Source organism: Pistacia vera, unplaced genomic scaffold (genome assembly GCF_008641045.1).
Source record: "Pistacia vera cultivar Batoury unplaced genomic scaffold, PisVer_v2 Contig570, whole genome shotgun sequence".
Lineage (NCBI taxonomy): Eukaryota > Viridiplantae > Streptophyta > Magnoliopsida > Sapindales > Anacardiaceae > Pistacia > Pistacia vera.
The window spans coordinates 813029-923966 of record NW_022196413.1 but is presented as its reverse complement, the minus strand read 5'-3'; the positions used below and the strand labels follow the sequence as shown (position 1 = coordinate 923966).

The following is a 110938-nucleotide window of genomic DNA, read 5'->3' as shown; positions in this document are numbered from 1 at the left end:
CAGTGCGCATGGTAGAGCTTTCACCTTTTTTGCGCTTTCACGTGACTGCAAGCGTCTTTGGTGGTGACACCACCTCATTAGACTCTGGTGATACGACCCGATCCAAACGGTCTAACCTTTGGCTAACCGTTTGGGAGTATTGTTAAACCTCTCCAGTAATTAATCATGGTTGGGTCGATTGTAAGCTCAAGGATATCGCCATGGTATTCTGCTAGATTAGCAGCACTTCGGGAGAAGTTTCATCTTGACCCAGGGATTTCCTCATGTCGAGGTTGGTTGCCGTTTTGAAACGCGAGCCATTTGCCGATGGATAGGACTGATCGGTTAGAGTTTCTGATGAGAGCAATACTAAATCAGTGCCCTCCTTTAGCGTCAAACTATTGATGCTTGATTTTGACACTAACGACTCACACATGCAAAGTGCTAAGTGGACTTAATTACACGTGATACGAAAATTTGCAATGAAAGAATATACGAAGCAGTTTTTAAAGTGGTTCGGACGCTCAAAAGCGAATCCTATATCCACTATGGTTGTATTAATAGGTGTTATAGTCAGGTCGCGTATAGCGAGCTGAATTAATCTCTGAGAATTGAAGTAGAGAGAGAGAGAGAGAGAGAGAGAGAGAGAGTATATACTTCTGAGACTAAAGATGATTCAATCCCGTAAATGGAATGAGCCATCTATTTATAATTGGGGGATTCAAGTAGTAATCATGATTCTGCAGTCGGGTAGGTGTGGTATAATTCCTAACATGCTTCCCATTGTTGTCTGCACGGGAGACATCCTTAAATTGCGTAGGGCTGGGCAGGGGAAATTCATAGCCCTCACAAGCTGGCTTTCACCTGTCCAACTGACGATAGCCTTACCTCTTCCGTCCTTGCGCGACGTGGCAACTCTAGACTCATAAAGCCTTCTTGAACTCTGATTGGCCTTGCTGGCATGACGCTCATCAGCCCTGATTTTCTAGCATAACAAAATGCTTAATTTCTTTACGTATGTATATAGATATGAGGTTGAAAAAGAAATACATACTGTAGCGTAAAAATCTACCTGTACGGAAGAGGCTGATCTCGTAAGATTGAGGCCACTAGCTATCCGCTGCACCTGCACACGTAGAGAAACAAATGTGTAAAGTGACGAAAATACCGGGGTTGATATTGCGTAGGCACTCGACGCTCAAGTCAGCAAGGCTAAAGAGGCTAGTATAGTGAGGACTAGGGAGTAGAGAGGTTTTGGAAGTCTAGTCGGAGACTGTGACTACGGCGATGATGTGACTCTCAAGTAGGAGCTTCGGGTGTGAAGGTGAATGATCTTGCTTGTGAGGGGCTGGCCTCTGTTATATAGTGATTGTCTGGTCTCCCATTCTTGGGGGAGTAGAATCTAGTGTGACTCTAATACGAACCCCAGAGAATTAGGGCGGTGGTTGAGTTTCTTACCAGTGTTCGAATAGGAAGGTGATCCCGAACAGGAAAGTAACCTCGAGTAGGAAAGTGATCTGAACAGGAAAGGTGACCTCGAATAGGAGATTGATAGGAATGGAAAGTGATCTGCGGGGCCAACGGGCTCTGAACAGCGTATAGGTCCCAAAGTGAGCTGGGATGGTGGAGGCTCGTGCCCAGATGGTTTGGGTTCGACTGTATCTCGTATCAATGGTTAATCCATGGGGCCGCATCGGATTTGAGCCTGGCTCTTCCTCATTCGGTCCCGCTCTCATATTGGGCCAAGCACAATTTTTGGCCAACAGTTTGCCCCCACCTCTTAAGTTAAGTTTTCTTAAGTCACAGAGTAGGAAGCAATCGAGGCGAGCTCGGTCTCCCTTCCTGGAGCGGCCATTGCGGCATAGCTGACCAGTTTGATGTAGGTGATTGTAGTCAAGGGTTGCTCGGTATAAAGCTGATCGATATGTGTCAATCCCCCAAGTAGGGTGTGCCCGCTCGGTGTGAAGGGTCGAAGGGACCTGAGATAACGAGAATTCAGGGCTCCGTGCTCGTTCGGTTGTGTCCTAACGACTGGAGAAGGAACTAAAATCCCATGAACAGGGGTACTGTCGACATGCCAGATCGAATGAGTTAGAGACGATGTTAATTAAAGGTTCGTTCGGTTGGGGTACTCGGGTGATCGAGTGGAGAAATCGGATCGGTCGGCTTGTTGGACGTAGACTTGCGCTTGTGATTCCACAGCGCTCTTTATCTGGATCCAAGGGCCAAATAAAAATGCCAAACTTGACCCATGTTTCCCACTCGTCCGCTATGGAAGACCGATGTCGAGGCCCCTTGGCTTGATCGCCTCGAGGGTGAACATGTTGCTAGGACTACTCCCCCCAATCGCCTCGATTGTGAGAATCTCCTGACTGAAACATGTGAGTGTCGGCTTCGTTGGCGGGCCACCTGTTGCAATGTTTTGGCTCGGTTGGGTAGGAAGGGTGATTGAATCTTTAGACAGGTTAAATCTGTGTGTTGATCGGTGGGCTGGGGTGAGGTGTGGTGATAGTCAAATTTTGAAAAGACAGGTCGTCGATCGGTGCATAGGGAGAGTGGTGATCCAATACTGTGTTTCTGGGAATGAGGATGGTGGAGTTCAGTCGGTCAATCGGCTGGGTAGAGTGGAGATCCAATACTTGGTTCCTGGGGAGTGAGGATAGGGGAGTTCAGTCGGTCGGTCGGTCAGTGGGTAGAGTGAGATCAAATACTTTGGTTCCTAGGAGTGAGATGGTGGAGTTGAGTCGGTCGGTCTGTCGGTCAAGGGAGTAGAGATCCAATACTTGGTTCTTGGGGAGTAGGATGGTGGATTTAGTCGATCGACGTCGGTCGGGTGGAGGGGATTGGGATCCATACTTGGTTCCTAGGGAGTGAGGATAGTGGAGTTGAGTCGGTCAGTCGTCGGTCGGTCGGGTGGAGTGAGAATCCAATACTTGGTTCCTGGGGAGTAAGGATGGTGGAGTTTGAGTTGGTCGGGTCGGTCGGGTGGAGTGGGATCCAATTTGGTTCTTAGGGAGTGGGATGGTGGAGTTGAGTCGGTTGGTCGTCGGGTGGAGTGAGTGGAGATCCAATACTTGGGTCCTCGATGAGGATGGTGGAGTTAGTCATATGCTTGTGTTCTGATTTGGTCAGCCTAGTGGCTGAGTCGTGTTGAACTCTCTATTCAGTTGGGTCGATGACTTGTCGATTTTGAGTGTTAAGAACCTTTCACTTGGCTGGCCGACTGAATGTGTAGCTTCTGAACCGGGCAGAGGGCTGATCGAAGGTGTGGATCCACGAATGCGGCAAGGCCAATCCGAGATGACACTTGTGGATCGAGCAGGGCCATTCGAAGGTGTAAATTCATGATTGGGCGGGCCGATCCGAAGTGTAAATTCATGGATCGAGCAGGGTCGATTCGAATGTGTAAATCCGTGGGTCGACCCAATAGTGTAAAAAATCCGTAAATTGAGCAGGGTCGTCTGAAGATGCAAATCTGTGGATCGCAGGGTCATCTAAAGGTGTAATCCGTTGGATCGAGCAGGTTGATCCGAAGGTGTAAATCCGTGAATCGAGCAGGTCGATCCAAGGTGTAACAAACATTTGATTGAGCAGGGTCGATCTGATGATGCAAATCCGTGGGTCGAGCAGGGCCGATCCGAAGGTGTAATTTCGTGGATCGAGCAGGGTCGATCTGAAGATGCAAATCTGTAGATCAAGCAGGGCAATCTAAGGTGTAATTACGTGGATCGAGCAGGGTCGATCCGAAATGCAAATCCATGGATCGATCCAATGTCGATCCGAAGGTTAATAAACATTTGATCGAGCAGGGTCGATCTGAAGATGTAAATTCGTGGATCGAGCAGGGTCGATCTGAAGGTGTGATTACGTGATGAGTAGTGGTCGATCTGAAGATGTAAATCCGTGGATCGAGCAGACGATCTAAGGTGTAAATCTGTTGGATCGAGTAGGGTCGATCCGAAGGTGTAATCTGGGGTCAGCAGGGTCGATCGAAGGTGTAACAAACATTTAATTGAGTAGGGTTGTCTGAAGATGCAATCGTGGATCGAGAAGACTGATCCGAAGGTGTAATTACGTGGATCGAGCAGGTCAATCCGAAGATGCAAATCGTGGATCGAGCAAGGTCGATCCGGAGGTATAATAAACTTTGTCGGCAGGTGATCCGAAAGTGTAATTACATGGATCGAGTAGGGTCGATCTGAAGATGCAAATATGTGGATCGAGCAGGGTCGATCCGAAGTGTAATTAGTGGTCGAGTGGTCGATCCGAGATGCAAATCCGTGGATCGAGTAGAGCCGATCCGAAGTGTGAAAGCTCATGAATCGGGCAGGGTTGATTCGAAGGTGTCAGTTGCTGAATAATGCTTCATTGAATTTGGGCCTGAGACTGACTGTCATGAAGGAGGTGGATGGGCCCACTCATCCTTTTTAAATAAAAAATGAAAGACAACAAATATAGATTGATTTCACCTAAAAGGGGCGTTGGGATGCATTGCATTCAACTGTTCTGATGTCTTTGCCTTTGGGAGTTTGGAGCCGGTAGGCGCCCTCCTGCTTTGGTGATCTTGTAGGGCCTGCAATCGATCTGAGCTTTGGCCTTTGTCATTCTGCATTCAGTCATATCTGGCGTGAGTTTGCTCGGTTTATCTCTCTTCCTCCCACCTTATCTGGTTCATTGCTCGGCCAGAGCGTCTTCTATCTTGGTGCAACCCAGCTTCGTCAGTTCTTTGTATAGTTCTCCATCCGGGAGGAGACTCTTCCTAAAGGCATCTACTACTGTCTCGGGGTTACATGAAGGGATGAAGATTTCTCTTTGTTGAACCTGCTGACATACTCTCTCAGTGGCTCTCCCCTTCTTTGGTACATTCTGATAGATCGGCTGATAGCTTCTCGAGTTTCTTGCTGTAGGCGAACTGTTCCACAAAGGTGTCGGTGAGCTGGGCGATGAATCGATGGAACCGTTCGGGAGATTTGTGTACCATTGGAGTGCTGGACCGGATAGGCTCGAATCGAAACTCTTGCACATGCAGGCTTCCCTCAGCGGTCGGGGTATTGAGACAGTGAACATCCTTTGCTTGTACGAGGCTATGTGATCATCTGGATCATTTGTGTCGTCGTATGGTTTTCATGTTGGGGATAGTAAACGTTTGGGGCAGGTCGGCTAGCGCGATCTCATCCATAAAGGTGAATCCGTGTAGCAGTGAGGCATGCTCTTCTTGGTTGGGACCGACATTCTTGGGATGCCTCATCACTGCCTCTACATCAGCCAGCCTCTTGGCAGTACTGTTCCATAGGAGATGGGGATACCACTGGTCATCCCGTTTGATAGGGTCAGCATATGCATTCGTCTTGGCATATTCCATTGGGTCATCCCGCGTGTGTAGTCTGGTGGATCATTCCTTCGTGCACACCTTGGTAACCTGGATCTCCGTTCATTCCCTCCGTTGGATGACTCCCATGGTAACTGATTTGGTGTTCGCTCTACATGAATGGTCATGGGGTGTTGTTTGATATTCATTCAGTTCGTCAGGATGGGTGGGCTCAAGTGCATAGTTGGGTGGGTTGTTTCACTCGTGAGGTGAGCCGAGCCGAGCCGAATGGTGTTTGAGCTGGATGGTTGACTGGAGGTGAGGCTGGATGGTAAGAATGGGTTGTCTTGCGGGTGTGGCTTTCTGCACTTGGACGTCTTGATCTCGAGACTGGGTGGATCGTCTAATGGGATTCTGTTGGCATATCTTTCTCTCCATGAGTCAGGATCGAATCGTCGACCCGCGCGATGAACTTACTAGACGAGGCCTTTTACCGGAGGCTGCGGGTCTGTGCTTTGGGTTTGGAGAGGTTGCATGGATTGAACTGGGGCGCGGAAAAGTTGGGAGGTACCTGGCTAGGAGAAAGCTCCATATCGTAAAACTGACTCACCTTCTCTTTGAGAGACTAGTTCTCGGCCTTGATCGAGGCGTTTTCGGTCCGATTGCATTGTTCTCGCTGGCTCTAGTGTAGCCACCTTGTCCAATTCTATTGCATGAGGGCGTTAGAGCCTCCAGTTTGGCCTCAAGGCAAGGTTAGCGTTGTCCGAATTGTTAGCCATGGAATGTTCCTCTACGTAGCAAGGCTCGTCGAGCCGAAAGATTGCTAGAGGCCCTACGGTGGGGCGCCAAACTATAGACGTAAAAATCTACCTGTACGGAAGGGGGTCTGATCCCGTGAGGTTAGGCCACTCGCGATCCACGCACCTGCACACGTAGAGAAACAAATGCGTGAAGCAAACAGAAAACACCGAGATGGTGTTTGCCGCAGGCACTCACGCTTAAGTCAGCAAGGCTGAAAAAGGCTAGTATAGTGAGGGCTAGGGATGTAGAGAGGTTACCGGAAGTCTAGTCGGAGACTGTGACTACGGCGATGATGTGAAGCTCTCAAGTAGGAGCTTCGGGTGTGAAGGTGTAATGTAATCTCGCTTGTGAGAGGTTGGCCTTTGCTTATTAGTGATTGTCTGGTCTCCCAGTCCTGGTGGGAGTAGAAGTCCTAGTGTGACTCTGATACGAACCTTAGGGAATTAGAGCGGTGGGTGAGTTATCTTACCAGTGTCGAATAGGAAGTGATCTCGAACAGGAAGTAACCTCGAGTAGGAAAGTAACCTCGAGTAGGAAAGTGATCTGAACAGGAAAGTGACCTCGAATAGAGACTGATCAGGAATAGGAAAGTGATCTATGGGGCCACGGGCTCTGAATTCGCGTATAGGTCCAGAAGTGAGTTGGGATTGGGAGGCTCGCGCCAGATGGTTTGGGCCAACTATATCTCGTATCAATGGGTTTAATCTGGATGGGGCGGTATCGGGATTGGGCTAGTCTTTTCCTCATTCGGTTTCGTTCTCCTATTTGGGCCAAGGACGATTTTTGGCCCTAACAAATATTTCTCTGCATCGATAAACAAAGGAAATTACGATTCAATTAATTCCCCTTTATGTTTCGTATGACTTATGATTAAATAAATTTGTATGGATCAAGCTCACCAACCGCAGCAAATATATATAGTGTATTTGTAATGACCACGTTTGACTAAAATACTGAAATTCCAGTGTGCTATAAAGAAGTACATTAAAAAAATGACATATAGAATGAAGATGAAATCCGCAAAAACGATCCAGTATAAATATGGCATGCCGCAACAGAAACGCTGGAAAACCCCATAATGCAACCACTAACTTAATTTTTTTTAATGTAATGCCAATGACATGCCTAATTCTCTATCAAAATTTCAATGTGTTAGATCAGACACACACATGCTAGTTGCTACGTACTCATAATGCAATGTTATATTTTCAATTAAGCGCGTTTCACTCCCTTATCCTTACCTATCATCCTGCATAACCAACAAGCTTTTTTTGTAAAACATATCATATTCCAATATTCATTTACATACAATCAATCTCAGTTTAAAAAACTCCATGGAATATATGCGGAAATAAATGACAAACCTCCAGCCATAGCAATTACTTCTTTAATCTTCTTGCTCCTTTATGAATACAGGATCTTCCACTTACTGCAATTTTGGTGATGGTTTGGGAATCAAAAATGCATCATATGGGGACCTGTTGCTCTCTCTTATATGCAGTTGTCTTTCCATCAAAGACAACTGCCCAAGAGACACAACCGTATGACCAAATCACAGGGACCAAAATGTAAGGAAGGAGAAGTGCAGGACCATATTGTAAAAGTCTAACATTCTCCCACTTGGTCAAACTTGTATAATAAACCAAAACACAAGAGATGTATATGCGGTATGTTCAATTAGAAAGAGGAAAAAGTACATAATCATAGCGGTAAGTCCCTTTTAAACAAGTATTACCTTCATTATTATCAATGCAATTTTACTCTTTCTAAATGAACGCTTAAATGTGGAATACCATTTATGAACAAACCTCAAATGTTTATTCTAGGTCCTCTAGAATGTGTTTGTCTCCAACCAAAATGTATACAACTTAAAAGAGAAAAACCAAATTACAAAGTTTCAGACAATGAAAGTATTACCTCTCATAGGGACAAAGCGGGACATAGTCCATTTGGACAACATGATCCTTGAAGTCTTTGGTGGCATGCCTTTCGTTAGAGGATCAGCAATCATCTGCTCAGTATGTATGTGTTCAATGAGCACTTCTTGGCTTTAACGTGCTCCCTATTGCTAAGTACTTAATGTCGATGTGTTTATTCGACTTCCACTCTTATTTCTTAGCAAAGAATACAGCAGCTGAATTGTCACAATATAACTTTATGGCCTAGAGATAGACTCAACAACTCCAAGCCCAGAAATGAACTCTCAACCAATACCCTGTGTAGTTGCCTCAAAACAGGAAACAAACTCAGCCTCCATGGTAGAAGTGGCAACTAAAGATTGTTTGGCACTTCTCCAAGATATAGCACCTCCGGCGAGCATAAAAACATATCCGGATGTTGATTTTCGAGAATCAACGCATCCAGCGAAGTCTGAGTCTGAATATCCGACGACTTCTAAAATGTCGGAACGTTTATAAGTAAGCATGAAACCTTTAGTTCCTTGAAGATACCTCATTCCTTCTTTGCAGCTCTCCAATGATCCAAACCTGGATTACTTGATATCTTCCTAACATGCCCTGCAAAAGCGATGTCAGGTCTAGTACAGACTTGAGCATACATTAGGCTTCCAACAGCTGAAGCATAGGAATAGTTTTCATTTGTTCCTTTTCAATCTCAAGTGTAGGACATTGGGTTCAGATTGAACCTGTCACCCTTAACATGGGTGCAACACTGGGTGAACAATCTTTCATTCTAAATCTCCAAGAATTTTATTAATAGGCTTCCTGAGATAGTCCAAAACATGTCGAGGCCTATCCCTATGAATCTTAATGCCAATGACATAAGACGCCTCACATATCTTTCATACTAAAATGTTGAGAGAGAAATTGTTTCACCTCATGTAGCAAACCCAAATCATTGGTTGCAAGGAGATTCATCTACATATAACACAAGAAAGATGATTTTACTCCCACTGACCTTGTGGTATATACACTGATCCATGACATTCTCTACAAAACCAATGAAGAGATAACAGTGGTAAATCTTAAATACCACTGTCGGGGCTTGTTTAAGTCCATAATTGGACTTCTTAAGCTTGCAAAACAAATGCTCACCATCACTTGAAATGAACCCATCAGGCTTTTTCATATAAACCTCTTCCTCCAAATCTCCATTGAGAAAAGCTGTTTTAACATCCATTTGATGTAAATCTATTGAAATGGGCAACTAATGCCATTATGATACGAAGGAATCCTTTTTTAGAAACTGGAGAAAAGTGTTCTTTGTAATCTATTCCTTCCTTTTGTGTGAACCCCTTGGCAACAAGTCTAGCCTTGTATCTCTCAATGTTGCCTAATGAATCCTTTTTGGTTTTAAATACCATTTACAACCAATAGGTTTCTTCCAGTAGGCAAGTCAACAAGGTCCCAAACTGTATTATCCGCCATAGAATTCATCTCGTCAATCATGGCATTATCCACAACTCAATTTACTACTGTTCATAGCTTGTAAAAACGTGTCTGGATCATCCTCAATACTATGTCAAGTCAGACTCTTGCATATACACTTCATAATCAGTAGGAATTGCTGTTCTTTTTGTTCTAGTAGATCTCTTAATGTTGTATCAGCAGTCTCTTGAGACTGTTGCACAACTGGTTGTTCCACTTGTATTGAGGTTGTTCAAAATGATCTTCTAAAACAACGCATCAGAATGTGGATTTTGATTGAGTGGTTCCTCATTATTCACCCTGTTTGAATGAACAACCAATCTTTTACTTGATGTAGGAGCACTGTCTGAAATATCAATTTTCTCAGAGACTGAGTCTCTGAGTTGATCACTCCCACTAACCACATCATTTTCAAGAAATTTGGCATTTCTTGATTCAACAATTCTACTGGATGGTTAGGACAATAAAACTTATATCCCTTGGATTTTTTGCATATCCAATAAATATGCACTAATAGTCCTAGGATCTAACTTCCGTTCTTGTGGATTATACTCTACCTCAACTGGGCAACCCCAGATGCGTAAATGACTTAAACTTGGTTTCCAACCTTTCCATAATTCGAATGGCGTTTTGGGAACCGCCTTAGTTGGAACTCGGTTTAATATATACGCTGCAGTTTTGAGAGCTTCAATCCACAAAGAATGAGGAAGTTTGGAGTTACTCAGCATACTCCGTACCATATCCATTAATGTTCTATTTCTCCGTTCTGCTACACCATTCTGAGATGGTGTGCCAGGCAAGGTGTACTGAGCCACAATACCTTGCTCTTGAAGAAATTTAGCAAATGGACCAAGTGCTTGTCCTATACAGTGTATCTACCATAATATTCACCACCTTATCAGATCTCACGATCTTAATTTTTTGTTCCACATTGTTTCTCTACTTCTGCTTTATATATTTGAAAGCATCCAACGCTTCACCTTGTGATAAAGCATATAGAGATACATATATCGTGAGTATCATCAATAAAGGTGATGAAATATTTCTGACCACTAGAGCTCATGTCAGGGCAACAAATATCTGTGTGTATGATTTCTAAAAGTTCAGAACTCTTCTTGGCACCCTTCTTGATTTGTTAGTCTGCTTTCCTTAATGCAGTCTACACAAGTATCAAAGTCAGTAAAGTCAAGAGTTTCAAGAACTCCAGCATTTACCACCTTTTAATCCTATCAATGGAGATGTTCCTAATCTCCTATCCACAAAGGAAGAGTTTTCATACATAATTTACGTTTCATACCAGCGTTAGCATGTGAAGTCATAAGACTATAAGGAACAGTATCACTTAAGAATTTTAAAACAAACCATCAACCAAAGTACCATTTCCAACAATAGATGAGTTCTTAATTAAATTAAAGAACTACCATAAAAGTTGAAAGAGTATCCACATGGTACAAGTTTAGAAACTGAAATTAAATTCCTAGAAAAACTAGGATATAAAAGGTTCGTTCCAAATCCAAACATAATTAGTCTTAAATAATTCAAAAGTTCCAACAGCTTCACACCGTGAAGGCATCCTATTTCCTGAATAGATGCTGCATTCACTTCCCATGGCTTCCTTTGATCCAGAAAACCCTGTATAGTATTAGAAACATGGATTGTAGAACCAGAATCAATCCACCAATCATTATGTGAAACACAAATCATATTAGTTCATACACACAAGAGATAAGAGGTTACCTTTCTTATCAAGCCAGGCTTTTCCTTAGGACAATCCTTCTTCATGTGTCCCGCTTTTTTACAGAAGAAACACTTGATATTGTCCTTATTACCTTGCTCATAACCTCATGCAGCTTGCCTTTTCCCTTCCACTTCTTATTCTTATTTGAAGCGTACTTGACATTTCTGTCACCAGTTGTGTGTTTCATTCACTTCCTGAAGCAGTCTCTCCTCCTCCTGAACACACATGGTCAAAAGCTCATTGATTGACCATTTATCCTTCTGTGTGTTATAAGATATCTGAAAGGAGTATAATGAGACGAGAGAGAGTTCAGGACATAATGCACCAGGAAATCATCATTAATCACCATTCAGGGATTTCAACTGAGCACTGGTCCCTCATTTTCATAATTCTCACGGACCCTTAATACCAGTCAACTTCATGGATGTCAATCTACTCATTAGGACGCTTCCTAATGCCTTTTCTGATGTTTCAAATGTGCATGAATTGCCTCCATAAGATCCTTGACATTTTCACACTCCGGTATCGACCCACGATACTACTCGTAATGTAGATTTGATGAACATCATGCTTAAACGGTTTAGATCGCTCCCACGTTCATACAAAGCAATCTCAGCTTGAGAGCTAGTATCTGTAGGTTGTTGGTGGCTCTTCCTTACGAAGAGCATAGTCAAGATCTATGCACCCTAAATGAAGGAGGACGCCTCTCTCCAGGATTTGTAGTTATCACCATTTAAATTAGGAAACCTTATCCTCAACCATCATCAAAGTTTGATCAACTGTAGGTAATTCAATAGACATGCTTACTAAATAAATTATGAGGCACAAACCATCAATAAAAAATTATAAGTTTACCAATGTAAACAAATAATAAATCATAAATGAATCGATTATCATAAAATCTCCCTGTGGGTAAAGACATTACATATTATGATTCATTATCCTTTAATGATGAAGCTAGAAATTATTATATTTCATAATGCCTGTGGGCTATTAAGAAATAAGAAATAATTTTATTTCATCCCTAATTAATCATAAATATAACATTCCCTATGGGTAAATATTATACTAATATGATTAACTACAACCATGTTATTAACCTTAATATGATCACACAATATATTTCTTATGCATATATTATCATAATTATGCTGCAGCTACTCTAATTAATCAAAATATATACGATCATAAAACATCAAATAATTTATAACATGAATTTGTAAATATACACAAATCAATGCAAGATAATCATTATTTATGCATAACAAGTAATATATACATAAAAACCATCATACAAGCTGTCACTGACTTCCACGCGCCACCGTGACCAGAGGACGCGCCGCCAGAAGGCAGCACACTCTCTCACGCGCCCCCACGCGCCTCCACGGTCTCCTCACGCGCCTGCACCGCTTACACGCGCCCAACCCTAAACCTTCACGCGCCTGACGCAAGCCCAAGTCCTGCACGCGCCTCCACGCGCCGGGTCTTGACCAGGGTCGAGTTGACCCGGTTTGACCCGTTGACCGCCCGTTTTGACCCGTTGACCGGTCCGTTGACCGGTCTGACCCTTACCGGTCTGAGCTGTTGACCGGATCGGTTGCCTGGCGTTTGGACTGAGTTGACTGGGTTGTTTGACCCGGTTTGACTTTTGACTTTGACCGGTCGTTTTGACCCGTTTTCCTATTGGTCGGTTCTTCTGACCCGGTTTTCTGCAATTTTACCCATTTTTCCAGATTTTCAACAGCCCATTTCCGGCCATTTTTTCCGGCGTTTCGATGGGAAACTCAATGTGGACTTATAACATATATCAGTGACATCCCAAATGACAATTTCGTCCTAAATCGATGCCATAAATGCTTCCGAAAAACCCAAACAATAACTACCAACCAAAACTTAAACTACATAACTTTGCATCCAGAACTCCGTTTTTGACAAAATATACCGTTGGAAAGCTTTTTCAACAAGGATTCCAAGACATCAAATCGAAAACAAATTCTATTTAATATAAAAGTTATGCTTGATTCACGTACGGTTTTAATGGAAAAATCCTAATTTTATGCAATATTTTTCAGATTTGCAACAAATAACTTATGCTAGGCAGAGATTCATATAATGCTCTGATACCATGTAAAACATATTCATATTCCATATTCATTTACAATACAATCAATCTCAGTTTAAAAACTCCTGGAATATATGCGGAAATAAATGACAAACCTCCAGCCATAGCAATTACTCTTTAATCTTCTTGCTCCTTTATGAATTACAGGATCTTCCACTTGACTGCAATTTTGGGTGATGGTTTGGGAATCAAAATGCATCATATGGGGACCTGTGAACTTCTCTCTCTTATATGCAGTTGTCTTTCCATCAAAGACAACTGCCCAGAGACACAACCGTATGACCACATCAACAGGGACCAAAATGTAAGAAGGAGAAGTGCAGGACCATATTGTAAAATTCTAACATATTTTTGTATGTGATGTTAGTTCAAAGCTTTACATTTACTCATTATATAAGCTGTTTATTAAACAACCATATTTTAAAGTTAAAATTAAACTACCGTTCACTGACTAACTTGTTAGTATCCAACCATATCTAAATTTCTCCGATATATTAACATTTTAAGTAGTTTTTGACGGTGGATTTAAATAACAATCTCATTTTCCAGTTGTTAATTAAAAATGATGGTAAATTACCCAAAAACATTCATGATATTGACTTCAAAGAATGCAATCATACACGCTTCTTTGAAATCTTTTTCATGCTACACAACTATAAATATGTGCAGCAGGTGTACAAGCTACGTACCTATTTCAAGTTAAATCTAAACATTTGATCATTACAGACTTTCACAAATATATGGCCATTATATGCACCAATACGACTATATCTCGGCATCTTTTCCGATCAAAATGTCTTTTCCTATTAGTCATTATCGTGAGTTGCAGTCCTCCAGAGGACCACATCAAATGTTTATCAAATAATTCCACCTGCACCATCACAAACTCTTATGGTATGTTCCCCGATCGAAGCGTGTGCAAGGCAGCCAACGTGTCGTACCCTACTTCAGAACAAGAGCTCATTTCTGCAGTATCAATGGCAACAATTGCCAAAAGAAAAATGGAAGTGGCAACACGTTTCTCTCATAGCATTCCCAAGCTGGTTTGTCCAGATGGAGAAGATGGGTTGCTCATTAGCACCAAGTATCTCAATAAGATATTGAGAGTTGATGCTCAAGCAATGACAATACCTGTGGAAAGTTGGGTGACATTGAGACAGAAAATTGAGGAGGCCACCAAGGCCGAGCTAGCCTTGCCTTATACACCGTACTGGTGGGGCTTGACAATTGGTGGGCTAATGGGAACAGGAGCTCACGGGAGTACATTATATGGTAACGGGAGTTCAGTTCATGATTACGTTGTTGAACTAAGAATTGTGAGTGCAGGAGGTGCAGAAGATGGATATGCTAAGGTCAGGATGCTGAATGAGACTCATCAAGATCTTCATGCCGCTAAAGTTTCACTTGAGGTTCTTGGAGTTATATCTCAGCTTTAATTTATTGATCAAACTGACACTGTCGCTTCTCCAGGGGCCACATATTGATAGCTATTAATTAGATAGATATCTAGGTCCTAAACCAACCCTATAAACAGAAAAATAAAATTAATATTTAAAAAATTTTCAATACAAACTTATATTGTACAAAATAATTAGAAAAAAAAAAAAAGTTAAAATGATATCATATCAATCTATATATAATTATTTCTATGTAATTTATTTTGTGTAGGATGGGGCATATAGCATAGAATATATGCTAATTAATTAATAGCACAATCTAGCTCACCAAACCATCATTCCTACCTATTTATTTACAATCTATCACGGTTAGTTGAAGACTATTCTATTGTATAAAATTATTGAGTACCATATAGCGCATAATCTCTGTTTCCTACTTATTTATTATTATCATCAAGATTTTCTTGCCGCTAAAGTTTTCACTTGGTTTTCTTCAAGTTAAATCTCTGGTATATTTATACGCTTTATTAATGACTTATCCTGTTTTATTAAATTAACATTAATTGTTGCTTTTCAAATTCGAGCTTCTCCTGAGGCCTCACATTAAAAGCAATTTATCAGGTGGATACCAAAACCAACCCTACAAAAGTAAATGAAAATATTTAATAGATTTTTTTATACAAGCTTATACTGTACAATATATTAGAATAAATAAAGGTTAAGATATATATATATATATATATATATGTGTGTGTGTGTGTGTAAAATTTCTTTGTGTAAAATGAGACATTTAGTAAAAACATATATTATGATTAATTAATAACACAATCTAGCTCAATAAATCATCATTAGTACTTAACTAGTATTTATTTACAACCTACCACTGTTTGCTGAAGTGTATTCAAGTGTAACACATTATATGGTACAATCTAGCTCAATGAGCAAAATCTATCATTCATATTATATCTTGTTATTGGCAACCCCACAGTTAAATAAACTATATTATAGTCTATAAATTATAAGGTTTATTATAGGGTTGTCCTTGCGGTTTAATATGAAAACACTTCCCCTCAATTTTTTAGAAAATTGAGGCGATCCCTCCTAAATAACATTTCTATTAGTTAAATGTAATGGTATAAGGATAAAATAAATATTTTATTTAGTTGAAAAATTAAAAAGGAAAAATAAAAGGAAAAGTTTTGCAAAAAATATGAGAAACTAAAAGAGAAAAAGAAATATAAATGAATAATTGTATTTAATTTGTGCAGTTAACTTTGAGGTTGCAACCCCAATTCAAGCGATCCATCACCTACCAGGTGAAGGATGATTTAGACTTAGCTGATGAAGCGGTTCGTTTTGGAAGGAAACATGAGTTCGCATACAGTTAGAATTTGAGGTGGGTCTGATTCCTCACCCAATAAGGCCTTGTTGAATGGAAAGATTATCTCTTTTATAACCCAATAGGCTTGAGCGTGTTTAGTCGATGTGGGACTCTAACAATCCCCCTCACGGTCAAGCTCATATGTTGAGTTATGCCTGTTATTAGAGGTAGTTGCTGGCTCTAACTCCTCACCCGTTGATCAAGCGATCAGTTCAATTAAACCTGGGCTCTGATACCACGTTAGAATTTGAGGTGGGTCTGACTCCTCACCCAATAAGACCTTGTTGAATGGGAGGATTACCCCTCTTATAACCCAATAGGCTTAAGCGTGTCTAGTCGATGTGGGACTCCAACACAGACATTAATTGATACCCGAGTCAACGCAAGGCAATCTATCGAATTGATGGCCGTGTTTCCTCTAACACATCTGGCAACGGTCTATATGATTACATTCTATTCCAGTCCACCCTTGCCGCTACATTGGCAAACGTCAAAACTACAGGTTTGCTCTCTTTTATTCAATTATACTTTCAATCCGGTTCAAACTGATTAATTTTTTTCTGAAATATAAATTTACGGTGTTCTTTAATCTGTTTGGTCTGTTATGATTGTTATTTGATCAAGGAGAATCAAGAATCAACTAATGATGCTACTGGTAAGTGCAATGGGGCAATGCTTGTGACTTCAACGCTAATGAACACTGCGTTTGGCTTAACAAATAATGGTATTGATTCCTTCTACTTAAAGCTACATTATTGACATAAAATGTAATACTATTATTCCATGTAATAGTGTTTGTTCTCATTTTGGAGTAGGTATCCTCTTTACGGGCTATCCTGTAATTAGATTTCAGAATCGTCTTCAATCATCGGGGACCTGCCTTGATAGTCCCCAAGATAAGTTAATCAGAGCTTGCTCTTGGGACTCTAGAATCAAGGGCGAGTTCTTTCACGAAACTACTTTCACTATTGGGTTGTCTGTCGTCAAAAACTTCATTGAAGATGTACAAAAACTAGTTGCTTTGGAGCCCAAATCATTGTGTGGTCTAGGGCTTTACAATGGAATTCTGATGCGCTATGTTAAAGCTTCGAGTGCTTACTTGGGAAAACAAGAGGATTCAATAGATTTCGATAGCCACTATGATTATATTAATAGGTGGTTACAATCAGGCCGCGTATAGCGAGCTAAATTACAATCTCATGAGAATTGAAGTATAGAGAGAGAAGAGAGAGAGAGAAGAGAGAAAGAGAAGAGAGAGAGAGAGAGAGGAGAGAGTATATGCTTCTGAAGACTAAAGATGAGTCAATCCCGTAAATGAGAGAGGAGCGATCTATTTATAGATGGATTCAAGGTAGTAATCATGATTCTGTAGTCGGGTAGGTGTGGTACAATCCTAACATCTTCCCATTGGTTGTCTGCACGGGAGACATCCTTAAATTGCGTAGGGCTTGGGCAGGTGGACAATCATAGCCACTCACAAGCCTGGCTTTCACCTGCCGACTGACGATAGCCTTACCTCTTCCGTCCTTGCACACGTGGCAACGTCAGACAGCACAACCTTCCTGAACTCTGATTGGCCCTTGCTGGCATGAGCTCACGTCAGCCCTGATTTTCTAGACATAACAATTTGCTTAATTTCTTTATGTATGTATATAGTAATATGAGGGTCAAAAAGAAATACAATATTTCTCTGCATCGATAAACAGGAAATTAGGATTCAATTAATTCCCCTTTTATGTTTCGTATGACTTATTGATTAAATAAATTTGTATGGATCAAGCTCACCAACCGCACATATATATTATATAGTGTGTTATTTGTAACGACCACGTTTAACTAAAATACTGAAATTCCAGTGTGCTATAACGAAAGTACATTTAAAAAAATGACATATAGAATGAAGATGATCCAGCAAAACATCCAGTATTAAATATGGCACGCCACAACAGAAACGCGTGGAAAACCCCATAATCAACCACTAATTTTTTAATGTAATATGCCAATGACATGCCTAATTCTTCTATCAAAATTTCAATGTGTTAGATCGAACACACATGCTAGTTGCTACGAACTCATAATGCAATGTTATAATTTTCAATTAAGCGCGTTTCACTCCCTTATCCCTTTACCTATCATCTCATCCAAACCACAAGCTTTTTTTGTATGTGATGTTCAAAGCTTTACTTACTCATATATAAGCTGTTTATTAACAACCATATTTTAAAGTTAAAATTAAACTATCATTCATTGACTAACTTGTCAGTACCCAACCATCTAAATTTCTCCGATATATTTACATTTTAAGTAGTTTTTGACGGTGGATTTAAATAACAATCCATTTTCCTCGGTTAATTAAAATGATGGTTTACCCAAAACATTCATGATATTACTTCAAAGAATGCACATACACGCTTCTTTGAAATCTTTGTCATCTACACAACTATAAATATGTGCAGCAGGTGTACAAGCTACGTACCTATTTCAAGTTAAATCTAAACATTTGATCTTACAGACTTTCACAAATATATGGCCTTATATGCACCAATACACTATATATCGGCATCTTTTCCGATCAAAATGTCTTTTCCTGTTAGTCTTTATCGTGAGTTGCAGTCCTCCAGGGCTATGTAATATTATTGCCCAATTAATATTACCTATGTAGGGAATACTTTGATGATTTTGATCTTCTAAAGATTTGTATCATCCGGACATTTCACATGTAATACATATATATAAATGAAGCAATAAACCACATGTGAAATAAGAACACTTTCTTCTATTGATAAGATAAAATGTATATACAAACTATACACATTCACATATATATACAAAACATAATGCCTCGGAACCGATGACACAATTGGTTCCTAGGGCATACACTAACAATAGGTTCCATCTAATAAATTGCGACTGACCAATTGCGAGCTGTCACGTCATGATTGTGAAAAGAGGTTGTGGGTGTACCATTACTCAAAAAATATTCAAAGATTTATCTAGCTTTTATAGTAAAATATTATAATTTTTGCTGTAATTTCGCTTTGATGTTTCAACCCCGTAAAATAATGCATCAAAATAAAGATTTTTGATATTTATAATTTTTTCCTAACTTTAATATTTTGATATGACCCCTTTGTGGCCCTATACGATAGAGACCCTTGCGACCACGATGCTTCTTCCCTTGTTCCTCTTGATCATTTTCCCGAACGGGAGTCGAACCATCAACATACTCCTTGAAGTGCCCATGCTTGATGAGGTCTTCAATTGCTTGCTTGAGAGCTTGACACTCATCGGTGTGATGCCCATTATTCCGATGATGACAGTACTTTTTGTTGTTCCTAGATGAGGGGAGATTCTTCATGGGCTCTGGCTCTCCGAGCAGGCTGGCCTTCTCTGACCTATCCAGAATAGTCAACACAGAAGCATTCAAAGGAGTGTACTGATTTTTGTCACGATTGCGACGAGGAACTTGGGCATAAGATTTTTTGGGCTCAAATCGCTGCTTCTTTCCTTTCCGCTGATCATTATTAGCCCATCTGCGATCAGCCCTTCTATTGTTCTCCCCCCGGTCGGGAGCACTGGTCGAAGGACTGGGGTCGTGGCGATTGAGGGCGACCACGAAATTTTCGATTCGAAGATACTTCTCAGTGAGGTTGTAGAAGCGAGTGAGGGAAATATCGTCCTCATATTGCAATTCTTTCCACAAGTCAGTTTGTGGGCGAACCCTTGCGATAATGAGAGTTCGAACATACTCTTCAGGAGTGTGAGCCACTTTGTGGAGTTCCTTGTGGAATCTATCTATGTAAGACTGTAGGGATTCATTCCTCTCTTGCCGTATGTTGCTTAGATAGCTCAACGGCATCGAGAACTTCCTCTTTGCCTGAAAGTATCTCAAGAATGACGAGCTCATTTGTTGCCACAAGCGCTTGGCATGGGCAGTCAGAGTTATTGCTAAGCAGCGACATTTGGTCAAATCGGAGACTTAGTGGAGTTCCATGAGGTCGTTGAACTCGTAAAGGTGATCTTGTAGATCAGAATTTCCATCGAAAGCCCGTATGTCGGGCATTCTGAATCTCGACAGAAGAGGAGCAGCTAACACTACTGGAGAAAAGGGAGATGTCTCAGCGACCTTCCCATGCTCATTCTGCTTAGCCTTAAGCTGATCTAAAGCTCGCTGTAATTCATTAATCTGAGGTAGTGGAGCTACCTGAGGATCACTTTCCGCAACGTGGGTTTGACTCTTGTGGTTGCGGTTGCGGTTGAGGAAAGACCGCAAATCAGACTCGCCTCAACTCGGCCAGAAGCTCTGGCGAATCTTGACACACGCTGGCTGGGGTCGTGTGAAGGCATTGAATGACTCGAGGAGTTTTTTTGACCTTCGTGATAGTCAGAACCGACCCACAAACAGCGACGGTTTCCCGTATGATGATGGTTGAGGTCATCATTTCGACGATATTGGAAATCTCCATGCCTTGCACTTTTGTGGGAGTGCCCATGCGACGTGGCGTGGGATGGCTCATGCTACGACATGTCATCGAGTCGCAATGCCACAGGTATTCTACCCATTGCGCTACCGGTGTTCGCTAGTCCCTTGGAGCCTTTCGGTCCATTGTTTGCCACTTGCTTTCCCTTACTTTTACGCACTGCAGTGCACATGGTATGAGCTTTAACCTTTTTTCGCGCTTTCATGCGACCTGCAGGCGTCTTTGGTGGTGGCACCGCCTCATTAGACTCTGGTGATACAACCCGATCCAAACGGTCTAACCTTTGGCTAACCGTTTGGCTCTATTGTTAAACCTCTCCAGGTAATTCATCATGGTTGGGTCGCAAGGGATTTCCTCATTGTTGAGGTCGGTTTGCTAAGTTTCGAAATCGTGAGCCATTTGCTGATGATAGGACTGATCGGTTAAAGGTTTATGATGAAGAGCAGATACTAAATCAGTGCCCTCCTTCTAGCGCCAAACTATTGATGCTTGATTTTGACACCAACGACTCACACGTGCAAAGTGCTAAGCGGACTTTAAAATTACACGTGATGCAAAAATTTGCAATGAAAGAATATACGAGAAGCGGTTTTTAAAGTGGTTCGGACGCTCAAAAGCGAATCCTATGTCCACTATGATTATATTAATAGGTGGTTACAATCAGGCCGCGTATAGCGAGCTAAATTACAATCTCATGAGAATTGAAGTATAGAGAGAGAGAGAGAGAGAGAGAGAGAGAGAGAGAGAGAGAGAGAGAGAGAGAGAGAGTATATGCTTCTGAAGACTAAAGATGAGTCAATCCCGTAAATGAGAGAGGAGCGATCTATTTATAGATGGGGGATTCAAGGTAGTAATCATGATTCTGTAGTCGGGTAGGTGTGGTACAATTCCTAACATGCTTCCCATTGGTTGTCTGCACGGGAGACATCCTTAAATTGCGTAGGGCTTGGGCAGGTGGACAATTCATAGCCACTCACAAGCCTGGCTTTCACCTGCCGCACTGACGATAGCCTTACCTCTTCCGTCCTTGCACGACGTGGCAACGTCTAGACAGCACAAAACCTTCCTGAACTCTGATTGGCCCTTGCTGGCATGAGCTCACGTCAGCCCTGATTTTCTAGACATAACAAATTTGCTTAATTTCTTTATGTATGTATAATAGTAATATGAGGGTCAAAAAGAAATACAATATTTCTCTGCATCGATAAACAAAGGAAATTAGGATTCAATTAATTCCCCTTTTATGTTTCGTATGACTTATTGATTAAATAAATTTGTATGGATCAAGCTCACCAACCGCAGCATATATATATAGTGTATTTGTAATGACCACGTTTGACTAAAATACTGAAATTCCAGTGTGCTATAACGAAAGTACATATTAAAAAAATGACATATAGAATGAAGATGAAATCCAGCAAAAACGATCCAGTATATAAATATGGCACGCCACAACAGAAACGCGTGGAAAACCCCATAATGCAACCACTAAATTTTTTTAATGTAATATGCCAATGACATGCCTAATTCTTCTATCAAAATTTCAATGTGTTAGATCAGACACACATGCTAGTTGCTACGTACTCATAATGCAATGTTATAATTTTCAATTAAGCGCGTTTCACTCCCTTATCCCTTTACCTATCATCTCATCCATAACCAACAAGCTTTTTTTGTATGTGATGTTAGTTCAAAGCTTTACGTTTACTCATTATATAAGCTGTTTATTAAACAACCATATTTTAAAGTTAAAATTAAACTATCATTCATTGACTAACTTGTCAGTACCCAACCACATCTAAATTTCTCCGATATATTTACATTTTAAGTAGTTTTTGACGGTGGATTTAAATAACAATCTCATTTTCCAGTCGTTAATTAAAAATGATGGTAAATTACCCAAAAACATTCATGATATTGACTTCAAAGAATGCAATCATACACGCTTCTTTGAAATCTTTGTCATGCTACACAACTATAAATATGTGCAGCAGGTGTACAAGCTACGTACCTATTTCAAGTTAAATCTAAACATTTGATCATTACAGACTTTCACAAATATATGGCCATTATATGCACCAATACGACTATATATCGGCATCTTTTCCGATCAAAATGTCTTTTCCTGTTAGTCTTTATCGTGAGTTGCAGTCCTCCAGGGGACCATCATTCCTACCTATTTATTTACAATCTATCACGCTTAGTTGAAGACTATTCTATTGTATAAAATTATTGAGTACCATATAGCGCATAATCTCTGTTTCCTACTTATTTATTATTATCATCAAGATTTTCTTGCCGCTAAAGTTTTCACTTGGTTTTCTTCAAGTTGTATCTCTGGTATATTTATACGCTTTATTAATGACTTATCCTGTTTTATTAAATTAACATTGATTGTTGCTTTTCCAATTCGAGCTTCTCCCGAGGCCTCAGATTAAAAGCAATTTATTAGGTGGATACCAAAACCAACCCTACAAAAGTAAAGGAAAATATTTAATAGAATTTTTTATACAAACTTATACTGTACAATGTATTAGAATATATATATATATATATGTGTGTGTGTAAAATTTCTTTGTGTAAAATGAGACATTTAGTAAAAACATATACTCCATTATGATTAATTAATAACACAATCTAGCTCAATAAATCATCATTGGTACTTAACTATTTATTTACAACCTATCACTGTTTGCTGAAGCGTATTCAAGTGTAACACATTATATGGTACAATCTAGCTCAATGCGCAAAATCTATCATTCATATTATATCTTATTATTGGCAACCCCACAGTTCAATAAACTATATTATAGTCTATAAATTATAAGGTTTATTATAGGGTTGTCCTTGCGGTTTAATATGAAAACACTTCCCCTCAATTTTTTAGAAAATTGAGGCGATCCCTCCTAAATAACATTTCTATTAGTTAAATGTAATGGTACAAGGATAAAATAAATATTTTATTTAGTTGAAAAATTAAAAAGGAAAAATAGAAGGAAAAGTTTTGCGAAAAATATGAGAAACTAAAAGGGAAAAAGAAATATAAATGAACAATTGTATTAATTTGTGCAGTTAACTTTGAGGTTGCAACCCCAATTCAAGCGATCCATCACCTACCAGATGAAGGATGATTTAGACTTAGCTGATGAAGCGGTTCGTTTTGGAAGGAAACATGAGTTCCCAGACAGTTAGAATTTGAGGTGGGTCTGACTCCTCACCCAATAAGGCCTTGTTGAATGGGAGGATTACTCCTCTTATAACCCAATAGGCTTGAGCGTGTTTAATCGATGTGGGACTCCAACACTCACTCTCACGGTCAAGCCCATATATTAATTATGTCTGTTATTGGAGGTAGTTGCTGGCTCTAACTCCTCACCCGTTGGTCAAGCGCTCAGCTCAACTGAACTTAGGCTCTGATACCACGTTAGAATTTAAGATGGGTCTGACTCCTCACCCAATAAAGTCTTGTTGAATGGGAGGATTATCCATCTTATAACCCAATAGACTTGAGCGTGTTTAGTCGATGTGGGACTCCAACACATACATTAATTGGTACCCGAGTCAACGCAAGGCAATCTATCGAATTGATGACCGTGTTTCCTCTAACACATCTGGCAACGGTCTATATAATTACATTCTATTCCAGTCCACCCTCACAGCTACATTGGCAACCGTCAGAACTACAGGTTTGCTCGCTTTTATTCAATTATACTTTCAATCCGGTTCAAACTGATTAATTTTTTTCTCAAATATAAATGTACGGTGTTCTTTAATCTGTTTGGTCTGTTATGATTGTTATTTGATCAGAGTAGAATCAAGAATCAACGAATGATGCTACTGGTAAGTGCAATGGGGCAATGCTTGTGACTTCAACGCTAATGAACACTGCGTTTGGCTTAACCAATAATGGTATTGATTCCTTCCACTTAAAGCTACATTATTGACATAAAATGTAATACTATTATTCCATGTAATAATGTTTGTTCTCATTTTGGAGTAGGTATCCTCTTTACGGGCTATCCTCTAATTGGATTTCAGAATCGTCTTCAATCATCGAGGACCTGCCTTGATAGTCCCCAAGATAAGTTGATCACAGGGTGCTCTTGGGACTCTAGAATCAAGAGCGAGTTCTTTCACCAAACTACTTTTTCTATTGGGTTGTCTGTCGTCAAAAACTTCATTGAAGATGTACAAAAACTAGTTGCTTTGGAGCCCAAATCATTGTGCGGTCTAGAGCATTACAATGGAATTCTGATGCGCTATGTTAAAGCTTCGAGTGCTTACTTGGGAAAACAAGAGGATTCAATAGATTTCGATATCTCATATTACCGAAGCAAGGACCCAATGACTCCTAGGCTCTATGAAGATATTCTTGAAGAAATTGAACAAATGGCGGTGTTCAAGTATATATGGAGGACTGCCCCACTGGGGAAAAAAATCGAAACCTAGTGTTTGATGGCGTGATCAGAAAATACAAAAATGCTGGAAAATTCTTAAAGGCTAAAGAGAAGTACGATTCCTTAGGGCTCTTCTCTGGTGAGTGGACAGACCAAGTTCTCGGATTGAAAGGTGGGGTGAATATAGTGAAGGATGGTGTGCACTTGAAGGGTTGTGAATATGCTCACAAGACAGCCACTGTGCCCCTAGCAAAGGCTATTTATGTAGACCTACCAAAATTTATACGGATGCAAGAGTTTGTACTCGTAGTTTGTACAAGTTCTAAGAGGCGCATTTATTTTGGGTGTGTCATCATTTCTGTGTGTCTGGCTAAACTTCTGTATTAATGTAAGTACGTGATGGAATACCCATTTGGTCATCGGTTGGGCTATTTTGTTCACTGGCCCATTATCTACAAAATTATGCCCAATGTAGTCTACTTTTATTTTTACCTTATTTCGGCCCTAATGTAAAGCTGAAAGCCCATTTCAACCCAAATACTTATAGCGAAGACCCTTCCCATGATCACAAGTGATTGAAGAGTTTATCTTGCTGCCTGACAGAGTGACACATAAAACATTATTAGGCACAAATTATAAAAATAAAAAACTCGATCTTAATCGGACCTTGTTGGCTTTGGTATTTTGTACACAAGGATGTGCACTTTTGATGGGGATTTTTTTTTTTTTTTTTTTTAAATTATCAAGTGTCAAATAGTATCAAGATATAACATATATGTGACATAAGGATAATATGTATCACAAAATATTTGGAACATGGAACACAATTGACGTTTGTGCATTTAGAAAACATGAAAATATTTGGATAGTACCACAATCTAATATGCATGAGTTTTTCCTAACTTAATAATTTTCTCCATATTCAAGTATGTAATTGGAGGAAAAACTAACATTTTTTACATATTATCGGAGGAAATCTTTCTAATATTAAAAAATATATATATTTAGGAAGACTACGTTTATCTTTTTACCTTCTTAATTATATAATTTTTTAATTAAGAAATAGGGTTAACAGTAGAAATGCTAAGATCTTATTCAAGTATACTGAATGAAGTCTGGAAGTTAGAACAAATCGAGGCTAAAACTGGAGATCCGGAAGGGTGAGTTAGTCATTCCGCTTTGAAATATAAAGACGTGGTGGAATTTGATTGGTGAGTTTATTGAACAACTCTAGACCCATTCACAGAATATTATCACTCTTTCCCAATTAGGGTGTTTTGGAAAGAAAACTCTCTTCGGGTTCGTCGGATAAAATTACATCGAAATTTCGACACCACACCGGAGAAACAGAAAACAGAAACAGAGAAAGCAAAACCATTGACCCCCAAAGGAATCTCAACCCACAAAACACAAAAACATTTACTGGTATGCCAAATATCTCACTTATTTACTGCTGTTATCAGCTATATGTTTCTGTTTTCGATTTCTATTTCATTTCATTTCTGTCACACTCGCGCCAAAAGAAAAAAAAAGTAGCCTCATTTGTTGAAATAACTCCCAATCAAGTTTTGGAGCTTATTCATTTGAGTCGGATAATAACTTACATTGCAATCCAATTCCAATTTGTAAATGACGTAGGTTTAGGGTTACTTGCTGTCGGCATTCGGCACGGCTCCGTTTGACATCGGATTTAGGGTTTAATGTGTGTGACTGTTCCGTTTTAAATGTTATAATTTGGGGGATAAATAAATACCTGGGTATCAAATCAATTATGTGATTAGTATTTTAGATCAGGGGTAATCAGTTGTGTCGGTTTGTCTCGAAGTTTAGTATTTTCTCATCATTTAGCAACGGTTGTGTTTGGAGTTATGTTTTTCTTTAAAAACATTTTTATAAGGGAATCATCAAAATAATATACCATTATAATTACCGGAAAATTTGAAAAAAGAAATTTGGGTTAATCTTGGTTTTGTTTTTGTGTTTAAAAAAAGTTGAAAAACAAAACTTAGCTTAGTCTATTAGTGCTTTGGGCTGGGTGAAATTGAGTTGATGCTTGCTTCTTATTTTCTCTTGGGAAGCAACTGATGAAATTTAAATGATCTTGTTTTTCATTTTTCTTTTCTTTGTCCAATGCGTCTAAGAAGCTAATCTGAGCTGTAGAAAACTAGGAACCACTGGTTGATGCTAGGAATGAACCGCTGGTCATTTATAGAAGCATATCTAATAGCTTGCGAAAATCATGTTAATGCTCTTTGTGTTTGCAAGTTCTTTTGGTGTTCAATTTTTCTTTCTCCATTCATCTGAAAAGGGGGGGAAAAAGGAGAAACGAAAACATTTTCTTGCTTTTCTAGTACATTTAGTTTTGTATTACTTTTTGATGATGTCAATGCATATCCAAGATAGTGGTTGGATATCCATTTCCGATACATTGTCCAAAAAAAAAAAAAAAAAGTTCTATTATTGTGCATCATGCACATTCTTGCGGGCTGCGTGCATTTTCCATAATAATCATCGAAGCTTGAAGATGATTTCGGTGCTGTTCAGGCACTGTTATTGGGTGATAAGACCTGGGACGTGAAATAGTCATGGCTGAGAACACTGAAGTTGATGAGCGGGTGGATCTTGATGAGGACAATTACATGGAAGAGATGGATGATGATGTCGAAGAGCAGCTAGATGACGATGGAGAAGATGAAGGTGGAGATGGAAATGTTGAAGAAAACGAAGATGAAGAATATGATTACTCAAAAACTGGGGTTGGTGAGAAAGATCAATCCCCAGATGCAAATAGAAGCCACATTGATTCTGAACATGTGGAAGAGGAAGAGAAGCCCAGTTCTTCCATCAGTGAAGAGGAGAAAGAGAAGCATGACCAACTTCTTGCCCTTCCTCCTCATGGTTCTGAAGTTTTTATTGGTGGACTTCCGAAGGATGCATTGGAAGAGGACCTGAGGGATATGTGTGAACCAATAGGTGAAGTTTTTGAGGTTAGTAAGGTTATGATTTGTGCTGTGACATTTAATCACTTTATTTTTCATTCTCTTGTTCTTTAGGGGTGTTATTTTGAATGGTTTTACAGGTGAGGTTAATGAAAGACAAAGACAGTGGAGAGAGCAAGGGTTTTGCTTTTGTAGCTTTCAGATCAAAGGAGCTTGCAAAAAAGGCCATTGAAGAGTTACACAGTAAAGAATTTAAGGTGATCTTGATGCTTCTCACAATTTTACATGGTCTTTAGGAATTTTTTAGATGTCTGGATGTTTTGGTTCTGTGACAATCCCTTCGATGCCTCTTTTACACCATTCTTCATCAGTATATTCTTCTTTATACATATCATCTCTGTAGGGTAAAGTATTAAGGTGTTCCCTGTCGGAAAATAAGAACAGATTATTTATTGGTAATGTTCCAAAGAGCTGGACTGAGGATGACTTCAGAAAAGTAATCGAGGATGTTGGTCCTGGAGTTGAAAATATTGAGCTCATAAAGGTGAAATTTTGTCTTAATAAATGTTTTTACCTTACAAAGTTGAAGTTGGAATTGTTTACATTGCTAATTCTTATTGTCTTTTAATTACAGGATCCTCAAAATCCTTCACGCAACCGTGGTTTTGCATTTGTTTTGTATTACAATAATGCTTGTGCTGATTATTCAAGGCAGAAAATGACAAGTGCAAACTTTAAGCTGGATGGCAATACCCCAACTGTTACTTGGGCTGATCCAAAGAGTACACCTGATCACTCTGCAGCAGCTGCGCAGGTAAGGTCCAAGGGAATTAAAATAAATTGTCCAAGTTTGTATGGTTGCTATTTTGCTTTTTCATGATATCTATATAAATTAGAGAAATTTCTTGCTTACTGCTTGTGCATCATACTTTCAGTTTTTCAAAATAGCTCAGCAAATAGGTGGAATTAAAAGGTGTAAAAGAAATTCTATTTTACAAAGTCGATAATATATTTTATTTATTAACATCGTTATGTGCTAGAGAGTAATGGTCTTGTTTCTTTTTTTCTTTTCCTTTTTGTCATATTGTGTAAAATAAGAAGCTGAAGGAAGGGTAGTTTGTCTTTGTCCATAATCTACGTCCTGAAGTAATGATATGTGATAACAAAGAAGATGTATTTATGAGATCATGTGAGTTAGTTGCATGCTAAGTGTTTTGCGCTGTTACAATTCTACCGAATTGCATAGTGGTAACTGGTAAGTTCAACCTCGCACTAATTGTCGAAATTCTCAGCCTATTTGTTTGTGAAATCTTGTTGAGACCATATTTTGTTTCAATACCTTCTTGCTATAATATAGTTGTAAGATGGTGGTCCTTACGCTTTGTAAATGTTTATTCACAGGTGAAGGCACTTTATGTGAAAAATATACCTGAAAACGTTTCTACCGAGCAACTGAAAGAACTATTCCAGCGGCATGGGGAAGTGACAAAAGTTGTTATGCCTCCTGGAAAGTCTGGTAAACGGGATTTTGGGTTCATCCATTATGCTGAAAGGTCCAGTGCACTAAAGGCTGTCAAAGAAACAGAGAAATATGAAATTGATGGTAATTTTCTAACACATTCAACTGGTTCTGTTTTGTAAAACTGGGGAAACTCAGTGATGGAACCAGTACGAGTCTACAACTTAAATTTATTTAACTACTTGTTGGTTATAATAGTTTTTTTTTTTTTTTTTTTAAATGACCTCTATATTTGTTAGCATACATTTGCGCTGCTTTTCGTGGTGCCAGTTAGAAGAATTAAGAGTGTGTGATTTGTTCCTCTTCAAATTAGTTTGTCTTAAAATGATGTAGTTGCATATTTTAAAAACATTCCAGAGTAAACTATGAAGTTTTTCTGTTTGCCTAGAATAATTTGTTGAATGGACTTGAATTGCAGGCCAATTGTTGGAGGTTGTCCTTGCAAAACCTCAGGCTGATAAAAAACCTGAAGGGGTTTATCCCTACAGTGCTGGGGTTCATTCAACCCATCTACCTCATACTGGGTATGGTGGCTTTGGTGGGAACCCATATGGTGCTGTAGGTGGTGGATTTGGTGTTGCTGGTGGTTTCCAACAGGTATTTAAGTGTATCTGCTATCTTGTTTCTGTTTGATATAATTCTTTGGTCAAATTGAGCTTACAATTTTTACACATGAACAGCCCATGATATATGGTAGGGGGCCAATGCCAGCAGGGATGCATATGGTGCCAATGGTCTTACCAGATGGTCGAATTGGCTATGTTCTGTAAGCTGCTATCTCAAAGTTGTATATATCCTATAATTAATTCTTGGAAGTAAGAAAATATTTTCAACCTTTGCTTTTGCTCTTTGGGAATTGTGCAGTCAGCAGCCCGGAGTACAAATGACACCTCCTCGGCCTCGAAGAGTTGATAGAAGCAATGGCCCAGGTGGACGCAGTGGAAGTAGTAGTGGTGATGATGGCAACCGTGGCAGAAGATATCGACCGTATTAGTAGGAGAGTGTAGGAACATGTAGTTTTTCATGAAATGGGAGTACATTGTAGATGGATGACTAGTTACGCGCCGCGAAATAACAAAATACGTTCCTCCCAAGCTGCCTCTTTCTCTTTTTCCATGAACTTTCTTTCTCTTCTTCACCACAGCCTCGTATGAAAGGAGAATGAAGGAGGAAAAGGATCTTAAGGATTCTGGAAAGTAAGCGCCTCTTAACATAAATGCGTAGGAGATGATTGGTAGTTGAGTAGTTTTTTCATATTTGATTTTGTTTCTTGGTATTGTTTTAACTTTTATTGGCACCCAGTTAGCTTGTGTTTTGAGTTGTACAACCTCTATTCCGTTTCCACATGCAAGTGCAACTTTGGCTCCATGCACATCATCCCTTTTCTTCTTGCAGGGTAGGGTTATTTCTTTTATATATACTGGAATTGGTTGTTGTGAAGTCGGTGAAGATTAGGTGTTTACATAATCTCATACGCTTTTATATAAATTAGTAAGAACTTTGATATCAAGGATTGCTAATTTAACTGGTTAACTGATTACTTTATTTAACATATATATATCACTAAAAAGTGTTTTAAGTATTGTTTTTCTATGTCATAATTGAAATAGTAATAACAAATAACAATATTACTTTACTTGGAATGAAAACTAGAATCTTGAAAATGGTATGTTGAGAATCAAAATGAGCTTTTCATCCATGTGAAAAGTACTTCACAAGAGTATTTGTTAAAGAACGTATATTAGAGTATTAGTTGTAAATTTTTGTACAAAGGACTAACAGCTAATTAACTTTCAGAGTTAGTTACGACAGATGAATGCAAACTGCCATCTTTAAAATGAAATAATTTGTAAGCAAGCAAGGCAATAATTTCATAAGATAAACAACTAATATTATAATACTTGATAAACAAGTAGCATTTTAGAATTTGACTCAACCAAGGAGATTGTTTTCTTCTCAATGAAAAAACACCGTTTGCAAGAAAAGTTTGGTTTTTATATGGCTACACATAAATAAAATTGAAAAGAGTGAATAGCAAAGAAAGAGGATAAATGAGTTAAATCTCTGATAATTCCTGCAGCCGCTTCTCCAACTCATTCAACTTAGCACTCCACTCGCTCTTTATGCACAATGCTTTCACATTACTATAATCCACATCATCAACATCTACATCCTCTTTGTCGCTGCCCGCCGACGATAATTCCTTTCTTTTCTTGTGCTTCTTTTTCTTCTTTGTAGTCGCTCTTTGTAAAGCCCAAAGCACGTCTGACCCAGTTAGCTGTTTTCCCTCTCCCTCTTTCTGTTTTTGCCGTTTTGGGATCGGATTAGTGTTGGAAATCGCATCATTGGAATTAGTCGCCATGAAGAGGATGTGACCTACTCCGCCAACGTCGTCGTCTTGGGACCGCGGGAGACTGACCACCGAACGTCGGAAAAGTGGTTGTGTTGGGTTGGGGAAGAGTGTGGCTGAGATTGGAGTTGGGGACACGGCCCACATCTTTTTTGGGTTTTTGGTCAAACTGGTCTCACACCTCTTATTCATATTTCAAATTCAATATATATTATTAAGTGATTGGACTTTTTTTTATATTTATTATAATAAAAATAATTAAAGGTTGTAAAATTAGGAATGCATTTTTATGGTCCTAAAATTAATTTTAGCAGTTGATTGATAGGCCCAGCCCCTAGAGAGTTCACAGTAACGCCATCCACAGGATCACAGACGTGGATACATCTGCAATTTGCACATTCCCTATCCGGGACGTCACTATTTTCTTTCTGGATATATATATATATTAGATAGTATATATATATATATATATATATGATTGCACGATTAACTACATTCAATTAAGTCTAAATCTCTGGCCATTAACATTATACTTTGACCTTCCATCTTACTATTATACTTTTAACATTTATATTTATATAAAAATAATAATTATTCTTTCATCTACATTAATTTTTTCTTCACATACGATACATAATTTTAGCAAAGTCAAATTATTTGTTTTTAATTAAAATATATTTTTATATTCTTCCATATAAATGAGGCCTGAGATTAAAATAGGTTATATGACATCTTAAGAAAGAAGTTATTTTTATGTAAGATTTAAGTTAATTCGTTTACGTGCATTGATGCGTTAGAAGAGATAATTGGAGGATGAATTTAAATAATATATAATATTTAAATTTAATTTCTTACTAATAATTTCGCCAATTAATGGGCAGGAGTTTTACATTTGGTTTTAGAAAGTGAAGCTCCTTCCAATATTTTTAGTAGATAGATTAAGAATAATACTAAACAAAAGCCACACAGCACAACCACGTCACTTTCTCATTTATTGACACGTTGCCATTCAAGCCACAGGAATCTTAACTGGGTAACTGTCAATTGAGTCAACCCACGGGTTACCCCGCCACTCACCCACCGGAACCCCTTTCAGCGATCTCCAAACAGCACTGTTACACTTAAAGCCCGATCCGAATGCAATCTGCCAAACCCTGTCTCCACCATTAACCCGTCCCTTGGCCTCTGTATAAGCCAACTCATACCACAATGAGCTACTAGATGTGTTGCCAAATCTGTGCAGAGTCATTCTTGAGGGTTCCATGTGCCAATCACTGAGATGCAAATTCTTTTGTAACTCGTCCAGAACAGCTCTACCACCAGCATGTATACAAAAATGTTCAAAAGCCAGCTTAAAATCAGGTATATAAGGCTTGACTTTGGCCTTGAAAACCTTTTTACGAACAAGCGTGACAAAGAACATAAATTGCTCTGTCAGTGGCAAGACAAGAGGACCCAGTGTAGTTATGTTTGTCTTTAATGCATCTCCAGCCACGGCCATTAATTCTCTTGCAAGTGAAACACCAACGGTTCCTTTATCATCCTCTCTTTGATAAACACAATTGTAATTTTTATCATCAGCACCTTTATGAGTCCGAACTAAATGAACCAGCTCGTACTTGGACCGGGACCGGTCTTCAGCCTTGTTTGATAAAAGAACGGCAGCACCGCCCATGCGGAATAGACAATTGCATAGCAACATGGACCGGTCATTGCCGAAATACCAATTTAACGTAATGTTCTCGGTACTTACCACGATTGCATATGTGTTTGGGTTTGCATTTAGGAGGTTTCTGGCTAGCTCGATGGATATAAGACCCGCACTGCATCCCATGCCACCAAGATTGTAGCTTTTGATGTCTGTTCTGAGCTTGTAATGGTTCACTATCATGGAAGAGAGAGAAGGGGTTGGGTTGAATAAGCTGCAGTTGACTATAAGAATTCCAATATCGCTGGGTTTAACACCGGTTTTGTGAAAAAGCGAATCCAGTGCACCGAACATGACTGCTTCAGCCTCCGCCCGGGCTTCTTCCATGCAAAGATTTGGTGGTCTTGATGTTATTCCTTTTGGTAAATATGTTTCATCACCAACACTCGACCTGCTCGCTATACGCCTCTGAAACTGTAGTGTGTCTTCTTCGAAGGCACCACTCTCTTCGCTCATTTTCAAGAATGATTCCATCGACATTTTACGTTCATCTTCCGGTTTGTAACACGAGAAATCCACCAGGTAAACCGGTCTGGAACGCTTGGATAAGTAGAAGGCCAAGAGAAATACTAGTGTAATTGAAATAGCAACTTGAGTGGCTGCGTCAAAGCTGTTGAGCTGAAGCTTTTGGTCCGAAAATAAATCTGGAACCCGCTCGAGTTTTAGACCTGTGAGCTGAACCAGAGTGGCTATGGACAAAGGTACAATCAAAACAAACATGAGAATGGTAGATAAATTGCAGGAGTACCCATAGCCTAATTTTACGTACTTGAGCTTCACGGATTGTAAAAAATCCGGCAACCCTTGTCGAATTTTGATGACGGCAGAGGACGAATCCTTAAACGCCATCTCCGCCGTCAATCGCTCCTTATCTATCTCTACTCTATCCATTTTTTTTTTTTTTTTGTCCCTCTCTTTTTCTGACCTCTCTCTTTATCTTTTTGGTACTTACAGAAAAGATTGGTATACTAATTTTAGCGACAAGAGTCTATAAGAAGCTGAACTAATTGACCCTCCAAAGAAAAACAAATGCCGAAATGGAAACGAAACCCTAACACGTCTTGAAATGGTTGGATACTTTGGTTAGGTATGAATAATAAAGAGATTGATTCAGAGGGAAATTTAAACCTGAAGAATGGAGAAAGTAGACCTCTAAAACTTTTATATTAGCTGCAAGAAAGCTGGAATGGGATGTATTTGAATTAATGGTGGGTAGTTCAGGGAACGATGGATAGCTCAACCACCAACGGCATTTTGTATGAGAATTATATTGAAAAATAAATATATAATTAAAAGCCACTTCCCAAATCGAAAAAATTCAAAATCTGGTAAAAGAAACTTAGTTATAGTTTTGTTAATGAAGGTGGGGCAATTGACCAGGTGGCCCGCCATGTGAGAATGAGAGGTTGCTTTCAAGCTAGCGCAAGAGTAATAAAGGTCTTTCTCTTTCCCATTGCGTACATGCAACTTGCACATTGTCAATTTGTCACATGTATTTTAAGTTACCCAAGTATGGTTTAGCATTGTTGAGTCAATACATGGCCTTTTTAGGTTAAATATTTGACCAAAATCTTTTTATTTATTTATTTTATATTACAAATTCAAACATTAAATTAAATTTGTAATATAAAAGGATACGTCATAGTACCAAGGGATAGGATAAGCAATAAAAGGACGGTGGAATGTAGGTGACTAGCCAATAACCGTCAAGATGAATGAGTCGCTGACCTGTCCTATGCAAAAAAACAGACAATTTTTGGTTGTTTTCTGGCGACGTGTGGGCCTAAATTAAATTGTTACAATTTACAAGAAGCATTATTGAAGTGTTATAGCAACTTATTGGCACAGCTTCTGGTAGCATGTTGAAGTGTAGTAAACGGACCTAATGCCAAGAAAAACAAAAAATAAAAAACGCCCAAGGGTTTAAGACACGCAAAACTATTATGTTTGAAGAATTAATCTATTGAACAATGTGTATAATAAAGAGGGACAATATTGAGTTCCGAAATTAAAATGAAAAGAACTTAGACTATGAAATTTGTTTAAAGCCGATTAAGGGACCGAATTTCTAATTAGAATGATTGACAAAGATACGAATTAATTGTTTTGACCATTCCAATGGTAGTTAAATAATTGGTGTAGCCTATCTAACTATTAATACATCTATTTTAAAGTAGATTTTTTAGGTAAACTCACGTGAGAAAGCTATGTATTTCTATGCATAATAGTTAAGGCTAATTTATGGTTAAAGTTATACAGAATGGCTTGCTATATGTTGTCTTTTGAGTATAAAAATAACAAAATGGTCCAAGTCAAAAATTAGATCAAAATTTGGTCCAATCTCTGATCTCTCACCTATCCACAGTAAAGAAACCAAAGTTGGACACTACCTAAAGTTAGTTTTGTTCATATTAGCTAGCCAGCAATTTTATACGGTATGAAGAACTCTACGTATATAGAAATGATATACTAATTTCATGAAGTCCCTCTGATAATTTAAGAGCATCAGGTTTGCGATAGGTTTCATAAATTTCAGAGAAATTATTTAAATAATTTTATAACTGAACTTATCTGGTGAGTTTTAATTAAAGCTTCGATGGAAACAAAGGTTAAAGAATCCTTAAAGATGTAATCTGCTCTGCTCTCTCCTCTCTAATTAAGAATCAGTGAGATGCCAACATCAAATCGGTTAATAAGACGAGCTGCTAACTAGAAACTAATGCAATTAATGATCAAATGGGCTCTCTGGTTCTGGGACTGCCAGATATTGGCATTCCGTATAGGATTTTTCAAAGTTTAACGTCGGTGTCGCTTAGGGAGACGTCCATGCCGCTGTTAGTCTTTATGTGTTACTAAATCATACTTTAGTTATTTATTAATGGGAGAACAACATTTTCGAACCCAAGGTTTGGTGAAACAACGACACTTTCTCACCCGATAAGTTTCAAAATAATATTTTCTCACCCTTCATCAAGTTTTGTTAATGTTTTCTATTAATATTTAACTGAAAAAACGAAAATGACTTTAAATAATTTATTTCTTAATTAATTTATTATAAATTAAAATTTAGTTAAGTTAAAAATTTTATTCAATTATTTTTTAGTTCAAATGTAAAGATATATTTCTCTCTTTGTTTATTTAATTAATTAGAAATATTGATTTTCTAAGTTAATTAGTAAAAATGAAAAACATTATAAATTTAGTAGATTATTGAATAATAGTGATAGAATATGGTAGCGTTTGGTTTATTATTTTGGATAGGATTTTGGGAATAATATTGGGTAGTTGAATAGGGGAGTATTACGAGATAAAATTTAAAAATTTATAAAAAAACCCATAGGTTTGTTAATTTAATTAAACACCCCCAACATATAAAATTACAAAAACACCCCCACCACCCGTAGTGTCAAATTCCAGCCAACACCGTCGGAATCTGGCCAGAAAATTGTGTTATGACACAGACCGGTCGGATCTGTGTCGTAAAGCCTCGCTATGGCCTTTTCCAACCAGATCCACGACGGATCTGGTCGGAAAAGACCAGATCCACTGCCAGAAGTGGCCGTTGACGGCCGAAAAATGCCAAAGAAGTCCATCTTTGGCCGTCGTTTTCGGTCAACGACGGCCATTTCTTAGCGAAGGCCAGATCAGTGAACTACTAGCTATTTCTGATCGTGGTGTAGGCCATCGTATAGATTCTGGCTACCACCGATGGTGGTTGCTGGAATCTGGCAAGTCTGAGTTGATAGGGGTATTTTTGTTAATTTTTAAAGTTTTTGAGGGTATTTAGGAAAATTAATAAACTTAAGGGGTCTAAAAGTAATTAAAAAATATAGTAATATTTCTAGAATAATGTCCCAAACAATATTTGGATAATAGAATTGAGATTATGGATAGAAATAATGAGCCAAACGCACATAACATTATAAATAAATAAATAAATAAATATTTAGGTCATTTAACTTTAAACAATTTCATAGTATTACTTTTAACTTTTTAGGTGAGGTTAACTATTTTTTCTTTTTTAATTTTTTAATATTTGACTTTTTGGCTAAGTAAAAAATAATAAAAAAATTTATAAAATCAAATATTTAAGGGCATTTTCATATTTTTAGTAAAATATTAACGGAAAACATAATAGAACCTAACGAAGGGTGGAAAAGTGTCATTTCGCCAAATCTTGGGTGGGAAGATGTCGTTCTCCCTTTATTAATTTATATATTTGAGGTGGTGGTGAAGCAAGGAATGATAATTAAAGACTCACTCAGAAATACTATTTATTTTAGGGTGCAAGCAAGAATGAATAAAAAATTCAATTTCTGGCATTAAAATTGATGATTTCTTCCATCTTATAAAGAGTTTTGATCTATTTGAAAAACTTAATTGATTAGCTTCATGGAAGAGGAGGAAACCACGGGGAGAAGGGTAAGGGGACAAAAACACCTAAATAAGACCACGATTTCAGGCCTTCAGTTCATGTCTTCCTATCTCATGCAACTCCAGTTCGCTAAACCCCACCACAAAATTTATATCTCTTTTGTAAATTTTGTGCATTTGAGACTAAATCACTCAGAAGAATCAGCTACTTGGTCTCTATTTATTTCCTGCTGCAGAAACAGAGTTAAAAGAGTCAGTTCATTATGCTTAGACGTATACTACGATTAAGATAGGGAGGGAAAGAGAAATACTACCTCTCGATTCTTCTGTTGTTTCTTCAGTTTTCCAGACAACATCTTTCAGTCCTGTCGAAAATTTTTTGTAGAACTGCAATATGATAACACCAAATTAATCTACAGTCAACATGGCTAGTCAAAGTATTTATTACTATTTTGTTATAACAACCAATAAAAACCAAAATTAAAAATGTAAACATGCCGTGTGAAACTCTAATGTGTCACCGCCAGTTTTGCGAACCTCAACAATGTGCAAGGAGGGAGCTACTTCAAACACCTGAAGTTTAAAAAGCAATTAATTACCCTGATAGTTTTTATCCACAGCAATTAAATACGACTTCGAATGATATCAGTTGATAAGATTTTTAAACATTATGCATGCAATTTTCGAAGAAGCCATTTGCTCACCTACCAACAATGAATTTCCATGTAACTAAAAAGACAATACATTCTAAATCAAACAGTTCATTACCTCTGTAGCTACAGAGAGCTGGCCTTTCCTTCCATTTTTATCGCCTTGCAACTTCATCTGGAATGATTTGAAAAATAATAATAAAATAAAAAAAGAACCAAGAAAACAGATTTGAAAAGGAAGCTTACACTTCTAAAAAGCTAAATTGGATTTGGATATAAGACAAACAGAACAAAGTAATTAACTTGCGAGAAAAACAAGAGATAATTGACCTTATAGTTTCCTTTGCGAACATTGAAGCCTAGAGGCTTTGCAGCTTCCTCTATNCCTACCAACAATGAATTTCCATGTAACTAAAAAGACAATACATTCTAAATCAAACAGTTCATTACCTCTGTAGCTACAGAGAGCTGGCCTTTCCTTCCATTTTTATCGCCTTGCAACTTCATCTGGAATGATTTTAAAAATAATAATAAAATAAAAAAAGAACCAAGAAAACAGATTTGAAATGGAAGCTTACACTTCTAAAAAGCTAAATTGGGTTTGGATATAAGACAAACAGAACAAAGTAATTAACTTGCGAGAAAAACAAGAGATAATTGACCTTATAGTTTCCTTTGCGAACATTGAAGCCTAAAGGCTTTGCAGCTTCCTCTATTTTTGACATTATTTCATTGGGAGGGCGCTGGGAAGAAAAACGGGTTTCTCGCTTCACAAAACCCTAATATTACAATTTTCAAACGAAGGGAGATTTTAGTCAACCAGCAATAATATAAATATATATTTAATTTTTTTGTGGGTTACTTTTAGATGGAAATGGCAAAGGGGGGTTTTGGGTAATGTAATCTACTCGGATTTTTATTAATTATTTGGTAGATTTAGCCTAAAAATTAAATAGAAATAGATGGCCATTAAAAAAGCTTTTTACTGAATAAATCATCTCAGGAGTCTCGTGATATTATTTTTATAATTTTCCAAGTTTTTTCAAGGCCATATATCATTCCAAAAATTAGTAAGCACCGATTTTGGCCACAAAAAATTAAAAAAAAAAAGAAAAAAAAAAAACACCATGAAATCTTGTATACATACAGTCTGCTTCTCAAACAAATTTTCAAGGCTGAAACCCTGTGCCCTGGAGATTAGCTCAAAAGCATTCATTGATACAGGTTTCTCTTTCCTTTCTGTTACAAGATGTTCCTGAAAGAGAATGCACAAATAAATAAAGAATATCACTTCAAAATTCTTTCAATACTCCTCTTTTAAGTTAAATAAATTGTTAGTTTACAAATTCATGAGTAAAAAGTACAAAACAGTTGCAGTGTCAAATCTTAACACTTGAAAAACTAAATAAATTGCAATGTCTTTTGTAAAAGTTACTGTCCTGAAAATTTTGACTTAGAGAATTGAAACAAAAGCTGCTGTTTAAATCTCTTACCTTGGAGTCGTTAAAAACAGCATCTATATCATCAAGATTTACATCCTCTTCCTTATCAAATTGCGGTCGTTTGTATCCTTTAATAAACCATTCATCCTCTAAAATTTGAGGAATAGTTATTCTCTGCAACAGAAGAAATAAGAAGTCAACAAAAATGTATGCATTAACATTAATGCATCAGGTGCAGCAATATATCATATGCCCAGCCTCATCTTTCAACCACATTCCAGAACAATAAAACAATAAAATAAAGGGAGAAACAACAGGTACTTACGGTAAGAGGGTTTGGGTCGAGAATACGCTTTATAAATTTCCTAGCGGCAGGTGAAAACCATGATGGACAAGAGAAATCAGCTCTGCATATCTGAAAAGTATATGAAACATGGATTAAGGTACTTAATTTAATTCATATCATTTGAAAGTAGCAAAATCTGCTTACTTTTTTATACAAGGCCAAAAGATTGGACTCGTCAAAAGGCAAGAATCCAGCCATAAGTACAAAGAGAATGACTCCACAAGACCAAACATCAGATGTTCTACCATCATAACCTTTGTCATTGAGAACCTGATAAGAAAATGAAAAGGTGAGACTGAGGAACCATACGTATAGTTGCATTATTACTGTGTCCTCTATTAGTAAAGGTAAAAGTAGATACCTCAGGTGCAACATAATTTGGGGTTCCACAGGCAGTGTGAAGTAGTCCATCCGCCTGCAATAAGAAGCATGTTAGTAGGTCTGCCTTCACTTTAAAAATTTCACAGAAGGCTTTGCTTAATCTTCCTCAAGTAATAAGTCGAATGATTTCCATGAGTTACAATTAAAAGTAAGGGGTGAGCTATATGCACATTCATAAAATGAACAACCACGACTAAAAAATTACTAGAGATCTTCAACAGCTGCCAAGGAACATGAAATCTCTCCCAGGTCTTGACATTCTTTGTACACATATCTCTAACACAGAATGGGAGCTAACGTAACATAAAGTCATTCTCATTTGTAAATCATGACTAAACTTATTAACAGTTTGGAAGTAATTGAATAATCCTTACCTGAACTTGTTGTGAAAACGCACTTAAACCAAAATCTGAAATTTTAAGAACACCATATGAATCCAGAAGAAGATTTTCAGGCTGCAAAATGATGAGTCAGAATCCTTATTAAATAAAAATCCAAAAAAATTACCCACAGAAAGCAAGAAACGAAATGGTTTGAACCTTTAAATCTCTGTGGTACACCCCTCTGCTATGACAGTAATCTACAGCATTAATGAGCTGCTGGAAGTATCTCCTGGCTTCATCCTCTTTGAGTCTCCCATTCTTGGCCTACGATTCAAACAGAAAATTGAAGAACTTTAAAAATGAGTGCTAGCTGATTTATGGCACTACATTTATAACCACTTAACATCCAGTATTAAAAGATGGTTGCGTAACACAAAAGTTGTAAGCTGTAGAACAATTCCTTACAATTTTGTCGAAGAGCTCACCCCCATCAATAAACTCGAGTACGATAAAGATCTTTGTTTTGCTAGCCATAACCTATAAATCAGTAGACACATTATTCAGAGGTATAAATGATAACTCTAATTATAAAATATAATTATGTTCCATTACGAAAATGTTTCTAATGAAGTGTTTCTGGAGCATGGCGGTCGAAACAACTGTAGCACAAAAATTCGACATATTTTTCTCCTTCATTGACTAGATTTTAAAAAAAAAAAAAAAAAAGTGTATCGCCCATACACTCTACACTACCGACTAATGTCAAGAATAAAAATAATAATAAATGGGTTTAATTACCTCAATAATTTTAATAACGTTTGGATGTTTGATCAACTTCATTGTTGATATTTCTCTTTTTATCTGCCAATAAGAGAGTCAAAAGGTAAAACACATGAACAAAATAATACATAAATCACTAAGTCAACAGACATTCCCACATTGGATAATCGTAAAAATATATTGTGGGTCCCACACTACCACGCTGTGTCTATCCACTGTATCCAACCAACAGAAAGATAAGAAGAAGCTAAACTAAGGGCATTGAGACGTTGCATATGCTGAATTGCTGATTATCTAATACAAGATGATGATCTCACCATGTTACTAATTACATAAAAATTAAAGATTCATATGTTTTACGATAGGTTTTTTTTTTTTTTAATTACGTAATCTATGCCAAACCCCAACTAAAATTAGACCATTGGTTTTCATCCCAATAAACAAAATCAAAATAATCTGGTAAGCCATTCTAATGAATTATTGGAATATGAATAACACCAACTCCTACAACGATACGTAAGATATACCTGTTCCACCATCTTGTGTCGGAGGACTTGATCACGGTCCACAACTTTGATGGCTACGAACTCTCCGGTCTCCACATTCTTGGCGAACTTAACCTTGGCAAAGCTACCTTCACCAAGGGTTCTACCCATCTCATACTTCCCGACACGCGTCCTCGTCGCCGGTACTTTGATGCTCATTTTCTGACCGCCTCTCCCTCCGATATAAATCACAAGTACTGAATTGCTAGTGGATCTCACAGTAATCTTTAGGAGAGCGAATTTCTGTTTTGTTTGTTTTTTGTTTTCGTTTACGATAACGTTTTGATTGTTGTGGAATTGAAGACGATTGCGGTGGAAACGGTGGCTTTGTATATGTGTTACGATGTTTGTAGGAAAGACTTGGGTCCGACAATATGATATGGGTCCCGTTCTGGTTTTTGCACCCAATCATATAACAACCCCGTGGAATTTCCGTGTCTGCCTTGATAACTTGCCTTAAATTTAAAACATCCCAATGCAGATCCTTTAATTTACCAAATTGCCCATCCATGGATTTATACAAAATTATTATAATATATATATATACATAATGATTTTTATCCCTGTGAGATAATGTTGCTTTAGTAAAAGAAAAGACATGCCTACTTTCCATAATTCTCTCCTCTTTTCTTGTTACACCAATAATTATTGTTATAGACTAATAGGAAGAATTTCAACCATGAAAATTAAATCATAGGTGTTAACAGGAAACTATANACGTAATCTATGCCAAACCCCAACTAAAATTAGACCATTGGTTTTCATCCCAATAAACAAAATCAAAATAATCTGGTAAGCCATTCTAATGAATTATTGGAATATGAATAACACCAACTCCTACAACGATACGTAAGATATACCTGTTCCACCATCTTGTGTCGGAGGACTTGATCACGGTCCACAACTTTGATGGCTACGAACTCTCCGGTCTCCACATTCTTGGCGAACTTAACCTTGGCAAAGCTACCTTCACCAAGGGTTCTACCCATCTCATACTTCCCGACACGCGTCCTCGTCGCCGGTACTTTGATGCTCATTTTCTGACCGCCTCTCCCTCCGATATAAATCACAAGTACTGAATTGCTAGTGGATCTCACAGTAATCTTTAGGAGAGCGAATTTCTGTTTTGTTTGTTTTTTGTTTTCGTTTACGATAACGTTTTGATTGTTGTGGAATTGAAGACGATTGCGGTGGAAACGGTGGCTTTGTATATGTGTTACGATGTTTGTAGGAAAGACTTGGGTCCGACAATATGATATGGGTCCCGTTCTGGTTTTTGCACCCAATCATATAACAACCCCGTGGAATTTCCGTGTCTGCCTTGATAACTTGCCTTAAATTTAAAACATCCTAATGCAGATCCTTTAATTTACCAAATTGCCCATCCATGGATTTATACAAAATTATTATAATATATATATATACATAATGATTTTTATCCCTGTGAGATAATGTTGCTTTAGTAAAAGAAAAGACATACCTACTTTCCATAATTCTCTCCTCTTTTCTTGTTACACCAATAATTATTGTTATAGACTAATAGGAAGAATTTCAACCATGAAAATTAAATCATAGGTGTTAACAGGAAACTATATATGTAATGTAATCAAAATATTGAATTAAATTTTCAACCCAGCTAATCATAATTATCTTCTAATAAACCATATAAATTTGAACGGTGAATGAGATTTTAAGTTAAATTTGAAATAAAACAATAAGGGTAGCAATGTGATTTCAAACATTCCTCGTTAGGAATATGCTGACACCAAAAGATAAGATCAAATATCAATGAATGGAATTCTTCAATTATTGATAACGTCCAAAAAACAAACATTGCTTTCAAAGGAGGAATTAGTTGATTCGTGAATCAGCTATCAGTCAGCTGTCAGCCTGCTCCGCTATTTTTTTTAATTTACAATTATATCCTTTAATTTGTAGTTCAACAAAATTGTCCTGTCGCTTCACTCACGTGGAGTGGTGGAATCTCGTCCATACATGCTGAGTGGAGAGATTTTTATTACTGCTTGTGTGGCTTCCGTAGTACCACAACAGGCCCCAATACGTGACATAGTTTTAGTGTATCCAAGTTCAATTTGGGCGTGGGCACTAAAACTTTCAGCTCAGGTTGCAACAAGCTTTGGGCTAAAATTGTCATCTAACTTTATGATTTGGGCTTGATGTTGAACTATTGAACCTTACGTACATTGGCTTGTTGGGTTCTTACTGCTACAAGAGGCCCAAGATCACTCTGGCGTGTGGCTTTCTTGAGCTCCCGTTGGAATTTTTTAACCAAATTTTAGCCTGTATTTTGCTTGTCTTGTTCATGAATCATGTTTATTTTTCCTCTCAAAAAAAAAAAAAAAAATATATATATATATATATATAACAATTTAAATTTGAACAAATAAGCTAATGGGGAGGTCATAAAGCCACTTTTCTAATCCTCATAAATAGATGAAAGTGTGTCTTAATTGTTATTGTCGAGTTGCAACCTGTTTCAGGATTGCAACCAAATAACTTTAATCTGATAGAGAAGACTAATAGGTTGACAACGGATACGGATCCAAGGGAGAACTATCCAAATGGGACACTCAATGTATATGTCATTCTTACGCGAAATTTACATGGCCACTATATTGTGAAAAAACATGTGTTCTATAATATAATAATTGAATTTCCTGCAATGAACCTATTATCTATTAGAATATTACATTGATTTTGCTGGAATATGATATTTCCTCAAAATCAAATTTAGTATGTTAATTATACCATTAGCTGTTATATTACTTGCAAATACATGGAAGTGTCCTTAAAGTAACGGCGCCAACTGATGCACCGTTATATTGACACCCACAAACTTTCTACCAAATAGCCTTACTTCCGATTCCGTTTAATTTCATCCAATATTTTATCAAATAACAATATGTATATATATATATATATATATATATATATATATATACAGTCAAGTTGAACAGGAAAACTCACTTTCGTGTTAGTTTCTTAAAATTTTTGAACATGATGACCTAACTATTCTGTGAGTAACAAGCCTGTTGATTGGAAAATGAAACGCAAGAAACACACATTAAAATACAAATGGAATCTACCCCAGATTGCTCTATGGACAAATAGTTAAAATAGTGTTAAAATCTTAGACGTGAATTTATATTTCTTTTTTATTTTCAATAGTTTAACAAATAACAACTTTGATAAAAAGGCACGTCTGGTGATGGGTATATTTATTTATGTTTGCTTGTATGAATAGCAAAATCCAAGGCCTGAGTCATGGGACTTTTGCCTTCCTAGCTTTCATCCCTTTACCTCACTCTCAAACTTATTCTCCGTCTCTAGCTTTATGGTCTCGACCGCCCTCTCTACTGTGCGTTTTTATAACATACTCTTCATCTCTTCTAAATCAAAACTTAGGTATGCCTCTTTTTTACTTATTCTTCTTCTTCGATTCATCAAGGTTAGATAGTATCCAGTTTAATGAGGTATGAGTAATTATTTTTGCGATATTTTTCAGGGACTTGTTGTTGTGATGGGAATATATAAAGAAGATCTAGAAAGATACGAGGCAGGCCAGCTGGAATCAGAGAAAAGAGTGAAGACATGTATAGCTTGTTTGTGGTCATTGGTGGTAATCATGACAGGAGGATTGATGTTAGGGTTTTGGGAGTATGAATACCATCCAACAAATAGTCAGCTGTGGATGGTGCCCTTTGGTCTAATTTTCTTACTTACTCCGGCCATTATTTGGTTTGCTGTTATATTTTCTGAGTTCTGCAACTCTAAGAACAGACACGTCGTCCCTGCTTCAAGTTCGTCAGGTGACTGACTCAGTTCATGATCTGGAGACAGCATGAGTTACCATGTGATATTACTGCTTCTGTAAGCCTTGTTTCAAAATCCTAGTGTTACAATTTCCAATCGTTCCTTGGTTTTAATTTGAGATGTACTTCATTAATTACCGAACTAAAATGATTGGAATGGGCACTTTTATAGTTTTGATTAGCTTAGCTGGTGTATGTGTTTGTTAAGTAGGTTTTATTTTGCAGGACAGGGTTAGGGTGCTTAATTGAATAAAAGACAGCTAATAAGTCTTTAAACAACAATTGGTTGTAATTGAAAATTAGAAAGCATGCGGGTGATATTAACTTTTAACAGTAAATGACGTAGGAAAGATCTGTAGACGTTTGGAGTTTGCCTTCCCCGGTTCCTGATTTCCCAATACTTAACTCGCCTGACTCATCCAATGGTCTTTAAGATTTTACCTACCGTCAACTGTATTCCTATAACGTGGCTTTTCCTTCCCGCAACACCTGGTGTAGGGGAGAGAGAGCCAGAAAGGGACACTTCATTGGCCAGCAAGCTCTTTAGACTTTAGTGACGTACAGATGGTCAACTATTTATATGATTATAATTATATCCTATAATTTGCGGCAACAAGCACATGAAATCCTTTTATTAAAACAGGATATGATTTATGAGTCCCGTTGCCATGTACATATAGCATAGGCTGGTTTAACTTCATTTAAAATTAAATTTTGAGAAATGCTGAGAACAAATGCTAATAATGTTATTTCATTCTCTCCAACATGGTATTGAATATAGGCAACTACCATAATTTAATACTATTAATATTTTGTTCTCTTAATTAATAAAATATATTAAACACTTTAACAATAAATTTAAGGCAACAAGTATTATAGTAAGTTAGATAAAGAACAAACATCTGCTAAAACTACATAAGATTACTCTACAAGGGTGACTGTATTAATATAAAAGATTATATAATATTAAAAATGCAAATATTTTCAATCAAATGAATAAAGAAAAATTAAATACCTCATCACAATATGAGAACGCATAACACCATACAAGAATTACTTTAAACAAGCGTACAGAGATGTGAGACTGTCTCATTTTTTCACTTAAAACAAGACCATTAGGAATGCATGCTAAAATTATATTCTCCATTCCAAAAGCGGGATAAAAAATTTCTCTAGTGCCCCGCCGTTATAATGCTATCTGGTACACCAAAACAAACACACCCCAAATGTATTACTTGGCTTGAAAAACCCATCTACAAATACAATCAGTCGGGGGCTAGAAAAATCAACTTGCTTACAGCTAGTAGAGCAACTACTGATAAATCAAAATATTTATTTTAGTATCATATGTCCAAATGAGATCATAGCTTCAGACCTTCAGCTGTTTGAATAAAAAAAACCGTTTCCAGAAAGAAAAAGGTTTCCACTGAAACTACAACACGAAAAATGAACGTATTCCCTTGATCAAAAATATTTAAGGTTACAAGGAAGCATGCCAAACCATTCGGAAAGGAAAAATAAAAGATTCAATTAGCTACCAGACCCATTTAAGTTCTACCAGCACAGAAAGTACAAGTTGCCATGTCATTTTTATTGGAACAGAGGTCCAATTGATCATGTTCATGCATTATTGCAGACCTTTATATTAAATAATCCAAACAGTTTGTCCTATTGTGATGATTACTTTTGAATTCCAAATGCATTGTACAAAGAAATATATTTGTGGGCCAAAAATTTTATATACATCCTCTCTGTGAAAAATATGAGGAAAAAATCAGCACTTTCAGCAAATTCAACATGATAAAAGTATGATACACTTGCAGTAACTGTAACTCCAACTCACAGTAAGCTCACCAAGTTCCAAGCCTAAACGTCAGAACGTGTTGGGAAATCTAGGCCATGAAGTGCAGGTATGTTGTCTAAATCTTCTTTTGAAAATAATGGTAGGAACCACAATGCTTTCTTTGTTCCAAAAACCTTCAACGGGGGAAAAATGACACCATCAGAACAAAGATTACAATGGTCTGTCTGGAAGAAAATGTCTTCTATTTGCCACAATAATTAAAATTAATGGCATTCCTAGTCATTATATTTTCACCAAATTAAACCATTTTTAAAGGATACACAAACATTTGTTCGTTTTGTAAAGTCTTGGGTCATAGATGAGCACCTTCATTGCAGCAATTAAAAATGTATGCCTTTAATTTTAGTTTATTATATATATTTATTGAAGGTAATGGCCTAGTTTCTTTGAAGAATGCCAGAAAAGCTTTTGCCAAGATGTATGCTCCATATAAGCCCTAACACCCAAGGAAATACCCTTCCACAAATTTACGCATATAAAATAAATATAGAAGAGAGGAATAAGACAGTTTGGCTAGAAGATATCACCTGCTCAAAATTTTTCTTCCTGCCTATATCGTATTTCCATCTGACTGCTCTTTTCTTCTCGTAAACCTAAAACATTTGCAGAATGAAATACAAAACTATCAAATGAGGACTCAATTGCTGACAACATGCAGAGCCATGTTAATTCCATCATATGTGTAATTAATGCAGTCATTAACATATCAGTAGTGTGAGGTTATTGTTACTTTTGAAACTCAAAATTCAAGGGAATGTCAGTATCATAAACCATGCAACTCACTGAAAAATGCCATCAACCATACCAATGATGATGTCATGGTATGAGCTAAAAACAATTTTCGTCTAAAAATGAGGTTGTGACTCAGCTACCATTGCCTTAAAAAAGAGTCACATTCCATGGCCTTCTCCACGAGAGGAAGATAACATCTCATGGTCAACTTCCAATAATTACAAGGTCTTAAATCAGCAAGAGCAGCCTTACATAACCCAACTAAAATATAGGCACACAGAAAGCAGTTAATGTGTCCATTACCTCTATTGATGTGGTGTTGCTCGATACGAGGGATGCATGCATAACTATGAAACAAAGAAGACTCAGAGAAAACGCCAAATTAAGAACTGCATTGAGTTAAACAATCTGTAAGAAACGTGGAAACAACCATGCAGAATCAATACACCATATGAAAATAATCAATTTGCATGGGCAACTTACCAAAAGCCAAAAAAATGATTGCTAGATTGCCAGGAGAAGAGGAATGATTCATGGCTTTGCCAAAGAACTTTATGAAACTAGGAAGCAACACTAGAGTGTCCATTGTTGTCTCCAGAAAGGTATACAACTAGCAGTGGGGAAACAAGTCAGAAGAAAAAGAAATGAGTTAGAAGCCAGTCAAACCCAAACCACTAATACCATTCAGAAGAATATAGGAGCACTTTAAACGCACACATAAATATTAGTGAAAAGCATCTAAAAGTTGAACAGTTAATCTGACATTCAGAACCAACAAGTTTGATTGTTTGAGCCATTTGACCAATGCCGTAAATTTTACGGCATCATGCACGCAAATAATACTTTTCAGCAAAATGAGGAGTCTACCATTGTTGACACTACTGTATTGCCATACTAATTCACAGAGTAAGGATACTTCTATGTCTACTCACAAACTGTCTAAGTCTATCCCCAGAATAAGAAATAGTCTTGAACAGTTCTGTTGATTTGTGAAAGGGAAGAACACGCTAGAGAAAGCTAGACATATTTCTCATTTTATAACATAAAACATGACGAGAAGACCTACCAAGAAAAGAAGAAAAAACTTGTAGTTGCGTGCTCCAACACAATTTACCACCCAAACACAGTGGTGATCCATCTTGAGAACACATCTTTGACCTGCAGAATCATAAACAAATAATTACAGAAATGCGGCATTTCATAGCATCAATTTCAGTGGTTCATGACATTCCAAGTATGCCAATTAACTAATGCTTCTGGCAGTATTGTAAAAATGTGAAACCTAGACAACCATAAAGAGGAACCATTTGATTCCTTTAAACAGGATCGCATTGCTGAGAATATATTCTCATATTAAGATAATTGCAAAGCTAATAATGGATCTCAAGGAGTAGAAACACTCATTGACGTTCAATTAACTTTAAAAAGTTAACTGTACAACTTGCAGCCGATGCATAACATAATTAAAGGTTACCTTCAAATCAACTTTCATAAAAAATTATACAATCAAAACATTGCAACTAGCTCGTTCAGAAATGTCATATCTTAAATATGGAAAAAAAATCACAACAGAGAAGCAAAAAGAAGGCTTACAAACAGAGCAATGATGGCAACGTGGCGGCTTCCCATTTCGGCACCTATCACAGTAGGCTACCGATGGTCCTCCATCCAATCCATCTGAAAACGGCCGCGTAGAATCCAATGTCTCTGGTCCAGCGTAATCAGAAGATCTTGAAGAACTACCAGCCTCCAATCTCTCCTCCAACAATACTGCCGTCCAATTATCCGGCACAGAACCGGGGTCCCAAAACACAACCAATATATAGCTCCAAACCAACATTACAAGCTACAATAACATAGTTCAACATCAACTTTACTCATCTCACAAAATATACTTTTAGAACCATACACCATTTAATAATTAAAGAAAAATATATTACCAGAACATGAAACACTATAATTATCGATAATGCTAAGAACGAGTGGACTCCACCGCGAAGCAACTGTGGCCCCCAAGTAAGTACAACGACGGCGTAATAAGATACGGCGACAATTGCGGCAACTAACAGGATCATGAAGTAGCCAATTACTTTAAGGCCAGAACACAATTTGAACAGGTTTATATCCATACCTATTTCAAATTGGGGGATAACTGGGAGGTATCTTCTGGATCGCGGTCGGAATAAACGCTTCCAAATATCAGAAGCCAGGTTTAGCTCACTCTCGGCTCGACTTGCTGTTCTCGCGCTTCCGGAAAACGGTGAGGCTGATCGGAAATGGTAAGAAACTAATAAATGATTGCTGAAATTAGGGCACGGTTAATAGATTAGTTGTGGATTCAAAAGAAAAAGGTATTAGTTGTACTTGTTCCTCTGATAACCTTTTTAAGTCAGCGAGAAGTGGTGGTTAAGATTGTTTGCAAAAGAATTTTCTTAAAACTTAATAAATATAAACCTCACTCTTTAATCTTCTATAATCTTTTAAAACTCAACAAAATTACCAATTACTTAAAACTCTTATTATTATTATTATTTTTAATCAAACATCTCCATTTAAGTTGTATAACAAGTCAAAAATTGTAATTAAACATGCCTTAGGATTTTAATCTTTAAATCGTTGTATAATTAGTCATAAATCATTAAACTTAATACGAATTATTACCTTAATGTACTTGGAAATTTTGTTTGTTGATTGAAAAGTTAGGTTGATTAAAGAAACATGCTGTACAAGTTGATAATTAGTAACCTTTGCATTTCATGAATTGTTTAAGTAAAACATGTTATTCTATGAAGATGAGTGAAGGGATAATACAAGCTTTATAAATCATTAGCCGATAGTTTGATGGTAAAAGAGTGAATAAAAATTTGATGAGTTTTTGAATTCTAATTCTCACAAACATTAATAAAGGTGGCGTTTTCGTATAAAATGGTTAAATTCCAAAATGTACAATTCAACATATATTCTGTTTGGTTGATCACGTGTTGGTTCTCTTAGCTGTACTATAAAGATTTAAAAGTAGAACAATTTATCAGTTTAGGCATCAATCTGGTACTTTACTGACACATCTTAAACTTAAACTTGAAGTCTCCTTCAAGTTCCACCGCTTGAAAGCCCAAGCCCAATGAGCAGGCAAGTGGCTCAAGCTGACACATGCGACCCTGTACAAAACTTGTAAGGTTGGAAATTTTGTTTGTTGATTGAAAAGCTAGGTTGATTAAAGAAACATGCTGTACAAGTTGATTGTTAGTAACGTTTGCATTTCATGTATTGTTCAAGTAAAACGTGTTATTCCATGAAGATGAGTGAAGGGATACTATGAGGTTTTAGTAAATACAATATTTTAATATATGTATTCATCTAAAATCGTTAAATTCCAAAATGTACAACTCACATATATTTTGATGGGTTGATCACGTGTTGCTTACTTGGTTTGTTAGCTGTACTATAAAGATTCAGAGTAAAAGACTTTTTCCCACCCAAGGTTTGGCTAACCTGCAGTTCCCACCCGTGGTTTCATTAATTGCAAATTTAAACCCTTAAATTAACAAAATCTCATTTCTGTTAACGATGGAAGGGTAGATTGGTCATTAACTTTAATTTGAATTAAAATGTCAACTCAGACATAGGGAAATGAAGCAAAACTTGTAGAATTTGGCGATTGAATTAAATGTTTATATCTTCTCGTTTAACCCAACCATAACTCTTTCTCTTTCTTCTCATTTGCATTCTTGAGAGAAAACAAACGACAACAACCCTTCACATCCTTCTTCAATCGTAGCTGATAACAACCGTCGTTAACAACACTGATAACACCGACAAACCTCCTCCTTCAACCGTCGACCATGAGTGGAGCAAAACCGAATGACACCAAACAATCCTAAACTAGAAAACCTAACGACAGCCCTAAACCTCCTTCTTCAACCATTGACAATGAGTGGAGCAAAACCCAATGACACCAAACAACCATAAACTAGAAAACCTGATGACAACATTAAACCTCCTCCTTCAACCATCAACGACAAGTGGAGCAAAACCCGATGACAACCCTAAACTAGAATCGTAAATGACAATCGAAAATCTCCTCCGTCAACCAGCAGACGATCATAAGTGTTGAAAACACAGATAACCCACCAGAATCGTAAACGACAACCACCTCTTTCAATCGGCAGGCTATGGCGACGTGGTCTACATCTAGGTATGTTGCATCGCATTTTTTTCTTTTAATTTTATGTCTATATTTGTGTTGGGAGCTTTGTTATGGTGTTATTAGGTGATTTTGTTGGTGGTCTGTGTTTGGTATGGTGATGATGGTGGCAGGGTGGTCGTATGGTGGTGATGGTGGTTGTGTGACGGTGTTAAGGTTGTGGTAGTTGTAGTGGTGTTAAGGTAGTGGTAAGGTGGTCATTGATGTTTTTTTTTTTTTTTTTTTTTTTTTTTTTTTTTGGGTGGTGGTGATGGTGGTTGACAAAATTATAGTATGGTGGTGGTGATGGTAGGTGATTTTGTTGGTGGATTAGGGTTGTGGTTGGTGATTTGTGTTTGGTAGTGGTGGTATTAGGGTAGTGGTAAGGTGGTGGTTAGTTATTTTTTTTGGGTGGTGGTGGTGGTCGTCGTCATGATGGTGGCTGACAAAATGATGGTATGGTGGTGGTGATGGTAGGTGATTTTGTTGGTGGATTAGGGTTACAGTTGGTGGTCTGTGTTTTTGTTGCTGTATGTTAATTTTTTTTTGGCTTGTTTGGGTTATGTTTTTGCTGCTGCATGTTGATGTTTTTCCTGTCTGTTTGTGTTATGTTTTTGTTGCTGCATATTTAGCTTTTAAGGGTATATTGGCTGGAAACCAATGATTGTCTTAAAAACTGCCTAGCAGATCTTGATGACCTCTGGTGTAACAATATCGCATACCTAGAAATCTGTTTGGGCATGTTTGTGTTATGCTGTTGTTGCATGTTTGGTTTATGTTTCTGTTGCATGACAAACACTGTTTGTGTTTGTTTATTAAGGTTGAAACCAAAGTCACTTGACCTTAAAATTCAAGTGTTTGGTTTTGAATACGAGATATTGAATGTTGATCCAGATGAATATAGTTATATATGTTTTATTAAAGATATGAAGTATTGTGTGGCTAATGAGAATCAGGTTGTCCAATTGTACCCTAATGAAGAGTTCAAGATTGAGGTTGAGTTACCCTTATTAAGGGCTAGATACTTATTGAACAGGGATAATGATATGAACTTCATTTTTCAAGAATAGGAGATTAAAGGCATGAGAACAATTAGGGTTTATGTAGAAGTCAAACTATTAAACTGTGTTGAAGGTATAGGCTTATTAGAAGCACCTACTCAGTGTGAGAATGATAATGGGTCTGAATCTCTTTTAAGGTAGGCTAATGATCTAGATGAAATGGGTATTGCAGATGAGTTCTACTAGAGTGATATAAGTGATGATGATAGAGATAATGAGGTTAGGCAGGGAATTGGTGCTAAGGAGGTGAATGAACATGGTGCCCAGGATAGATAGGGAAGTGGTGGGGTAGAGGAGAATCAAAGTGGTCAAGTTAAGGGGACTAAAAGTGGTTTGGGGAGGGGTGGAGCTATTTGAATACCAAAAGGACAGTGAGGATGTAGTCAAGTCAAGGTCTAGTGAGGATGATGATGTAGTCTCCAGGTTTAGCAAGAATATGAAGGGTCAAGAGTTTGCATATGGGGCTGGTGGGAAAATCCAATTTGAAGTTGGTCAAGCGTTTCAAGAAGTTTATCATTTTAGGAAGGTGTTTCAAGATTATTTAATTCAGATGGGGTTTGTTATGGATTAGAGATACATAATGAGAAAAGAAGATTTAAGGCAAAATGTAAACAACCTAGTTATCCATTTTATATATATGTTGCTCTGATGGCTGATAAAATATCTTATCAGATTAAGAAGTCTACGGAAACACATACTTGCTTGAGGGTTTACAATAATCCTGGTGCAACAAGTGCTTGGGTGGCTGACAAAATGGGAGACTTTATCAAATCACAAAAGGGATCATCAAGCAAGTCTTTGTATGAGGAGTTGAGCAGGAAACACTATCTAGATTTGTCTAAACATAAACTTTATAAGGCTAATAAGCGGGCAATAGAGAGGTTAGACAAAGACCATGCAGAGTCATTCTCATGATTGTTGAAATATGATTATATTGTGAAACACACCAATCCAAGTTCTATGTACAATGTCAAGACTATTAGTCCAGATGGGATTCCTGAATTTCCTAAGTTTTACAGGTGTTTCTTAGACTTTGTAGCACAAAAGAAAGGGTTCATAGATGTGGATGGGTGTCACCTTAAAGGCCCTTATGGTGGTATACTACTTTCAATAGTTTCTATGGATGCTAATGGTGGCATTTTCCCATTAGCAATAGGTATTTGCGAGATAGAAAGTCAAGATTCATGGAGATACTTTATGACTTTGTTGTATAAATTTTTAGAAGGCATTAACCCTATCATTTTCATGAGTGATAGACAAAAAGGTTTAGTGGATGTTGTACAAGCTTGTTGGCCAAATGCTAGGGTTAGACATTGTACTAGGCATGTATATGCTAACTTTAGGAAAAATTTCCTTGGGTTGCAGTTGAGGAAATTGTTTTATGTTGTTAGTAGGGTTGTCAATACCATTGATTTTTTAGTAGGTCACGAATAATGTTAGAGCTGCAGATGAGAATGCTCATTGGTGGATGATTAATAATGATGTTACTAGTTGGTTAAGGCATGCATTTGACCTTGAATCTAAGTCTAATCATGTTACAAATAATATGTGTGAAGTTTTTAATAGCTGATTGCAAGGCAATAGAGAATGACCCATATTAAGCTTGTTAGAACTCTATAAGAGGAGGATTATAAAAAGGATGCAAACTTGTGCAAAATGTGGGACTGATTGGGTCACTGTTGTACCTCCTGTGATACATAGGAAAATCAATAGTTTATTTGAGCATGCTAGAAGTGTTGATGTTATCTGGCTAGGAAGTGAGGAGTTTGAAGTCAAGGATAACAATATTCTTCCCAGTAGACGTCACGTCTTAAATATACAATCTCAAACTTGTGACTGTGGAATGTGGTAGCTCTCTGGAGTCCCTTGTGTGCATGGAGTGAGTTGTTTACTTTTTAGAAGAGTCTCAAATATGGAAAAGTATATAGACTCTTCATTGACCATCATTTCATACAAGAAGACTTATGCTGATCACATTCACCCCATACCTAATCCACTTAGTTGGCCTGATATTGGGAGTCACAAGTTGTACCCACCTATCAAGCATAGCAAGATTGGAAGACCTAAAAAGGCTATAAAGAAAGATGCTGATGAAGAACCAAGGCTGAACATAGCTACAACATTGAGGTGTGGGTTTTGTAAAACTCTGGGACATAACAGGAGGAGTTGCCAACAAACTCCTCTCAACAGCAAGAAGCAAAAGGTAATTTAAAGCTTTTTTTTTTTTTTTTTTAATCTTGATTATTACATTCAACTTTTCTGAGTTGGGCTCTCGTATGCTATTATGTATGTATGTTTGCCTTTTTTAGAGAGGACAAGCTTCATCACCCCAAGCAAGTCAAGCGGGTGAAAGTTCAAGTCAAGTGTTTGGCAACAATCAAGAGTAATAGGTTAATATTACATTTGTGCTTCAAATTTTTGTTAAATGGTTTCTTTTACAATTTTAGGGCTCTAAAACATGGTTTATGATTGTTATAGGTAGTGGAGCTATTGTTCCACAAAATTGACTCACATAAGATTTGCAACAATCTGGTGGATACAAAAATGTGGAGGGTTTTATGGTGAATGTGGTGAAGTAGTTTTTGGGTGAATTTGGTGCAGTAGTTTTTGGTGAATGTGGTGTAGCAACTTGTAGAAATTTGCAAGTTTTTTTTATGTGCGAGCAGATAGAAATGATTTTTTAGGTTGTTTTTGTAAAGGTTATCACTGTTGCAAATGTTTTTTTTTATGTAATCTACATTACTACTGGCCTGTTTATGACTTAATATATTTGTATGGAGTACCTAATTATGGAGTATTACTTTTTAATGTTATGTTATTATTGATTATACCATATGAATTCCTAGGTGCTGCAATTTTTTTATGCTAATGATTTTTGCAAAATTTTGACAATATGTATTTGGGTGTGTCCAGGATGTGTTTGTGGAGGCTGTATTGGGTGTGTCCAGGATGTGTTTGTGGAAGTTGTATTGGGTGTGTCCAGGATGTGTTTGTGGAGGTAATGGAGAAGAAGTAAATATGTAACGTTGAAATTTTTGAAAAATTATCGTTATATAGTACCCTTATAAATTCAATTAAAAAACGAACTTTCAAAAAGATAGGGGCATTATGGTATTTTCACATAATTTAGTTATTTTTCATACAAGGTCATTATGGGTACAAAGAAATAAATATGGGGGCATTCTTGGTTTTTCACATGTTTATTCAATATTTTATTATCAAATAATAAAAAGTCAAAGGCTCAAGGGCAATTTGGTAATGAGACCTTTTGCACCTGTGTCAGAGGGTAGAGTTAGTGACGCTGTTAATTTAAGGGTTTAGATTTGTAATTAATGAAGCTGTGGGTGGGAACTTGCAAGTTAGCCAAACCTTGCGTGGTCTTTTACTCAAAGATTTAAAAGTAGAACAATTTCTCAGAAAAAGGCGTCAATCTGGTACTTTACTAACACATCTTAGACTCGAAGTCTCCTTCAAGTTACACCGCTTGAAAGCCCAAGCCCAGTGAGCAAGCAAGTGGCTCAAGCTGACACATGCGACCCTGAACAAAACATGTAAGCTTGGTTAATGGTTAGGGCGTGTAAACTAAAAATAGCTGAGCTTTGTCTTAAAAGGACAGACCATATCTAGTATTGTTTTGTTTGGTAAGAGCTTTTTAAATAGTTTTAGATTGCTCAACTCAAACTTTGTCTTAAATTCCAGAAACCTCGTCGACATCTAAAAGATCTTCTTTTTCACCTACTCACACACCGACGCAGGTATTTCTCTCTCAAACTATCTTTTTTTTTTTTTTTTTTTCCTGTCTCTCTTTAATTAATTATTTGTTTCTAGGGTTTATTGATTTGTGGAAGTTTTTGTTTGATTAGGGTTAGGGTTTCTGTTACAAGATGCAGCAGCCACCGCAGATGATTCCTGTCATGCCTTCTTTTCCACCCGCAAACATTACCACCGAGCAGATTCAAAAGGTATAATTTGTTCTTTCTCTGCATTAACTTCTCACATGTATTTATATACAGAAACTATGAGGAATATGTGCGTTGCTGCTTTTGTGTGTTATAATATCCCGTTACAGTTCCTCGATTATCTATTTGAAATGATGGTCTTGGTATTGATGGTCTACAATTGAGGAGATTTAAGTGTTTAGATTTTTTTGCTGTGCTTACTTCGTCAAGTGGTTTAATTGGTTGACACGATGCTAAATAATCGTTATAGAAATTGAAAGGAAAATAGCGGGTCTGGTAATTTGATTATGCCAGGTATTATTTTTCTCCTGCCTGAGACAAGTGCCTTTTTGCTTACAACATATTATGACAGACTTGCCTTGACTATGACGATGTTTGTATGGAGGATCAAAGTTGGATTTCTAGATTCCTGATGTCATTACAGATTTGGCTAGACAACAACACGTTGCAAAATGTTTTCCTAGTATGGAATATAATCAATGTTATGGCAGAGTGTGTAATATTATGAAATACAAACATTATTGATTTTTTTGTCGTTGTCGAGTAGAACAAAATACATGTCCGTTTTGTCGTGGTTATGCATGCCTTACAATATGGAAATGCAACAAGTGATACATGATACCATCCTGGATGTGATTATGATTCGAAAATTGTTAATTATGATTATATGCAGATCAGCCTTAGCTTGATGTAGAATCTTTTTCCCATTGGTGGGTTGAATTTTTGTGTTACTGTGATGTCATATTTGTATATATGGTATTTTCCAATTATTCCACTCATGTTCCATGGCTCAGTTTCATTAGTTCTTTTCTTTATCCTTGTTTGTTTGTTTATGTCCATCTCTATCATTTCCAACTGAATACTTTTTAAGTGGACCAACTTCACTGGCTGAGATGTCCAGGCAGTATCAATCAGAAGTAGTGGGTTGGTTGGAGGCTGTTACAGCAAGTGTTTATGAGTACTTACTGTCATATAAGGTATTTGATGCTGTGTGTGAGGTGGGGCATGTGAGCCTTATGTGATTTGCAAGAGGTGAATCTACCTGCAACGGACTTATGGGGGGGTTATAGACTCTGCTTTCAGAACATGTGTACTCGAATAGCTCTGGTCATGAAATCACATCAACATACATTAAATGTTGGCAGATATTTAGGTGGTGGAGTGTGTTCGAAAGGTTTTATGGTTAATAAATATATATTTTTATTGACTAAAGAAAAACTAGTTTGCATTTTAAGATATGCCTTCTACACAGTTGAGATTACATGTTAGCCGATTTTAGAAGGTTTTGGAGTGTGTTTCGAAGGTTTTATTGGTAAATACATATGCATTTTTTTTTGACGAAAGAAATTCAAAAATGTTTTAATGGGTTTTGTTTGCAATTCTGTACATCTATTCAAGGCAAAAGAGAAGAATATACATGGTTGCACTCAGCTCCTTTGTTGTTGCAAATTCGCAGCTAAGCTCAGAGTTTTTGTTTTTTCCTTCTTCCTTTTAAAATCATTTCATGGTGTGGTTGTCTTTCTTTCTAAGGTCAAAGTCTTCTTTGGAAACATATAGCGGAGGAAAACCTGAAATGACCTTTCTAAGGAATGTTTTAATCATGAATGTGGGATAAATTGCTATCCACTTTAGGCAGGAAGTGTGTACCCAGTTTTCCTTACTTTTAATCTTTTCTAGATCTTCTGGATGGCTTTTTCAAAGAGGCATTCAAGGCCAAGGATCTATTATATTGAAGATCTTTTTGCTGCATTTTTACTTTGTCAGACTTATTTTTGTATATCCTATTTAGTTGTAACTTCTTATGGTCTGAGCTTGATGATTTATTATATGTTGATATGGGTAATTAGATGTTTGATTCATCTTTATTAATGTTTGATGCAGTACCTTGATGAGAACAAAAAGTTGATTTTGGCAATTTTGGACAATCAAAATCTTGGAAAACTGGCCGAGTGTGCACAGTGAGTGACTTATCAACTCTCTATTTGTCCCTCCTCCTGCCATTCCTCTGTGCGTTTGCATTTTTATAAAGCTGTATTGCTAGGTTCTAAGTATTATGTTATAAGTTCAAATGCAAATTTATAAATATATAACCCCAAATAGGTACATGTATTTTTTTTTTTATAAAGCTGGACTAAAAGTGTATTATTGTTTATACATACGGTTACTCGAGAAACATATATAGTTTTTGTCACCTAATGTTCTCACTTCTAATTTTCATTGGAGTCTACATTGTAAATGATGGACATCTGTTGTAATTGATGGATATGATCAATATCAGGTACTTGATTCATATGCTTCTTGAGTTATTGATATGATTAAAATGATAGTAGTTAGCATTACCTCTCCCACTTAAAGAAGGCGGGATAATGTATATTGGAATTTGGTTGCTTGAAGTCTTGAACTATTCCTCATGTGGGTTTTATTTCTTGAGAACATGAAAGGCTTTCTTTTAACTTTTGTTTACTGATAACTCACAAATCTCTTGGTGTGCGCCCGGAGTTTGAATCTGGGAACTATTGTCGAAATTTACAACCTTGGTTGGTCGGACAATCTTGGCGTATAATATTCTTGGTAGGTGGCCCAAGGGAACTTGAACACCTCTATCATACTGTATAAGCCATCCCAATGCAGTTATTTGTGTAGATGCCAACATTAGCAAAGAATTATTTTTCTCTTTATTGACTTTGGCTGTGAGATCTAAGCAACAACAATACGTTGGTGGAAGTGTAAATGAAGTGGATAATGGTTTTGGGATTAGGATTAAGCTAATGATGTGAATTTTATAAGACAAAGAAGAAAGAATTGTTGCAATTGCATTCGACCACGAGTTATGGATTTTTGTGCTATAAAATTTTGAATGATGCAATGTTTGGAAAATAATTTTTTAACACATTTCTCTCTCTTCTGTATGTTAGTACAGCAAGAGCGTGTATGTGTGTGCAATTGTTTGTATTTTTATTTGATATTGATTTTGTGTAATAAGATCTTTTTGATCCAGGTACCAAGCTCAGCTTCAAAAGAATTTGATGTATTTAGCTGCAATTGCTGATGCACAACCTCAAGCACCAGCAATGCCTCCCCAGGTGAAGAGTGAACTTGACTAGTCTTTTGCTAATTCACCTTCTTTACCCTTTTTACTCATCTATGCATTTAACACTTGCAGATGGCCCCACATCCTGCGATGCAAGCAGGGGGATTTTACATGCAACATCCTCAGGCAGCAGCAATGGCTCAACAACCGGGCATTTTTCCTCCAAAGATGCCATTACAATTCAATAACCCTCACCAAATTCAGGATCCACAGCAACAGCTACATCAACAACATCAGCAACATCAAGCTATGCAAGGACAAATGGGAATGAGACCTGGTGCCACCAACAATGGCATGCATCCCATGCATGCTGAGAGCGCTCTTGGAGGTGGCAGCAGTGGAGGGGCTCCTTCAGCAGCAGGGCCAAATGATGTCCGTAGTGGAAGCAAGCAAGATGCTTCTGATGCTGGGACAACAGGTGCTGATGGTCAGGGCAGCTCAGCTGGTGGACATGGTGCTGGTGACGGAGAGGAGGCAAAGTGATATGGTCCCATGAGTACTGTGGTTGTTGATAGTAGGTGCCTGTTACAGTAGAACTGGTATCGCTCCAGAGATGTTTGGTAGATGGAGATTAGAATTGAAATTTTCTTGTACTCTTGAATTTTTAACAGATTAGGTAGGTAAGTTGTGTTGTAAGAGAGTCTTGGCATGGCAGTGAATGAATTACAAAGGTGAGACAATGGCGGTTTTAGTTGTGAAAAGAGAAGGCTGAAGCATTTGGCCTCTACCTCCATGTTTGTCATTTTGTAATAACTTGAAATGCATGCATCGTGTTTTAGAAATGAGTTAGGCAGTTGTAATTTATTTTAATTCAGCGCCCATAAAGGCATAAAGGCTGGGAGTCACATTCATAGAAGACATAAAGTAGTTAAGGGATGGTGGATCAAGCATGTGCTCTCCGTGTTTAATCTTGAGAGTCGGCTAGCTCTATTATTTCGCTGCACTTTCATGACAGGGAGCACTTCTTGTTTAGCTCTTTAAAAGTTGTAAGTTATAATGATAAACACAAGCAGACAGCCAGACAGTCGCCGCATTTGATGTGCAAACTACTTAATTTTGAAGTCATATGGAATTCGGAAGGAGAATTCATTCATTAAAAGTAACTTACGTAGAATTTTGAGGAAGCGAAAGAAGAGGCATAACGTAAAAAAGTGAAAGAGATCCACTGCACAAGCATCAAGAAAGGAGAAAAAGGAATGAGCGTTGGAAGGAATCTTTCAATATCACTTGAAATACCTAGTTCTGGATAAGCGTGACCAAGTTGTGATGTATATAAGAGTAAAGTATTTATGACTATTTTCCCCTATTGTTTTAAGATTTGAGATTTTATGAATAACCTTACCAACATATCAACATTCGTTGGTAAGGTTACTTATTCAAACAACCACCGGCGTGGCACCAATTATAAAATCTTATGACTGAAATTATTGGCAACAATTATTTAATGACTTGACACGATCATTTTACCTAAAATTAATAATAAAATTGCTGAAATTAAGATCAAGTCCCCATATGCATCACACTCAGACAAATTAATTCCCGACGTCGTACTATTCTATCATCGAAGGTAGCACAAATATCTCTGCATCTAGATTACGAAAGATAGAGGCTTGACCAACAAAATTCAATATACAGATTAAGACCTTAATTACTTTAACCTCACGGTCCTTTTCAAACAGCTTATCTGTGTAATAAACACGCTACCCTCTAAATTCGTCAATCGCCATACATAACATTTACATCCCCCCATTCATTTGTTAACCACTAGCTCTTTCCTCTTTTATTAAAATCTTCTCTTTGTAGTTTGTTTTTGTTCTTTCTCAGCTTTCTTTTTATTTGTAGTTTGTGATTGTTTTTAAACACAATACTTATAGCTGGTAGTTGGTTCTTTCTCCTTGCAGTACACAGCCAATTAAACAAACATTTGCCTCATACAAATTCAATACACAAAACCTTCTTTTCTAAATTCACTCTGAAATTCTTACCAAAATATGAAGGACAAAGACGACACTAAAGAACGCTCTATGCATCACCACCGCCTCCAAAGAAAATTCGTGGACTTGACTAAGAAACTCTTTGCCAACCCCACGGTGTTTGTTATCCTCCTCATGCTATCCTATACCTTGGGTTACATATCCTCCCCAACCTTCAACTCTTCGAGACATACACCACCACCAAACTCTCCCTATCCCTCTATCTTCCAACTGACTAATCTCCCCACCCAACTCGACAATTTCCGTGTCACTACTCGCTGCGCTAATCCAATTCCCCCCCAAAACGCCCGTCAACTCATTATCGACCGACTCTTCAACGGTACCTCTCCTTATTCCAATTTTCCCCCGCCACACGTGACCCAACTTCTTCGCACAAGACGCGCTCAGGCTGGGATCATACGGCGCTGTATTTTCGCGCCTCTAAATAAAGTCAAGCCCGTATCATTATCGAAGTTGGCACCTTTCTTGGCGCTTCAGCTCTTCACATGTCCAACTTGACTCGCACTGGGCTCGATACACAGATTCTTTGCATAGATATTTCGTGGGTGGCCTGGGTTTCGCGACAATTTCAAGGACATTCAGATGATAAACGGTGACATTTTACTGTATACAATTTATCCAAAACGTTTATACTTAAATGCATCCAATCAGTTTTGCCCGTGCCGTATCTAGCGGGTCGGCTCTAACAACACTGTGTGGTGGGAGTGACGGTGATCTGATAGAAGTTATGCAGGTCATGATTTTAACTCGCTGGGCGGATATAAACCGGCTTGGCGGATCTTGAGACCCGGTGGGGTATATTTGGACATGATTATTTTACCGCTGCAGTATAATAGAGGTAAAAGAGCTGTAATATTGTTTGCAAATAATAGTATCTTCAAGTACAACTGATGCCAACACTGGGTCATTGATCTGCTGGTAAATGTAGATTTTGTACATGTTTTCTGATACTATAGTCAAACTAGGGTTAATATTTCTCCTGTGTCCTATCCATTAGAAATAACGAAGAAAAAGTTGTTTGTGGATTGTTACAATTGTAATGGTAAAGTTGAAGTTGCTGATAGATTCTTGATAATAATTGATTTGCGACACTTCGTTTTGTTTCTATAGTTTGTTGCTGCGTGCTTGGTGTTTATACGATACCATTAGAAGTATACACAAATCTATATTTAACATCGTTGAATTGAATGCATTTAAATTTCAATCCACTTGAATTGAGAGATAACAATTAAAATTTATTGACAGACAATAGAGCAGCTTCAATCAGGAAGGAGTTATATGATTTGAGGATTGAATATTTCGAAGCTGAAAAATCAAAGTAAACTTATCATCAATGCAGAAACCATCTTCAACTATAGTTTAATAATCTTTAATTCATCTAGCCTCCTCATTCAACTTTCTTGACAACAAGGAGATTAGTTCCTCATCTACCCGTCCGTTAAACCCCATCAAATAGTTTGAACACGCTAAACTTCTCTGTAGAATCCTGGGCCAGGCAAGAAGGCTAGATTACTTGCCAAACAAAGTTGGACTGGACAAGTTAATTTGAGTTCAGTATTCTTTTGGGCTGGGTGCGATATGAACTGATTAGATGAGTAAGAACAACAAAAGGACAGCGATATTGGACTCGATTTTTCAGTTTTTTGAAGACTTCATGAATTATGTCCCTGACTCTATACAACAGCAAAGGTCGCATGGTAATTAGGATTTTTTCTTTGTGATGTACTATTTTTCGGATCATTAGTATCTCTTATTAATGGTATACAATTTGAGCTAGCATATTTAAGTAATATGGGAATAACATTTTAAACCAACACAATTAGATAATGACAAAAACACCCAGATTCATAGGGACTCAAAAATGTTTAACCATTAAGTAAAAATAACAAGTCATCTCCATCTCCATCTCCTCCTCGAATCATCCCCCAAACACATCAAATCAAAATCCAAATCTAAATATAAAAAAACCAAATTCCATCTCCATCTCCTATTCATTAAAATACTGTGGAAGAGTGCTTGTGGCAAGGTGATTGGCTTCTCAGGCTCCAGATAAGGATCGATAAGGCGTGATCGAGGTGCCCCTTTTTCTTCACTTCTATGCTATTGGAAATAAATATTGTTATGTATATATGATGTGATTCCACAAAGTAACCATCCTTGGCTGCCCGATTGTAAATTTTGCAAATCATATGTTATTTCTTTAACTCTATATATATAATTTCCTATCAATATTTTATTTAAAGTCCCATATTTCCTTGTAACTAGAACCGTATCGACAAAAATATAAACTCTAGTTTGTTCATAGTTCAATATAATCATTTCAACCACAGAATTTTATCTTATAAGTTTTAGTAGAGGGTAGAGATCAATCAATTCCTTATAATAAAAGAACATAGTCTATTGTGGACATTTTGTTTTCTTTATCATGTTGCCTTCTTGTAATTACCACAAATGTCAAGAGCTGCTGCTGATGATGATGAGGTCGTTGTACATATTTGTTAATTTGTCACGTGTTTAATTATTGCAACATAAAAATAAGTGGCATGTGTTAAATTTTAGTTCATTGCATTTGTGCTTTAGAAACCACAATTCTTTGCAAGAGTCGTTAATATTTGTGAAAGTGGTAAAATACATCCACCCATAATTGCTCAGCGATAAACATGCTCAAAACATATAATATGAAATGACTTCTGTGGTCTTATTAAAAGGGTTTAATTAACCACTACACTTGATTTCTGAGTTCAATCACAATTGTATTAAATTGACATTCACACAAAATACTAAACAGGGCCTACAAAAATACATCTTGCATATAGGGGTGGGCAAAAATATAGGTAGAACCAAAACCGGAAGATAGTTGGGGTTTCTGTTTCGGTTCTTACCTGGAATCGGCCTCATAGGGTTGGTTACACTCAAAAATCAGAATGGTACTATACAGTTCCGTTTTGGTTTTGGTTCCACCATGCAGGACCAAAACTGAGACCCATAGCCAGGTAGGAACCAAATTGAATATTAATTTTTGTAAACTTTTGGGGTATTGTCATTTTTGTGAATAGTAGGGAAAATAAATTATCGAGAACTCGAAACCTGTGTTTCAGGTGTCAATTCCAGGCTTTCTAGGTTTTAAGAACTAAAACCAGTTCCTAAATCCCAAGAGCTAGCATTTCGGTTCCGATTCCATAGGATTTGGGCAGGTATCCAATGCCCACCCAATTTGTATAAACTCAGTCCCATTATCTTATTACTAAAAATGATCATACACTCTTTGACATAACCATAATCACGTTTCTATTATAGTTAACCCTTTTCTTTATTAGGTAAAATAATGTGTGTTGGTGTATGATTAATAAATGTTTTGTAATAATAAAATAAAGTTGGTGGATTTATTCAAACAATTAATTTGGTGATGTTACCGAAATTGTACTCAACGTAAGTACGTAAAAATTGTTGTACTGTAAGTGTGGGTTTAAGTGTTCAACAGAAAGCGTGGCTGTTTCACGCAGGACACCCAAAGTATTCTATGACGATTAATGCTCATTGTCATAAATGAATAAATAAATAAAAACGTCCATGACCTATGGAATACGTTTTGAGAACTACAATTAATCCACGTGCACATATGCATGCATGATATATAACAATTAAGTTTTATATATATATATATATATATAAACACCATTAATAATGACTGCTAAAATGCAGCCATACAAAGGCACTCTTATAAATACTAAATTGTCCTCTTTAATGTGTTAGTCATATGGTCTTTAATTTATTTAAGCTGATTCGAACTTAACGAGTATGTATTTCAGTATTTATAATTAGGCCAAATGACTTACGCATATCTAAAGTTTACCGAAACGATAAGTTGGTATTCAAAAGGTTTTGAAACGACAAACAGGTACCTTCCGTCATATGTTGTTAGTGATTTCTGTTTGTTTATAGTGAAAAGACTAAAATACCCTTAAAACATTTGATATTTTAGTTTTTTGTAAATTTAAAAATTTATAAAAAACCCTCTAAGTTTGCTAATTTAACTAAACACCCCCATATATAAAAAGTTTGTTAAATGACAAAAATACTCCCACACCCGCAGTGCCAGATTCCGGCCACTACCGTCGGAATATGACCGGAAAATTGCGTTACGACACAGACCCGTCGGATCTGTGTTGTAACGTGTCGATGTGGCCTTTTCTGGCCAGATCCGTGCTGATTTGGCCGGAAAAGGCCAAATCTATGGCTCGATCTGGCCGTCGTGGCTGCAAAACTCCATCTGCGGCGTCGACGGCCAGATCTGGCCGAAGATCTGGCCTTTTCTGGCCAGATCGGTCAGGAAGGCCAGATCGACGCGTTACGAAACAGATCCGACGGGGTCTGTGTCGTAACGCAATTTCTGGCCAGATTCCGACGGTGGCACCGGAGTCTGGCACTGCAGGTGTAGGGGTGTTTTTATCATTTAACAAACTTTTTATATATAGGGGTGTTTAATTAAATTAGCAAACTTAGGAGGTTTTTTAAAAATTTTATAAAAAACTTAAAAATTCAGCCTTTAAGGGTATTTTAGTCTTTTTACTATTAATAAACAGAAATCACTAATCACACATGACAGAAGATATCTATTTATTATTTTAAAATCTTTTATATACTAACTTATCATTTTGACAAACTTTGGATATGCGCAAGTCATTGGCCTTATAATTATAGTCATGGATAGATAATTTGCTTATAGTTTGGGTTATTCTTCACAGTACGTTGACAATAAATGATTAGTCTTAATCACATCCTGCTCATTCTGCCACGTGTTTTAAATACACAGACCAGGGTGTTAATATAACACAAAACGGACATTGGACGGAAGTGTATCATGAGTTGTCAATCGACCATGATTGTATTAAGTGCGCATGTGCACACAATGGACAGGTGAGCTAAACGATGGCCGGTACACAAAAAATAGCAGAATCTTTGCATGAAATCGGGGGATAGGGCAAAAATAAAGAGAGGAAGACCCAAACCGGAGAGAAATAGTTTTGGGTTTCGGTGTTCGGTTCTTACGTGGAGCTACTGCCTACGGCTAGGATATATTAAGGGGGGTAGGCTGGGCTCTCAAAAAATCAAACGTTGTCTTGTTTGGTGGTCAAACAGGGGTCCAATTGTTGGTTAGGTTGGGGTATCCAACGCATTGGGCGAGGAACCAAAACGTTGGACGGCGAAGTATCCAGATTAGGAACCAAGAAATATTAACTATTATTTTTGTTACACTATGGTTGTGGTATGGGTGTATTGTTACCTATTTTGCATGAATAGTATGAGACAATAAAAAGTGTTTAGTCGAGAGACTCGAAGCCCTGTTTGTTTCAGGGGTGTCAACAGGATGCCAGACCGGGTGTGCGTGAGGGTTTTATCAGCAACTAAACAACGCGAGGTACCTCAGCCCAAGTACTAGCCGGTATTAAATCGGTATCCGGCGTCCCAATGTGATTTGGTGGCGAATGTGGAGCACAAAACAACTACCCAACCACCAAATTGGTAATCCAGGAACAGGGTCATTGCCCCATTATCGAGTTAACAAAAATAAATGATCATAACAACCCCTGGGTTAAGACAAGGGAGAAAAGGGGGAAGAAAAGAGAGAAAGAAAAAAGGGGGGGGGGGGGAAAAAGGGAAAAAAGAAAAAAAAAAAAGAAAAAAAAAGGGGGGGGGGGGGGGTTGCATAACCATAATCACTGTTCTAATTATAGTTAACCCTTTTCTTTTATTAGGTAAAATAAGTTGTGTTTTGCGTGATATTATAATTTTTGTAATAAATAAATGTGGTGGATTTATTCAAACAATTAATTTGGTGGTTACCGAAATTGTACTCAACGTAAGTACGTAAAAATGGTTGTAACTTGTAAGTGGGGGGTTTAGGTTTCAACAAGAAAGCGTGGCTGGTTCACGCACGGACACCCAATATTCTATGACGATTAATGCTCATTGTCAATAATGATAAATAAATAAAAAATAAATCAATAACCTATGGAATGACGTTTTGAACTACAATAATCCACTGCACAATATGCATGCATGATATATAACAATTAAGTTTTATATATATATATATATATATAAACACCATTAATAATGACTGCTAAAATGCAGCCATACAAAAGGCACTCTTCTCAAGTATTTTCGCGCCTCATAGATAAAGTCAAGCCGCGTATCATTATCGAAGTTGGCACCTTTCTTGGCGCTTCAGCTCTTCACATGTCCAACTTGACTCGTCAACTGGGGCTCGATACACAGATTGTTTGCATAGATGATTTTCGTGGGTGGCCTGGGTTTCGCGACAAGTTCAAGGACATTCAGATGATAAACGGTGACATTTTACTGTATTATCAATTTATCCAAAACGTTGTGTACTTAAATGCATCCGAATCAGTTTTGCCCGTGCCGTATTCTAGCGGGTCGGCTCTAACAACACTGTGTGAGTGGGGAGTGACGGGTGATCTGATAGAAGTTGATGCAGGTCATGATTTTAACTCGGCTTGGGCGGATATAAACCGGGCTTGGCGGATCTTGAGACCCGGTGGGGTTATTTTTGGACATGATTATTTTACCGCTGCAGATAATAGAGGTGTAAGAAGAGCTGTAAATTTGTTTGCAAAAATAAACGGTCTTCAAGTACAAACTGATGGCCAACACTGGGTCATTGATTCTGCTGGTAATATGTAGATTTTGTACATGTTTTCTGATACTATAGTCAAACTAGGGTTAATATTTCTCCTGGATGGTCCTATCCATTAGAAATAACAAGAAGAAAAAGTTGTTTTGTGGATTGATTACAAATTGTAATTGGTAAAAGTTGAAGTTGCTGATAGATTACTTGATCAATAATTGATTTGCGACACTTCGTTTTGTTTCATATAGTTGTTGCTGCGTGCTTGGTGTTTATACGATACCATTAGAAGTAACTACACAAATCTATAATTTTACATCGTTGAATTGAATGCATTTAAATTTCAATCCACTTGAATATGAGAGATAACAATTAAAATTTATTGACAGACAATAGAGCAGTTTTCAATCAGGAAGGAGTTATATGAAATTGAGGATTCAATATTTCGAAGCTGAAAAATCAAAGTAAACTTATCATCAATGCAAAGTGAAACCATCTTCAACTATAGTTTAATAATCTGTTAATTCATCTAAGCTCCATTCCATTCAACTTTCTTGACAACAAGGAGATTAGTTCCTCATCTACCTCGTCCGTTAAACCACCATCAAATAGTATGAACAAGCTAAACTTCTCTGTAGAATCCTGGGCCAGGCAAGAAGGGACTAGAATTACTTGTCCCAAACAAAGATTGGACTGGACTAAGGTTAATTTGAGTTCAGTATTTCTTTTTGGGCTGGGTGCGATATGAACTGATTAGATGGAGTAAGAAACAACAGAAAGGATAGCGATAGTGGACTCGATTTTTCAGTTTTTTGAAGAGCTTCATGAATTATGATCCACTGAACTCTATACAACAGCAAAGGTCGCATGAGTGAATTAGGATTTTTTTCTTTGTGATGTACTATTTTTTTTTCCAGGATCATTAGTATCTCTTTTATTTAATGGTATGATCAATTTTTGAGCTGAGCATATTTTACAAGTAAATATGGGGTAATAACATTTTAAACCAACACAATTAGATAATGACAAAAACACCCAGATTCATAGGGACATCAAAAATGTTTAACCATGTAAGTAAAAAATAGACAAAGTCATCTCCATCTCCATCTCCATCTCCATCGAATCATCCCCCAACACATCATCAAATCAAAATCCAAATCTAAATAAATAAAAAAACCAAATTCCATCTCCAGCTCCTATTTCATTAAAATACTGTTGGAAGAGTGCTTGTGGCAAGGTGATTGGCTTCTCAGGCTGCCAGATAAGGATCGATAAGGCGTGATCGAGGTGCCCCTTTTTCATTTCACTTCTATGCTATTGTAATAAATACTAATCGTTGTTTTGTTATGTATATATGATGTGATTCCCACAAAGTAACCATCCTTGGCTGCCCGATTGTAAATTTTGCAAATCATATGTTATTTCTCTTTAACTCTTATATAATATAATTTCCTATCAATATTTTATTTAAAGTCCCATATTTCCTTGTAACTAGAACCGTATCGACAAAATATAAAACTCTAGTTGTGTTCATAGTTCATATATAAATCATTTCTAACCACAGATATTTTATCTTATAAGTTTTAGTAGAGTGTAGAGATCAATCAATTCCTTATTAATAAGAAAGAACATAGTCTATTGTGGACATTTTGTTTTCTTTATAATGTTGGCCTTCTTGTAATTACCACAAATGTCAAGAGCTGCTGCTGATCTTTGGATGATGCTGATGATATGGTCGTTGTACTATATTGTTAATTTGTCACGTGTTTAATTATTGGCAACATAAAAAGTAAGTGGCATGTGTTATATTTTTAGTTCATTGCATTTGTGCTTTAGAAACCACAATTCTTTGCATAGAGTCGGTTAATATTTGTGAAAGTGGTAAAATACATCCACCCATAATTGCTCAGACGATAAACATGCTCAAAAACATATACAATTATGAAATGACTTCTGTGGTCAGTATTCAAACAAGGGTTTAATTAACCACTGACACTTGACTTTCTGAGTTCAATCACAATTTGTATTAAAGTGACATTCACACAAAAATACTAAACAGGGCCTACAAAAATACATCTTTGCATATAGGGGTGGGCAAAAATATAGAGTAGAACCAAAACCGGAAGATAGTTGGGGTTTCTGTTTCGGTTCTTACCTGGAATCGGCCTCATAGGGTTGGTTACGACTCTAAAAAATCAGAAATGGTACTATACAGTTCCAGTTTTGGTTTTGGTTCCACCATTGCAGGAACCAAAACTGAGACCCAAGTATCCAGGTAGGAACCAAGATTGAACTATTATTTTTGTAAACTTTTGGGGGTGTATTTGTCATTTTTGTGAATAGTAGGGAGAAATAAATTTTATCGAGAACTCGAAACCTGTGTTTCAGGTGTCAATTCCAGGCTTTCTAGGTTTTTAGAAACTAAAACCAGTCCTAAATCCCAAGAGCTAGCCGATTTCGGTTCCGATTCCATAGGATTTGGGCAGGTATCCAAAGCTGCCCACCCCAATTTGTATAAACATCAGTCCCATTATCTTATTAACTAAAAATGATCATAACAACACTCTTTGACATAACCATAATCCCTGTTCTAATTATAGTTAATCCTTTTCTTTTATTAGGCAAAATAATGTTGTGTTTGTGTATGATTAATAAATGTTTTATAATAATAAAATAAAGTTGTGGATTTATTCAAACAAATTAATTTGGTGATGTTACCGAAATTGTACTCTACATAAGTACGTAAAAAATGGTTGTAAGTATGGGGTTTTAGTGTTCAACAAGAAAGCGTGGCTGGTTCACGCACGGACAACCCAAAGTATTCTATGACGATTAATGCTCATTGTCAATAAATGAATAAATAAATAAAATAAACGTCCATGACCTATGGAATGACGTTTTGAGAACTACAATTAATCCACGTGCACAATATGCATGCATGATATATTAACAATTAAGTTTTATATATATATATATATATATAAAACACCATTAATAATGACTGCTAAAATGCAGCCATACAAAAGGCACTCTTATAAATAACTAAAATTTGTCTCTTTAATGTGTTAGTCATATGGTCTTTAATTTATTTAAGCTGATTCGAACTTAACGAGTATGTATTTCAGTATTTATAATTATAGTCATGGATGGATAATTTGCTTATAGTTTGGGTTATTCTTCACAGTACGTTGACAATAAATGATTAGTCTTAATCACATCCTGCTCATTCTGCCACGTGTTTTAAACTTTTTTATGTAAGATTTCAAATTTTCAATAGTACCTGTAGCTGAGGAATTATTCGAGAAATTAAACTCAAAGTCTTTGTATGTACAGTATTAGGAGAATAACAATACAATAAAAAAGTCCTGTATTATCATCATATAAATAGGATTAAAAAGACTTCTCTTATAAATACGACTTTTCTTTAGAATTAAGAAATTAGATGTTTTATCTTTATTAGCAACCAAAACACGTCATTTTTTTATTTCTTAATTTTCAAACAATAAGTGACTATTTCTTTTTCTAAATAGCAATCAAGTTTAATTGTTTACCATGTATAGCATTTCTACTAACAAGACAAATATTCTCAATATTTTTGAAATTTTCATAACCATCAATAAATCATGGCACTATATATTTTTCATTTTTTTTTGTTTTTTATAAAGACTAGTTTTTCATACCATAATCTTCTAAAATTATTTAAGTTAAAACTGTGTGCTTGAAGTTGAAGCCAGAGATCTATGAGGTAAAGAGGAAAGTATATGATGTATTTGAAAGGAAGAGGACCATAGATATACAAGAACAGGATATGTTAAAAGTCGGGAGAGCACAAATTCTAATATTTTAAAGGATATTAAAATTTTTCTTTCGCACGTGCAGGGAGTAATTATTTAATCTGTCATACGAGAATTTTATTATATTGTTTGTCAATTTATTGAACATTATCTCTCTTGAATTTTGTTTTTTATTAAAATAAAATGGGAATTTCCAGTGAGTAGTGACGTTTGACAACGTATACAACAGAGGTTACTGCAAAAGGCAAACAATGGTGAAGGGACCATGTATACGTTTCATCTTACTCATTCAAAAGTCTGGTCCATTTTCTCAACCCCACTATTTCTTCTTTTTCATGAAATGGCCTTTAGCAAACGAATATTTAATTATTTACTGTGACCTGGCACGTTCTCATTGGTTTCTCATTCTAGAAGCTGAGAGAGAATTTATTTAAATATTATATTCTATAAATGCACATGACTTAAAAGTTTTAAGTAGTGGTGGGGTCTGTGTTATTGTGTTTCCCAGATTCCCATGCTCAAGCACACCAGTTTTTCCAATTCATATCGTCCACATACGAAGCAACACGACTAGATATTTTTGGCCATGAAAATTAACACTAGAGTCTAGAGCCCCACACTTACTATGCCTTACTTTGATTGGAGGCGTTTAATTTCTTATTATTTAATCATATTAAATATAAACGTGCGTGAATATTAACATGTGCGTTTATTTATGTCAATTACAGTGCCATAAACTTAGGAAGCAACAATACATACAAAGAAAAATTAACTTCATCTTATCCCCATTTCTTACAATACATGGAAACAGAAAACTGCCTTGAAAATTAACATCCATCTAACATAAAGAGATTAAAGTGCATAAAACTAGTTGTTATAATAATATAATCTTACTACTGGTCTAGTCTTCTAAAAATTGCCGATCTGATACCTTCTTCAGTTTTGAACCTTTCAGGGACCTTAACCACAACATCTTGAAGCATGAGGTCATTGACACATGACATGCTGGCATGGTGAACTTGAAACTCCAGTTCACGTAGAGCTCCCATTAACTTAGCTGATGGATGATTAACATTCTCAGATTGGACCCTTATCATGGCATCGTTGCCCACTATTTTGACTTCTACTTCGAGATTGAACCCTCCACCAGAGCTAGACCTAGTTTGATCCACAGATGTGGTTGTGCTCTGATTATCCATGTTATCAGAAGTTTCCACCTTCACTTTCTTCAACTCTCTTTGCAGATGTGACTCAAGTTCATCAATCTTGCCCTTGAGTTCATTTATATAAGACACTGCATCAGAGAGTAACGATGCTTTGTCCATTCTTGACACATTTGGAACCACAGCTCTCAGTGCGTAGAATCGGTGGTTCAGCTTCTCGCGCCGCTGTCTCTCTGCTTCTACATGGTTCAAGGGTGTTTCTCTTCCAAGACCCGGTTTTCTTCCTCTTTTCTTGGGTGTTCTTCTCTCTATAATATTGTTGACTGGAAGTAATGGACAATCAGAATCCGAATGCTCCGAATCCACATAAGATGATTGTCCGACTTTAACAGTACTACCTTTTTCTGCTTGTTTGTTGTTGTTCTCCTCTAGGGTTATATCTTCCTCTTGTATTCCGGCAATTATTCCAATATCGGCAAAAGAGATGTTTCTGTCGGGAAATTGAATTGGTCCAGATGTTGGATTTAATTGTTTGGTTACCAAGCCAGTGAGATCCGACCCGAAAAGAGACTTCACTTGCTGGACGAGACGCCAGTTCTCTCTGATGATATCAGAGGAGCCCAATTCAAGAACCCCACATGAAGTTGGTATGCATACGAAAGTCTCAATGCCATGCATATGTGCTTCATTAGCTCTTTCACAGTTGTAAAATTGCAATTCGTGGCCACCAGTCAACCACACCAAAGAACCAGTACTAAGAGCCCTTCCAGGAATACTGTCTCCAGCATTGAAAGATCGAGTCAGAGACATCATGTAAAACCATTCAGTATCAGTGACATCACTGCCGTCCATCATGGACATATCGATGTCATGGCTTTGATCTCCAACGAATGCTTGTTGGATTCCCTTGATGACCTTTCTTCTCTCCAAATTTGACGAAGAAGACATGGACTGGTTGTTAACGTTGCTTATTTTTGGGGATGTGTCTTTGGTGGGTTGAAAATGGCCATCTCCCCAAGACAAAATAAGGTGGCCATTATCATCGTTTGATGTTTGCCAAAAAATGGCATAAGCCCACCAATCTGGTTGGCTCTGGACTAAGAACTGAAGCCTTTGTTGGAGAGTTGGTGGTGGAGTTTCAGGGGTTAAGGAAACTAGAGAAGAAGATGAAGATGGAGAGATTATCAGACCCTCCATAGCTTCTTTGTGTTGTGTGTGAGAGAAAAATAGGTGAAGAACGAGTGGTTGTGACGGGGAGAAGAAAAACAAGGAATTAGGAAAAGGAGAGACGAGAATGAAACTTTGTTTGTACACAAAGTAGGGAAAGCTTGCCTAAAACATATACATAGAAATTTATATGAGGAGAGGTATTTATATTTATTTATGTGAGGGGGAGTTTATACCAACAAGAGCAGCAGCGATTAGCCAAAAATATATTTTAGTAGTAGCCTTTAATTTTATTCCCAGAAAAATAAACTAAATAGATGTATAATAATAATAATAATAAGACGAGTCAAAACCAGGAAGAAAAAAAAAATTGTATTGAGAGAATGAATAAGGACAGGGTGGTTAATGGTTATACTTATGGGTAATGGGTAATGGCTTATATGGTATAATGATGTGAGAGAAACAAAGAGATGAAGTTTGGTGTAAGTGGGACATAATGGTCCCATCCAGCTGCATCACTATTGGGCACCACTAGCACGTGAAACGAAAGCGATGGCTGCAGCCTGCAGTACTGTGGGCTGTGGCCTGTGGGGCTGTGGACTCCAAAGTCCTCTTTTTTTTACATGAATTTTAATTCGTATATAATTACTCTACTTTTCGGTCCGTACTATGTAGCATCTCACAAAAAATCTACATGTCTATGTGATACGTGCATGGTTTGGTCACACTAAACCGTATCCCATACAATTATTTATTGAATAATGATATATATACAAATAAATCAACCTTATAAATATTCATATATATAAAATGATATAGTAAAAATGAATATAATAAGATTGATTTTTTATTTTATTTTTTCATTCATTTTTTGTTATCCCACTTTATATAAAAATATTTGTAAGATTTTTTTGTAATTATAATATTATGGTTAATATACATGTAATTTAAAGTAGTAGGGGTCCTACCTATTTATTTTGTGACGCGCACATTAAAGTAAGTGGATATCCTCTTGAGAAAGTTTCTGTTAACAAAAAGTTTTGAAATTTGAATAGCGTGCCCCATATGGGAACAGTTTGTAGTTTTCTATAGGCATAAATATTAATATTTTAATTCGTGGTATAAAAGAATTCGGCAATGACACGTATCCATTTTATAGGAAAGACAATTTCGTAGGTAGTTGGGTAGAATATTTTCCAAAGGATTCATTTGTAGCCATGTATAAATATGCGAAGCGCCCAATTAGCACATGTGAAAAAATATTATGTAATTTTGCGGTGCAGTAAATTGACGATGACATGCAATTAAAGTTGGTTGCATGTTATGTGATATCTCAAATTTCTTACAATTTTATCTTATTCATAATCTATACTTAAACAACTTCATTTTACAATTTTATTAAATAAAAATATTCATCTAACTTTAGAATTCAAAATTATATTCTTGAGGTTTATTAAATTAAAATTATTTTTCAGTTTTGGTTTGGAATCATGACTAAAACAAATAAAATCCTGCATTGAAATCATAAAAGCCTCCAATGTCTCTACTTTTCATGACAACACCTGTTCTTAATTAAGGTTAGGCCTAATCGTTTTAGGAAACTTTTTTTAAAGCCGCGATGTAGCATAGCATATATGCATTATTAAATGGCATCTATAATCACAGCTGTCGTGGTCAATTTCATAGCTAATAAATTATCATTTCAGTGTAAGCGCATTAGTAAATTAGAATTAGAAATTGATCTGAGTGCTCAAAAAAAGGAGATCCATGACCATAATAGGATGTGACTACTACTAATGTTGTTAATAAAATGTTTAGAGTAAACGACATATTCCCACCCAAGGTTTGACGAAATACCAAGTTAGTATCACTAGTTTCATTTATTCCAGATTCTCACCTTTAAAGTAACAGTGTTATGAATTTTTAGGGTTTAGAGGGTATAATTACCATAATGCCCTTAACCCTAAATTAATTAAAATTATTTTTAACCCCTAAAATAGTAGAATTACAAAACTTATCATTTTATTTTCAAATTATATCAAAAACACCCTCGATCACTATACACCCTCACCGGAAACAACCTGATTTGGGCTGTTTCTGACGACGTCGAACCCCCTGGTCACCTCCATCACCTTCCCCGTAGTCCGTCGTCCAAAACCCCTCTGGTTCCCGACTCATTTGCCCCTCCAATCGCCGGCACCGTTAGGCTTAGGGTTTCGGTGTTCTTCATCGGATTCCGGTCGATTCCGGCGTTGAAAATCCAATTGGACACCACCAATGCAACCACCGTCCCCAAATCTATAAAACCCCTATGTCCCCAGCAACCGTTTCGTCGTCATTCGCCGGCCGAGAGTTCGTGTTCATCGGCCTTTTTTGTTGCCGTGGCCGGAGATCGGCGAGTGATGAGTGGTTGTGAATGGTATGGTTCTGTAGAGGGGAGGATAGAGGTTCAAATGGTGGTGACTAGGGTGATTTTCGGTGGAAGAATCACCGGAAAAGAGCGAAAAACGTCGGGAATGACAGCTGCTAACGTGCGCCGGAGGACTATTAGAGGCGGTGGTCTGCTAACGTGCGCCGCCCATGTAAAATGACCAATTTACCCTTTTACCGTTACATCAAACATTTTTCCGTCACTTTAAGGGTGAGAATCTGGAATAAATGAAACCAGTGGTACTAACTTAGGATTTCGTCAAACCATGGGTGGGAACATGTCGTTTACTCAAATGTTTATTATGATTATAAGGTACAAATGTTGATTATCAGCCATCAGATTTTGACATTTTTTTATTTCTTAAGAAAGCAGAAGTTGTGTCCAAATAATGTCACATTAAATCAATTATTTAGAGTGTTAATTAAGAATGAAGAACGAGTATTCATATTTAAGATTGTGGTGATTGATTTATTTCCATTTTTTCACGGCTGTCTGTCATGGGAGAATTTGTTTTCAATGTTAATCAGCTAGTCTTATCAAGGACAAACTAACTTTAATTAGTAAGCAATGTTTACCTAAATTAAAGTTAAATATAAGAATTAAAACTCTATTTGAAGTTGTATTTTAGTTTAACTAAAATGGTCACATGTCATAAGCTAATATGAGAATAGTTAATTTTTGGATTAAAATAATAATAAGATTTGTCAACATGTCTTTTGCTTAGAAATCCTCCTAGGTTGACAGATTTTGTCAACATTAGAGTGAAGATATGCGTAATTAATGGAGGATTTGATATGATCTAATTAAAATATGATTAGTTGAAAATATAACATTGCCTTCTATGTAATGATGATGTAATTATACCTTTTATTTTATTCCTTATGAGTCACATTTTTCACTTGTATAAATTACTGTAAACTGTACATGAAGAGTATATCAGATACACAAATATTTCTTCATGTTACCTTTGTTCTTCTTCTCTCTCGGCATACTTAACAACCAAATTGTTTCTCTTGCCTTCCTAGCCTTTTCCTCTTGACATACTTCAGAAGTTCAACTACCTCTCTTGCTTCTCCATATTTAGATTCTGACATGGTAGCAGAGCAGGATTAATTATACTTCAGACGTCCATCCGTTATATGTGGATGCCAGTCCACACGTGGACGGGCATCCAAATTTTTTTTATTTTTTTATATTTACATTATGGACGGGCGTCCCTTTTTTGCGAGCGCCCGTCCAAAATTCAGGGACGGTAGTCCATAACTAATGAACGGGAGTCCCTAATTTTTTTTAATTTTTTTGAAACCATTAATAATGGATGGGCGTCCTTTAAATGGGGACTTCTGTCCATAGAAAATGGACTCCCATCCATATAATATAGACGGGAGTCCATAGTAAGTGAACGACCGTCCATAGTTGATGAACGGCTATTCACTAGAAAAAAATTTAATAACGTGAAACGTGTCTGATTTGCTGGTGTGAATCACGGAACACGTAGGCCGGTACAAGATTTTGGTGTAAAAATACGGGTGTCCATAGCATTATTGTTACAATAGAGCCTATAATTAATAAAGTCGTGGCCGGCACCCTATACACTAAACTAATGTCTTCATTCTCAGCCAAACACTTCAAAGCACTCAACTTTAAGCCTTTACAATCATCATACAACCCCTTAATGTCCCCAAAACACCTCCTACATTCATCTATACCAATAACTTCTTTACCTATAACGAGTTTACCAACAATTGGTAGACATATAATACATAAAACATCTAACAAAGTAATGTACAATTCTAAATCATTACCTACTCTAAAGCAATTTGAATTTACATCATAACAATCTAGGAAAGCCTAAACCAAACTTCGGCAATGGTTGAACTTGTCTTACATCTTGAGCACATGTTAAAATTCAATAAACTGTAGGGCTCGAGTCAATTCTTCGTCACATTTGAGATTAATGACATTGTGTAAATCCATTTTCACTTTAGCACAAACTAAAAAAAAAAAAATCAACAAAAATAAATACAAAACTCACTCAAACAACCTGGTTAGCTCTAATTCCAAATGCACCGTTTCGGGCCCTAACTTGAATGAGTTCACAATATGTCATCTAACTATTTTATGCACCCATTAATCTTCATCAAAGATCAACACAATCCAAGCACACTTCCAAATACACCAATTCGGCCAACAACTAAATACTACACTTGTTCTCCACAATCAATATTCAACATTAAGCAAAATGTCACCAACGCAAATCATAGAACAAAGTAAAACGAACATAATCCTAGTAAGTTAAACATTTTTGCTCATCAAAATTTGATGCACAACAATAAAAGTAAGCTCCCATATCCAAACTAAAAGATCTAATTTGTTCAACAAAATAATATATGCAGCACTCCATTCACGTTTCAAGCTCATAATATACGACTTGGACTAGCCATCACCCCATATATTCTAATTTCACATGTCTGCCTTCCTTGTACAGTTGATATTTTCAACACCTTCCAATGATTTATCTTGACCTCTTACTCTAAATTTTCCCATCATTTTATAATCATCTTTACTCTTTTATATCACATTCTTTAGCAGGCCTATTCTGTACATCACGCCAATCCCTGTCAAGTAGTTATGGGCATTTGCCCAACATGAGTTAATTGCTACTTCTCACCATGATTGACAACTACATCAGATGGACGTGCGTAGTGTCTTCCTCTATGTAGACCTTGATGAGAAAATTTACATTAATCTTCGACCTGACCTTCGCAATCAGGGGGAGATCTTGTTGATTGCGAAAATTTGTATATGGGCTTAAATAGGCATCATGATAATGGAATGCAAAGTTTACAGAGACACTCACGATCATTGGATTCACTCAATCCAAACACGATTATGCCCTATTTTCTAGGCATCAAGGTGAGTCTTTCCTTAGTTTTATAGACTGTGTGGATAACATTCTTATTACAGGAAACGATGAGAGTGCAATCAAAGAATTAAAAGAGTGCCTACACAAGACATTCCACATCAAAGACTTAGGGGCACCAGAGTATTTTCTGAGTATTGAAATTGCTCGATCCTTAGAAGGAATATCTCTCAGTCAATGGAAATATGTGTTTGAACTCATATTAGATTCAAGGTTAGCAGTATGCAAACCAAGTGTCATTCTTGTGGAATAGAACGTTAAGCTCACCACACAAAAATACGATTAAAAAAACCAAAATTCTAACACAGATTCTTTCTTAGAAGACAGCTCCAGCTATCAACGGCTCGTTGGAAGACTCATATACCTTACAATGACTCGACCAGACATCAGTTACATAATACAAATTCTCAGTCAGTTCATGCATGCCCCAAAACAATCTCACATGGATGCAACAATTACGGTACTCAAATACTTAAAAGGTTGTCCAGGGTTGGGACTTCTCTTACCAAGGAAATGAGACATAAGCATCAAAGCATACTACAACTTAGATTATGGTTGTTGTCCAATGACAAGAACATCCCTCACTGGTTTCTGCATCAAACTTGGAGAGTCCCTTATCTCATGGAAAACAAATAAACAAACCACAGTATCACTCTCATCAGCAAAAGTGGAATACAGAGCCATGGCCAAAACCACGTGTGAGATCACATGATTCTTGGTTTGTTAAAGGATCTAAATGTACAAGTGGAAACACCGATTAGACTATATTGTGACAACAAGGTAGTAAACGATATCGCAGCTAATCCAGTTTTTCATGAAAAAACGAAGCATATAGAGATTGATTGTCACTTTGTCAGAGACAAGATACAATAAGGTATAATTAAAACAGAGTACATCCGGAGCACAGATCAACCAGCGGATATCTTCACAAAACCGTTATGTCACAGAAAATATTCATATCTATTAGGCAAGCTCCGAGTTTATGACATTTATAAACCATAAGCTTAAGGAGGAGTGTTTGACATTAGAGTGAAGATATGCACAATTAATGGAGGATTTGATATGGTCTAATTAAAGTATGATTAGCTGAAAATATAAAATTGCCTTCTATGTAATGATGTAATTATTTCTTTTATTTCATTCCTTACGAGTCACAGTTCCACTTGTATAAATGAGTGTAAAATGTACATGAAGAATATATCAAATACACAAATATTTCTTCTTGTTATCTCTGTTTTTCTTCTCTTTCGGCATACTCAACAATTTCTCTTGCCTTTCCAGCCTTTTCCTCTCGGCATACTACCTCTCTTGCCTCTCAATATCCAGATTCTGACAGATTCTAAGACTTATTAAAAGCTAAAACTTAAAGTATATGAGCAGGTCACATATGATTGAAATAAATTATCATAACAATCTTTTGCTAAATTTGGGCAGTTCTCCCAAACTAATTGTCTGATTGAACATTGTTTAATTGGGTAGAACCTCACTATTTTCTTCCCACTTGCTTTAGTTTATGTAAAAAATAAACATAATCAAATCTCTCACTTTAATAATTTAGTAAGTAAACGAGGTCAACGTTTCAAACATTTGCAATCTTAACTTCGAGAATCATTGTCATTTTAATAAGAATGGAAAGGGAAAACAACTTTATTTAAAATACAATAAAGGGTTTTGTCATATCTTTGACGAGATACTGTTGATAATCCATTCTAATCAAACATTAATCTATTAAATAAATACAATAAACTCAGCGTTAATTCCAAAGTTTAATTATCATTATAATATTACTTGCAATAAACAAAATTGGCATTAGTTGGGAAAAGGGTATGAAGTCCATGTCCATCCAAACTATATTTAGTTTTCTACATTCATAGATGGAATGGTTATCATTAAAAATATTTGGAATGAGATTGCGGCCCACACCAGAGTCATTTGGTAATTGAATTATTGGTTAAAACACACAACAATAGGTAATCTCGTGGATCTTCACTTTATATAATTAATCTCATAAAATCTGTTTAACGTTTTACTTTTGGGAGACGTGAAAGTGATACAAATTAAGGTATTTTTATATACCTTAATTAATTAGTTAAATACATGCAATATGATACTTGTGCAAAACATTTTCTATTCAAAATTAAATAATTTTATGAATGAGGATGTTGGAAATGATTGATAACCAATTTTTGTGCGTTTAGTGATACATGAAAAGGGGTAACTTGGGTCTGGTATATTATCAAAGAAAGAGAAGACGGGTTAATTCAGAAATTAACTGGGGTCTCGTCAACATAGGTCCAGCCCTGCGAGGCAATATAAGCCCAACCCAATTAAAATGGGTTGTTTCTTACACTGCTCTTATTTTGCCTGTCCAGCTCATGCAGAAACTTGTTCACGTCACGCCACAAAGCTTCATTAACTACAGTCCATTTAATGGTCCTCCATACCAAATCTCAAGTAATTTCTTGACAAATAGGCTAAATTTTTGTTTTTGAGCTTTGAGGCCACTAGACAGCATTGCCAATGCGAAACAAAGCACATGATCTAGTAATAGAACAATCCTGGAATGGAACAATTCTGACCATAAGAAACCTAATGCGTTGCCAACTTGACTCTGCCTTTACAAAATTTTCTCCCTTTATTCCCACACAAATTACCAAGAAGACAATAAACAAAGACACTTGGTCTAGCTGTCGAAAAATGAAGAGTCTTCTTAAATTTTAAGTTTATAATTTCTCTAGAAAGCTTTAAGGTGATCCTTCAAGCTGGGAGCACATTACAAAATCTGTGTGAAAGACGCTAAGGAATAGGCCAAAAATTCAATCTACTTAATAGCATTCCCACACGCTGGCTCATTTTATCCCGTTTCAGTGACACAAAATGTTATTATACAAGGAGAGACTCAAATAACCCCTCAAACTTTATTGTCTATTTGGCTAGAGCATCAGTTAGGGTGATTAAACAAACAGCAACTTCCATTTTTTTTTTTTTTTTTTTTGACTCGAAAATTAGCCAAACACTAACATCTATCCTAATACCATCACACTGTCTACTCAAGCAAGGACTCTAAAAACATATAAAATGGTACAAACAACGACACGTTAAGTGTATAGCATATCATTTCCATGCTTCTCACTCCCTTCTGTAGTATTTACAATCACAAGATTTCTAGTCTTCTTTGTTGGCTTCCCCAATTGAAATACAGGATGCCTGCATAGCCTCCTTACTCCTTTTCTTAAACTCAGCCAGTCTCCATTCTCATATCGATTTGTCATTGCCCCCGTCTCACACAATGCAGGTGTGCTGCTGCCTGATACAGATTCAAATTCCTCTTCTTCATCACTCTTCTTCTCAAATCTCCAAAAGTTCTCGGTGTCCGATCCCAGTCTGCCCAAAGTGGTAGCCCTCAACAACTTGCTGATGGCATGACCTTCAGGGGCAGAAGAATCCTCGGCTAGACCAAAGGAAGTCCCCTTGCTAATGTTTGATGAACGTGAATCATTCTTGTTACTGGGTGAATTGGAACATGATGAGAACAACCTAGACTTGGCAGCTGATTCCTCCCTCTCTCGAATGGTCTTTAAGATGAGTGTCTTGAGGAAGTTCATTACTTGCACAGCATGAATCAAGGCAGTCAAGGGATCTGCCATCTGAATCAAAATCAGACTCTTATTAGACCATAAACATAGAGTGCTTGCAAATAAAGAAACGAGCCAAATTGAACAATAACAATCCACCAAGACATGTTATCCCATCCCAGAATGATGAAATGAAAAGATGATTGAAAAACATTTTAAGAAACCTGAGTCATGTTTGGTGCAAAAACCATAGCAATGTTGCGTGCATTCATCTTATTGTACTGTTCATGCTGCACAACATCTGCCATCAAATTGATAGCCCAGTCAAGCAGAGCAGCTTCTGTTGAAGGAAGTAACTTCACAAGTTGAGTGCAGTCATCTTCTGTGTTGCAGTGCATCACCTGTTCTGGTGTGAGAGAATCAAGTACTCCTATTGGAAGTTCTCTAAGCCATGCCTACAGAGCATCAGAGAAAAACGCACCCATTAACTAAAAGAGAATATACAGAACTTATATAAAAAGGGAATATACCAGTAAATCACGGAATAAATCTTCATAAACCATAATAAAAGACAATCTAAAAATGAAGGTCCAGGGGTTTTATGCTTGAAACAATTAAGTTTTATCTAAATCAACAATGCAAAATTTCTGGCCCGCTTTTCAGAAACCAAATATTTCTTTCTTTCATGTTAAAAGCCAAATATAGCACGTCTTGACCAATCAATAAAATTCCACAACCAAATTACAAAAAGTTAAAATAGCTCTACCTATTGAAAAATTGATAAATAATTTCATTAATCTGGCAAAACTCTCAAATTATATCTATACTACAAAATATCTTACCCTAAAGCCAATTCAGTGTGCGAGTGAGATGCTTGTTAGAATGATTATTCATAGGGCCAATTGAACATAATTTTAAAGGACTTTAAACATAAATTTGTCAAATCATGAACAAGAAAGAGTTAGTATGGGTCATGAAATCGTGGTGTAGAGAAAGTTTAATGAGACAATTGAAAGCTAATTGCCATTTTACATTATGCGTGCACACACACACATATATATTCAAAATACACACTATGTGATCCTTTAAGAATACCTTTATCAAACCTGCCAAGCAGTGGACATCAATTCCATGAGGCACTACACCTTTGTTAAGCTGGTTGCGCACAGATTCTTCTTGGCTGTTCTCAGCATTTATTCGGAATATTCCTTCTGCCTACATGACACATATGCAAACATTAATCAAAGAAGTAGCATTGATGCCAATTTTGCATTTAATTCAAAGAACAAGCATAAACATACTTTAAGGCCTCCCCCTGAATATAAACGCTTCTGCATCATGAGAAGAATTGTTGGCACACTGTTCCCTCTGTCATCATAAGAACACTGCATGGACTTGGCAGAAACTCCAAATACGCTTACACTGAACCCCCAAAAAAATGGTGCATCTTGTAAGTTAAACATAAGATGACAAAGAAGTGTGATGCAATATAACAGTTGATGTAAGGCAAGTATTGAAAAAAAGAACCAGAAAATGGCTTCTAATGTATTTCATAAGCATATAACATGAAAAAATATACCCAGAACCACATTAAAAATCAGCTGAATTCAATAATGCGGACACTGAACTTCTCTAAATATACATACATGTAGATATGTCCATATTTTAAGATAAAATGTATGCTATGCAATCCCTACCATGTAACCGAGAATTTTTGTACAATATTTTTCTCACCGACCAGCTGAGATTTGTATGCAAATTTAATTTTCTTGATTTAAAAAAAAAAAAAAAAAAAAAAACACTGTATATCAATAGAAGCTTCATCTGTAATACTGTCTTCTGCCAATCAGACTAAAAATAGTTTAATATAAGGTGGAACAAACAAACGTTAAGATAGTTCAGGGGAGACAGACTAGTAGAGCACTTGAACACATCAACAATGTCATTCAGAATCCATATCCCATAAAAGCATATCCACACTAAAGTTTTAGACGAGTCTTTCAATAAGAGCAAACTACTCACAAGACATACAGTTCAGCCGAGTATATCATACTAGTTAGTTGAAAGCACTAACGACAAATGCATAGCATACAGAAGTCATTAAACCATCATTATGATGTACAACAACTTCCACAGTTTAACCCCACCAATGCAGCTGGCAGAGTTCTTTCTTGTTGGAATGGTTGAGGATACATCAGGAATATACATGTAAACCAGTAAAAATAACAATAACAAAATTTAATGAGGTCATAATCACAAGCCCCACAAAATTTAACCGGTTCCATTTAGGCTTATTCACTGCTGAAGCTTGTTTGTGCAATTACAGAAAATTACTGTCTATCATCATAACGGATGATTTAAGATAAAATTTGCAACTGATGCATTCCTGAATTAATGAGGTCATAATCTGAAGCCCAACCAAAATTCAACGGTTCCATTTAGGCTGATTCACTACCTAAGTTGGAATTGTGCAACTATAGAAGAACTCTGATCATCATAATGGACGATTTAAGATCAACCTTGGGGAACCAATGCACTTATGAATTAATGAGGGTTTTGTCATATGAAATTAAATTCTCCAGATTCCCTTCTTAAAATTCATGATAAATATCAATGAAGCAATGCGATTAGATGCTGTTTTGATTATATCAAATTCCAAAGTAACATCTCAGAAAATGCATTTGAAGCATATATTTAAATTATCTCAATGAAATTCAACCACCAACAAACCTGGCGCTAGGAGCTATGCTTGGGACCTCAGGCTCGAGATCAGTGGGCAAACCAAGAAAGCCATTCAACCTATCGAAAGTCACGTGGGACACGTGTTTAACTTCAGTTGGCCAACTAATATCCATCGAAGAAACATCTTCTCTTTCAACACTGCATGTAACCAACGACTTCCTCAAAGCCGCCACCAAAATATCCAGAATCTGGAACTGGTTACTGTTCTGATGATTCGGTACAGAATTACCACGTTGCCCTTCACTTCTCCCTCCTCCGAATCTCGAACCTGGACTTATAAACGGCGTCGAAATGGGGTTTCTCGAAATAATATAACCACCATTCTCATCCTCCGATTCGAAGTTGTCCTCATCGTCTTCGTCTTCTTCTTCTTCTTCGTCATCATCGTAGTCGTTGTTTTTGTTACCGTGGTTAAAGAATGGAGTGGGAGGAGCGGAATTGAACTCCGTGAGTCCAACAAGTCCGCAAGATTTAGATCGAAAGAGTCGCGTCATTGACACACTTTAGTTTACTTTTTGTGAAATATTGAAGAATAAAATTTAGTAATGGCAATGATAACAGGAGGTGAGATGGAATAGGAGATTGCGAGACAAGAGTTGATAAGAAGAGAAAGGAAGGATTAATAATAATAGAGAAAAAGAAAAGATGAGGTGGCGGGTGTTAGAAGAAGAAAGAAGACGATGAGAGAGCTTGCTTGAAAGAGAGAAGATGAATGATTTTGGTTAAAGAGAGAGTAGATATGGTTATGACGAAGACATTTGGTTTGCCATTTGTTTTGTTTTCTTTTTGTTTGCTCTTTCGACAATTAAAAAAGGTGAAGAATTTATTGGCTTTTGACACGGAAGAGAAAGCCGGTTGACAACTGGAGACTTGGAGACAATACATGAGAGTGTGTGTGTTTTGTTTTTGGACGTTCTTGGTAAAGTAAAAATGAAGGGTTTTTAACTACGTTTTGTTTGCATTCATATATATATATATAGAGAGAGAGAGAGAGAGAGACAGAGTAGAGTGAATAATAAGGTGGTTCATTTGGGTACATGGGTCACGGGTCTTTATCCGATACTTGTTTTGGATCTTTTACTGGTAGTGGGTATCAAGTGATTCCACTTCAAGTAGCGGAAGTTGTTGCCATATTCTTTTCTAATTAAACATTTAGTACTCACAACTAATATTCTATCTTCATTAATTCAATTGAACTCATCAATTTTAGTATTTAAAGGACTACGCAAATGTTAAATCATGTACATGAGCTGCACTGTATATGTCTTTGTCGATATTATTTGAGTGATAGATTAATTAGATTCTGAAGTTGTTGGAATGAATTGTTTAGTTTGGTGAGAGATTTTGAAGGATCAATTTTTTGAGTAATCAAGCCGGGACAGGTTAAGTCGCTTTGTAAACGAGGAATTGGATGTATTTAGAGTGTGGATTTGCGTACTTTTTCCTTGTTTTGTACTTTGTTTGGCAGCCCTGACATTACAGTGATCACATGGTCACATGGGAATTGTTCCTTTCTTGTTCCCAACACAAGTAACCTTTCTTAAGTAAGTTGCCCTTTTGAAGGATATCTCTAAATAAGGGTCACTAATTATTGGGACACAAGAAAGAACCTTATGGTCCCATACGAGACCATTCACCATCAAAATACTAATCCCAATACAATTATTTTGATGGATAATAACCAAGATATATATAGATATATAATAATAAATTCCTCTCCATTAGTTGTATATTTCTTGAATTCAAGTTCGGGAATGTTGGAGCCGATTGTATACCAAGCTAATGAACATAGTACAGTAGAAAACAAGGCGGGGCATGTGAACATTGCCATGCAAATCATGCAAATACAGCAATACGATATTACTTCTCCTCCGGTGGATGTTGATTTGACGGTGGTTTTACATGGTCCACCATTTTCCACGGCTCACGTGTGTCGTGTTGCCTGCTAGCTGCTATTCATTTTAGTCACAGGCATTTCCACAACTTGCATTGCAGGGGTGCTAACCTATAAGCTACCAAATAATTAATTTTGGGTGCTTAATTCACCACTTATCATTTTCTTAAGTTGAGTCGAAGCTTGTTTAAACAGAAATAATTAATGTGGGAACTACTTACTTATTTGCCATATTTTTTGGAAGTTTTCTATCTAATTTTCTTCAAGTCAGTTCTACTGCCGGAAACCTATTAGACTTACGGCCGGTGTCTCCAAATGTCTTCCCAATTGAAATCATATTGTTCTGATTAAGACGTACAGGCTCCAAATAAAACATACAGCTGTACTGGACAGATGATAAGACAAGCTGGGATAAACTATAAACTCTTATACAGCATCATATATATTATATTTTATTAATAACATAATCAGCAAAATTTCACAAGGAAATAGCCCTTCTAGAGCCTATTACCCAGACATTAAGCATTCATAACTATATGGAATACATATTTTTCTGAATGCCAGTTTACTCACTAGTCAATCCTAAATACGGGTATAAGAAAAAAGAGGTAACGCTTTTTTATTGTTGTTTATGTTCATTGTGTCATATTGCTGAGCTGGAGAATCATATTTGTTATACACAGATGGAAAACCAAATATAATTAGAAGAATAATAGCATTATTAAATCAAAACTTCCAAAGCAAAAACTTAGATTTCATGTTCATTTTATTTGGGATCCCAAAATCCCAATATAAAAAATAAAAGAGATTTGCTGAAGACAATGAATGATTACAAAACAATTAAAACTAAAAGTCAAGTCAGACTTTCCCACCTCTTCTCAGCAATTCTCAACAATCAAACAGTGCTACAAAAATGAAAACAGAACTAAGTAAAAAATTTACCGTCTAATCCTCTGGTCAAGAATGCTTTCAAGGAGGAGTTTGTAAGAACCTTCTTCAATGTAATACCAATTTCTTTGCCATAAATCTAAGACAAGAACCCAAATCCACTAGTCAAAACAAAAACCCACTTTCAAGAACACGAAGCAAACGTTGAGATAAGTTGTAAAAATCATTTGTTTCTTGTATACAACATACGTGATATAGTAGAAACAGTCACATTTTAGAAAATGGTGTCTTTTATTGGAAGAGGATGCCATTTTGCTGAAATGTGAACATAAATAATTAATAAATACTCACATCCAAGAGTTCATTTCCATACACTACTTTGACAATTAAGTCATCCTCATACCATAGGGAGCATAGCATCAAGCGTGGCAGCCATTCAAGTGTTTCTCTATGAATCAACCAAAGAAAAATTAAAAGAAAAAATAGAAACAAAGCCTACAGGAGAAAAAAGTTGGGAAAAGTGAGGGTCCAAAGAGTACTGTGTACTGATTAATTGCCTTCTCTAATGCTTCCAGCAAATGAGGAAGGATCAGCAGAACCTTGTTCAGTTGTGATCAGTCCACAACTGGCTCCATGGCAATTAAGCAGAGGAAGAGATCTTAACATAGTAACCAAAAAATTGAATATGTATACATCTAAGTACCCGTTGAAACTTCGTCCTCATTGCACCTCCTTTAACCATGGTAGCTTTCTCCTCTTTCAATAAATGAATGAAAATCCTTTAGGGTCAGTTTCTTTTAATCTTTTATTGCAGGTGCAGATTCCTTACCCACAGAGAGGTCGTTGAATCTCGGCCTCTAACTGCAGCATCTTTGCCAACTTCTCCACTGCCTTTTGATCCCTTTAGTAGCTCACAAACCCTTTTATGGATCTGTAGAAGCCTTGCTTGCTCTATACCTTCAACCAATCTAGAGACTCAGGTAGTTTTCATTTCTTTCTCATATTAGATCAAGAATAAATAAAATTAATTAATACAGTCATCATATACTAGTAACATTATCTTGCCAACTACTCCCATACCAAGATACTACATTTTCCATTAAATTCACCAGATAGTTCATAAGCATTTGGCAACAAATGCACAATTAGAATAATCCATTTGATTAACAACCCAGGAATTTGGGAACTAAAATTAAGGGTTTAACGTTTGATACGAGGAGTTGAAATAACAACAAATTATGTGCAATGGGCTTAATACTTTCAATTCTCATCCAAAAAAAAAAAGATAGCTATTCCCTTGTGACCGAAGTTGTAAAACCGAACGCCACCAAAATTGCTCTCACTGATCACATGGAGTTGTTGGTGTTAAGCCATTCCCCATAACTTTCACTTCCCATTGACAATACCACATAATATGAACATAAAAAATAAAAAACCAAACTTCTTTCTAAACAAGTATGCACAAGCAATAATTTCAATACTATAAAGGAATATTATGAGAAAGAACGAAAAAGCCATTTTAAATTCTTACTTTATTGGTTGTGTTGTTTGATGTGAATTTTATTAACTATATCATATACTATAAATTTGAGGCTCAGAGTTGATTTTAACTCATCGTTTTCCTTACGGGAGGAGAAACTCAAAAACGTCAACAGAGTTCATTTTCCTTTCTTTGGTGCTACTGAGGATCAAACACTAGATTTGTAGTGGGTGTTGATGGACCAAGTGCATCAACACTTGCACTCCCTTCCCCAACCCATATTTCACCTCTAATACTCCCTTCCCCCACGCTATCTCATTCCCATACTAGCAGCCCTTCTGCATCATTTGAAGACCAACTTCCTAACACCCTTTCACTCGAACATCATCACCTCCATCATTCTTACCCCGTCCTCCATCTCAAACCCCAACTTAGCATTTACCACTCCCTTCCCTACCTCCATCTCATTCCCCATATTAGCAACCCCTTCAACATCTGATATTGATCATTCAATTGTTGTTGCTCCATATCCACCTTTACCTCTTCCAAAACAACCCAACCTGTTCATTAATTTTTCCTCTAGCCTATATTCACGACGCCAAATATTGAATAGTCTTTGTCCCTCTTGATGCAGAAAACAAAAAGTAAGGGCACTTTATAAAGAATTACAACATAAAGCAAAAAGATACATCATTACCTGACATTCCTTTCTTCTCGAATAGGTAAATCTTACATTTCTTTGAGATCATTCTTCCATTGTAGCTTGATCTCATTTAACAATCCAAATTCTTGTGGTTAGATATAACTATTGTAGAGGCAAAATGTACCACAACATTGGGAATATTGCTAGGCTCATATACTTTTGCCTCTATAAACCATTGAAAGAAACTCCATTGGCAGGTTGATAAAGCTGTCGTGTAATATCATCTTGCACATAACATTCATTGCAGAAAAAACATAAATAATTTAATGTTATAAGATGCAAGGAAATAAAATTGAGCTATAAAAAGACTTACAACATTCAAAGTCGCAAACAATCATCTACGATAATTATCTTCGGTGTCACTGTACATTTTTGCTTCTGAGACTAGAAGCTTAGATCATTCGACCATGAGAGGGAAGTATTGGTGGTGTAAGGGCACCCATCAATATCTATAGCTTGGCAATATGCTGCAAGGCAAATAATTGCAAATATGGAAAGAAAAAAACATGTTAAAATATTATTAGCTCAAGAACCAGTGATGAAACTAAAATAATTAAAAAAATCACTTACCAATAAAAAAAAAATGAACCAGCACCGAGAATTTTGCCCCTAATCTTATACTTCGTCAAACAATGTATAAATATACCAACACAGCCTCTCCCTATGCAATATATGAAGGGGCAATAGCAGGCATTGACATGACTACCAGTATAATCTGACATTACAATAGAGCCTATAATTAATAAAGTCATGGCCCGCACCCTATGCGCTAAACTAATGCCTCATTCTCAGCAAACACTTCAAAACACTCAACTTTAAGCCTTTACATCATCATACAACCCCTTAATGTCCCCAAAACACCTCCTACGTTCATCTATACCAATAACTTTTTACCTACAACGGGTTTACCAACAATTAGTAGACATATAATACATAAACATTAACAAAGTAATGTACAATTCTAAATCATTACCTACTCTAAAGCAATTTGAACATATCATAACAATCTAGGAAAGCCTAACCAACATTCGACAATGGGTGAATGTCTCACATCTGGAGCACATGTTAAAACCCAATAAACTGAGGGCTCGAGTCAATTCTTCGTCACATGAGATTAATACATTGTGTAAATCCATTTTCACTTTAGCACAAACTAAAAAAAAAAAATCAATAAAAACAAATACAAATCACTCAAACAACCTGGTTAGCTTAATTCCAAATGCACCGTTTCGAGCCTAACTGAGTGAGTTCACAATATGTCATCTAATATTTTATGCACCCATTAATCTTCATCAAAGATCAACACAATCCAAGCACACTTCCAAAACACCAATTCGGCCAACAACTAAACACTACACTTGTTCTCCATAATCAATATTCAACATTAAACAAAATGTCACCAATGCAAATCATAGAACAAAGCAAAACGAACATAATCCCAGTAAGAAAACATCGATGCTCCTCAAAATTTGATGCACAACAATAAAAGTAAGCTCCCATATCCAAACTAAAAGATCTAATTTGTTCAACAAAATAATATATGCAGCACTCCATTCACATTTCAAACTCATAATATATGACTTGGACTGCCATCACCCCATATTCTAATTTCACATGTCTGCCTTCCTTGTACAGTTGAATTTTCAACAACTTTCAATGATTAATCTTGACCTCTTACTCCAAATTTTCCCATCATTTTTAATCATCTACTTTTTATATCCCATTCTTTAACAGGCCTATTCTGTACATCACGCAATCCCTGTCAAATAGTTATGGGCATTTGCCCAACATGAGTTAATTGCTACTTCTCACCATGATGACAACACACAGATGGACGTGCATAGTATTTCCTCTATGGAAACCTTGATCAGAAAATTTACATAAATCTTCCACCCGACCTTGCAATCAGGGGGAGAATCTTGTGTGTCGATTGCGAAAATCTGTAAATGGGCTTAAACAGGCATCATGATAATGGAATGCAAAGTTTACAGAGACACTCACAATCATGGATTCACTCAAACAAACATGATTACGCCCTATTTTCCAGGCATCAAGGTGAGCTTTCCTTAGTCTTATAGTTGTGGGGATAACATTCTCATTACAGGAAACAATGAGAGTGCAATCAAAGAATTAAAAGAGTATCTACACAAGACATTCCACACCAAAGACTTAGAGGCACCAAGTATTTTCTGAGTATGAAATTGCTTGATCCTTAGAGGAATATCCCTTATTCAATGGAAATATGTGCTTGAACTCATTCAGATTCAAGGTAACAATATGCAAACCAAGTGTCATTCTTGTGGAAGAACGTTAAGCACATCACACGAAATACAATTAAAAAAACCAAAATTCTAACACAGATTCTTGTTAGAAGATAGCTCATCTATCAATGGCTCGTCGGAAGACTCATATACCTTACAAGACTAACCAGACATCAGTACGCAATACAAATTCTTAGTCAGTTCATGCATGCCCTAAAACAATCTCACATGGATGCAATAGTTAAGGTACTCAAATACTTAAAAGGTTGTCCAAGGTTGAGACTTCTCTTACCAAGGAAAGGAACCCAAGCATAAAGCATACTATGACTCAGATTATAGTTCTTGTCCAATGACAAGAACATCCCTCACTGGTTCTGCATCAAACTTGGAGAGTCCCTTATCTCATGGAAAACAAATAAACCAACCACAGTATCACTCTCATCAGCAAAAGTGGAATACAGAGCCATGGCCAAACCACGTGTGAGATCACATGGATTCTTGGTTTGTTAAAGGATCTAAATGTACAAGTGGAAACACCGATTAGACTATTGTGACAACAAGGTAGTAAACGAATCACAGCTAATCAGTTTTCATGAAAGAACGAAGCATATAGAGATTGACTGTCACTTGTCAGAGACAAGATCAATAAGGTATAATTAAAAAAGAGTACATCCGAGCACAGATCAACCAGTAGATATCTTCACAAAACCGTTATGTCATAGGCAATATTCATATCTGTTAGGCAAACTCCGATGTCATGACATTTATAAACCATAAGCTTAAGGGGGGGGTGTTTGACATTAGAGTGAAGATATGCAAATTAATGGAGCATTTGATATGGTCTAATTAAAGTATGATTAGCTGAAAATATAACATTGCCTTCTATGTAATGATGTAATTATTTCTTTTATTTCATTCCTTACAAGTTATGAATGAGTGTAAAATGTACATGAAGAATATATCAAATACACAAATATTTCTTCTTGTTATCTCTGTTTTTCTCTCTTTCGGCATACTCAACAATTTCTCTTGCCTTTCCAGCCTTTTCCTCTCGGCATACACCTCTCTTGCCTCTCAATATCCAGATTCTAAGACTTATTAAAAGCTAAAACTAAAAGTATATGATCAGGTCACATGATTGAAATAAATTATCTAACAATCTTTTGTAAATTGGGCAGTTCTCCCAAACTAATTGCCGATTGAACATTGTTTAATGGGTAGAACCTCACTATTTTCTTCCCACTTGCTTAGTTATGTAAAAAAAAACATAATCAAATCTCACTTTAATAATAGTAAGTAACAAGGTAAACGTTTCAAACATTGCAATCTTAACTTCGAGAATCATTGTCATTTTAATAAGAATGGAAAGGGAAATTAAAATACAAATAGGGTTTGTCATATCTTTGACGAGATATGATGATAATCCATTCTAATCAAACATTATTCATTAAATAAATACAATAACTCAGCGTTAATTCCAAAGTTTAATTATCATTATAATATTACTTGCAATAAACAAAATTGGCATTAGTTGGGAAAAGGGTATGAAGTCATGTCCATCCAAACAATTTAGTTTCTACATTCATAGATGGCATGGTTATCATTAAAAATATTGGAATGAGATTGCGGCCCACACAGAGTCATTTGGTAATTGAATTATTGGTTAAACACACAACAATAGGTAATCTCGTGGATCTTCACTATATAATTAATCTCATAAAATCTGTTTAACGTTTTACTTGTGGGAGACGTGAAAGTGATACAAAGTAAGGTATTTTTATATACTTAATTAATTAGTTAAATACATGCAAATGATAGTGCAAAACATTTTCTATTCAAAATTAAATAATTTTATGAATGAGGATGTTGGAAATGATTGATAACCAATTTTTGTGCGAGTAGTGATCAGAAAAGGGTAACTAGGGTCTGGTATATTATCAAAGAAAGAGAAGACGGGGTTATTCAGAAATTAACTGGGGTCTCGTCAACATAGGTCCAGCCCTGCGAGGCCAACCCAATTAAAATGGGTGTTTCTTATGCTGCTCTAACTTGCCTGTCCAGCTCATGCAGAAACTTGTTCACGTCACGCCCAAGCTTCATTAACTACAGTCCATTTAATGGTCCTCCATACCAAATCTCAAGTAATTTCTTGACAAATAGGCTAAATTTTTGTTGAGCTTTGAGGCCACTAGACAACATTGCCAATGTGAAACAAAGCACATGATCTACTATAGAACAATCCGGAATGGAACAATCTGACCATAAGAAACCTAATGCGTGCCAACTTGACTCTGCCTTTACAAATTTTCTCCCTTTATTCCCACAAAATTACCAAGAAGACAATAAACAAAGACACTGGTCTAGCTGTCGAAAAATGAAGAGTCTTTTAAATTTTAAGTTTATAATTTCTCTAGAAAGCTTTAAGGTGATCCTTCAAGCTGGGAGCACATTACAATCTGTGTGAAGGACGTTAAGGAATAGGCCAAAATTCAAACTACTTAATAGCATTCCCACACGCTGACTCATTTTATCCTGTTTCAGTGACACAAAATTGTTATTATACAAGGAGAGACTCAAGTAATCCCTCAAACTTTATTGTCTATTTGGCTAGAGCATCAGTTAGGGTGATAAACAAACAGCAACTTCCATTTTTTTTTTTTTTTTTTTTTGACTTGAAAATTAGCCAAACACTAACATCTATCCAATACCATCACACTGTCTACTCAAGCAGGACTCTAAAAACATATAAAATGGTAAAACAACACACGTTAAGTGTATAGCATATCATTTCCATGCTTCTCACTCCCTTCTGTAGTATTTACAATCACAAGATTTCTAGTCTTCTTGTGGCTTCCCCAATTGAAATACAGGATGCCTGCATAGCCTCCTTACTCCTTTTCTTAAACTTAGCCAGTCTCCATTTCATATCGATTTGTCATTGCCCGTCTCACACAAGCAGGTGTGCTGCTGCCTGTACAGATTCAAATTCCTCTTCTTCATCACTCTTCTTCAAATCTCCAAAAGTTCTCGGTGTCCGATCCCAGCTGCCCAAAGTGGTAGCCCTCAACAACTTGCTGATGGCAGACCTTCAGGGGCAGAAGATCCTCGGCTAGACCAAAGGAAGTCCCCTTGCTAATGTTTGATGAACGTGAATCATTCTGTTACTGGGTGAATTGGAACATGATGAGAACAACCTAGACTTGGCAGCTGATTTCTCCCTCTCTCGAATGGTCTTTAAGATGAGTGGTTGAGGAAGTTCATTACTTGCACAGCATGAATCAAGGCAGTCAAGGGATCTGCCATCTGAATCAAATCAGACTCTTATTAGACCATAAACATAGAGTGCTTGCAAATAAAGAAACGAGCCAAATTGAACAATAACAATCCACCAAGACAGTTATCCCATCCCAGAATGATGAAATGAAAAGATGATTGAAAAACATTTTAAGAAACCTGAGTCATGGTTGGTGCAAAAAAACCATAGCAATGTTGCGTGCTCATCTTATTGTACTGTTCATGCTGCCACACATCTGCCATCAAATTGATAGCCCAGTCAAGCAGAGCAGTTCTGTTGAAGAAGTAACTTCACAAGTTGAGTGCAGTCATCTTCTGTGTTGCAGTGCATCACCTGTTCTGGTGTGAGAGAATCAAGACTCCTATTGGAAGTTCTCTAAGCCATGCCTACAGAGCATCAGAGAGAAAAACGCTCCCATTAACTAAAGAGAATACAGAACTTATATAAAAGGGAATATACCAGTAATCACGGAATAAATTTCATAAACCATAATTAAAGACAATCTAAAAATGAAGGTCCAGGAGTTTTATGCTTGAAACAATTAAGTTTTATCTAAATCAGCAATGTAAAATTTCTGGCCCGCTTTCAGAAACCAAATATTTCTTTTTTTCATGTTAAAAGCCAAATATAGCACGTCTTGCCAATCAATAAAATTACAAACCAAATTACAAAAAGTTAAAAGGCTCTACTATTGAAAAATTGATAAATAATTTCATTAATCTGGCAAAACTCTCAAATTTATCATACTACAAAAATCTTACCCTAAAGCCATCAGTGCGAGTGAGGCTTGTTAGAATGATTATTCATAGGCCAATTGAACATAATTTTAAAGGACTTTAAACATAAATTTGTCAAATCATGAACAAGAAAGAGTTAGTATGGGTCATGAAATCGTGGTGCAGAGAAAGTTAATGAGAACATTGAAAGAATTGCCATTTTACATTATGCGCGCACACACACACACAAATATCTTCAAAATACACAATATGTGATCCTGTAAGAATACCTTTATCAAACCTGCCAAGCAGTGGACATCAATTCCATGAGGCATACACCTTTGTTAAGCTGGTTGCGCCAGATTCTTCGGCTGTTCTCAGCATTTATTCGGAATTTCTTCTGCCTACAGACACATATGCAAACATTAATCAAAGAAGTAGCATTGATGCCAATTTTGCATTTAATTCAAAGAACAAGCATAAACATACTTTAAGCCTCCCCTGAATATAAACGCTTCTGCATCATGAGAAGAATTGTTGGACCACTGTTCCCTCGTCATCATAAGAACACTGCATGGACTTGGCAGAAACCCCAAATACGCTTACACTGAACCCAAAAAAATGGTGCATCTTGTAAGTTAAACATAAGATGACAAAGAAGTGTGATCAATATAACAGTTGATGTAAGGCAGTATTGAAAAACAGAACCAGAAAATGGCTTCTAATGTATTTCATAAGCATATAACATGAAAAAATATACCCAGAACCACATAAAAATCAGCTGAATTCAATAATAAGCACACTGAACTTCTCTAAATATATACAGTAGTTATGTCCATATTTTAAGATAAAATGTATGCTATGCAATCCCTACCATGTAACCGAGAATTTTTGTACAATATTTTCCTCACGACCAACTGAGATTTGTATGCAAATTTAATTTTCTTGATTTAAAAAAAAAAAAAAAAAAAACACTGTAATCAATAGAAGCTCATCTGTAATACTGTCTTCTGCCAATCAGACTAAAATAGTTTAATAAGGGGAACAAAAAAACGTTAAGATAGTTCAGGGGAGACAGACTAGTAGAGCACTTGAACACATCAACAATGTCATTCAGAATCCATCTCCATAAAAGCATATCCACACTAAAGTTTTAGTCGAGTCTTTCAATAAGAGCAAACTACTCAAGACTACAGTTCAGCCGAGTATACATACTTATTGTTGAAAGCACTAACGACAAATGCATAGCATACAGAAGTCATTAAACCATCATTATGATGTACAACAACTTCCACAGTTTAACCCCACCAATGCAGCTGGCAGAGTTCTTCTTGTTGGAATGGTTGAGGATACATCAGGAATAACAAGTAAACCAAAAAATAACAATAACAAAATTTAATGAGGTCATAATCACAAGCCCCACAAAATTTAACCGGTTCCATTTAGGCTTATTCACTGTTAAGCTTGTTTGTGCAAAACAGAAAATTACTGTCTATCATCATAACGGATGATTTAAGATAAAATTCGCAATTGATGTATTCCTGAATTAATGAGGTCATAATTGAAGCCCAACCAAAATTCAACGGTTCCATTAGGCTGATTCACTACCTAAGTTGGAATTGTGCAACTATAGAAGAACTCTGATCATCATAATGGACGATTTAAGATCAACCTTGGGGAACCAATGACTTATGAATTAATGAGGGTTTTGTCATATGAAATTAAATTCTCTAGATTCCCTTCTAAAATTCATGATAAATATCAATGAAGCATGCGATTAGATTATGCTGGTGAGTCGGTCTCGTGTCGGACCAAAACCGTAACGGCAACATTTTTATTATAAAGTTTTCATTAGTTTTAATTGCACTATTTCATTATTTGCATTTAGTCTATTTAGTTTCATTAATCCATTGCCAATTTCATTTTTTTTACTTAAAATTCATTAGGTTGTTAGTCTTGCTCCCTTTTGATTTGATCCTGCTTACCGCTAACTACGGTACTTAGGTTTAATTTTTAGACTGTGACGATCGGTCTAACAAGAAGTATCAGTATGTTTCTGTGGGGTTTGTTGATTGTGTGCAAACTGGGAAGAGAGAACCGATAACTGCACCGCAACAGTTTTCAAGAAGTCTTCAAAGGAATCTAATTTGGCTACTAAGGCAGCCTACTAACTCAAAAGTTGGCTAACAGTGTCATCTAGGGAGCGAGGTTTGGAATTGTCGGCCATGGAAGGGAACGAAAGCACCAATGTTAGGGAAGAAGAGATTCTGAAAGATACGGAGAAGAGAGATCAAGAACGAAAGTTGAAGAAAAAGTTTATTACTTTTTTATTCCCTGATCATCAGGTTCTTTTAGGCTTATATAGCTATAGCCTGACACCTTATCTCTTCCCTACTATAAAATGACTCTTTCATAATGATAAAATCCTATTGTTTATTGACTACAACTCTTAATATTGAATAACATACTAATAATACTCTAATTATAATCATTTGCCCATGCAAGTGTTCTCTTTGGACGTGTGGACCTTCTCACAACACTTTCATCATACTCATGCAAGTTCCTAACAGCCTCTCCATATTTAGATTCTGACATGGTATCAGAGCAGGTTTCTTAGCCAAGTCTTCCTTTTGCCGCTCAATTTCACTAATCCAGTTCTACCTTCTGTTATTGGTTTCACCTGCAAAATAGACACTCGGACTAGTTCTCCTATACCAAAAAGATGGATTCAACCACAAACAAATCAAACCCATCATTAACTTCAATTGAGCCCAACACACCAAACACGAGCCCAGACTCAAAAAACATTCAACCAAACCCAAACACACAATCCAACCCGAATAGCCAAACTAGCCCAACCACCCAAACAGGCTCAAACACACAATCCAACTCGAACAACCAAACTGGCCCAAACACCCAAACTAGCCTAAACAAAAACAACCCAGACCAGTCAAAACTCATATCCATTTGGATTCACAAGTCAAACTGGCCCAAACCCGTATCCTTTCCAATTACAAATCGTTTAACCCAACCAACGTCGACTGAAGCCTAGCAATTTCGTTTACTCATCACTATATAATGGACCATAACTCGTTCTGGTTAAATAAGTTCTCATCGGATCGGAAAACTACGTGACAAAGATGGGTTCATTGATGGAACAATCACACCGCCGACCGAGCCTCATCTCCATAAACATTGGACTAGATGCAACATGTTGGTTAGTGATAAGTTGCATAAATTTAGTCTTTTTAGGTTTGTTTTTATCGCCGTTTAGTTAATTTCTCATTTATTTTCCTTGTTTTGATGTTAATTTTTGTTAAGTTTGAGATGTGAATGGTCAGCTATTGACTTGAAGGTTTTTTGTGATTTGAAGGTTTTAATTAAGTAGATTGAAGCATTGGAATGAAATTGGGATTTAAAAGCTTGAAGAAATTGCTAATTTATTTTGACAAATGTTATTCAAAGAAATGTTATTTAAAATATATTGTAAAGAATTACATTTTCCCGCACTAGGTTTAACCTTGGCACACTTTTCCACCCACTGAATAGGTAAATAACACGTTCGCACCCTTTCCCCAAAACCCAACAATGAAGATGAAAAGGCAAAATAGTCAATTATTTTGCATCGAAAATTGAAAGGACTACAGTTCAGAACCTTGTGATTGTTGCGAAGCTTCTTTAAGAAGCTTTCAACCCATGCAACAACATGTTTAGAACCTTGTGATTGCTGTGAAGCTTATTTAAGAAGCTTTCAAACCATGCGGCCACATATCAAAATTATGCAAAAAGTCACAATTTATCTTTAAAAAATAATTAAAAGAATTTGAATTGTTTCCTTCATTTTCGTTTCCCAACATTCGTTTTATCAACCAACTAAATATAGTTGAGGAAAACACATTTAAAATCATCATGCAATAAAATAGAATTTTGATTACGAATTCAATGTGAATCATGTAAATCGTTTTTGCAACCTACATAATTAATAAAATAGGCAAGAAAGTAAATCATGACACAATGACAAGAGAATTTTTGCAATGCCACTTGACACTTCAAAACATATAACAGTAATTGTTATATGAGACTATTGACCACTGAACTTTCTTCATTAAAAGAGGCCTCTTCCAGAGGCATTGTAACGAATTCCAAAACTTTATGGTGCCTCAAACCTCGTCCACAACTCTTTCTTTAAAGTGTGGGGAGGTTGAAGAAAGAAAAGTGAAAAGAAAATTCTAATCCACAACCAATAATTCTAAACTGAACAAATTTATATTTCCTATTTCTCTAGCCCTATACCCAGACATTAAGCATTCATAACCTATATGGAATACATATTTTTCTGAATGCCAGTTTACTCACTACGTCAATCCTAAATACGTTGGGTATAAGAAAAAAAGAGGTAACGCTTTTTTATTGTTGTTTATGTTCATTGTAGTCATATTGCTGAGCTGGAGAATTCATATTTGTTATACACAGATGGAAAACCAAATATAGATTAGAAGAATAATAGCATTATTTAAAATCAAAACTTCCAAAGCAAAAACTCTAGATTTCATGTCTCATTTTATTTTGGTATCCCAAAATCCCAATATAAAAAATAAAAGAGATTTGCTGAAGACAATGAATGATTACAAAACAATTAAAACTAAAAGTCAAGTCAAGACTTTCCCACCTCTTCTCAGCAATCTCTCAACAATCAAACAGTGCTACAAAAATGAAAACAGAACTAAGTAAAAAATTTACCGTCTACTCCTCTTGGTCAAGAATGCTTTCAAGGAGGAGTTTGTAAGAACCTTCTTCAATGTAATACCAATTTTCTTTGCCATAAATCTAAGACAAGAACCCAAATCCACTAGTCAAAACAAAAACCCACTTTCAAGAACCACGAAGCAAACGTTGAGATAAAGTTGTAAAAATCATTTGTTTCTTGTATACACACATACGTGATATATGTAGAAACAGTCACATTTTAGTAAAATGGTGTCTTCTTTATCTGGAAGAGGATGCCATTTTGCTGAAATGTGAACATAAATAAATTAATAAATACTCACATCCAAGAGTTCATTTCCATACACTACTTTGACAATTAAGTCATCCTCATAACCATAGGGATGCATAGCATCAAGCGTGGCAGCCATTCAAGTGTTTCTCTATAGAATCAACCAAAGAAAAATTTAAAAGAAAAAAATAGAAACAAAGCCTACAGGAGAAAAAAAGTTGGGAAAAGTGAGGGTCCAAAGAGTACTGTGTACTGATTAATTGCCTTCTCTAATGCTTCCAGCAAATGAGGAAGGATCAGCAGAACCTTGTTCAGTTGTGATCATGTCCACAACTGGCTCCATGGCAATTAAGCAGAGGAAGAGATCTTAACATAGTAACCAAAAAATTGAATATGTATACATCTAAGTACCCGTTGAAACTTCGTCCTCATTGCACCTCCTTTAACCATGGTAGCTTTCTCCCCTTCCGATATATGAATGAAAATCCTTTAGGGTCAGTTTCTTTTAACTTCTTTTATTGCAGGTGCAGATTCCTTACCCACCAGAGAGGTCTGTTGAATCTCGGCCTCTAACTGCAGCATCTTTGCCAACTTCTCCACTGCCTTTTTTGATCCCTTTAGTAGCTCCACAACCCTCTTTTCAAGCTTCTGCCGGAAGCCTTGCTTGCTCTATACCTTCAACCAATCTAGAGACTCAGGTAGTTTTCATTTCTTTCTCATATCTAGATCAAGAATAAATAAAATTAATTAATACATTGTCATCATATTACTAGTAACATTATCTTGCCAACTACTCCCATACCAAGATACTACATTAGTCCATTAAATTCACCAGATAGTTTCATAAGCATTTGGGCAACAAATGCACAATTAGAATAATCCATTTTGATTAACAACCCAGGAATTTGGGAACTAAAATTAAGGGTTAAACGTTTGATACGAGGAGTTGAAATAACAACAAAATTATGTGCAATGGGCTTAATACTTTCAATTCTCATCCAAAAAAAAAAAAAAGATAGCTATTTCCTCCTTTGTACCCGAAGTTGTAAAACCGAACGCCACCAAAATTGCTCTCACTTGATCACATGGAGTTGTTTGGTGTTAAGCCATTCCTCATAACTTTCACTTCCCATTGACAATACCACAATAATATGAACATAAAAAATAAAAAACCAAACTTCTTTCTAAACAAGTATGCACAAGCCAATAATTTCAATACTAATAAAGGAATATTATGAGAAGAAACGAAAAAGCCATTTTAAATTCTTACTTTATTGGTTGTGTTGTTTGATGTGAATTTTATTAACTATATCAATATACTTATAAATTTGGAGCTCAGAGTTGATTTTAACTCATCGTTTTCCTTCTACGGGAGGAGAAACTCAAAAACCTGTCAACAGAGTTCTCATTTTCCTTTTTCTTTGGTGCTACTGAGGATCAACCACTAGATTTGTAGTGGGTGTTGATGGACCAAGTGCATCAACACTTGCACTCCCTTCCCCAACCCATATTTCACCTCTAATACTCCCTTCCCCCACGTCTATCTCATTCCCCATACTAGCAGCCCCTTCTGCATCATTTGATAGACCAACTTCCTAACACCCTTTCACTCCGAACATCATCACCTCCATCATTCTCTACCCCGTCCTCCATCTCAAACCCCAACTTAGCATTTTTACCACTCCCTTCCCCTACCTCCATCTCATTCCCCATATTAGCAACCCCTTCAACATCATTGACTATCTGATCATTCAATTGTTGTTGCTCCATATCCACCTTTACCTCTTCCAAAACAACCCAACCTTGTTCATTAATTTTTCCTCTAGCCTATATTTCACGACGCCAAATAATTGAATAGTCTTTTGTCCCTTTACTTGATGCAGAAAACAAAAAAGTAAGGGCACTTTTCTAAAAAGAATTACAACATAAAGCAAAAAGAAATTACATCATTACCTGACATTCCTTTCTTCTCGAAATAGGTAAATCTTACATTTCTTTGAGATCATTCTTCCATTGTAGCTCTGATCTCATTTAACAATCCAAATTCTTGTGGTTAGATATAACTTATTGTAGAGGCAAATATTGTACCACAACATTGGGAATATTGCTAGGCTCATATACTTTTGCCTCCTATAAACCATTGAAAGAAACTCCATTGGCAGGTTTTGATAAAGCTGTCGTGTAATATCATCTTGCACATAACATTCATTGCAGAAAAAACATAAATAATTTAATGTTTATAAGATGCAAGGAAATAAAATTGAGCTCATAAAAAGACTTACAACATTCAAAGTTCGCAAACAATCATCTACGATACTTATCTTCGGTGTCACATGTACATTTTTGCTTACTGAGACTAGAAGCTTAGATCATTCGACCATGAGAGGGAAGATATTTGGTGGTGTAAGGGCACCCATCAATATCTATAGCTTGGCAATATGCTGCAAGGCAAATAATTGCAAATATGGAAAGAAAAAAAACATGTTAAAATATTATTAGCTCAATGAACCAGTGATGAAAACTAAAATAATTAAAAAAATCACTTACCAATAAAAAAAAATGAACCAGCACCGAGACTTTTGCCCCTAATCTTATACTTCGTCAAACAATGGTATAAATATACCAACACAGCCTCTCCCTATGCAATATATGAAGGGGCAATAGCAGGCATTGACATGACTACCAGTATAATCTGACATTACAATAGAGCCTATAATTAATAAAGTCATGGCCCGCACCCTATGCGCTAAACTAATGCCTTCATTCTCAGCCAAACACTTCAAAACACTCAACTTTAAGCCTTTACAATCATCATACAACCCCTTAATGTCCCCAAAACACCTCCTACGTTCATCTATACCAATAACTTTTTTACCTACAACGGGTTTACCAACAATTAGTAGACATATAATACATAAAACATCTAACAAAGTAATGTACAATTCTAAATCATTACCTACTCTAAAGCAATTTGAATTCATATCATAACAATCTAGGAAAGCCTAAACCAACATTCGACAATGGTTGAACTTGTCTTACATCTTGAGCACATGTTAAAACCCAATAAACTGCAGGGCTCGAGTCAATTCTTCGTCACATTTGAGATTAATGACATTGTGTAAATCCATTTTCACTTTAGCACAAACTAAAAAAAAAAAAATCAATAAAAACAAATACAAAACTCACTCAAACAACCTGGTTAGCTCTAATTCCAAATGCACCGTTTCGAGCCCTAACTTGAGTGAGTTCACAATATGTCATCTAACTATTTTATGCACCCATTAATCTTCATCAAAGATCAACACAATCCAAGCACACTTCCAAATACACCAATTCGGCCAACAACTAAACACTACACTTGTTCTCCATAATCAATATTCAACATTAAACAAAATGTCACCAATGCAAATCATAGAACAAAGCAAAACGAACATAATCCCAGTAAGTTAAACATTTTTGCTCATCAAAATTTGATGCACAACAATAAAAGTAAGCTCCCATATCCAAACTAAAAGATCTAATTTGTTCAACAAAATAATATATGCAGCACTCCATTCACATTTCAAGCTCATAATATATGACTTGGACTAGCCATCACCCCATATATTCTAATTTCACATGTCTGCCTTCCTTGTACAGTTGATATTTTCAACAACTTTCAATGATTAATCTTGACCTCTTACTCCAAATTTTCCCATCATTTTATAATCATCTTTACTCTTTTATATCACATTCTTTAACAGGCCTATTCTGTACATCACGCCAATCCCTGTCAAATAGTTATGGGCATTTGCCCAACATGAGTTAATTGCTACTTCTCACCATGATTGACAACTACATCAGATGGACGTGCATAGTATTTTCCTCTATGGAAACCTTGATCAGAAAATTTACATAAATCTTCCACCCGACCTTCGCAATCAGGGGGAGAATCTTGTGTGTCGATTGCGAAAATCTGTAAATGGGCTTAAACAGGCATCATGATAATGGAATGCAAAGTTTACAGAGACACTCACAATCATTGGATTCACTCAATCCAAACATGATTACGCCCTATTTTCCAGGCATCAAGGTGAGTCTTTCCTTAGTCTTATAGTCTGTGTGGATAACATTCTCATTACAGGAAACAATGAGAGTGCAATCAAAGAATTAAAAGAGTATCTACACAAGACATTCCACACCAAAGACTTAGAGGCACCAAAGTATTTTCTGAGTATTGAAATTGCTTGATCCTTAGAAGGAATATCCCTTATTCAATGGAAATATGTGCTTGAACTCATATCAGATTCAAGGTTAACAATATGCAAACCAAGTGTCATTCTTGTGGAATAGAACGTTAAGCACATCACACAGAAATACAATTAAAAAAACCAAAATTCTAACACAGATTCTTTGTTAGAAGATAGCTCTATCTATCAATGGCTCGTCGGAAGACTCATATACCTTACAATGACTCAACCAGACATCAGTTACGCAATACAAATTCTTAGTCAGTTCATGCATGCCCTAAAACAATCTCACATGGATGCAATAGTTAAGGTACTCAAATACTTAAAAGGTTGTCCAAGGTTGAGACTTCTCTTACCAAGGAAAGGATACCCAAGCATCAAAGCATACTATGACTCAGATTATAGTTCTTGTCCAATGACAAGAACATCCCTCACTGGTTTCTGCATCAAACTTGGAGAGTCCCTTATCTCATGGAAAACAAATAAACAAACCACAGTATCACTCTCATCAGCAAAAGTGGAATACAGAGCCATGGCCAAAACCACGTGTGAGATCACATGGATTCTTGGTTTGTTAAAGGATCTAAATGTACAAGTGGAAACACCGATTAGACTATATTGTGACAACAAGGTAGTAAACGATATCACAGCTAATCCAGTTTTCATGAAAGAACGAAGCATATAGAGATTGACTGTCACTTTGTCAGAGACAAGATACAATAAGGTATAATTAAAAAAGAGTACATCCGGAGCACAGATCAACCAGTAGATATCTTCACAAAACCGTTATGTCATAGGCAATATTCATATCTGTTAGGCAAACTCCGAGTTCATGACATTTATAAACCATAAGCTTAAGGGGGAGTGTTTGACATTAGAGTGAAGATATGCAAAATTAATGGAGCATTTGATATGGTCTAATTAAAGTATGATTAGCTGAAAATATAACATTGCCTTCTATGTAATGATGTAATTATTTCTTTTATTTCATTCCTTACAAGTTATGAATGAGTGTAAAATGTACATGAAGAATATATCAAATACACAAATATTTCTTCTTGTTATCTCTGTTTTTCTTCTCTTTCGGCATACTCAACAATTTCTCTTGCCTTTCCAGCCTTTTCCTCTCGGCATACTACCTCTCTTGCCTCTCAATATCCAGATTCTAAGACTTATTAAAAGCTAAAACTAAAAGTATATGATCAGGTCACATATGATTGAAATAAATTATCATAACAATCTTTTGCTAAATTTGGGCAGTTCTCCCAAACTAATTGCCTGATTGAACATTGTTTAATTGGGTAGAACCTCACTATTTTCTTCCCACTTGCTTTAGTTTATGTAAAAAATAAACATAATCAAATCTCTCACTTTAATAATTTAGTAAGTAAACGAGGTCAACGTTTCAAACATTTGCAATCTTAACTTCGAGAATCATTGTCATTTTAATAAGAATGGAAAGGGAAAACAACTTTATTTAAAATACAATAAAGGGTTTTGTCATATCTTTGACGAGATACTGTTGATAATCCATTCTAATCAAACATTAATCTATTAAATAAATACAATAAACTCAGCGTTAATTCCAAAGTTTAATTATCATTATAATATTACTTGCAATAAACAAAATTGGCATTAGTTGGGAAAAGGGTATGAAGTCCATGTCCATCCAAACTATATTTAGTTTTCTACATTCATAGATGGAATGGTTATCATTAAAAATATTTGGAATGAGATTGCGGCCCACACCAGAGTCATTTGGTAATTGAATTATTGGTTAAAACACACAACAATAGGTAATCTCGTGGATCTTCACTTTATATAATTAATCTCATAAAATCTGTTTAACGTTTTACTTTTGGGAGACGTGAAAGTGATACAAATTAAGGTATTTTTATATACCTTAATTAATTAGTTAAATACATGCAATATGATACTTGTGCAAAACATTTTCTATTCAAAATTAAATAATTTTATGAATGAGGATGTTGGAAATGATTGATAACCAATTTTTGTGCGTTTAGTGATACATGAAAAGGGGTAACTTGGGTCTGGTATATTATCAAAGAAAGAGAAGACGGGTTAATTCAGAAATTAACTGGGGTCTCGTCAACATAGGTCCAGCCCTGCGAGGCAATATAAGCCCAACCCAATTAAAATGGGTTGTTTCTTACACTGCTCTTATTTTGCCTGTCCAGCTCATGCAGAAACTTGTTCACGTCACGCCACAAAGCTTCATTAACTACAGTCCATTTAATGGTCCTCCATACCAAATCTCAAGTAATTTCTTGACAAATAGGCTAAATTTTTGTTTTTGAGCTTTGAGGCCACTAGACAGCATTGCCAATGCGAAACAAAGCACATGATCTAGTAATAGAACAATCCTGGAATGGAACAATTCTGACCATAAGAAACCTAATGCGTTGCCAACTTGACTCTGCCTTTACAAAATTTTCTCCCTTTATTCCCACACAAATTACCAAGAAGACAATAAACAAAGACACTTGGTCTAGCTGTCGAAAAATGAAGAGTCTTCTTAAATTTTAAGTTTATAATTTCTCTAGAAAGCTTTAAGGTGATCCTTCAAGCTGGGAGCACATTACAAAATCTGTGTGAAAGACGCTAAGGAATAGGCCAAAAATTCAATCTACTTAATAGCATTCCCACACGCTGGCTCATTTTATCCCGTTTCAGTGACACAAAATGTTATTATACAAGGAGAGACTCAAATAACCCCTCAAACTTTATTGTCTATTTGGCTAGAGCATCAGTTAGGGTGATTAAACAAACAGCAACTTCCATTTTTTTTTTTTTTTTTTTTGACTCGAAAATTAGCCAAACACTAACATCTATCCTAATACCATCACACTGTCTACTCAAGCAAGGACTCTAAAAACATATAAAATGGTACAAACAACGACACGTTAAGTGTATAGCATATCATTTCCATGCTTCTCACTCCCTT

General features: G+C 36.5%; 10 protein-coding genes and 2 pseudogenes across 11 annotated transcripts in view; 4 read left to right on the top strand and 8 right to left on the bottom strand.

Annotated features, from left to right (window-relative positions):
• Positions 1 to 14074: 14074 nt before the first annotated feature.
• Positions 14075 to 25316, top strand: LOC116108921 (annotated as a pseudogene).
• A 960-nt stretch (positions 25317 to 26276) lies between these two features.
• LOC116109019 (heterogeneous nuclear ribonucleoprotein Q) lies at positions 26277 to 30781 on the top strand. Of its 2 annotated transcripts, XM_031395274.1 has the most exons (9): positions 26277 to 26415; positions 27535 to 27977; positions 28070 to 28186; positions 28333 to 28473; positions 28564 to 28743; positions 29331 to 29532; positions 29867 to 30045; positions 30129 to 30214; positions 30313 to 30781. In XM_031395274.1, exons 2-9 carry the CDS (start codon positions 27576 to 27578, stop codon positions 30440 to 30442), a joined length of 1437 nt encoding a protein of 478 aa, XP_031251134.1. In that variant the 5' UTR covers positions 26277 to 26415; positions 27535 to 27575; the 3' UTR covers positions 30443 to 30781. The 2 variants fall into 2 exon arrangements, with proteins under 2 accessions (XP_031251134.1, XP_031251135.1); XM_031395275.1 differs by lacking the exon at positions 26277 to 26415 and having other exon boundaries at positions 26426 to 27977.
• Positions 30782 to 31499: 718 nt separating this feature from the next.
• LOC116108986 lies at positions 31500 to 32000 on the bottom strand. Its single transcript, XM_031395225.1, has one exon. It carries the CDS (start codon positions 31988 to 31990, stop codon positions 31505 to 31507), a length of 486 nt encoding a protein of 161 aa, XP_031251085.1. The 5' UTR covers positions 31991 to 32000; the 3' UTR covers positions 31500 to 31504.
• A 634-nt stretch (positions 32001 to 32634) lies between these two features.
• Positions 32635 to 34683, bottom strand: LOC116108985 (3-ketoacyl-CoA synthase 1). Its single transcript, XM_031395224.1, has one exon. The coding sequence runs from the start codon at positions 34395 to 34397 to the stop codon at positions 32808 to 32810; it is 1590 nt and encodes a 529-aa protein (XP_031251084.1). The 5' UTR covers positions 34398 to 34683; the 3' UTR covers positions 32635 to 32807.
• Positions 34684 to 37803: 3120 nt separating this feature from the next.
• LOC116109059 (CBL-interacting serine/threonine-protein kinase 9) lies at positions 37804 to 42765 on the bottom strand. Its single transcript, XM_031395316.1, has 15 exons — positions 42330 to 42765; positions 41821 to 41883; positions 41488 to 41559; positions 41239 to 41346; positions 41074 to 41154; positions 40680 to 40733; positions 40463 to 40588; positions 40298 to 40387; positions 40024 to 40146; positions 39678 to 39785; positions 39193 to 39309; positions 38981 to 39037; positions 38379 to 38453; positions 38195 to 38267; positions 37804 to 38110 (listed from the first exon to the last, which is right to left on the bottom strand). The coding sequence occupies exons 1-15, from the start codon at positions 42504 to 42506 to the stop codon at positions 38097 to 38099; spliced, it is 1338 nt and encodes a 445-aa protein (XP_031251176.1). The 5' UTR covers positions 42507 to 42765; the 3' UTR covers positions 37804 to 38096.
• A 5281-nt stretch (positions 42766 to 48046) lies between these two features.
• Positions 48047 to 50905, bottom strand: LOC116109058 (probable protein S-acyltransferase 12). The gene is made up of 7 exons (XM_031395315.1): positions 50717 to 50905; positions 50370 to 50622; positions 49843 to 49934; positions 49260 to 49386; positions 49080 to 49165; positions 48572 to 48637; positions 48047 to 48157 (listed from the first exon to the last, which is right to left on the bottom strand). Exons 1-7 carry the CDS (start codon positions 50903 to 50905, stop codon positions 48047 to 48049), a joined length of 924 nt encoding a protein of 307 aa, XP_031251175.1.
• A 6586-nt stretch (positions 50906 to 57491) lies between these two features.
• LOC116109052 (GRF1-interacting factor 3) lies at positions 57492 to 61880 on the top strand. Its single transcript, XM_031395309.1, has 6 exons — positions 57492 to 57571; positions 57720 to 57775; positions 57884 to 57982; positions 59861 to 59937; positions 60978 to 61062; positions 61143 to 61880. Exons 3-6 carry the CDS (start codon positions 57905 to 57907, stop codon positions 61551 to 61553), a joined length of 651 nt encoding a protein of 216 aa, XP_031251169.1. The 5' UTR covers positions 57492 to 57571; positions 57720 to 57775; positions 57884 to 57904; the 3' UTR covers positions 61554 to 61880.
• Positions 61881 to 69229: 7349 nt separating this feature from the next.
• On the top strand, positions 69230 to 69964 carry LOC116109021. Its single transcript, XM_031395277.1, has one exon. It carries the CDS (start codon positions 69305 to 69307, stop codon positions 69770 to 69772), a length of 468 nt encoding a protein of 155 aa, XP_031251137.1. The 5' UTR covers positions 69230 to 69304; the 3' UTR covers positions 69773 to 69964.
• Positions 69965 to 74262: 4298 nt separating this feature from the next.
• LOC116108914 (transcription factor MYC2) lies at positions 74263 to 76027 on the bottom strand. Its single transcript, XM_031395159.1, has one exon. The coding sequence runs from the start codon at positions 75868 to 75870 to the stop codon at positions 74404 to 74406; it is 1467 nt and encodes a 488-aa protein (XP_031251019.1). The 5' UTR covers positions 75871 to 76027; the 3' UTR covers positions 74263 to 74403.
• An 8095-nt stretch (positions 76028 to 84122) lies between these two features.
• Positions 84123 to 88333, bottom strand: LOC116108913 (rho GTPase-activating protein 3-like). Its single transcript, XM_031395158.1, has 5 exons — positions 87500 to 88333; positions 86071 to 86191; positions 85865 to 85984; positions 84994 to 85224; positions 84123 to 84841 (listed from the first exon to the last, which is right to left on the bottom strand). Exons 1-5 carry the CDS (start codon positions 88003 to 88005, stop codon positions 84293 to 84295), a joined length of 1527 nt encoding a protein of 508 aa, XP_031251018.1. The 5' UTR covers positions 88006 to 88333; the 3' UTR covers positions 84123 to 84292.
• Positions 88334 to 97572: 9239 nt separating this feature from the next.
• Positions 97573 to 99378, bottom strand: LOC116108920 (annotated as a pseudogene).
• Positions 99379 to 110727: 11349 nt separating this feature from the next.
• The window catches only part of LOC116109015 (rho GTPase-activating protein 3), a 4211-nt gene continuing 4000 nt past the window's right edge, over positions 110728 to 110938 (bottom strand). Inside the window, exon 5 of the mRNA XM_031395270.1 lies at positions 110728 to 110938. This exon is cut by the window's right edge and continues 508 nt beyond it. Coding sequence (XP_031251130.1) covers positions 110898 to 110938 — 41 coding nt within the window. The 3' untranslated portion in view covers positions 110728 to 110897.

Coding starts and splice junctions, on each gene's coding strand:
- LOC116109052 (XM_031395309.1), top strand. CDS start 57,905: ATGCAGCAGCCACCGCAGATGATTCCTGTCATGCCTTCTTTTCCACCC. Junction 59,938..60,977: donor AAACTGGCCGAGTGTGCACA/GTGAGTGACTTA, acceptor TTTTTGATCCAG/GTACCAAGCTCAGCTTCAAA. Junction 61,063..61,142: donor CACCAGCAATGCCTCCCCAG/GTGAAGAGTGAA, acceptor TAACACTTGCAG/ATGGCCCCACATCCTGCGAT.
- LOC116109019 (XM_031395274.1), top strand. CDS start 27,576: ATGGCTGAGAACACTGAAGTTGATGAGCGGGTGGATCTTGATGAGGAC. Junction 28,187..28,332: donor TACACAGTAAAGAATTTAAG/GTGATCTTGATG, acceptor TCATCTCTGTAG/GGTAAAGTATTAAGGTGTTC. Junction 30,215..30,312: donor GGTCGAATTGGCTATGTTCT/GTAAGCTGCTAT, acceptor GGAATTGTGCAG/TCAGCAGCCCGGAGTACAAA.
- LOC116108913 (XM_031395158.1), bottom strand. CDS start 88,005: ATGACGCGACTCTTTCGATCTAAATCTTGCGGACTTGTTGGACTCACG. Junction 86,192..87,499: donor AGCATAGCTCCTAGCGCCAG/GTTTGTTGGTGG, acceptor TTGGGGGTTCAG/TGTAAGCGTATTTGGAGTTT. Junction 85,225..85,864: donor GCTTGGCAGGTTTGATAAAG/GTATTCTTAAAG, acceptor GATGCTCTGTAG/GCATGGCTTAGAGAACTTCC.
- LOC116108986 (XM_031395225.1), bottom strand. CDS start 31,990: ATGAATAAGAGGTGTGAGACCAGTTTGACCAAAAACCCAAAAAAGATG.
- LOC116109059 (XM_031395316.1), bottom strand. CDS start 42,506: ATGAGCATCAAAGTACCGGCGACGAGGACGCGTGTCGGGAAGTATGAG. Junction 41,560..41,820: donor ACGTTATTAAAATTATTGAG/GTAATTAAACCC, acceptor ACTGATTTATAG/GTTATGGCTAGCAAAACAAA. Junction 40,147..40,297: donor TCGACCCAAACCCTCTTACC/GTAAGTACCTGT, acceptor CTTCTGTTGCAG/AGAATAACTATTCCTCAAAT.
- LOC116108985 (XM_031395224.1), bottom strand. CDS start 34,397: ATGGATAGAGTAGAGATAGATAAGGAGCGATTGACGGCGGAGATGGCG.
- LOC116109021 (XM_031395277.1), top strand. CDS start 69,305: ATGTCCAACTTGACTCGTCAACTGGGGCTCGATACACAGATTGTTTGC.
- LOC116109058 (XM_031395315.1), bottom strand. CDS start 50,905: ATGGATATAAACCTGTTCAAATTGTGTTCTGGCCTTAAAGTAATTGGC. Junction 49,166..49,259: donor AATCATTTTTTTGGCTTTTG/GTAAGTTGCCCA, acceptor AACTCAATGCAG/TTCTTAATTTGGCGTTTTCT. Junction 48,638..49,079: donor GCAACACCACATCAATAGAG/GTAATGGACACA, acceptor CAAATGTTTTAG/GTTTACGAGAAGAAAAGAGC.
- LOC116108914 (XM_031395159.1), bottom strand. CDS start 75,870: ATGGAGGGTCTGATAATCTCTCCATCTTCATCTTCTTCTCTAGTTTCC.